This window comes from Dama dama, chromosome X, assembly GCF_033118175.1.
Source record: "Dama dama isolate Ldn47 chromosome X, ASM3311817v1, whole genome shotgun sequence".
Lineage (NCBI taxonomy): Eukaryota > Metazoa > Chordata > Mammalia > Artiodactyla > Cervidae > Dama > Dama dama.
Window position 1 is genome coordinate 19,697,183 of NC_083714.1, and position 121,462 is coordinate 19,818,644.

Genomic DNA, 121,462 nt, shown 5'->3' on the forward strand with positions numbered 1-121,462 from the left:
AATAGAGAGAGGGGATCATGTATAGAAAGAGTGGCCAGGGAAGTTCTTTCTAAGATTGTGACATTTGAGCAAAAACCTAGAGGAGATGCCTATCTGGGAGAACAGTACCCCAGACAGAAATAATAGCCAGTGGAAAAATTGGGGAGTGGAACTCAGTGTCGTGCATGTGTAAACAGTGAGGAGGCTGATGTGACTGTCACAGCGTGATGGAGGGAAATCCAGGCGATCTGATGAAAGAAGTAATGAGGGGCAGGGTCCATGGTGCCTACTAGCCATGGGGAGGACTTTGACTTGAGCCCCAGGAGGGTTCTTTACAAGAGAAGCCCCCATACTTCATTCAGAGGCCCAGATCACACAATGATTGTTGAGGAACTCGTTTTTTAAACCAAGAAAACCACAGGCCCTCTGAAACTGAATGTGCCTTTCCTCAAATCCCCCACTCTCAAGGGGAATCCCCCCTACTGCTCCCAGTGAACATCCATGTCAATTGATGATACCCTCAGGAGAGACAGAAAAGGACCCTCATGGTGTGAATGAGGTCACATTCAGTCTTGCAAAGGCAAAGAGGGACGATGTAACAGTCACGGAGTTGTCAGGGAGAAAGACAAAGCTAGAGCATTAGACAGAAGCAGAGAGGCTATTTTTGGAAGCAAAGTGTCCCCACTTAGTTATCATCCACCTATGGGCCCCAAGCCCTGCTACTGGATGATGTACCTGTCTCTACAGGAGAAAAGAGGCTCCTCCCCAGGGACTGCCTCTAGGGAATGACTCAGTTGCCCATGGCCTGGGCCTCAGTCGTGCTCCCTTGATACACATCAGGGGCCTCTGCCCATTAACACAAGGACATGTTCCAGTCATGGGGAGGCTCATGCTGTACACAGGGTCCCTCATAACCTATTCTGTCCAGACTGCCCTCCTGCTGACCTCAGTGCCAATGAATGCTTTAATGGGGGAAAGAGGCAGGGATCTCTGCATTTGTGATGGAGCCTCATGCAAATTGGTGAATGTGAGGTTTCTCCCCAGCTGCTTGGAAGCTAATCTCTGTGACTTTCAGCACCACCTCCCAGGGAATGAGAAGGTTGCATTCCATGTATCCAGTAACAAGCTGGGTGTGTGATGGGGAGACACAGAGACATATCCTGATAGTGCATCAGTCACAGGGTCCTTGTGGCCCAGTGCAAATGCCCCCCTCCCCCACTACCTGGCCAGGATTGTGCTGAGTCTTCCCTGTCTCCTCCAAGGAACCCAAGCTTACATCCAGTTTCTCCCCTCCTCATGTGCTGAGACCTTCCATCTGCACTGGGCTTTGCGTTGTGCTCCCATCTGCAAAGGGTGCCCTCCTTGTTGTGGGTTGGGCAGATTGAATGAGTGAGTGTGTGAACAGTTTTGGTCACAGGGCCACTATCAAGGGTGGCAGTCTTGTCAGCAAGGTTTGTTTTTATCAGGATTATTACCATGGGCTCCTGTGAATAGCACATTATTTACTCTCCCTGAGGATGGGGCCCCAAGATTTCACCTCTGTAGGGAGGCATGGTAGAAATCATAGCAACTGTGAAATCACAGGTCTACTTCTAAGACCTGTGAGAGTGGGGTCCATCCAGCCTACATCTCAAGAACACTCTCATTTGCAGATACGTGAACAGCTCAGAGGCCCAACCCGCTGAACAAAGACCACCCCCCCCCCAGATAGTTCAGAGACTCCATGCCTGGACAGAGATCCACAAATAGTTCAGAGCCTGCTCATCCTGGACAGCAACTCCAATCAGTTCAAATATATCACACCTGAGGACACAGACCCAAACCAGCTCAGAAATTCCCACTGTGGCCTCAGATGAATTAGGATCCCTAAAACAAACAGCATTGCTCACAGCAGTTCTATGGGGTGAAGTTGTAACCTATGTGGTTGCTGAATGAGACTGAATTCTGAAGGAATTGAGAGTGAAAAACAGGATGAGGCACACTATGGGCTGGACAAGCTGGTCTTTATTTAGTTACTTGGATGCCTCAGGAAAAGGTTCAGTGACCCCAGATTCTTGCATCTTCCCAAACATAGAAAAGCATGAAAGCATTAACTTGTGATATCTGATTTCTGTGTTTCACAGTAATCTTTAACCAATATGCATGCTTGACTGCATGTATTTTCTAGCCAAACTCATATTGACTTCTCTGCTACCACCTCAGAGCAGTTTCCTCAGAGCTAACAGAGTAGCTGTGACCTGGGCTCTAGTCCCCAGAAGACCCTGGATCCAACTTAAACTCACAACACTTCCACTGTATGTTTTTCTTTAAGTAGACACTACTCAAGCTAACCCCTCGCCTTTAGCTCGTAGGCCCCACAGCCCTCCCCACAGGGCCTACAGCCTGCACCCTGGGACACAGAGCCCCAAATCTTTCTCTCTGGGCTTCTGTGTGGGCAGTGGCAGTGAGGCTCTGTTAAGTCAATCCCAAGGTAGAGAGGCCACCAGTCTTGCAACCCCTGGAGTCTGCATTCACCTGCATGTCATTCTGAGGAAGGCAGGTTCATTCCAGAGGTGTGGTGTGCCTTAGAGTTGATGGGTTCTGAAATTGATTTCCCATGTCTGAGTCCTGACTTTGACCCTAACCCTCCCCGATCCCCAGTCACCTCTGGTCATGTTAACTTTGTATCCTTCCCCTGAGAGGTTCAGAATGAATCCCAGATCCATAGAAGAAGCCCCAGGGACCTGGTCGTTTCTATCTCAGCACCCACTGTGGGCTACTGAATTCTGGAGATAGGAGAGGTTTTCCCCTCACTGTGCCTATGACAACTCCCTTACATCCCTCTAATCATCTGTCATTTTCCAGAGTCCCTCGCCTGGTGACAGCTGCCACAACTCCTCTCTCTCCAAAATTCCCACCCCCCCCCCATCTTCCAAGAGGCCTCCCCTCCCACCTCAGGGGCCTCTTTAGCCCCTCCCCCAGCCCTACTCCCAGGGCCTCATTTACACCCTCACTCCAATTGTGGCTTCTCACCCAGCACCTGCACTGCCTCAGGGGATCCCCTGAGGACCCTGTCTACTCCCTGCATTCTTCAGGACACCTCTCTCCTGCCCACACACAGAGGTCTGTCATAAAGTCCTGGTGAGGCAGGAACTGAAAATCTCCAGGATCCAGAGAAAATTCAAACCCAGACCAGGAGTCCAGGGCACTTCCCTCAGGGCTGGTGGGAAAGGGAGAGGGTCTCCGAGAGAAAGAGCTAGACCCAATGTCCCACAGGTGTGACGGGGTTATCCTCAAGGGGCTAATGAGGAAGAAGTGAGATGGCACCTTAGAAGTGCTTAGGACACTGCAATTCAGAAGAATGATTACCTGAAACTCAGAGCCCCGCCCACAGATGCCAGCTGACTCCTAGATTGACCTCACTAAAACAGCCACTGATTGGAGAAGCGTCTCCAGTCTCTTGACTGGGCAGTGAACACTCCTGGAGATTGGGTTCCACTGGTCCTTCAGTGCTCAGGCCCCAGGCCCCCACTGCAAGCTCTTGCTCATCAGCCTCAGTGCTTGACTGTGTGAGCCCTGGTCAGATCTGGGGTCTCTGTCCCTGTACCCCAACAAGAGCCTGCATCTGCGTTTTCCACTTGGGCTGCCCAGAGTGGTCTAGGATTCCTTGCCTCCCAAGCTCCACAACCAATCACTGCTGCCAGTGTATTCAAATCTGCCATGGATGGGTGTGGAGCGGCCTCCTGGACATCTGAGAAAGGGGATTCCCCTCTGTCTGCCCCAAGAATGATGTGAGGAGGTAGTAAGCAAGCTTGACTTCTTCTGCACCAGATATGGACAGCATTGTGGCAGCATCTATCAAAGTGAAAACTCCTGACAAATCCCTTATCCTGTCCCTGAGGGAAGGACATTTTTTTGTCCAGTTTTGTCAGTCACCCCAGTGTGTGGCACATAGTAGGTACTCATTGGGTGATTGGTGACTGACTGAGTCTTGATCCAGCAGCTCCATTTTAAAAATGTATAATCAACACACCCACATTTGTAGACCTATGTGTAGAAGGAAGGTGGTAGCAAATAATTGTGCAAAACCTCTTTATGTCCATTAATTGTCAATGATCTTTGGATGGTAAATGAACGGTGAGGGGTTCATGATATAGCATGCAGCACACACTGGCCACGGAACACAATGAAGGGACCAATGTGTACTGATCAGATGGAACTGCTTTAGGACATGCCGGTAATAGTTGTGGGAAGGGGAGGCAAATGGGAGATGCTCATAGTGGGGCCTGCTGTGTGTGTGTGTGTGTGTCTGTGTGTCTGTGTGTCTGTGTGTCTGTGTGTGTCTGTGTCTGTGTGTCTGTGTGTGTGCTGTGCTGTGCTTAGTCACTCAGTGGTGTCTAACTCTTTGTGACCCCATTGACTGTAACCCTCCAGGCTCCTCTGTCCATGGGGATTATTCAGGCAAGAATAATGAAGTGGGTTTCCATGCCCTCCTCCAGGGGATCGTCCCAACCCTGGGATCAAACTCAGGTCTCCGGCATTGCAGGTGAATTTCTTTACCATCTGAGACACCAGGGACACCCAAGAATACTGGAGTGGTAGCCTGTCCCTTCTCCAGAGGTTCTTCCTTTTCCAGGAATCAAACTGGGGTCTCCTACATTGCAGGCAGATTCTTTACCAGCTGAGCTAGCAGGGAAGCCCCATGTGTGTGTGTGTGTAGTTTTAAATACAGAGACACGTGTTTGAAAGGAACAAGGAGGCAGCAATAACTAACCCCAGTGGTAGGCCCTGGAAGTAGACAACGTGGAGAGAGATGACTTGTTTAGTCCATGTACTGATATACTAATGGAATCTTTCATCAGCCCCGTACTCAGATAATATTTGAGTAACTGTTAATATATAAAGCAAGGTCATATGATGAAAACAGTATCTGTACCACAGAGCATTTGTATGTGAGGACCTCTGGGAGATGTCCAGGAACAGGGTTCTCAAACTTACATGGCCCAGGGCCAGGAAGTTAGTGTACATAAGGAAACCCAGCTCATGTGAGGGTAGGAAGAGCAGCACATGGCCATGGTAAACATTCCATGCTGGTCTGCTTCTGGTGTAGGTACAATAGGGAAGATGGGGTTGGTGCAGACTCCAGACCCTCGTGACAACCTCCTCTGCATCATCAGTTCATTTCAGTTCAGTCGCTCGGTCGTGTCCAACTCTTTGTGTCACTTTGTAACCCCGTGAATTGCAGTACACCAGGCCTCCGTGTCCATCACCAACTTCTGGAGTTTACTCGAACTCATGTCCATCGAGTCGGTAATGCCGACTCATCCTCTGTCATCCCCTTCTCCTCCTGCCCCCAATCCCTCCCAGTATCAGGGTCTTTTCCAGTGAGTAAACTCTTTGCATCAGGTGGCCAAAGTATTGGAGTTTCAGCTTCAGCATCAGTCCTTCCAATGAACACCCAGGATTGATCTCCTTTAGGATGGACTGGTTGGATCTCCTTGCAGTCCAAGGGACTCTCAAGAGCCTTCTCAAACACTACAGTTCAAAAGCATCAATTTTTTGGCGCTCAGCTCTCTTCACAGTCCAATTCTCACATCCATACATGACCACTGGAAAAACAATAGCCTCGACTAGATGGACTAGTCGGCAAAGTAATGTGTCTGCTTTTTAATATGCTATCTAAGTTGGTCATAACTTTCCTTCCAAGAAGTAAGGGTCTTTTCTGCATCATAAATAGTGGTAATTTTCAGGACTGGATCAAAGTTGTTACATCTTTGCACTGATATAAACTTCTTGGGAGTTTCCCCTCAACCTTTTCACCACAGGACACACACATACACATAAACACACACACACACACACACACACACACACACACACACACACACACGCCATAGGGAAAGATAACTGATCCTCTGAACCCAGAATTCAATAACTAAGATGGACTTGAGGGGACTTCCCTGGTCGTCCTATGGTTAAGAATTCACCTTGTAGCGCAGGGCATGCGGGTTCACTGCAGCCACTGAGCCTGTGGCACAACTAGAGAGTCCGTGCACCCCAAATTGAGTTGCAGATCTTTGCTCGCAGTGCACAGACTCTCTACTTATGTTACAGGTTTACAATTGTGCTAATAAATTATGTCTATTACAAAATACATACAGAAATGTAAATTGTAGAGAGATCAAAGATAAACTGTTTTTTAAAAACAAGACAATTATCCTTCAATTAAAATAAATAAATAAATTAAAAAAAAATAAAAAACAACACTGACCTAGGAATTGGTTCTTCCCATGAGGAATTAACAGGCTTGGATTTATCCTTCCATTTTAAGTAACTAAAATTTTGTGACAGTTTTCATACATAGTACAACATGTAGGATCCTGATGCCTGAGAGCAGGGGGAAAATGAGGTGAAAACTACAATTTTCCCTGACTTAATTCCTGAAGAAGCTTTCCAAGCATTAGTGCAGGAAGAGGGAACCCAGCCAGAGGCCAGCACTCTCCCAGATCTAAGGAAACAGAGTACTGCATTCAGGGAGGCCAACACAGCTAGAATTCCTAGAACACAGGACAAGAGAAAGGGGAGCTGCACCGAGGGGGAGGACTACAGAGAGAGAGAGAACAGGAGCAAGCACTATCGATATTTGCACAGGGTTCCCTGAGAGTCCCCTGCTCCATTCTGATCAGCTCATATATGTGCAGAATGTACCTAAGGCCAAGAAAAGAATCACCGAATAGGAGTGGGTGGAGCAATCCCAGAGCTCACAGAGGGATGGAGATAGTTCTTCTTAGCTGCCAGAGAGAAGAAAATAATATGCAGGTTCTTGTACATTACTCAGCAAGATATTACCTCATTAGTGGGGTAAATTAGCCCTAGATTAGTGACTGCTCTTGTCCAGTCTAACAATAATTGAAAGCAAGCCTGAAAAGGATGTCTCCTTCTAAGCATCTGAAATACATCACAGGATTGGTTCCAAAACTACTGAAAGGAATTATTATTATTGCTATTACTATTATCATAAAATCCAGAACCCAACAAGGTAAAATTCTCCATGTCTAGTATATAGTAAAAAATTATATTGCATTGAAAATGTCTATAGCCAGAAAACAACTGAAGGCCAGCTCAACTACTGAAAAGATGGACTCAAACATCAGCAGTGATTCTGATGTGACATCAGCAGTGGCAGAAAGAGAAACAAAAAGACACGTTTCATACACAGGAACAGAATTAAGAAAGGCAGAATTCAAACCACCCAGAATTGTCTAATCAGTGCAAATGCTGTTTGAAAAGTGAAGATGAAGTGAAAATATTTAAACCAATGATTATCAAATTAAAAATCTAAGAATATTCATTCCTAACAGATCTGCCTTACAAAGTCTTTTAATGAAGTTCTTAAGGGAGAAGGAAAGTGATATCAGAAGAAAATGTGGATCTGTACAAAGAATTGATTAATACTGGAAATAGTAAAACTTTTTATAAAGATACATTTTAAAAATATGTAATCTCTTTAAATGACAATTGTCTAAAGCAAAAATATTAAGTCTACTGTGGTGTTTGTTACATATGCAAAAACAAAGTATAAGAAAACAATAGCACAAAGGATAGCAGGAAGGAAAGGGAAACACACAGTTTTAAGGTTATATGAACTGGGTATAGTATTACTTGAAGGCATATTGTAAGAAGTATAAAATGCATATTGCTAACTCCAGAGCCACCCCTAGAAAGAGTTTTTTGGCTGTGCACAGAGCTCGCGGGATTTTAGTTCCCTGACCAGGGACTGGACCTGGAGCCATGGCAGTGAAAGCACCAAGTGCTAATCCTTGGACTGCCAGGGAATTCCCTAGAAAGATTTTTAATAAGATGTATAGCTAGAAAGCCAATAAAGGCAATCGAATGGACTAATTAAAGAAAACAACCATCTAAATGAAGAGAAGAAATGGACAACTGATCACTAAAAAAACATATGTGATATAAAGAAAAGCATATCCAGATGGTAGATTTAAAACTGAACTGTTTACACACTAATTGTAAGTTGCCTACACATGTCAGTTAAAAGACCTACTTTGGGGGACTCCTCTGGTTAAAGATCTGCTTTCCAATGCAGGTGACACAGGTTTGATCCCTGGTCTGGGAGCAAAGATCCTACATGTTGTGAGGCAACTAAGCCCTTGTGCTGCTACAAGAGAAGCCCACAAACTGCAACTAGAGAGAAGCCTGCATGAGCAGCAGACCCATGGAGTCAGATAAATAAATAAACACCTAGTTTGTCAGATCACATTATGTATGGTCAAAAATAATCTCACCTTAAATAAGTTAATAATTTAAAATTAAATGGGTGGAGATACTTATACCTCCAAATCCCAAATCAAATGAAAGCTGGAGAGGCTGAATTAATCACATTAAAGTATACTTCAGAATGAGGACTTTTACTGAAGATAAAGAAGGACAGTGCATAATGATAGAGAATTCAATTCATTGAGAAGACATAACAATCATGAATGTGTATGCAATTTAAAAAATATAGGAGCCAGAAGCTGATAGAATGGTAAGGAGAAACAGACAAATCCACAGTTGTAGCTGGAGACTTTAACTTTTCACTCTCAATCATTAATACACTAAAGGAACAAAAAAAGAGAGAAAATATATAGAAGACTTGAATAATACTATTAATCAGCTTGACCTAACTGATATTTATAGAATGTGCTCAGTCACTCGGTTGTGTCCAACTCTTTGAGACCCCACGGACTGTGGCCTACCAGGCTCCTGTGTCCATGGGATTTTCCAGGGAAGAATACTGGCGTGCATTGCCATTTCTTACTCCAGGGGATCTTCCAGACCCAGAGATTGAACCTGCGTCTCCTGCCTTTCCTGCATTGGCAGGCAGATTCTTTACCACTGTGCCACCTGGAAAGACCATCTACAGAACAACAGCAAGCAAATACATATTCTTCTCAAGTGAATATGGAAATTCATAAGATATGTGATTTTAAAAACTTCATGAGTTCAAAAGGACTGAAATCATACAAAGTATATTCCCTGACCACAAGAGAATTAAAAGAGAAATTAGTGGTGGAAAGATAGCTGGAAAATCACAAACTATTTATAAATGAAAAAGCACTTCAAATTAATGCAAAGATCAAAGGAGAAATAGAAAATATGACAGATCAAAATTCATGAGGTGACACCAAGTCTTCATAGAGGGAAATTTATAGCATTAAATCTTTGCATTAGAAAAGGGAAAAGGCCAATGATGGTTCAAAGATCAATAATCTTACTGAAGAAGCAAGAAAAGTATAATAAAATTTAATCCAAAACCAGCCAAAAAAAAAGAAAAAGAATAACAAACATCTGAGCAGAAATCAATTAAATAGAAACCAGAAAATCAGTAGTACCAGAAAATTCAATGAAACCAATTGTTGATACTTTGAATAGATTAACAGAACAATAAACTTTCAGCCAGATTGATTTCAAAAAAGAGAGAGAGAAAGAAAGTAGTGACACTAATTACCAATTTCAGTAATGCCATAGGAGACATCAATACAGAGCTTTCAGATATTAAATGCACAATGAAGGAAGATTTTTAAAGTATTATTCAAAATTTGTTGCATGGTTAATCATATCGGACTCTTTGTGACCCTATGTATTGTGGCTTTCCAGGCTCCTCTGTCCATGGGATTTTTCTAGGCAAGAATACTAGCTGGAAAATTTCCAGGCTCTAGAGTTTACATGGGTGGCCATTTCTCCCTCAAGGAGATCTTCCTGATTCAGGGATCAAATCCACATCTCCTGCATCAGCAGGTGGACTCTTTACCACTCAGCCACCTGAGAAGCCCTGGAATTTGTTGAGAGTATATCTAATATTGTGTTCTCACTATACTTGCACACATTTGTGCATGCCAAGCAGCTCTTTGCGACTCTATGGACCGTAGCCTGTCAGGCTTCTACATCCAGGGATTCTCCAGGCAGGAATACTGGAGTGGGTTGTCACGCCCTCCTCCAGGGGATCGTTCCAACCCAGGGATGGAACCCGCATCTCTTGTCTCATGCATTGGCAGGCGTGTTCTTTACCAATAGTGACACCTGGGAAGCCCCTCCTACACACACACACACACATATAAAACCTAACAAAAAAAATAATAATAATAAAATAAAGGGACACAAGGAAAGTTTAGGAGGTGTTGGATATGTCTATTACCTTGGTCGTGGTGATGATATAATCATTGTTTGCATATGTCCAAACTAATCAAATTGTACACATGAAATGTATACAATTTGTTCTATGTCATTTATACTTCAATAGAGCTATTTTTAAAAGGACAGAAGACAAACATTTTCCAAAACAATTGATACTTAGATAAAATGAGAACATTCCTTGAAAAATGCTGACTAGTAAAGGTCACTCAAAAAGAAATTAATATGAATAACTTCATACCTATTAAGGAAGTTAATTAGTTTACCTAATTTTATCAGGCTGTTGTTACCCTGATACCAAACCAAAGATAGCACAAGCAAGAAAACCACAGACCAATATTTGTATTAATATAGACACAAAAAGTCTTAATAAAATACTAGCACACCAAATTATATAGCATGAGCAAGTGGGATTTATCCCAGGAATACAACATTGATTTAATAAGAAGAATCAATTAATATACCACACCAATAGAATAAAGGACAAAAAACACATTATCATCTCTCTATCTACACAAAAAGCATTTTGCAAAATTCAGCATCCCTTCAGGATAAAAAGACTCAAACTAGAAGAGGAAAGAAACATTGTCACCTTGATATAAAACACCTATGAAAAACCCACAGCTAACTCTGTACTTAATGATGAAAGGCAGAAATGCTTCACCCTAAAATCAGGAACAATACAAGGATATCATCTCTTACCACTTCTGTTCCACATTGTTCTGGAGGTTCTGTACAGGATAATTAGGCAAGGGAAATAAATAAAATGAATCTACATTGGAAAGAAAGTGAAACTTTTCTATTTGCAGATGACATAATCTTGTGTATAGAAAATTCTAAAGAACCCCTTTCCTCCAAAACTATTAGATCTAATACAGGGGCTCAACAAGGTTACAGGGTACAGATTGAAAGGTTGTTGCTGAGCTGTGAAAGATGCCAGGATTCTTGGCAGGCAGAGGAGAGGAATTCATTCCAGGGCCAGTGGTGAGGCTTGATCGCTCAGAGCTTTGTATAAAAAAGTTTTAATAAGTATAAAAGAGATAGAGAAAGCTTCTGACATAGACCTCAGAAGGGGGCAGAAAGAGCGCCCCCTGCTAGTCTTTAGCAGGAAGTTATATAACGACTAGCAGGATGCTGAGTAGAGAAAGGAAATGTCTCAACACTCAGAGAGTGGCACCAGGCCCCTCACACACAACTTGCATTTTGAGATAACATTGGCACAAGGTGCATCACCCCGGGCCATAAAATGATTGACATGAATCTTGAAGAAAGGCAGGTTTCCAAGCAAATACATAGTCTCATTATCATAGCTTTTAGAACATTTGCATGAGCAAAACATACTGGTTTGTCAAGTCGGTTCTGAGTCTTGGGTGGAAACTACTTGAAGAAAGACAGAGTCTAAGGTAAATACATAGTTCATTAGCATAGCTTAAGAAAAACATTTCCATAAGAAAAACGCATTGGTCAGCTCAAGAGGTGAGCAAAGTTAAGTTCAGATGGAACCAGGTGTCATCATGGCAACACAGAATTTTAAAGGAAACCTCCTTTTAATTTGTATAGAGAAGGGAAAAAATCTGACACTTGTAGTTTGTTTCCTCCTGCCACTTAAGAGAAAGATAAAAAAATGTCTGATACTTGCAGCGTATTTCCTCCGTTTGGGAGCCCCTAACCTTCCTGCCTGTTACCCTCTCAAGATCATATACCAAAATCAAATATATTTCAACACACATCCAAGACTTTTACACTGAAAACTACAAAATACTGTTGAGTGAAAGTAAAGACAGTCTAGATAAATAAAGGTAAAATAAGATAAAAAGAGATCTCACATTTATGGATTGGAAGACTTACTATTAGTGTTAAGGTGGCAGTACTCACTTAATAGACCCCTATCAAAATTTGAACTGCTCTTTCCCCCAGAAGTCAACAAACTGATCTTCGAATTGTAAGAAATAAAAGTGTTCATGAACAGACAAAACAGTCTTGAAAAAGGACAAGTACTTACACTTACCAATTTCAAACCCCTCTTCAAAGTTACAATGATTAAGACATTATGGTGCTGATATAAGGATAGTTCATAGATAGATAATGGAATAAAATAGAGTCAAGAAACAAACCCATATCTCTGTGTTCAATTGATTATTGTGAGGGGTGCAGAGGCCATTCAATGGCAAAGAATAATGTTTCAAGAAATGGTCTTGGGGTAACTGGATGGTCATATGCAAAAGAATTAATTTAGACCTATATGTCACACTGTATATAACAATTAACTAAAAACTGATCAAAAACCTAAATATAAGAGCTAAACCTATAAAACATTCAGAAGAAAATACAGATGTAAATGTTAATCTTTGATTAAGCAATGATTCCCCTTATATGACCAAAAGCACAAGCAACAAAAGAAACAATGCACAATTTGGAATCATCAAAATGACACCTTTTATCGTTCAAAGGACATTATCAAAAAAGTGAGACAGCTAGGGCACCTACTGGAGATTGGAAGGGAGCTTTGACAGCCAGACGGAACAGAGGAACCCCTGAGCAATGGGGTAGGATGTTGGGGGGCGGAGGGTGGGTAGTAAGAGTGAGGAGAAGTGGAGTCTGGCTGCGGTTGGTTTCCCTGAGGGGCAGCTAGGGGAGGAAAGCTTTTCCCTGACCTGGAGAGACACTCTTACTTCCATGGTATCAGTTTGGGATGGGAAGGACCCTCCAGAGTTCAGGGGAATACACCTGGTGTTCCCCTCACCCCACCCCCACTCCTGTGGGGTCCCCAGGCCCCACCCGTGCCTGACCCTACCCTGGCTAAGTTCCATCCACCTAAGCCCCACCTCCACAGCACAAAGGCTTTTTTTTTGGTGGGGGGGGGGGGGGGGAGGTGTGTGTGGCTATTATCCTATTGTGGTTTTGTTCTACCTCCAGTGATTATTTCATTTATATGCTTATTTTCTCTAGTATATCTGTTAGTTTTCTAAATTTATTTTATTTTTTTGTTATTGTTCTGCTCCTCTTTCTTGTTTTTCTTTATTTTTTGTTGTGCCATGTGGCTTGCAGGATCTTGATTCATGGGCCAGAGATCAAGCCTCAGCTTCTGTGGTGGGAGCATGTAGTCCAAACTACTGGACTAACAGAGAAAATCAGGCCCCAAAGAATATTAATTGAAGTCAGGTCTCTTGGAGGGCCCTATCTCAGCACCGAGATATGATTCTACCAAACTGCCTGCAAACTCCTGTGCTATATGCCTCAGGGCAAACAACTAGTAAGATAGGAACACAGTCCCATGCATCAAAAGAAATGACATGAGAAAAAATATGTTACAGGCAAAGGATCAAGTTAAAATGACTGTGAGACCAAAGAAATGCGGAAATAGGTGACCTACAGGAAAAACATTTTAGAGCAAAGAGAGTAGAGATGATTCAAAACATTGGAAATAGAATGGAGGCATGGATCTAGAAAATACAAGACACGTTTAAGTGTCTAGAGATCTAGAAGAACTAAAGAACAAACAAATAGAGATGAAAACACAATAACTCAAATGAAAGAATACACCAGAAAAAACAATAGCGAACTAACTGAGTCAAGAGAATGAATAAGTGAGTTGGAAGACAGAATGATGGAAATAACTGCTGAGTATAATAATAAAAAAAAAAAAGACTGAAAAGAATTAAAGACAGTCTTAGAGAATTCTGGGAGAAAAATAACCACACTAATAATCAAATTACAGGAGCCCTAGAAGAAGAAGAAGAGAAAAACAAAGGGACTGACAAAATGTTCACAGAAATTATAGTCAAAAACTTCCCCAACATGGGAGAGGAAATAGCCACCTAAGTTCAAGAAGTGCAGAGTCCCATAAAGGGTAAATCCTAAGAGAAACATACTAAGACCCATATTAATCAAATGAAGAAAAATTAAATACAAAGAAAGAATATTGAAAGCAGCAAGGGTAAAACAAAAATAACATACAAGGGAATTCCATAAAGTTATCAGCTGTTTTTTCAGCATAAACTCTGCAGGCCAGAAGGGAGTGGCAGGATATATTTACAGTGATGAAAGGTAAAACCCTACAAACAAGATTGCTCTACCCCGCAAGGATCTCATTCAGCTTCGATGGAGAAATCAAAAACTTTACAGACAAGCAAAAGCTAGTCTGTGTAGTGAAAGCGATGGTCTCTCCAGCAGTCATGTATGGATGTGAGAGTTGGACCATAAAGAAGGCTTAGCACCAAAGAACCGATGCTTTCAAACTGTGGTGTTGGAGAAGACTCTTGAGAGTCCCTTGGACTGCAAGGAGATCAAACCAGTCAATCCTAAAGGAAATCAACCCTGAATATTCATTGGAAGGACTGTTGCTGAAGCTGAAGCTGAAGCTCCAATACTTTGGCCACCTGATGTGAAGAGATGACTCATTGGTAAAGAGCCTGATGCTGGGAAAGATTGAAGGAAGGAGGAGAAGGGGGTGACAGAAGATGAGATGGTTGGAATGGATCATTGGTTCAATGGACAGGAGCTCGAGCAAGCTCTGGGAGATAATGAAGGACAGGGAAGCCTGGCATGCTGCAGTCCATGGGGCCACAAATTGTTGGACAGGACTGAACGACTGAAGAACAACAACAAGAGAGAAAGAAGGACCCTATATTATGATCAAGGAATCAATCCAAGAAGGATATATAACAACTACAAATATTTATGCATCCAGCACAGAAGGACCTGAATATATAAGGCAAATGCTAACAACCATGAAAGGGGAAGTTGCCACTAACAAAATAACACTGGAGGACTTTAACGCTCTATTTGCACCAAGGGAGAGATCATCCACACAGAAAATTAATAAGGAAACTCAATCTTTAAGTGACATAATAGACCAGATGGACTGAATCGATTAAAAGACATTTCACCTGAAAGCAGCAGAGTACACTTTCTTCTCGAGTGCATATGGAACATCCTCCAGGACAGACCATATATTTGGTCACAAATCATTCCTCAGAAAATTTAAGAAAATTGAAATTTTATCAGGCATCCTTTCCAACCACAACATTAGGAGATTTGAAATTAATTACAGGGAAAAAAAAACTGTAAGAAGACACAAGGACATGGAGGATAAACAGTGCACTGCTTAAAAAAAAAAAAAAAAAAAAAAACCAACAGATCACTAAAGAAATTAAAGAGAAAAGTTAAAAATACATAGAAAGAAATGACAATGAAAACACATTGACCTCAAATCTACGGGAAGCAGCAAAAGCAGTTTTAAGAGGGAAACTTATAGCAATTCAATCTCACCTCAAGAAACAAGAAAAATCTCAAATAAACAATCTAACCTAACACCTAAAACAACTAGAGAAAGAAGAACAAAGAAAACCCAATGTCGGTAGAAAGAAAGAAATAATAAAGATCAGATAAGAAATAAGTGAAACAGAAATGAAGTAAACAATAGCAAAGATCAATAAAAGTAAAAGTTGGTTGTTTGAGAAGATAAAAGAATCAGGTAAATCTTAGCAAGACTGCAAGAGGAAACAAAAAGGAAGACGACTCAATAAAATTAGAAATGAAAGAGGGGATATTACAACCAACACTGCAGAAATACAAGGGACCATAAAAGAATACTACAAGCAACTGTATGCCAATAAAATGGACAACCTGGAAGAAACGGACATATTCCTAGAAAGATACAACTTTCTAAGACTGAACCAAGAAGAATTTGAAAATATAAACAGACCAATTTCACAAGTAATGAAAATGAAAGTGTTAGTCACACAGTTGTGTCCTACTCTTTGTAACCCCATCGACTGTAGCTGCCTTGGGCACCTGATGTGAAGAAATGACTCTTCTGCCTTGGAATTCTACAGGCAAGAATACTGCAGTTGGTAGCCATTTCCTTCTCCATGCGATCTTCCTGATCCAGGGACTGAACCCAAGTCTCCTGCATTGCAGCAAGATTCTTTACCATCTGAGCCGGAACCATAATTTAAAAGCTTGCGACAAAAAAAAGTTCAGGACCAAATGGCTTCAAAGTCAAATTTATCATCTAGAGAAGTGCTAACAGCTATCATTTGCAAACTCTTCCAAAAAATTGCAGAGGGAGGAACTCTCCAGGAAGCAACACACTGATACCAAAACCAGACAAAGATACCATACACAAAAGAGAATTACAGACGAATCTCACTGATGAACATAGACACAAAAATCCTCAGCAATATGCTAGCAAACAAAATACAGCAACACATTCAAAGAATCATATATCATGATCAGGTGGGATTTATTCCGGGGATACAAGGATTCTTCAACATACTGAAATCAATCAATAAGATACACCATACTAACAAATTGAAGAATAAAAGCCTTATGATCATCTCAATAGACACAGAAAAGCTCTTGAGAAAAGTCAACACTCATTTATGATAAAACTCTCCAGAAAGTGGGCATAGAGGGAAACTATCCCAACATAAGAAGAGAAGCTAAAGGCAAAGGAGAAAAGGAAAGATGTACCCATTTGAATGCAGAGTTCCACAGAATAGCAAGGAGAAATAACATACCCTTCCTCAGGTATAAATGCAAAGAAACAGAGGAAACAAAACAATGTGAAAAACTACAGATCTCTTCAAGAAAACTACAGATACAAAGGGAACACTTCACACAAAAATCAGAACAAAAAAGGACAGAAATGGTATGGACATAACAAAAGCAGAAGATATTAAGAAGTGGCAATAATACACAAAAGAGTTACACAAAAAGACCATCATGAACTAAATAACTATGATGGTGTGATCACTCAACTAGAGCAAGACATACCGGAATGCGAAGTCAAGTGGGCCTTAGAAAGCATCACTACAAACAAAACTAATGGAAGTGATGGAATTCAAGCTGAGCTATTTTAATCCTAAAAGACGATGCTGTTAAAATGCTGCACTCATTATGCCGGCAAATTTGGAAAACTCAGCAGTGGCCACAGGACTGGAACAGGTCAGTTTTCATTCCAATCCCATAGAAAGGCCATGCCAAAGAATGTTCAAACTACCTCATGGTTGCACTCATCTCACATGTCAGCAAAGTAATGCTCAAAATTCTACAAGCCAGGCTTCACCAGTACCTGAACCATGAACTTCCAGATGTTCAAGCTGGATTTAGAAAAGAGAGAGGAACCAGAGATTAAATTGCCAACATCCACTGGATCATCAAAAAAACAAAAGAGTTCCAGAAAAACATCTACTTCTGCATCATTGACTACTCTAAATCTTTGGACTGTGTGGATCACAACAAACTCTCCAAAATACTTGAAGTGATGAGAATACCAGATTGCCTTACCTGCCTCCTGAGAAATCTGTATGCAGGTCAAGAAACAACAGTTAGAACTGGACATGGAACAACAGACTGCTTCCAAACTGGGAAAGGTGTAAGTCAAGCGTGTATATTATCACCCTGCTTATTTAACTTTTATGCAGAGTACATCATGCAAAATGCCAGACTGGATGAAACACAAGCTGGAATCAAGTTTGCCGGGAGAAATATCAATAACCTCCGATACGCAGATGACACCACCCTGATGGCAGAAAGTGAAGAACTAAAGAGCCTGTTGATAAAAGTAGAGAGGAGAGTGAAAATGTTGGCTCAAATTTCAACATTCAGAAAACTAAGATCATGGTATTTGGTCCCATCACTTCACTGCAAATAGGTGGGGAAACAGCGGAGACAGTGACAGACTTTATTTTCTTGGCTCAAAAATCACTGCAGATGGTGACTGCAGCCATGGAATTAAAAGATACTGGCTCCTTGGAAGAAAAACTGTGACCAACCTAGACAGCATATTAAAAACATAGAGACATTACTTAACCAACAAAGGTCTGTTAAGTCAAAGCTATGGTTTATCCAGTAGTCATGTATGGATGTGAGAGATGGACTATAAAGAAAGCTGAGTGCTGAAGAATTCATGCTTATGAACTGTGGTGTTAGACTCTTGAATGTCCCTTGGACTGCTAGGAGATGAAACCTATCCATCCTAAAGGAAATCATTCCTGAATATACATAGTATGGACTGATGCTGAAGCTGAAGCTCCAATACTTTGGCCACCTGATGCGAAGAGCTGACTCGTAGGAAAAGATCTTGATGCTGTGATAGATTGAAGGCAGGAAGAGAAGAGGATGACAGAGGATGAGATGGTTGGATGGCATCACCGACTTAATAGACATGAGTTTGTGTAAGCTCATGATAAAAAGGAAAGCCTGGTATGCTGCAATCCATAGGGTTGCAAAGAGTCAGACACAACTGAGCAGCTGAACTGAATAGTGAATACTGATTTCAACATAGTAAAAGTCATATACGATAAAGCCACAGCAAGCATTATTCTCAATATTGAAAAACTGAAAGCATGTCCTCTCAGATCAGCAACATCATAAGGATGTTCACTCTTGCCACTCTTATTCAACATAGTCTTTGCAGATGTAATTAGTTATGTTAAGATGAGGCCATACTAGATTAAGGTGGGGCTTAAATCCAAAGAATGGTGCTCTTATAAGAAGAGAAGTGGACACACAGAAACAAGTGGAGGGGAAATCCCCATGTGAAGACAAAGGTGAAGACTGAAGTGATGCACCCATAACCCAAGTAACATCATGTCTTGCCAGCAGAAGCTAGGAGAGAGGCATGGAACAGATTCTCCCTTAGAGCATCCAAAAGGAACCAACTATGCCGACATCTTGATTTGGAACTTCTGGCCTCAGGAAGTGTAGAGAATAAATTTCTGATGTTTTAAGCCACCAAATTTGTGATAATTTGTCATGGCAGCCCAAAAACTAATATAATTAAGCAAAGATTTTTTTTACAAGCATAATCCATACAAGAAAAATTGATACATTATACTTCAAGATTGCTCTTAGAAAGACATCTTGAAAAGAAAAAAGACAAGCCACATACAGGGAGAAAATATTTTTAAAACAACTATTTGATAAATTACTTATAACCAGAATATAGAGAAACCCTCAAAATTCAAGAATATAAGAAAATAGGACTTCCCTGCTGGTCCAGTGTTTAAGAATCCACCTGTGAATGCAGGAGACACAGGTTCATTCCCAGGACTGGGACTATTCCACCTGCAGGGGGGCAACTAAGCCCGTGCACTAAAACTACTGAGCCCACACACCTTAGCGCTCCTATCTGCAACAAGAAACGCCACCACAGTGAGAAGCTGATGCACCACAATGAAGAATAGCCCCTGTTCTCTGTAACTAGAGAAAGTCTGTGTGCAGAAAGGAAGACCTAAAGCAGCCAAAAATTATATATAATTTAAAAGGAATGTTTATAAAAGAAAGAATAAAAATAAAAAGACTAATTAAAAAGTGGGGGGTCAAAAGCTGGAATAAATATTTTACCAAAGATCTATGGATCACAAAGATACACATGAAAAGATATTAGTAGTCATGTAAGGAAATAGCCACCTAAGTCCGAGACCCCAGAGAGGCCTATATGGGATATCTTAAGGCTAAATACACCATGACACATATTAAACTAACAAAAATTAAGCAAGGGAAGTGTGACAAGAAATGAAGAGGAACCCCAGGGACAGGAGGATTCCACCCCATTCACACTTGGGACTCATAGGGGAACACTGTACAATGACCCAACAACGTCTTTGGGTTGATGGGTAGCTGCAGTTTAGCAGTTTAGTTTTCTGGAGCTGATTTTGGTTCCTGCCCTGGCGCTGCTGAGATCCAAGGGAGGGATCTGCATCACCTGAGGAAGAAATGTGGAAAGGGACTGAATCCAGACAAAGCTTAACCAGGCAATGGGCCAGGACACCTTGCAGCTGAGGCTGAGGAGTGGACAGACATCCCTGACCAAGGATGGGCTGGACGATGAGACCCAGATTCAGAAGGGTCTGCAGATGCCAGCAGAGTGGCTGAGGCTCAGTCATCCAGGGAGCACCGGGTCCACAGCAAGAGGAGGGAGACAAAAAGGCAAGTTTCACCACCCCCACCTGTGGGCGGTTCAAGTCAGCACCACCAACTGGAGCCAGGAGAGGAGAATCATCTTTCCCTCAGGGATCACTGAGGCCACTATGAGGAACAAAGTTGTGCCATGTTATAGATTCCCCCTCCCACATTACCCCGAGCCTTGCAAGGGACACATAGCCTTACCCCATTGCTGAAAAAAGTAGAGAGCATTTTCACCAGAACAGACTGAGCATTTGTATCTGTGGATGTTGAGTTGGTTCCATGCAACCACACTTTCCAGGTTAAAAGTAAATTCAGTGGGAGTTTTCCCCTTACTAACCAGTATGAAGGGTGAACACTCATGGTAAAGATTAGATCAGCCAGGGAGAACAAATACACTGAAGTGCCCATGGAGTCTGAGGTGCATACACTGAAACTGTGATCTCAGCAACCTGTGCCCCTCACCACCACCCTGGCTCTTCCCATGAACATGGGTTGCAGAGGCAGAATGGGGCTCAGAGGGAGAGGAAGGAAGTCTTCCTGGAACTCCACTGCTGCCTTGAAACCACCAAACTCTAACCCTTCTCAACGTGAAGACTCACCTGTGAGGATCATTCCAATTCTCCACTCTGTCTTCTAGACAACGTTCCTGATGATTCTTAGGAATTTTTGGAACTTACATCTTGGTCTTTTTGGTTTGGTGAACAGAAAATAGCATACCCTACAAGCACACAGCCCTCTACTTCCAATACCCTGTGCCTTAGATTCTTTTCAAGCCATGCTTCTTGAACGTGAAGACTCCAGGAACATCCTTACCTGGTTACCTCTCGATTCCTCCTTCATGTGGCTATCCACAAAACATCCCCTTGCTAATGTCTCCCAAGAGTTCCATGGGCCTAACCATGGTAACCAATGCTATACTGGCCAAAGACACATTCCGTTTTCAAAACCACTTTTCTTGGTCAGAGTCTGTGACAGAAGCCCACCCTGGCTTTCCCCCTACCTCTCAGTCAATTACTTCTACGTATCCTTGTCTGTCCGCTTACTTTGATCCCCTCCTAAAGCTTGGTTTCATTTTCCTCTGGTTTCCAACCTCTGCCCCATACTCTTCCATTCTATATATGACCCTTGGGTGACCGTGTCACCCCCCAGAGCTTTTACCAATCTGACTTGTTTTCATCAGTATCCCCTGTGTGCTGATGGCTTTTCCTATCACCAAATCCACCTAAGACATCCCTCACAGGCTGAGATGCATGGGGCATCAGCACTCAGATGTCCCATAAGCCCTGTAGACCTGCTAGTGGCCCCAGGCCAACATTCCCTGTCTCATGCATGGCACTGCCATCCACCCAATTCCTTAAACCACAATCCCAGGCATACTGCTGGGTGTGATCTTCACCGTGCCATGACTTCCCCAGAGCTGCTCTGGAAAAGGCTCACCCGAGCTCTCCCTGTTGCCACAGGTGGGGATCAGTTCCTCTGCAAGGCCCTGTTCCTGCAGACACGCTCTGAAGATGTCCTGAGCACAGGCCATCACCCTCTTTTGGATCTCTGAGAAAACCCAGGCACTGTAATACACCTGAGAGGTTGAAAGCCCTGTCTTTAACAAGACAATGAGTCAGGACACAGCAGTGTAAGCCCATCACTGGGAAATGTGCCAAAGAATATCCAGAAGAGATCCCTAAAGGAGAACATTTAGGAAGGTGGGTCTCCATGGGTGTACACCAAACAAGGGATTGCTTAACTGTGTTTTTCCCAGTAGACATTTTGTTCCTATTTGTTCTTCATCTGAACATGGGAGTTAATTTGATAACACAGGAAAAAGTTTAGAACTGCAACTGAGCATAGGCAGCAGATTAGCTGACAGATGTAGATCCTTCTACATCTACATCAACAGCTACAATTCTCAGCCATCTTTAATCTTTGAAGCACTATTCTGATCTGTTGCATGAAATTATCTCCACAGTATTTTGGAAATTTATTCAACTAACTAGGCATAAGGGATCCTGACAAGAACTAAAATGCTCTGAGTTTCATTAACAGCAGGGTTTAAACTGTAAAACTTTGGATTCAGGACAGGCAGCAGAGCCAGCACAAGGTCAGTTTTCAAACAAGTATTAATTTGGGCAAGTTGTCCCTTTCCTCAGCCTAAGATAGCCATCAGGTCATGATGAAAGCCTGCTTTCCTATAGAGAGGAGTTGCAAATTTTCGATTTCCTCTTGTAAGAATGGGTTCTATTTCCACAGCTGCAATCTCAGCTTTCATAAGAGAACTTTTTCAAATAATGCTCACACCAGGGCCACATTTCAGAACTACTACTTCAGACTCTCTGGGGGTGTCCTGCCAACATTGGCTCTTCTAAAGCCTCTCCAGGGGAGATTTGATGCACAGTTTAGGTTGAGAAGCACAATCTCATGATGCCTCACCCATCCTGGTTTTAAGTAGAATCCTGAACTGAGAAGCCATGTTTGCTACTAATGAAATTTTTTTAAAAATTGTAATTACTTGTTTTTCCTTCTGAGAGGTATTTTTGATGTATTTATTCACAGCCATATTTAGGACAATTTCAATGACTCAGTGGTGTGGTTATGCCCCCAAGTCCCTTCCTTACCAGACATTCAGGCAGATGAGGGGAGAGGGAATGCACCTCAGTCCTGGGGGCAGAAGGAGGATGAATGGAGTTCCATTGTCTTGGTTACTGCTCTGCTGAGGATCCCTCCTGGGTTGCTGAGCTCAGGCAGGGGCCTCACACCTGGCTACAGGTATTCCTGTGAACAGAGGTTGGAGCTAAGGGCTGACGTCTGTTACCAGGGGAATGGAAGCTGGGCTCATGTGATTTGAGAAGAATGGAAAAACAGCTAAGTAGAATTTCAGATGCAGGGTGGGTTCTGAGAGCCTGTCCAGAGCCATTGACATGTGTTCACACAACGGGCAACTGTGCATGAACACAGAGACACACTAGACATGTGTGCTCACTGGGGATTCTGTCCTGACGTGCACAGCGACTGTTTCTGGAGGGAGCATCTAGCACATGTGGAAGAGGCTGGACTCAGAACGTGGAAGGAGCAGGGGCACTCCTTGTTGTTACAAAAGCAATGGCATTTCCTTTCCCACATACCTCACTTGGACATCTGCATTACCTTCCTAAACTGCTTTACTGAGGTATATTTACATACTGCAAAGCACACCCATTCGATGCATCCAGTGCAGTGACTTTTAGTAACTTCACACAGTGGTGCAACCACCACCACAGTGCAGTTGTGGAACACTGCCAGCACCACAGAAAGGTTCTGTGTACCCATCAGCAGTCAATCCCCAATAGGACCTGCAGGCCCAGGCAGCCTCTCATTTAATTTCTGTCTCTGTAGTTTTGCCCTTTCTGGGCATTTCATACAAAGGAACTCCTGCAGGAAGTGGCCTTTTGTGTCTGGGTTCTTTCACTTAGCATAATGCTTTGGAGGCTCACCCATGTGGCCGCAGAAAACAGAAGTTCATCACTTTTCATCCATCATGCTATTCCACTATATGGGTACAGAATACTTTGTTCACCACTCTCCAGCTGACAGACATTTAGGCTGCTCCACTGTTTGGAGATTGCAAACAGTGCTGCTGTGAAAGACATGTAAGGACAAGTATTTGTGTGGACATAGGTTTCATTTCTCATTTCTCCACATTTTCATTTCTTGTTTTGCACGGTGCACATGCTAGACACTTCAGTCAGTGTGGAATAGAGGTGGTTGAAGCAGACCTCCTATCCTTGGTCTGGATCTCAAGAGGAAAGCATTCACTCAACATTACTACATGTGGTGTAACGAGAGCTGGATATTTCTTGGGGATGTTCTTCAGCACAATGACGACGATCCCTTCTATCCCGAGTTGGTTGACCGTGTTTATTGATTTAGTTAGTTACTTATTTATCGACTAACAGGTCTTGAATTGTGTCTTGAATTGAATGCTTTTTCTTTTTCTGTCAAGATGACAGGTGGTTTCTGTCCTTCATTATATTAATACACTGTTTCCCATAACTGAAGTTGAGTGTTGATCTAATACTGCAACCCTGGGATAAATCTTGTGCAACCCTTCACAAATGTTTCTTGATTTGGCTTGCTAATACTGTTTTGAGGGTGTATGCATCACTATTCATGATACATATGGGTCTGTAGCTTTTTGGTGATGTCAAGTCCGGCTTTGGTAGTGGGGTGATATTGTTCTTATAGGATGAGTTAGTAAGTGTTCCTTCCTCCCTGCTATCTATTCAGGAAGAATCTGTGAAGGATGGGTGTTATTTCTTCTTAAAACATGTGATAAATTTCACTAATGAAATCAGGAGGTCGATGACTTCACTTTGTGGGAAGTCTTTAAGCATATGGTTCAATATCATTGCTTGCTACAGGTACATTCAGATTTGATATTTGGCCACTGCATTTCAACCAACTCCCATCCAGTATTCTCTGGGATGTTGGTTCCTATGACTCAGACTATGGCCTACAATTTGACATGCTGGACATCTGCACATCACAGGAATTCTGGCTCCTACTCTGCAACTGGGGAGAATACACTGTCTCAGAAGTGACCCCCAGATCACCAACACCCAATAAGCAGGTTGGGGATACAGATTTTGAGGTGGGAAAGGGGTGGCACTGCTGATACCCTCATTTACACCCGCCCATCCATATTCTGGGTGCCCTCATGCAGGATGTGGGTAATTCTGCAGTTGGGACTGGCAGAGCAAGCACCCAGAGTATCCTGTCCCCTCCCCCACCATGTCCACTTTACCCTACCCTGATCCTTCTCACTCCTCTCGTCTCCTAGCAATGCACCCTCAGAGGTGATCAATGATGCACTCACCACCACATCTAAGTGTGTCAGATCTCCTCTCTGCTTAATGACTAAACTCTCGAGGGCAGTGATGGGCCATTCAATTGCTCCTCACCTCCATGTCTCAATAGCCAGTCTGGCAGGGCATGGGGGGGGGGGGTGGGTTGTAACAGATATAGTGAAAACCTTCTTGATTCACTAAAGGATCAACCTGGGTTGGCTGCTGGAGTGAGCCCATGGCATCCCCACCCTGGGGAACTTGTGCCAGGTGGGGATGCCTATCTATGCCCCAGTGCATTGTGAGTAGCATCAATGACCTATCTTATCCAGACTTGGTGTGCAACCAGCTGTGGATGGACACTGAACTCACTGGGTCTTCTCACTTCACTCCTGCCTTTACAGAGGGTACAGCTGAGGATGCTCTGTCAGAAATAAACCTGTGCTCATATGGTCTATTACTCTATGATAAAGGAGCCAAGAACATACATTAGGGAAAATGCTGTCTCTTCAATAAACATTTAGGGGAACACTGGACCCCTTTCTTATACAGCATTCAAAAATAAACGTCAACAACAAAACTTTAAAGATGAAAATTTTAGACCTTAAACCATAAGACTCCTAGAAGAAAACTCAGCCAGTATGCTCTTTGACATCGGTCTCAGCAATAGTTTTTTGACTTGTCTTCTCAGGCAGGAGCAACAAAAGCAAAAAGAAACAAATGGGAGTTCAACAAACTGAAAAGCTTTTACACAGCACAGGAAACTGTCAACAAGACCAAAAGGCAACCTACTGAGTGGGAGAAGATATGAGCAAGTAATATATATCCAAAAAGAGGTAGATATCCAAAATAGCTAAAGGACTCATAGAATGTATTATGGAAAAGACCCAAAACCCGATTTAAACCTGGGGCAAAGCACTGAACAGACATTTCTCCAAAGAGATACAGATGGGCAATAGACATGTGAAAAGATGCTCAACATCTCATCATCAGGCATTAAAAAATCAAGACCGCAATGAGTACTCCCTCATACCTGTCAAGTAGCTATTATCAAAAAGACAGCAAGTAACAAATGTTGGTGAGAATGTAGAGCAAAGGAAACCAGCATGTGGTGTGGGTGGGAATGTACAATGGTGCAGCCATGATGGAGACAATGAGGGTTTCCTCAAAAACTGAAAACTGGAACTACCATCAGATCAGATCAGTCACTCAGGCATATCTGACTCTTTGTAATCCTGTGGACTGCAGGACACCAGCTTCCCTGTCCATCACCAACTCCCGGAGCCTACTCAAACTCATGGTCATCATGTTGGTGATACCATCCAACCACCTCATCCACTGTTGTCCCCTTTTCCTCCCGCCTTCAATCTTTTCTAGCATCAGGATCTTTTGCAATGAGTCAGTTCTTTGCATCAGGTGGCCAAAGTATTGGAGCTTCAGCTTGAGCATCAGTCCTTCCAATGAATATTCAAGACTGATTTCCTTTAGGATGGACTGGTTTCACCTCCTTGCAGTCCAAGGGACGCTCAAGAGTCTTCTCCAACAGTACTGTTCAAAAGAATTAATTTTTCAGTACTCAGCTTGCTTTATAGTCCAACTCTCACATCCATACATGATTACTGGAAAAAACAAAGCTTTGACTAGACAGACATTTGTTGGTAAAGTCATGTCTCTGCTTTTTAAAATGTGTCTAGGTTGGTAATAGCTTTTGTTCCAAGGAGCAAGCGTCTTTTAATTTCATGGCTGCAATCACTATCTGAAGTGATTTTGAACCCCCCAAAATAAAGTCTCTCACTGTTTCCATTGTTTCCCATCTATTTGGCATTAAGTGATGGGACTGGATGCCATAATCTTAGTTTTCTGAATATTGAGTTTTAAGCCAACTTTTTCACTCTCCTCTTTCACTTTCTTTCTTTCTTTCTTTTTTTTTTTTTTCACTACCTCTACTTGGCTTTATTACTGAATTTTCTTTTCAGTCCCATCAGTCTGCTTATTCTTATACCAAAATCTTACTTTTAATGATTATGTCTTTTTTTTCTTTTTTTTATTAGTTGGAGGCTAATTACTTCACAACATTTCAGTGGGTTTTGTCATACATTGACATGAATCAGCCATGGAGTTACACGTATTCCCCATCCCGATCCCCCCTCCCACCTCCCTCTCCACCCGATTCCTCTGGGTCTTCCCAGTGCACCAGGCCCGAGCACTTGTCTCATGCATCCCTCCTGGGCTGGTGATCTGTTTCACCATAGATAATATACATGCTGTTCTTTCGAAACATCCCATCCTCACCTTTTCCCACAGAGTTCAAAAGTCTGTTCTGTACTTCTGTGTCTCTTTTTCTGTTTTGCATATAGGGTTATCGTTACCATCTTTCTAAATTCCATATATATGTGTTAGTATGCTGTAATGTTCTTTATCTTTCTGGCTTACTTCACTCTGTATAATGGGCTCCAGTTTCATCCATCTCATTAGAACTGATTCAAATGAATGATTTTTAACGGCTGAGTAATATTCCATGGTGTATATGTACCACAGCTTCCTTATCCATTCATCTGCTGATGGGCATCTAGGTTGCTTCCATGTCCTGGCTATTATAAACAGTGCTGCGATGAACATTGGGGTGCACGTGTCTCTTTCAGATCTGCTTTCCTCAGTGTGTATGCCCAGAAGTGGGATTGCTGGGTCATATGGCAGTTCTATTTCCAGTTTTTTGAGAAATCTCCACACTGTTTTCCATAGTGGCTGTACTAGTTTGCATTCCCACCAACAGTGTAAGAGGGTTCCCTTTTCTCCACACCTTCTCCAGCATTTATTGCTTGTAGACTTTTGGATAGCAGCCATCCTGACTGGCGTGTAATGGTACCTCATTGTGGTTTTGATTTGCATTTCTCTAATAATGAGTGATGTTGAGAATCTTTTCATGTGTTTGTTAGTCATCTGTATGTCTTCTTTGGTCACTCTCCTCTTTCACTTTCATCAAGAGGCTTTTTAGTTCTTCTTTGCTTTCTGCCATAAGGGTCATGTCATCAGCATATCTGAGGGTATTGAAATTTCTCCCAGCAATCTTGATTAAAGCTTGTGCTTCATCCAGCCTGGCATTTCACATGATGTACCCTTCATGTATATTAAATAAGCAGAGTGACAATATAAAGCCTTGATATACTCCTTTTCCTATTTGGAACCAGTCTGTTTTTCCATGTCCAGTTCTAACTGTTGCTTCTTGACCTGCATACAGATTTCTCAGGAAGCAGGTCAGGTGGTCTGGTATGCCCATCCCTTTAAGAATTTTCCACAGCTTGTTGTGATCCTCACAGTCAAAGGCTTTGGTGTAATCAATAAAGCAAAAGTAGCTGTTCCTCTGGAACTCTCTTGCTTTTTCAATGATCCAGCGGATGTTGGCAATTTGACCTCTGGTTCCTCTGCCTTTTCGAAAACCAACTTGAATATCTGGAAGTTCACAGTTCACGTACTGTTGAAGCCTGGCTTGGAGAATTTTTAACATTACTTTGCTATCGTGTGAGACAACTGCAATTGTATGGTAGTTTGAACTCTCTTTGGTATTGCCTTTCTTAGGGATTGGAATGAAAGCTGACCTTTTCCTGTCCTGTGGCCACTGTTGAGTTTTCCAGATTTGCTGACATACTGAGTGCAGCACTTTCACAGCATCATCTTTTAGAATTTGAAGTAGCTCAATTGGAATTCCATCACCTCCACTACCTTTGTTTCTAGTGATGCTTCCTAAGGCCCACTTGACTTCACATTCCAGGATGTCTGGCTCTAGGTGAGTGATCACACCATCGTGATTATATGGGTCATGAAGATCTTTTTTGTCCAGTTCTTCTGTGTATTCTTGCCACCTCTTCTTAATATCTTTTGTGTCTATTAGGTCCATACCATTTCTGTCCTTTATTGTGCTCATCTTTGCATGAAATGTTCCCATGGTATCTCTAATTTTCTTGAGATCTCTAGCCTTTCCCACTCTATTGTTTTCCCCTATTTTTTTGCATTGATCCCTGAGGAAGGTTTTCTCATCTCTCCTTGCTATTCTTTGGAACTTTGCATTCAATGAGTATATCTTTCCTTTTCTCCTTTGCCTTTAGCTTCTCTTCTTTTCTCAGCTATTTGTAAGGCCTCGTCAGACAACCATTTTTGAATGTTTGCATTTATTTTTCTTGGGGATGGTCTTGATCACTGCCTCCTGTACAATGTCATGAACCTCCACCATAGTTCTTCACGCACTCTGTCTATCAGATCTAACCCCTTGAGTCTATTTGGCACTTTCACTGTATAATCATCAGGGATTGGATTTAGGTCATACCTGAATGGTCAAGTGGTTTTCCCTACTTTCTTCAATTTAAGTCTGAATTTCACAATATGGAGTTCATGATCTGAGCCACAGTCAGCTCCCGGACTTGTTTTTGCTTGTTTTGTTGACTAACATGTAATTACACTTCTTGGTATTTTTCTGAAGAACAGAAGAAACACTAGACACAAAAGATATATGTGCTCCTCTATTCACTGCAGCATTATTTACAATAACCAACATATGGAAGGAACCTAAGTGCCTATCGATAGATGAATCAAAAAGGAAAAAATGACATACACACACACACACACACACACACACACACGAATATCTCAGCAATTTAAAAATGTAATCTTGTCATTGGTGACAACATGGATGGACCTAAAGGGTATTATGACAAATAAAGCTAGGCACACAGAGAAAGACAAATGCCACACAGTTTTATTTATGTGTGGAATCTCAGAAATAAACTAAGAGAACACAGGAAACAAAACAGAAATAGAGTCAGAGACACAGAACAAACTGGTGTTTACCAGAGGAGGAAGGAGTAAGGAAATGTGTAAAACAGGGAAGGGATTAGGAGATACAAACGTCCAGTTATAAAAATAAGTCATGGGAATGGAATGTACATACAGGGAATATAGTCAATAATATCGTAATAAATCTCTATGGTGACAGATGGTAACCAAACTTATCATAGTAAATCATTTCATAATGTTTAAAAATATGGAATCACTTTGCTGTGCCCTTGAAACTAATATAATATCATATGTCAAATTGAGGTTTCCCCAGTGGCTCAGCAGTAAAGAATCTTCCTGCAGTGTTGAAGCTGCAGGGGGTGTGGTTTTGATTCCTGATTCAGGAAGATCCCCTGGAGAAGAGCATGGCAACCCACTCCAGTATTCTTGCTTGGAGAGTCCCATGGACAGAGGAGTCTGGTGGGCTACAGTCATATGGTCACAAAGAGTTGGACATGATTGAAGTGAGTTAGCATGCATGCACAAATTACAACCTTACTGAAAAATAAACAGTATGGTCTCTAAATGGATGATGCTAAGATCTGTGGGTCACATTTCCTCTGACAACTTATATGACTGTGAGCATTCCCCTTACCTCCCTGTCCTCTGTTTTATCACCTCATCAATTAGGGTTGAAACCTTCCAAGATGATGGATCTATGAAAGTGGATTAAATAAGGTGACAGAATGAAATATATTAAATGTGATCTGATATCTGGTAAGGATGAACAGCCTTGAAATTCCATGTTACCTCTGCTAAACATACCCACAGTGAGTAAATTCAGGCCTCTGAGTTTCAAGAAGAAAACCCTGGCCTGACTTACCTTCTCCCTTGAAGCTGGGAGACAAGTCTCGCAAGACAGGTTGAGCTCTGAAGCTCTCTGATGAGATCACAAGTTCAGACTCCAAAAATTCACCTGTTCTCAAGTGTCCCTGTCTGCAGAAGACTCGCAGATTTCTGCAGAAATATAGCTCTGGGGAGTAGCTGAGAGCACAAAAAGACAGAGAGCAGAATTCATTTTCACTTTTGAAGAATCTCATGGGCACTTGCTGGGTACACAACACTGGGCTCTAGGAAAAGTAGATTTCATCACTCATGTCTCCTGTAATGAAAAGGGAAGCTATTTGTTTTTAGGAGAAAGGTGTTTGTGAATCACAGTTCTGAGAAAAGTCTTATATTCAGAATATGTAAAGACTTTTAAAATTACATAGGAAAAAGTGTAGTAAAGGAGGACTGATCCTTTTGCCAGGGATTGGGGTGTGGAAGGCAAAACCAGAAAGGGGCAGCACCTGGGCGTTTTTGGGGTGATGGACGTGGCCAGGATCCATGGTGGTGGTCACTGGATTCTCTCTGGGTGTCAGTGCTCAGAGAGCTGTACACCCAAAGACAACCAGGCCAGGACTTCCCTGGTGGTCCCGTGGTAAAGAATCCCCCTGCCATATAAAATCAATAGACAGAAATCCCTTGCTTTCCTATATGATAACAATGAAAAATCAGAAAGAGAAATTAAAGAATGAATCCCATTCTCTATTGCAATGAAAAGAATAAAACACTTAGGAATAAATTTACCTGAAGAAACAAAAGACCTGTATACAGAAAACAGTATATTATCTATGGTGAAACAGATCACCAGCCCAGGTGGGATGCATGAGACAAGTGCTCGGGCCTGGTGCACTGGGAAGACCCAGAGGAATCGGGTGGAGAGGGAGGTGGGAGGGAGGATTGGGATGGGGAATACATGTAACTCCATGGCTGATTCATGTCAATGTATGACAAAACCCACTGAAAATATAAATAAATAAATAAAGGGGGGAAAAAAAAACTGTTGAAAGAAAAGATGACCCAAACAGATGGAGAAATGTACTATGTTCTTGGATTCAAAGAATTAATATAGTGAAAATGATTCTACTACCCAAAGCAATCTATAGATTCAACACAATCCCGATCAAACTACTAGTGGTACTATTCACAGAACTAGAACAAACAATTTCACAGTTTGTATGGAAGCACAAAAGACCCGCATACCCACAGCGATCTTGAGAAAGAACGATGGAACTGGAGGAATCATCCTTCCTGACGTCAGACTATACTACAAAGCTACATTCATCAATACAGTATGGTACTGGCATAAATACAGAAATATAGATCAATGGAACAAAATAGAAAGCCCAGAGATAAATCCACACAGCTGTGCACAGGTTATCTTTGACAAAGGAGGCACAGATATACAGTGGGGAAAAGACAGTCTGTTCAACACGTATTGCTGAGAAAACTGGGCAACTATGTGTAAAAAAATGAAAGTGGAACACTTTCTAGCACCATACACAAAAATAAACTCAAAATAGACTAAAGACTTGAGTGTACGACCAGAAACTCTAAAATTCTTAAGAGGAAAACATAGGCAGAATCCTCTCTGACATAAATCACAGCAAGATCCTCTACGACCCACCTCCCAGAATTCAGTTCAGTTTATTCACTCAGTCGTGTCTAACTCTTTGCAAACCCATGGACCACAGCATGCTAGGCCTCCCTGTCCATCACCAACTCCTGGAGTTTACTCAAACTCATGCCCATTGAGCCAGTGATGCCATCCAACCATCTCATCCTCTGTCGTCCCCTTCTCCTCTCACCTTCAATCTTTCCCAGCATCAGGGTCTTTTCCAATGAGTCAGCTCTTCGCATCAGGTGGCCAAAGTATTGGAGTTTCAGCTTCAACATCAGTCCTTCCAATGAATATTCAGGACTCATTTCCTTTAGGGTGGACTGGTTGGATCCCCTTGCTTTCCAAGGGACTCTCAAGAGTCTTCTCCAACACCACAGTTCAAAGGCATTTATTTTTCAGTGCTCAACTTTCTATATAGTCCAACACTCATATCCATACATGACTACTGGAAAAACGATAGCCTTGACTAGACAGACCTTTGTTGGCAAAGTAATGTCTCTGCTTTTTGATATCCTGTCTAGGTTGGTCATAAGTTTTCTTCCAAGGAGTAAGCATCTTTAATTTCATGGCTGCAGTCACCATCTGCAGTGACTTTGGAGCCCAAAATATAAAGTGTTCCACTGTTTCCCCATCTATTTGACATGAAGTGATTTGCCATTACCTCCCAGAGTAATGGAAAGAAAAACAAAAATAAACAAAAGGGACTTAATTAAACATAAAAGCTTTTGCACAACCAAGGATACCATAAACAAGGTGAAAAGACATCCCTCAGAATGGGAGAAAACAATAGCAAATGAAACAACTGACAAGAATTAACCTCCAAAATATACAAGCAGCTCATACAGCTCAATACCAGAAAAACAACAACCCAATCAAAGAGTGGGCAGGAGAGCTAAACAGGCATTTCTCTAAAGAAGACATACAGATGGCTAATAGGCACATGAAAAAGTGCTCAATATCACTTATCATTAGAGAAATGCAAATCAAAACCACAATGAGGTATCACCTCACAGTGGTCAGAATGGCAACCAACAAAAAGTCTACCAACAAATAAATGCTGGAAATGGTGGGGAGAAAAGGAAACCTTCTTACACTCTAGGTGGGAATGCAAACTGGTGTTGAAGAAGGAATTCATAGGGCCTGGACTCCATCTGAGGCTTGTCCGTGCTGATCGTGCTCAGCCACCTCTCCAGTGGACTCTGAACTCTCTGCTTAGTGCCTGTGGGAAGGACAATGGAAGGAGAACACCCCCTCCGGACAGGGGAACCTTGAAGATCATATCCAGGTTACTCATCACCTAAGAGAAAATATACCGTAATCACGCCTGCATCTGGACAGGTCATAATTTTTTTCCATATCTATCAGGATGTAATCACAGGCTTATCGATTATTAACTGGTTGGAACATGACCATGGGCTTATTGATTATTAACTGTTTGGAATGTAACTGCAAGCTTATTGATTATTAACTGTTTGAACACATAACACGTGAATGAAGGGGTTATGGTAGTTGTATTTACCCTTCCTTTGTTTATGTAAGTTTCAAGGAATTTGGGGTGGTGGGTTTGGACACGTACACATGAGGTATAAAAGATTTTCACAAATGCTGGTCAGGGTCCTTGGCTAAGAGGAGACTCTGCCTTGGGCCCGCCTGTGTAATAAACTGCACTCCACTATCTGCATTGTCCTTCTGAGTCAGTTTGTTTCCCAGAACACATGGCTATAAAAGTATAGCCACTCTGGAGAAGAATGTGGGATTCTTTGAAAAACTGGGAATAGAACTGCCATATGATGTAGCAATCCCACTGCTGGGCATACACACTGAGGAAACCAGAACTGAAAGAGACACATGTACCCCAATGTTCATTGCAGCACTGTTTACAATAGCTAGGGCATGAAAGCAATGTAGATGTCCTTCAGAAGATGAATGGATAAGCAAGTCATGGTATCTATACACAATGGAATATTACTCAGCTATAAAGAAGAACACATTTGAATCAGTTCTAATGAGGTGGATGGACCTGGAGCCTGTTAGACAGAGTGAAGTCAGAAAGAGAAAGACAAATAGTATATATTAATGCATATATATGGAATTTAGAATGACAATAGTAACAATCCTACAAGCAGGGCAGTAAAGGAGACAGAGACATAAAGAATAAACTTTTCAAGTAGGTAGGAGAAGGTGAGGGTGGGATGATTTGAGAGAATAGCAGTGAAACATGTTCATTACCATAAATAAAATAGATGACTGATGCAAGTTCCATGCATGAAGCGGGGCACTCAAAGCCGGTGCTCTGGGACAACCCAGAGGGAGAGGGTGGAAGGGGGGCTCAGGATGGGGGGACACATGTATACCTGTGGCCAATTCATGTTGATATATGGCAAAAAGCCATCACAATATTATAATTACTCTCCAATTATATTAATGATTAAAAAAAAAAAAAAGAATCCACCTGACAATGCAACAGGCAAGCATTCGATCTCTAGTCCAGGAAGATTCTACGAGTTGCGGGACAATCAAGCCTGTGTGTCACAACTACTGAACTTGCCTGCTGCAACTACTGAAGCCTACAAGCCTAGAGCCTGTGCTCTGCAACAAGAGAAGTATCTGCAATGAGAAGCCCATGCCCCACCACCAGAGAGTAGTCCTCCTTCTCCACAACTAGAGAAAGCCCTCGCACAGCAACAAAGACTCAGTCCAGCCAATGATAAACAAATAAATAAGAAAGAAAACCAGGCCAATTTTACTGTATGTTAATTTGAAAAATCCAATGGTAGATATTGAAGTAGGTGCATCTCTCTGTATTCCTTGAATAATCATATCTTGGGTGAAGCTAACAAAAATTACAGCACAGGCTATATTAAAACCTTAGATCAGCTTCCCAGGCACTGCTCTTTTCTAGAGAGCTACTTTTCTCAGAGAACTGTTACTTAGCAACTTTAGTAACCGAACCTGCAGCCTCCAGCACATTCAAGGGCAGGAAACAAAACACATTAGCAAGAAAGGGTTCAAATCCTATGAGTTGCCTGTGACCACAGGCTAGGAGGAACACACATCCCAGAAAGAGCCTCTTCAGATTTCAGTAACTGAAACTTGTATGTCGACCACTTAGTTCAGTTCTTAAGGGCTACTGCTGTCCCCTTATACAAACACATGGTGTGAAACATTTGGAAAATGACCTGAACCAAATTCACTCCCAACCACTTTTCACATGTCACAGGGAGTCTCTCACAATGATATTTCTTCACATACAAAGCCAATTCTCAGATAAAGAAAAGATTTCACACACACTCACACACACACACCACACTCACACACACTACACTCACACTCACACACACACACACACACACCCCTTGTGAATAAACACTGAGATTTTACAAACTGACTTACAATTGACCATTCTCTTCTCTCTTCTCCCTCCATCCACTCTGAGAAATGAATATTTGACCATGCTGTCTGATTTGCCCACCAAGTTTCTCATAAAACACACATGATGTTGTTCGTAGTGAGCCTATACACAAGACATCAACAGCAGCCAGCCCTATTGAAGTCAGCTGCCTGGGGGCAAGGAGGTGGCTGGGGCAATAAATTCATCATCTCATTTCCTTCATCACCCCATCCCATTTCATTCCCTGAAGTCACTTGGCCCATATGAATAAAGATCTCGCAACAAATCTCTGCTTCAGTCACCACTGCCTCAAGTTTCCTTCGTTATCTCATGTGGTTTCTGAGGCCAGGGAGCAGATTTTACTTGAGATGAGTAAAGCTAGACAGCCAGCCTATTGGCCAGAGATTCTGTTTGGGAGGTGATGTCTCCCAGTGTACTGCTTCCCCACTGTGATAAATAAAGTAAAAGTCATCTTGGCTTAGCTCTGGTGCCCCGTTGTTCAGATGTTAGCCACTAGATGGTGGGCTACTATGGTACTTGGTCTGTGATTCACACTGTAATAATTAGACTTTAATAGAAGTGCATAATGGGGGGAGGGGCGGGCAGCAGGGTGAGGGACAGTCTGTTCATCCAATCAGTTGAAAAACCTTAAGAGCAGTGACTGAAGCTTCCTGAGGGTGATACAATTTAGTCTCAAGAGTACAGCCTGAGAAACCCTGCATGAGATTCAAAGTTGCTGGCCTGCTCTGCAGATTTCACAATCTGGATGGCAACTTGGATTTCCAGCCAGCCGACTTGCCCTAAAGATATCAGAACTGCCAGCACCAATGAGTCCATGATCCAATTCCCTAAAATATGTCTCTCTCTATTTGGTTGTGTTTCTCTGCAGAAGCCTGACAGATACACCCCCAATATGTCACATCTTACTCAGTCCAATCCAAAGACATTGACTGAGTCACCGTAGTACCCCACACCAGGTGCTGTGCATTGAAGAAACTGATAGATAGAGGGCACAGCCATTTATTTAGTGCCTTCCCCCTGCCAGGTCATGGACGCTAGGTGTTCTACATCTGTTATCTCCGGTAGGTCTCCCAAGAAACCTCACCAACAGGTAGAGTTATTGCCATGTTATAGATAAGTAATTTGAGCGTGAAGGAGCCTGACTGGGCTGGTAGGGGCTGCACTGGAACACAACTTGAGTGTTAACTGTGAACTGTGAGATGGAGGAAGATGACATGGGGAGAGGAGTTTGGGCACAGGCCCCAGAGAGTTTCAGTGCCATGGGGGAACAGGGAAACATCACACCCTTGTTACCAGTCCTGGGCATCCCCTTGCAATATAAGCAGCCCCACCCCAATCCATCTGAGAACAAAACTGCCATGTACAGAATCATGCATGCAATAGAAGATCAAGTCCGGTGGAGGTTTCCAGGTGGGAGATGCGTTAACAGAAAAGCCAGCCTCCCGCTGAGGGTTCATCCAGCTGTGAGGGAAAGGCTTGAGGACTGTGGCTGAGAAAGAAAGAGCCTCTAGGACTAGACACAGATATCTAATGTGACCTTGAAGTGCTTCCTGATGCTTGAAGGTAAGGGCTGACCTGCGACCTGCCCCGTGGCAGCTCAGTAGTTGTTACAACAGGGAACAAGCCAGCACATTTCTACTAACCTCATTCCATATTCACAATTAAAATCCGCTCAGTTCATGTTGTCATTAAGAATAATTCACCCGTTTTCAGGTGAGATAGTATGGCACAGCAGGACAATTTAATTTCTCAAGATGATATGATAACAAGTGGCAGAACTGGGTTGAAAGCAAGGTTGTCTGAATCAGAGCTAGTGTCCTTACCCACAACACTATAATGTTTCCTCATAAAAGGAAAAAAAGTAAAAATTTAAAAAAGGAAAAATGAAGGAAGAAGAATAAAAGGAGACCCAAGATGATTACTATATTTGGGCATCCACTTTGGGCTGCAAGTGAAGAGAAAACTCCTCAAAGTGGCCTAATCAGAAAGGTAACTGACAATCACACAACATGAAGTTAGGAGACAGCTCAGGCTCAGGCACAGAGTACATGTGCATGGAGAGCAGTGGGAGCACAAAGAAGGGCACAGGGGAGGGTAAGGAGTACAAGCAGCTATGGAAGCAAGAGGAAGATGAGGAGAGCAGAGTGACAGAGCTCCTGTGGACTTGCCCAAGGACACTGATCAGTGAGTTCAAACCGTCCATCCTACTGATGGCAGCCAGAGTGGAAGCTACACCTCTCACCAGTGAAATAAAGTAGCCTGGCTCTCTGAGCTGTATTCATCCAACAAGTTCCCCCCCAGCGCCCACCTGGTCATCAATGCCCTCAGCACAGTGCTGAATGCAGCCATAACCTAGGAGACACCTCAGCCTCAGGACGCAAAGGGTTGTCCAAAACACAGAATAAAGGGCAAGCCAAGTGGGAAGAGACGGACAATAGACAGTCCTGTCAGAGTGGGGATAGAAGACAGGATGTCCCTCACCCACTCGAAGGAACAAAACCTTGAGCCGAGGATTTTCAGGGCTCACTCACTGACAATTCAGTTAAGAAATGGCTGCTACATGAAAATTTCCCCCAAATGCAGAAGGAAATAGCCACCCAAGTCCAAGAAACCCAGAGAGTCCCAAACAGGATAAACCCAAGGCAAAACACCCCAAGACACATATTAGTCAAATTAACAAAGATCAAACACAAAGAACAAATATTAAAAGCAGCAAGGGAGAAACAACAAATAACACACAAAGGGATTCCCATAACGATAACAGCTGATTTTTCAATAGAAACCCTTCAGGCCAGAAGGGAATGGCAGGACATACTTAAAGTTATGAAAGAGAATAACCTACAACCCAGATTACTGTACCCAGCAAAGATTTCATTCATATATGAAGGAGAATTTAAAAGCTTTACAGACAAGCAAAAGCTGAGAGAATTCAGCACCACCAAACCAGCTCTTCAACAAATGCTAAAGGATCTTCTCTAGACAGGAAACACAGAAAGGTTGTATGAACGTGAACTCAAAACAACAAAGCAAATGGCAACAGGACCATTCTTATCAATAATTACCTTAAATGTAAATGGGTTGAATGCCCCAACCAAAAGACAAAGACTGGCTGAATGGATACAAAAGCAAGACCCCTATATATGCTGTCTACAAGAGACCCACCTCAAAGCAAGGGACACATACAGACTGAAAGTGAAGTTCTGGAAAAAAAATATTCCATGCAAATGGAGACCAAAAGAAAGCAGGAGTCGCAATACTTATATCAGATAAAATAGACTTCAAAATAAAAGCTGTGAAAAGAGACAAAGAAGGACACTACAAAATGATCAAAGGATCAATCCAAGAAGAAGATATAACGACTATAAATATATATGCACCCAACATAGGAACACTGCAATATGTAAGGCAAATGCTAACAAGAATGAAAGGGGAAATTAACAATAAAACAATAATAGTGTGAGACTTTAATACCCCACTCACACCTATGGACAGGTCAACTAAACAGAAAATTAACAAGGAAACACAAACCTTAAATGACACAATGGTCCAGCTAGACCTAATTGATATCTACAGGAAATTTCACCCCAAAACAATCAATTTCACCTTTTTCTCAAGTGCACATGGAAACTTCTCCAGGATAGATCACATCCTGGGCCATAAATCTAGCCTTGGTAAATTCAAAAAAATTGAAATCATTCCAGTCATCTTGTCTGACCACAATGCAGTAAGATTAGATCTCAATCACAGGAGAAAAACTATTAAAAATTCCAACATATGGAGGCTAAATAACATACTTCTGAATAACCAACAAATCATAGAAGAAATCAAATAAGAAATCAAAATATGCATAGAAATGAATGAAAATGAAAGCACAACAACCCAAAACCTATGGGACACTGTAAAAGCAGTGCTAAGGGGAAGGTTCATAGCAATACAGGCTTACATCAAAAAACAAAAAAAAGTCAAATAAATAACCTAACTCTACACCTAAAGCAACTAGAGAAGGGAGAAATGAAGAACCCCAGGGTTAGTAGAAGGAAAGAAATGTTAAAAATTAGGGCAGAAATAAATGCAAAAGAAACAAAAGAGACCATAGCAAAAATCAATAAAGCTAAGAGCTGGTTTTTTGAAAAGGTAAATAAAATTGACAAGCCCTTAGCTAGACTCATCAAGAAACAAAGGGAGAAGAACCAAATCAACAAAATTAGAAATGAAAATGGAGAGATCACAACAGACAACTCTGAAATACAAAGGATCATAAGAGACTACTACCAGCAGCTCTATGCCAATAAAATGGACAACTTGGAAGAAATGGACAAATTCTTAGAAAAGTATAACTTTCCAAAACTGAAGCAGGAAGAAATAGAAAATCTTAACAGATCCATCACAAGCACTGAAATCGAAACTGTAATCAGAAATCTTCCAGCAAACAAAAGCCCAGGACCAGATTGCTTCACAGCTGAATTCTACCAAAAATTGAGAAGAGCTAACACCTCTCGTACTCAAACTCTTCCAGAAAATTGCATAAGAAGGCAAACTTCCAAACACATTCTATGAGGCCACCATCACCCTAATACCAAAACCAGACAAGGATGCCACAAAAAAGAAAACTACAGGCCAATATCATTGATGAACATAGATGCAAAAACCCTTAACAAAATTCTAGCAAACAGAATCCAACAACATATTAAAAAGATCATACATCATGACCAAGTGGGCTTTATCCCAGGAATGCAAGGATTCTTTAATATCCACAAATCAATCAATGTAATACACCACATTAACAAATTGAAAGATAAAAACCATATGATTATCTCAATAGATGCAGAAAAAGCCTTTGACAAAATTCAACATCCATTTATGATAAAAACTCTCCAGAAAGTAGGCATAGGAGGAACATACCTCAACATAATAAAAGCTATATATGACAAACCCACAGCAAACATTATCCTCAATGGTGAAAAACTGAAAGCACTTCCCTTAAAGTCAGGAACAAGACAAGGGTATCCACTCTCACCACTACTATTCAAGATAGTTTTGGAAGTGTTGGCCACAGCAATCAGAGCAGAAAAAGAAGTAAAAGGAATCCAGATAGGAAGAAGAAGTAAAACTCTCACTGTTTGCAGACGACATGATCCTCTACATAGAAAACCCTAAAGACTCTACCAGAAAATTACTAGAGCTAATCAATGAATACAGTAATGTTGCAGGATATAAAATTAACACGCAGAAATCCCTTGCATTCCTACATGCTAACAATGAGAAAACAGAAAGAGAAATTAAGGAAACAATACCATTCATCATTGCAACAAAAAGAATAAAATACTTAGGAGTCTATCTACCTAAAGAAACAAAAGACCTATATGTAGAAAACTATAAAACACTGATGAAAGAAATCAAAGAGAACACAAATAGATGGAGAAATATACTGTGTTCATGGATTGGAAGACTCAATATTGTGAAAATGGCTATACTACCCAAAGCAATCTATAGATTCAATGCAATCCCTATCAAGCTACCAACGGTATTTTTCACAGAACTAGAACAAATAATTTCACAATTTGTATGGAAATACAAAAAAACCTTGAATAGCCAAAGCAATCTTGAGAAAGAAGAATGGAACTGGAGGAATCAACCTGCCTGACTTCAGACTCTACTACAAAGCCACAGTCATCAAGACAGTATGGTACTGGCACAAAGACAGAAATATAGATCAATGGAACAGAATTGAAAGTCCAGAGATAAATCCATGTACCTACGGACACCTTATCTTCGACAAAGGAGGCAAGGATATACAATGGAAAAAAGACAACCTCTTTAACAAGTGGTGCTGGGAAAACTGGTCAATGACTTGTAAAAGAATGAAACTAGAACACTTTCTAACACCATACACAAAAATAAATTCAAAATGGATTAAAGATCTAAATGTAAGACCAGAAACTATAAAACTCCTAGAGGAGAACATAGGCAAAACACTCTCTGACATAAATCACAGCAGGATCCTCTATGACCCACCTCCCAGAATATTGGAAATAAAAGCAAAAATAAACAAATGGGACCTAATGAAACTTAAAAGCTTTTGCACAACAAAGGAAACTATAAGCAAGGTGAAAAGACAGCACTCAGAATGGGGGAAAATAATAGCAAACGAAGCAACGAAGTATTAATCTGAAAAATATACAAGCAGCTCCTGCAGCTTAATTCCAGGAAAAATTCCAATCAAAAAATGGGCCAAAGAACTAAACAGACATTTCTCCAAAGAAGACATACAGATGGCTAACAAACACATGAAAAGATGCTCCACATCACTCATTATCAGAGAAATGCAAATCAAAACCACAACGGGGTACCATTACACGCCAGTCAGGATGGCTGCTATCCAAAAGTCTACAAGCAATAAATGCTGGAGAGGGTGTGGAGAAAAGGGAACCCTCTTACACTGTTGGTGGGAATGCAAACTAGTACAGCCACTATGGAGAACAGTGTGGAGATACCTTAAAAAACTAGAAATAGAACTGCCATATGACCCAGCAATACCACTCCTAGGCATACACACTGAGGAAACCAGATCTGAAAGAGACACGTGCACCCCAATGTTCATCACAGCACTATTTATAATTGCCAGGACATGGAAGCAACCTAGATGCCCATCAGCAGATGAATGGATAAGGAAGCTGTGGTACATATACACCATGGAATATTACTCAGCCATTAAAAAGAATTCATTTGAATCAGTTCTAATGAGATGGATAAAACTGGAGCCCATTATACAGAGTGAAGTAAGCCAGAAAGATAAAGACCAATACAGTATACTAACGCATATATATGGAATTTAAAAAGATGGTAATGATAATCCAACATGTAAAACAGAATAAGAAACACAGATGTACAGAACAGACTTTGGGACTCTGTGGGAGAATGAGAGGGTGGGATGTTCTGAGAGAATAGCATTGAAACAAGTATTCTATCAAGGGTGGAACAGACCACCAGCCCAGGTTGGATGCATGAGACAAGTGCTCAGGGCTGGTACACTGGGAAGACCCAGAGGGATGGGATGGGGAGGGAGGCGGGAGGAGGGATCGGGATGGGGAACACATGTAAATCCATGACTGATTCATGTCAATGTATGGCAAAAACAACTACAATATTGTAAAGTAATTAGCCTCCAACTAATAAAAATAAATGAAAAAAAAAAAAAGAAGAAGAAATGGCTGCTACAATGGTTACACACTAGGAAGGGGAAAGGTGGGTGTTACTCTGGTATAATAAGGTTCTGGATAATGTGGGGATATAAGACACAACCAGCCCTGGACCAAAAGAAAACTGAGGCGATCGGTTTGCTCTAGCCACTCGTTTCATATATGTTGTTTGCAACAAACAAATTGACAGCATAACAACAGCTGCATTGCTCTGTGTACCTCACCTTATCATCACTCAAAAGATGGTAAACGTGTTCTGAGCACCTGCGGGGCACCAGACTCCCAGACCGATGCTTTCCAGACTTTGCACCCACAGGAATGTTTCATGTGGGAAAAGGGTCCTCAAGGAGTTCACAGTGGGCAGGGAGCCAGACTGGAGTCAATGGTGCAACAAGTGTGATGAGAGCCTTGGCCTCGGGAGCCAGCAAAGGCTGGGATCAGACGGTGACGAATGGGGTTTGCCTGTGGATGTGATAATATATAATATTATTGTCCCCATTTCAGACAAGGGAACCGAGGATCAGAGAGGGTGAGCATCTTACTCAAGGTCACACTGCTTGGTAGTGGTCCTGACCATTTTTCATCTATGTCTGCTAAAATTCATTAGATATGCACTATTCACTACACCTCTCTCTCTCTCTCTCTCTCTCTCTCTCTCTCTCTCTCTCTCTCTCTCTCTCTTAATGTCGTCACCTATTTTAACTCACAATCACCACCTTATACATTCCCTTGGCTCTGCATCCCCCTTTATTAGATAAATAATCTACTGAACAAAGTATAGATTTCCTGTTAGCATATCCAGTCTCTCTACTGTATAAACAAAATTACCTCACAGGGCACATTGGCCCCACCAAAACTGATGGTTTACACTGGGTTTGTACTGCACCCATATGCAGGGAAAAGAAAATGGATCACTTAGATGTGTAGTTTTACTTACCTATTTCACAGAATCTCAAGCATAATTTTAAATGTAGCCAATATGCAAGTAAGAATAGTATAACCACGGCTTTCCTAAAATGACCACTCATGAAAGAGTTCATTGAATGTCAATATGTTCTAGGCAGGAGATTAAACCCCTTTCATAGGGAGTTGTGGAAATTCTTTCCCTTCAGTTAAGGAAATCCTTTCTTTTTATACATTTTCTCGGTTGCTGATTCCCTGAGAGATTCAAGCAAGCAAAGCCACTACACTTTTCGCTTTTTGACAAAACAAACAAGCAAAGCAAGCCTAACACACAGGCACACAGACATATGTAATACACCTAATAGAGGTATGTCAAATATAAGGCAATTTTATTGGAAATACAAGGGCTTCCCTGGTGGCTCAGTGGTAAAGAATTTACCTGCTAATACAGGAGACTGGGGTTTGATCCCTGGGTAATGAAGATCCATTGGAAAAGGAAATGGCAACCCACTCCAGTATTCTGGCTGGGAAATCCCATCGACAGAGAAGCCTGGTGGGTACAGTCCATAGGGTTGCAAAAGAGTGGGACATGACCTAGGGACTAATCAACAACAAGTGAAATACAAATGGAAACCCCTAACGAATTATATACCCAAATTCCTAACCTCAGCAGAGGTCTACTGTCCAGGATCAGCTGTACTGAAGAAAACCAGACAACCAGATACTTTCCTTTTTAAATTACTATACACTGCCTCTTGAGATTCATTCATGAGATGAATGTTTGCAAAAGCATTGCTCAGGAACACAGGGCTCAAGGAACCTATTAAAAATATGTACTTATTCCTATGTCACATCAGGGTCTGACTCACACACTTGGGAAAGGATGCCTGTTCTAATTTCAATACCCCTGACCAGTAATGTTGAAGAAGCTGAAGTTGAACAGTTCTATGAAGACCTACAAGAACTTTTAGAACTAACACCCAAAAAAGATATCCTTTTCATTATAGTAGTCTGGAACAAGGAAGCAGGAAGTAAAGAAACACCTGGAGTAACAGGCACATTTGGCCTTGGAGTACAGAATGAAGCAGGGAAAAGGCTAATAGAGTTTTGCCAAGAGAACGCACTGGTCATAGCAAACACCCTCTTCCAACAACACAAGAGAAGACTCTACACATGGACATCACCAGATAGTTAACATTGACATCAGATTATATTCTTTGCTGCCAAAGATGGAGAAGCTCTATACAGTCAGCACAAACAAGACCAGGAGCTGACTGTGGCTCAGATCATGAATTCCTTATTGCTAAATTCAGACTTAAATTGAAGGAAGTAGGGAAAACAACTAGACCGTTCAGGTATGACCTACATCAAATCCCTTACGATTATACAGAGGAAGTGGGAAATAGATTTAAGGGACTAGATCTGATAGACAGAGTGCCTGGTGAATTATGGATGGAGGTTCGTGACATTGTCCAGGAGACAGGGATCAAGACCATCCCCAAGAAAACAAAATGCAAAAAAGCAAAATGGCTGTCTGAGGAGGCCTTACAAATAGCTGTGAAAACAAGGGAAGCGAAAAACAAAGGAGAAAGGGAAAGATATACCCATTTGAATGCAGAGTTCCAAAGAATAGCAAGGAGAGATAAGAAAGCCTTCCTCAATGGTCACTGCAAAGAAATAGAGGAAAATAATAGATTGGGAAAGACTAGAGATCTCTTCAAGAAAATTAGAGATACCAAGGGAACATTTCATGCAAAGACAGGCTCAATAAAGGACAGAAATGGTAGGGACCTAACAGAAGCAGAAGATATTAAGAACAGGTGGCAAGAATACACAAAAGAACTATACAAAAAAGATCTTCATGACCCAAATGATGACTATGGTGTGATCACTCACCTAGAGCCAGACATCCTGGAATGTAAAGTCAAGTGGGCCTTAGGAAGCAGATTGAGTCCCACAGGCAAGGAATATTCAACGTGTCCAAGCTGCACCCATCCCGGTCACTCCCCGCACAGCTTTACCTCCTTTACTGTTGCCTGACTCAGTTGTTCAAGGCTGCCTTCTCCCCAGCTGCTTAGGACAGAGATGCTTAAAGCCATCCTTGCCTGCTGCCTCTCTCTCACCGCACTCTCAATCATCATCACCTCTCTGCCTCCTAAGTCTAAGTAAGATCCTGTTCTTTCTCTCCATCAGCACAGTGAGTTCCTTAGGCCAGGTCACCCTCGTCTCTCTCCTTGACAAGCACCATGTTGCCTAATAACACACAGTTCATAAGCAAGGAAATGTCATGTATCTTGCCTGAGATCATACACCTCAGAAGTGGAAGCACAAAATGATCAGCCAACTTATGTAAGACCAAACAGCTGAAAAGTGTGGAAGCACCTAGTGGTTAGGCAAATTTCCATGGTCACACAGCTCAGATATGGATGCACAAGAAGTTTTGGTACTTCCCCAAGACTGCTAGCTCAGAAGTGTAAGCATAGGGAAGTTAGACAACATGCCTTGTGTCACACAGCTCCTATATGGAAGCACAGAAATGTAAGGCAACTTCCCTAGGCCACATAGTTCAGCTGTGGAAGTCAGTAGTGGTCAAGCAATCTACCTAAGATATCAGAGCCCAGAAGTGGAAGGAAAGAAAAATCAGGCAAATTAGCAAATATCATGGAGCTCAGATATGGAAGCACAGAGAGGTCAGGCAACTTACCTAAGTTCACACAGCTCAAAAGTGGCAGCACAGAGAGGTTAGCAAGCTTGCCTAAGATCACACAGCTGACAAGGGGAAGCACAGAGAGAGCAGGCAACTTGTTAAAGTCACACAGCTCACATATGGAAGTACAAGAATTTAGGAAGCTTGTTGAAGACAACACAGCTCAGAATGGGAAGCACAGAGAGATTAGGGAACTTGCCTAAGATCACACAGCTCATAAGTGGAGTAAGGAGATGTCAAGCAACTTGACTAAGATCATACAGCTCAGAAGTGGAAGCACAGAGAGGTCAGGCAAATTACCCAAGATCACATCACTCATACATGGAAGCACAGAGAGATCAGGCAACTTACCTAAGTTCATACAGTTCCGAAGAGGAAGCAGAGAGGTTAGCAAAATTACCTAAGATGACACAGCTCAGACGCAGAAACACAGAGAGTTTAGGCAACCTGCCTAAGTTCACACAGCTCAGATATATAAGAACAGTGCATACAGGCAACTTGCCTAAGATCACAGAGTTCAGAAGTGAACATACAGAGAGGTCAGGCAAACTGCCTAAGATCACACAGCTGAGATATAGAAGCACAGATAGGTTTGGCTACTTGCCTCTGATGGGATAGGTGCAATCTCAAAAATGACAAAATAATCTCTGTTCATTTCCAAGGAAACCCATTCAATATCACAGTAATCCAAGTCTATGCCCCAACCACTAATGCTGAAGAAGCTGAAGTTGAATGGTTCTATGATGACCTACAAGGCCTTCTAGAACTAACACCTAAAAAGATGTCCTTCTCATCATAGGGGACTGGAATGCAAAAGCAGGAAATCAAGAGATACCTGCCATAACAGGCAAGTTTGGCCTTTGAATACAATATAAAAAGCAGGGTAAAAGCTAACAGAGTTTTGACAAGAGAATACACTGGTCATAGCAAACAAACTGTTCCAACAACACCAGAGATGACACTGCACATGGACATAATCAGATTGTCAATACTGAAATCAGATTGAATATGTTCCTTGCAGCTGAATATGGAGAAGCTGTAAATATTCAGCAGAAAGACCAAGAGCTGAGCCTAACTCAGATCATGAACTCCTAACTGCCAAATTCAGACTTAAACTGAAGAACGTAGGGAAAACCATTAGATGATTCAAGTATGACCTGCATCAAATCCCTTATGATTTTACAGGGGAAGTGACAGATAGACTCAAGGGATCATATCTGATAGGCAGAGTGCCTGAAGAACTATGAACGGAGGTTCCTGACATTACCTAAGAGGCAGTGATCAAGACCATCCCCAAGAAAAAGAAACATAAAAGGACAAAATGTTTGTCTGAGGAGGCCTTACAATAAATGCGAAATGAATAGAAGTGAAAGGCAAAGGAGAAAAGGAAAGATATACCCATCTGAATGCAGAGTCCCAGAGAATAGCAAGGAGAGATAAGAAAGCTTCCTCAGAGATCAAGTCAAAGAAATAGAGGAAAACAGTAGATTGGAAAAGACTCAAGATCTCTTCAAGAAAATTAGTGATACCAAGGGAAAATTTCATGCAAACATAGGCACAGTAAAAGATACAAATGGTATGGACCTAACAGAAGCAGAAGATATTAAGAGGTGGCAAGAATACACAGAAGAACTACACAGAAAAGATCTTAATGACCCAGATATCCATGATGGTGTGATCACTCACCTAGAGACAGACATCCTGGAATGCAAAGTCACGTGGGCCTGAGGAAGCATCACTGTGAACAAAGCTAGTGGAGGTGACGGGATTCCAGTTGAGCTATTTCAAATTCTAAAAGACGATGCTGTGAAAGTGCTGCACTCAATGTGCCAGCAAATTTGAAAAACTCATCAGTGGCCACAGAACTGGAAAAGGTCAGTTTTCATTGCAATCCCAAAGAAAGGCAATGCCAAAAAATGTTCAAACTACCACACAAAGGCACTCATCTCACACACTAGGAAAGGAATGCTCAAAATTCTCCAAGCTAGGCTTCATCAGTACGTGAACTGAGAACTTCCAGATGTCTAAGCTGGATTTATCAAAGGTAGGGAAACCAGAGATCAAATTGACAACATTCATTGAATCATAGAAAAAGCAAGAGAGTTCCAGAAAAACACCTACTTTTGCTTTATTGACTAAACCAAAGCCTTTGACTGTGTGGATTACTACAAACTGTGGAACTTTCTTAAAGAGATGGGAATATCAGACCACCTTACTTGTCTCCTGAGAAATCTGTATGCTTGTCAAGAAGCAACAGTTAAAAGCGGACATAGAACTACAGGCTGGTTCCAAATTGGAAAGGAGTATCACAAGCTGTATATGGTCACCCTCCTCATTTAACTTATATGCAGAGTTCTGCATGTGAAACAACAGGTTGATGAAACACAAGGTGGTATCAAGATTGCCGGGAGAAATAGCAATAACCTCAGATATGAAGATGACACCACCCTTATGGCAGCAAGAAAAGAGGAACTAAAGATCCCCTTGATGAATGTGAAAGAGGAGAGTGAAAAAGCTGGCTTAAAACTCAACATTCAAAATGCGAACACGGTGGCATCCAGTTCCATCACTTCATAACAAATAGATGGAGAGACAGTGGAGAGAGTGACAGACTATTTTCTTGGGCTCCAAAATGATTGCAGATGGTGACTGCAGCTAGGAAATTAAAAGACGGTTGCTCCTTGGAAGAAAAGCTATGACAAACCAGGAGAACATATGAAAAAGTAGAGACACTACTTTGCTGACAAAGGTCAAATCAAAGCTATGGTTTCTCCAGTAGTCATGGGTGGATGTGAGAGTCAGATCTAAAAGAAAGCTGATCGCCAAAGAATTAATGATTTTGAACTGTGTTGTTAGAGAAGACTCTTGAGAGTTGCTTGGACTGCAAGGAGATCAAACCACTGCATCCTAAAGGAAATCAATCCTGAATATTCATTGAAAGGACTGATACTGAAGCTGAAGTTCCCTTACTTTGGCCACGTGATGTGAAGAACTGACTTATTGGTAAAGACCCAGATGCTGGAAAATATTGAAGGCAGGAGGCCAGAGTGATGACAGAGGGTGGGTAGGTTGGATGGCATCACTGACTCAATGTACAGGTGTTTGAGTTGGTGATGGACAGGGAAGCCAGGCATGCTGCAGTCCATGGGGTCATAAAGAGATACTGCACTTAACTGAACACAGCACAGATAAGGAAGCACAGAGAGGTGAGGTAACTTGCCTAAGATCACAGAGCTGAGAAGGGGAAGAAGTAGTTGTCAGGCAACTTGTGTAAGGTCATAGAGCACAGAAGTGGAAGCACAGAGAAGTTAGCAAACTTGTCTAAAATCAGAAAGCTCAGAAGTAGAAGCACAGAGAGTTCAGGCAACTTGCATAAGATCACACAGTTCAGAACTGGCAGTAAGGAGATGTCAGGCAACGTGCCTTATATTGTCTATTTTGATTTTCTCATATACTGACTAGATGTTAACCAAATCCATATTAGTACCAGTTGTAGTTGAACTTGTTTACATACCCTGAAGTTTTACTTACAAGCATATATGTATTTTATCAGAATCTTGACTTTATTATGTGTCTTCTTCATATGGTTTTGATAAACTATATGCTCATTATTCAAGTTTTTTAATTGTCAGATGGTTAGCACATTCTTCATTACTACCCTTCTTGAGAATTGGGATGAGGATTGATATTTTGCAGTCCTATGGACACTGCTAGGTCTTCCAGATTTGCTGACACATTGAATGCAGCAACACGATGGCATAATCCTTTTGGGAACTGCATAGTTCCACTGGAATTCCATCGCATCTTCTAGCCTTATTAACAATAGTGCTTCCTAAGGTCCTCTTGACTTCACACTCCAGAATGTCTGGCTCTGGGTGACTGACCAAACCATCATAATAATCAGGTTCATTAGGATCTTTTTCATACAGTTCTTCCGTGTATGCTTTCCATCTCTTCTTGATCACTTCAGCATCTGTTATGTCTCTACTGTTGCTGTCCTTTATTGTGCTCATCTATGGCCAAGGGAGCATTTTGCTCCCTTGATATTTCCAGTTTTCAAGAAGAGATCTCTATTCTTTCTCCTTCTGTTGTTTTCTTCTAGTTTTATGCACTGTTCATTGATGATGGTCTTCATGTCTCTGGGTGCTCTTACTGGAATACTGCCTATAGTTGGATGCACATTTCCCTTTCTCCCTTGGTTTTTGCTTCTCTTCTTTCTTCAGCAATTTTAAAGCCTCCTGAGATAATCACTTTGCCTTCTTGCTTTTCATTTTCTTTAGAATGGCTTTGCTCGCTGCCTCCTGTACAGTGTTACAGTCCTCCATCTGTAGTTCTTCAGGCACACTGTTAACTAGATCTAATCCCTTGAATCTATTTGTCACCTCCACTACATATTCATAGGGGATTGGATTTCAGTTGCACCTGGCTCTGCTAATGGTTTCCCCAGCTTTCTTTAGTTTAAGCCTGAATTTTGCTATGAAAAGCTGATGTGCAGAGCCACAGTCAGCTCCAGGTCTTATTTTTTCTGACTGCATACAGCTTCTCCATCTTTGCTACAAAGAATGTAATCAGTTTGATTTCAATATTGACCATTTGGTGATGTCCATGTGTTAACTCGTCCTTTGTGTTATTCAGAAACGGTATTTGCTATGATGAGTGCATTGTCTTGGCAGAATTCGGTTAGCCTTTGCCCTGCTTCATTTTGATCTCCAGGGTAAACTTGCCTGTTACTCCAGGTATCTCTTGACTTCCTACTTTGGAATACCAATCCCCACTGATGAATACATCTGTTTTTGGTGTTAGTTCTAGGAGGTCTTCTAGGTCTTCATATGACTGATCAGCTTCAGCTTCCTTGGCATCTGTGGTAAGGGCATAGACTTGAATTACTTTGAGGAGAATGAAATAAAAAATACACCACACCTAAGTTAGGGGATGTAGCAAACTAAATACAAATAGGCAGCCATAGGAAAAAATAAACATTAGAGCAAAATAAAGGAAATAGAGAATAGAAAAATGACAGAGGTACTCAACAAATGAAAATTTTGTTATTTAGAAAGGTCTAAATATTGGCACAACTTTAGCTATATTGATCAAGCGAGGAAGAAGACTCAAATTACTAAAATGAGGAGTAAAACAGGAAAACATATTACCAACTTTCGAGAAATAAATATCATTGTAAAGGAACACCATGGCACTAATTAGAAAATTTAGTTGAAATGGATAAATTTCTAGAAATACACAAATGACGGAAATTGACTCAAGAAGAAAATGAAAATTTGAATAGCAAAGTGATAGAATTAGTATTTTTAAACATCTTGCCCAATCACCTCACAAAAGTCCCCCTACCATAACTAGACACAGATAGCCTCACTGCTGAATTCTACCTTACATTTAAACCAAATGTCATGCCAATTGGCCACACATGCATTCAAAATATATCCATAGAAGTGGAAAGGGACATTTCCCAGCTCATTCTATGAGGCAGTATAACTTGAATGCTAAAACTAGAGGCCAGTTATTTTGAAGAATTCTCTTTAACTTTGCTCCATCCAGTATTTGCTCATGATGAATATCATGTTTTTCATCTTTGACAGGAAAATGGTGGAAATGATACCATGTTCATATCATCTCATTCTATCAGGTGGTTCATGATTTCAGTGTGTCCCAATATTGATGATGTTCTCTTGGATCACTTGATTAAAGTGGTTGCTGTCAAGCTTCTCCACTGTCAAGTTGCTTTCCCCTATGTTGTAATTAAAATATTCTTTTCTATCTTAAGGTATATAAATATTTTATTCCTCACCAAACTTTAGATTTATTTATTTAATTAAATTTATTTGATTAATAGTCTCTTATTTTACTAAAGGTATCATGAATTGTCACTATCATTATTTATTTTGATATTCATATTGTTCCAGCCTCGGATAGTGGGGACCTCCTTAAACTGGGCTTTCTGTCCTTTTGAAATCTCCGCATCATCCTTTGAACAATTTGATCCTTTTGATACAAGATATTCTAAGCATGCCTTGTACTTTCCCTGACTGATTCATGGAATGAACAGTTTCTGCAGGAATTCCCAATATTTTTTAGTGGAAAATGAAATTTAGAATCCAATATATGAGACTTGTATGTACCCATTATTTCCCAGTTCCTCTCATTTGACAGAGTCTGGAAAGTGTATGTGTGTGTGTGCATGCTTGTGTGTATGTGTATCCTCCCTATATAGCTCTGACTCGGATATCACAAAATGCTGGATTGTCCTCAACCCATGTGAATGCCTTTCTCAACATGTTCAGACTCTGGCACCCACTCCAGGCAACCCTTTTATAGATATACCCCCTTTACCCTGCTTGGGTTTTGATATTCTGCACTGGGTTACCCCCATGCAGATACTCTCCTTGTTCCACACAGCCTCTAACTGCCCACACAGGACTGCCCCACTTCCATGCCCTTCTCCTCTTGCTTGGCATCTGACTTCCTACATGAATCTGCCTCCTCTGTGTGGATTTTCTCTTCTCTGGACTTAGGCTTTTACTCTGCATGCCTGGCCAGCCTCCTATTTAATATCCTCTGGACTAAACTGACTCTTGTGGCAGGCTTCTCTGCTCTGTGAAGGCCTCTTAATCCCACTTTGGTACTGAATACCCATGAAATGTCCTAGCACAGATATCCTGTTTTCTCTGCTCAAGTTCTCACATCTCATACTACACACCTCCCTTCCCTGTTCTTGTGGATCTTATCGTTTCATCCTATTTGAGTTCTGACTCTCCATACTAGGCTACTCTGTCTGCATGGATATCCTCTTCACCCCTACCATCTCATCTGGCCCACTATAGCACTATGCCCCCATGTCATGGATGCTTGTGCTGATGGATCTCACCTAATTGCTTTATGATTAGTTGCTTCATACTTTGAGGTATAATACCAAAGAATGACTTACTAATTTATTATGTTGCTCATCCTGTTATAGTTTTGGCCATTGGAAGTTCATTCCTGTCTTCTTTGACATAACCCCATTATTCCAGGGCATTTTTTAGCACTTTCTTTTTGATACAATAAGAACACCTGGACTCCTCTTCTATATTTCTTCTCTGAGCCCTACAATCAGTAATTTCTCCTAGAAGCCTGGTTTCTTTTCTTAGAAAATAGTATTAGGAATGAAGATCTGTACTTATTTCTACATCATTGTTTCTTTCATATTTTGGGAGTATCATTTCTCTTTGACCCTTTCAGCTAACAGAACAAAGAACTATATGTTATGTATGCTCATGTGCCATCTATTTAACTGTTAATTCAAGTATGCATGTGTAACAGTATCAAGATCGTTAACTAAACTAACTAAACTCTCTCGTAACCCTACGAGAGAGAACACTAACAACTAGATCAAGTGCTTTTATCTTGGCATTCAGTCTTGCAAACTCCAGTTCATTTCCAAAGTTACTTAAGTCAGGAGATCTTAGTGAGGTGGTTGTATACATTTGCAATATAATTATATTGTTTAGTCAAATTCTGTATTCCATTCTTGATGCCAAAAATTTTTTTAGTATACATACATTGATTCACTTTTGGTGCTGTAAGATTCTACTGGTTTTGAGAAATATGCAGTGTCATGTATTTACCATAACATCATACAGAATAGTTCCACTGCCCTTAAACATCCTCTATGCCTGGAGAGAAGGAAATGGCAACCCACTCCACTATTCTTGCCTGGGAAATCCCAGGGAAAGGGGAGCCTGGTGGGCACAGTCCATGGGGTCTCATAAAGCCAGACACGACTTAGCAATTTAGCACAGTCATTTTTAGGAACAGTGTAGGCCACAGAAAACACATCAGTGGCTCCTAGTTGGTGGCCTCTCCTTTACTATCTCTTTCCCACTTGGCCCTCTGCTCCACAGGGTCATATGCCCATGAGTCTGCTCTGCTCACCCAGTGTCTGGATTTTACAAATGGAAAAATAAGAATAGAAGATGAACTCACCCTCCCAGTAGAGCACCAGGTTCAAGGAGCTGACATTCTGTCATTCCCCACCTCTTTTTCGATTGCCCGCTGGAAATGTTGCCATTTCTCTTTAAGCCCTACTTCTGGTTGACCTCTGCAAGCCTCCTTATCCTGTGTCCTGAAGTCATCACAATGGCCACATGGGTTCTGGCTGGGGAGGGGCCCTCTGTGACATCACCAAGGGCTCAGCCCTGGCTGGTCCTCTGTCTCCAAGTGCCTGGGCAGACCTGAGCACCAGGGGCCTTTTCCTCTCGGCTTACCATGTGGTCCCTCAAATGGTTCCTGTGCTTATCCATGGGTGTTACCTATGTCTCCACCTTAATGTTTACTTCTCTGAGAGAGAAAGCTGAAGACTTCCAGGGGAAGGTCCTGTGCAGAGGGCACTTTTTAATTTGGCAGAATCTACCAGAGCATGCCCGAAACTGGCTTGAGTTCACGTTGCTCTGGATTTTCTTCACTGTGCTGATGTACCTGACAGTGAAGTTGGCAAGAGAGAGTGGCGAGAGTGATGTGCAGAATCCTCTTGTCCATCAGGGCAGTTCATTTGGCTCTCCCAGAAAAGGAAAAGGCATCTCCCAACAAAGACTACATGTTCCAAACCTTAATCCTGCTCGTGATGGACCTTGTAAAATTTGTGTCCAGTATGTGGAATCTGAAACTTGCCACAGCAAATGGTAGTTTCCTCAATCCTTTCAATGTCGACGTTCCTGTAGATGCACACATCACAGTATATGAGCTCTGGGGCAATGAAGAATCCAATTAAGTGGATTTGTGCATCAAAGTGGGTGAAGAATTGTAGAGCGTTGACATACCTTATCCAAAATAATAAAACTATTCTGAAGCAAGAGGGAAAAAAGCCTCTGATATTTTTTATTCGCTCTACAGTTTTACTTTTTCCAGAATGTCATATAATTGGCAGCATGCAGTGTGTAACCTTTTCCAGATGAGCTTATTTTACTTAATAACATTCATTCTGGTTTCATCCATTTCTATTTGTGATTTGATAGCTCATTTCTTTTTTATTTTTGAGTAATATTCTGTTATGTTGATGTACCATAATTTGTTTATCCCGTCGTATGTTAAAGGACACTTTAAGTAAGTAAAGTTGCTCAGTCATGTCTGACTCTTTGCGACCCCATGGACTATAGCCTACCACGGTCCTCCATCCATGGGATTTTCCAGGCAAGAGTACTGAAGTGGGCTGCCATTTCCTTCTCCAGAGGATCTTCCCGATCCAGGGATTGAACCTGGGTCTCCCATATTGTAGGCAGACACTTTATCTTCTGAGCCACAAGGGAAGTCCAAAGGACACTTTGGTTGCTTCTAATTTGTGTGTGTGTGTGTGTGTGAGAGAGAGAGAGAGAGGATATAAACTAAGCTGTTATAAAATTCATGTGCTTTTTTTTTTTATGTGGGCATTAGCTATCAAATCAATTGGTGAACCCTCCAGGAGCATAACTGTTAGATCATGTGGTATGACAATGTTTAGCTCTGTAAGAAACTGCTTCCAAAGTGACTCAACCATTTTGCATTCCCACTAACAATGAATGAGAGTTTCTGTTGTTCCTCATCTTTGTCAGTAATTGATTTTGTCAGATTTTTCTATTTGACCATTTTAGTAAGTATGTAGTGGTATTTCACTGTTTAATTTCACCAGTCTACTCTAAAAAGTTGTCTTATTTCCATATTTCCACTGTAGCATGTCTATTGTGTTTCATTACCATAAATTCTTCAGGAGCTTTATCTTTAATCTGAGATTTAAATAGATCTTCTGCTCACCAGAATTCTGCTGCTGTTTATACCATCACTGATTACTTTGCTTAATTAGTCTTCTAATTATTTTTTCATGAAGGACTGATAAGTTGAAATCCTGTATATTGGAAAATATTTATTCTTAATTGGACAACACTAACAACACTTTCTTTTACTGAGTATTGCTTTGTCCACTAATGTTTAGTGCCTCCACACAAAAGTTTAAGTTCAGCATGAACTTCTCCCCCCTCCCCCTTTTTTTTGGTTTGTTCTGATTCTCTTATATACTTACTAGATGTTAACCAAATCTGTATTAGTACCAGTTGCCATTGCAACTGGATGGACATTTACCCTGAAGTTTTACTACAACCGTATATGTATTTTATCAGAATCTTGATTTTATTATGTGTCTTCTTCATGTGGTTTTGAAAAACTATATGCTCATTATTCAAGTTTTTAATAGTCTGTGCCTCTTCTCCATTGAGATTCAAATGAATCCATTTATATAATTGAAGAAAATATATTAAAAAGAACAGTAACTAAATTGTTTGCTATTGGTAACAAAATAAATTTTCTCTCAGCATATTTGGTAATGATGAAAGACCAAATGCTTTTGCATATAGTCTATAAGCAGAGAAGATAAATTAGCAATCACCTCGATCAAACATCGATTTATAGAAAATCTAATGTTTGGTTTTAACTAGTTTAACTAAGATAACTTCAGTTGTCAACATTTTTGCTTATCTGTCAGTAAAGAGAATGTGCTAGTTCTCTTGGGAGGAAGACTATTTTAACTAATAGTTTCTTATGCTTTTGATTTTCAAGAGAAGAGAAATCTTAAGACACTTGTTTTCGAATGTCTGATACTGTGCCTAATGAAGATATTTCTAATTCATATGTTATCATCAGTAAAATGTACATTCTGCTTACTTTCAACACAATTTAAAGTGAGTTATGTGAAAAGACATATTTCAGTTAAATATGTTTGGGATTGACATGTACACACTGCTCTATTTAAATTTGATAATCAACAAGAACCTACTCTATAGCACAGGGAACTCTGCTGAATAGTCTGTAATAACCTAAATGGGAAAATAATTTGAAAAAGAATAGATATATGCCTAACTGAATCACATTGCTGTACACCTGAAGCTAAAACAACTTTACTAACAAATAATACTCTAATATAAAGTAAAACATTAAAAAAAAAGAAAAACTTTCACAGAAGAGAAAAATAGAAATATAAATTAAGCAACGTTGAAGATGAGGCAAAATATTATTATATTTCACAGTGTCCTAGTTTTATCAATATAAATATTAGCCATTGTTTAAAATGGACAGAAATTAATGCAGCATTACTCTTTCACATGAAGGCATATAAATATATATACAGATATAGATATAAGCATATAAAGGCATTTCTGTCAACCATTCATCTCCTTTTATGTAGCTCCATTATAAAAGAATCCGTGTTTGTTATCTCTCTTAATACAGAGGTATCATTTGTTTTCATACATCAGATGTTTTTTAACCAACTACTATGTGGTAGAGTTTTTCAGGTATTGGAGTTACAATGGAAAAAAATTACTTCTCATTAAATTTATATTTTATTCCCTAGTTAGGTATGGAATCAGAAAGAATAACTACTTGTTCTATATTTTTAATTTTTGTTACTAATATAGGAAATCTGAGACACTGTGGAACTGATGTTGAGAAAGTCATGCTCTGAATTAATTCTTGTTATTAATCAATGCAGGGTTTAAAGTAGACATGGTGAGTTTTTAGCCAAATGCTCAAAATATACATGGTCTCATGTATTTTAAATAAAATCTTCTTTTTTTTAAGTTGAAGTACAGTCCATGGGGTTGCAAAGAGTCAGAAATGACTGAGCAACTAAGCACAGCACATAGTTGGTTTACAATTTGTTTTTTTTGTTTTTGCTTTTTTTAACTTTTTATATGCAGCCTTAACCATGTTATTGAAGACAGATTTCTTTTGTCCTGATGGCTATCTCTTGGTAGAATCTTAATAAGTTTAAGACTAGAAACAATGACCTTCCTGAGATGCATGTGGTCTTACTTCTTTGGCACATTTCCTATTGGATGTTTTAAGTTATAGAAAAATAGCAGAGTAATCTTCTGAAAAATGATAATACATCTTATTCAGGATTAACTCTGGAACTTCACAAAAGAAGCCTATTTTCCTGCTGCTAATTTTTGCATGCCAAAAAGCTCATATCATTAGTCATTTCTCTGGATTATATCCTTGCAATACTTAACTGAACTGAGTCTATGAATTTGATGATTTTCAACTAGAAAATAAGATCATAAGGGAATGAGACACCAAGAAAAATGTGGGGTTGGAGATAGTTTTGAGTATAGGTATAGGCCTAGGATACAAGATGTTCCATAGTATTTCAAAAACATGTGGGAGATACTAGTTTTGGAAGGACAAGCCTTGTGTAGTTTTTAAGGTTGTCTAGTGTTAGCTCATTTCTTGCTATGCAGTCAAAGTAAAAGTGTTAGTCACTCAGTTGTGTCTGACTCTTTGTAAACCCATGGACTGTAGGCCACCAGGCTCCTCTGTCCATGGAATTCTCCAGGCAAGAATAATGGAGTGTGTTGCCATTTCCTTCACCAGGGGATCTTCCCAAGCCAGGGATGGAACATGGCTCTCCTGCACTGCAGGCAGACTGTTTACCGACTAAGCTGCCGGGGAAGCCGTTGATACACAGAAGAATCATTATATCTTCATCCCCCCCCCCCAAAAAAAAATAAAAAGAAAGTTAAGAAAAAGCTCATTTCTTCAGTCTCAAGAATGTGAGACAACTTTAAAAAACATGACCTTTAAAGACTAGCTCCAGTTTTTTACTTTCTTTTTTTAATTTATTTTTTTCATTTATTTATATTAGTTGGAGGCTAATTACTTTACAATATTATAGTGGTTTTTGCCATACATTGATATGAATCAGCCATGGAATCTCCACAAGCTCGATGCATGAGACAGGGTGCTCAGGGCTGGTGCACTGGGATGACCCTGAGGGATGTGATGGGGAGAGAAGTGGGAGGGGGGTTCAGGATGGGGGACACATATACACCTATGGCTGATTCATGTGAATATATGGCAAAAACCACTACAATACTGTAAAGTGTCGGGAGCCGTTATGGGAGGTCCCGCCCGTGACGAGGTCATGAAGAAAATACCGGGCAGGCAAGGCCGTCGGGGACCCCATCCATGACGAGGTCACGAGGAAGAAACCTGACAGGCAAGGCCGTCTAGGATAAGGGACCCTCCAGGTTGGCCTCAGCCTCTACCCCACCCTGTATCCTCCCCCCTTTTCTGCTGCTGTTCTTGTTTGCCATGCTGCGGATTCTTGTGTTGCCTGCCGAAAGCTCTCCTGCTCCTCTTTCACTGAATGAAGACCAACTTAAAACCTTAATTAATAAATCTCCTGGACGCTGGTACCCTATGAAGGGGCCAGGGATGAAGGAAACGCTTCAATTCAAACCCTTTTGCTGGCATTCTGGCTTGTTTGATAAATGTGTGCTCTCATTGCACAAAATGCTCATGATTGTTCTAAACATCCTAAGCACAGTACACTAACAAAAGAAACTATTAAGCATAGGCCCCTTCGCGGGGTGAGAAAAGCTCCACAAATATTATAGCCACAAATGTGCCTTATAAAAAATAGTTTAGATAGAGATTAGCTCGTGACTTCTTGCAGGTAATTAACTTTTAGACTAAGAGCCTGTTTTGCGCCATATCTGGTTATTAGGTCAATGTTTGATTGATGTTAATATGCTGAGGTTGTGCAATGGAAACTATTGTTAATATAGTTAAAGATATAGTAAAATAAGAATTTAGCCCTAGTGTAAAAACAATAAGATAATTGTTAATTTTAACCAAGAGTGCTAAACAGGGGCTGCCTCACCAGAGCCACAGAGTCTTTGTGTGTTAAACTTTTTAGATAAATTTAGCTGAGAATTTCTGCAAAAAGACTGTTTTTTATGTTAACAGGATTGTATTTCTATTGTTACAACTTGCTGTACCATGAGACTGCCAATTTTCTGTTTTCTGCTAACCTCAAGGCCAGAAGATAATGTACCAAAAAATCTATGGGAAGAGACTCTCGTAAACAAAAAATATACAGAGCACACCTGGTTTTGTGAAGGACAAGCTGATATAATGTTAAACTAAGTATGTATGCTTATCTGCCCCTTAGAAATGTACCAACATAGGGTATAAAGGCTATGGTGAAAAATAAAGCAACTGCCAGACTCTGCTGCACATTCCTGGTCTGGTCTCTTTCTTTCTCTCTCTCTCTCTCCCTAGCAGACTTGGCCCTATCAAGGCCGGTCCTACGTGTCTCTCTCTCGCCGACGCCGTTCATCCTGAGGGTTCCCCTGGATCCTGCTGGGGCTGGACCCCGGCAGTAAAGTAATTAGTATCTAATTAGAGTAAATAAATAAATTTTTTTAATTAAAAAAAAAAAGACTAGCTCCATTATTCGCACTGGGACTTTTATTGAAGACTAACTTTTACTCACTACAGCATTATATGATAAAAACATCTGACTTATTGAGAGTTAAGAGATACAGAAGGTATATTTATCTAATCACTTTGTTAATATTTTATCATTTCTTTATTATGAAAAATTCACAAGGACAAATTTGAGACAAAATCATTAAAGAAAATAAGAATGTAGGTACTTCCCCATAGACAGGGAAATGGTAGGCAACCCCATCCTTGGAAGCTAAGTGGGTCTTCAGGACCTAGTATTTCCATTTTCCCATTCAGAATATGCACAACAAGCTCTTCTAATCAAACATTTATGGACTCCCTGCCACAAATGTAGAAGTCCCCACCAGAACTGGATCTCTGGTTCTGGCTAGGGTAGGCCAATAAACTGGCTATGCCAACCATGTGGCACCAAATCTACAAGAGTTAGACCCTGAAAAAGGACCCCTGGAAGTCCTGACCTGCTAGCTCTATAGATTTATTAATCTTTAAGTAATGTGACCACAAATTTTCAAAAACCGTAGTTTGTAATCACACTTTTAAAATTTGTTTTGCATTTTGATAGGGCTTTAAAGTATTGCATATTTCCCAAATGCTTGGTATATACACAAGGCCCTAAGCCATGGTCCCTCTCTTGTCTATCTGTCTTTTGCCATCTAGGACTACCCTAGCCCCTTACTTTGAACTCTCCTCCCCCACCCCCACCCCCGCTCAGGCTCTTAGAACAATTAAGGGATAACAGGAGGAGTTCCCTAGGATCCTACCCTTGGGAAAAAATGAGTGAAGATGGGCTTCATGGGCTTGTGTTCTGTGCAATTACACCGGGCCTTATTCTTGGGTGCTTGGAAGGGCCTCAACTATGGTTTCATGATCTGCTGTGGCCATCTTGAAATTTTGAATCATTTTTGAAGCAGGGGCCCCATATTTTATTCTTTACCATATTCTGTCAGTTGTGTACCCACCCCTGAGATCCAGCATCCATTATAATTAGTCTGCTCAGTGAAATGAAGTGAAGTGAAATGAAGTGAAAGTCGCTCAGTCCTGTCTGACACTTTGCAACCCCATGGACTGTCCATGGAATTCTCCAGGCCAGAATACTGGAGTAGGTAATCTTTCCTTTTTCTAGTGGATGCTCCCACGTGTGAAATTTGTGATCTGAGGGAAGTTGCCTGACTTTGTGTGCACCCACATATACAGATTAAACAAGTGATTTTTTTAATGTATTTATTTTAGTTGGAGGCTAATTACTTTACAATATTGTAGTGATTTTTGCCATGCATTGATATGAATCAGCCATGGATTTACATGTGTTTCCCATCCTGAACCCCCCTCCCACCACCCTCCCCATCCCATCCCTCTGGGTCATCTCAGTGCACCAGCCCTGAGCACTTATCTCATGCATCGAACCTGGACTGGCAATCTGTTTCACAATTGATAATATACATGTTTCAATGCTATTCTCTCAGATCATCCCACTCTCTCCTTCTCCCACAGGGTCCAAAAGACTGTCCTATACACCTGTGTCTCTTTTTCTGTTTTGCATATGGGGTTATAGTTACCATCTTTCTAAATTCCATATATATGCATTAGTATACTGTATTGGTGTTTTTCTTTCTGGCTTACTTCACTCTATATAATGGGCTCCAGTTTCATCCACCTCATTAGAACTGATTCAAATGTATTCTTTTTAATGGCTGAGTAATATTCCATTGTGTATATGTACCACAGCTTTCTTATCCATTTGTCTGCTGATAGGCATCTAAGTTGCTTCCATGTCCTGGCTATTATAAACAGTGCCGCGATGAACATTGGGGTCCATGTGTCTCTTTCAATTCTGGTTTCCTCGGTGTGTATGTCCAGAAGTGGGATCACTGGGTCATATGGCAGTTCCATTTCCAATTTTTTAAGAAATCTCCACACTGTTCTCCATAGCGGCTGTACTAGTTTGCATTCCCACCAACATGTTAAAAGGGTTCCCTTCTCTCCACACCCTCTCCAGCATTTAGTGCTTGTAGACTTTTGGATCGCAGCCATCCTGACTGGTGTGTAATGGTACCTCATTGTGGTTTTGATTTGCATTTCTCTAATAATGAGTGATGTTGAGAATCTTTCCATGTGTTTGTTACCCATCTGCATGTCTTCTTTGGAGAAATGTCTGTTTAGTTCTTTGGCCCAGTTTTTGACTGGGTCATTTATTTTTCTGGAATTGAGCTTCAGGAGTTGCTTGTATATTTTGAGATTAATTCTTTAAACAAGTGAAAATCTTTAAACATTTGCTTTTGTGTGTTTGCAGCTAGAAAACTGCAACTACGCTGTTGAATCAAGGAAGCATCCTGTCAAATTCTCCCTGGTTGGCATTGGAGGGCAAGACCTGAAAGATGGAAATCAAACCCTGACTTTAGCTTTGGTCTGGCAAATGATGAGAAAATATGGTACACAATTTTAGCTATATAGCTTCACTATCATACAGGTCTGTGATCTAGTACTAACTACTTTTAAGGAAATGTATTGACTGCACCTTTGAAATTTTTGTGTTTAGACTCTGAAGTGAGCTTAAGTAATGTATATGTGTTGGATGGTCAATGGGAAATGCTTTCTTGAAAGTGAGGCATCAGAACTGTGAATATTTCCCTTTTTTCATAGGAAGCCTGACACAGGCTTAAGCCTCATTTAGTGTTGGTGAATAAAAATAGCAACAGTTATAGACATGTATACATTTGAGAAAGAAGGTCTGTTAAGTGTAGTGCTAAAAAGCAATTCATTATAGCTGGGTTCCAGCCAAAGCACAACTTACTTTAAGTCGTTACCATGGGTTAGCCTAGTACAAAGTGAGCCTGCAAGACTGGTGGACTTACTCGTTAGAGCACTGAAAGTCTTCCCGCCACCAGTGCAAATGGCATCTCAATGTCAAGCCACTACTACTTGAGCTTTTTTTTTTTTTTTCATATAGTGTGAATCTCTTCCCATGAAATCTTTAATCTCTCAAACCTAAGGAAAGTAAATAAAAGATAAGGGCACAATAAAGGACAGAAATGGTATGGACCTAACAGAAGCAGAAGATATTAAGAAGAGGCAGCAAGAATACACAGAAGATATATTTTTAAAAAAATCATAATGACCCAGAGCACCACCATGGTGTGACCACTCACTTAGAGCCAGACACCCTGGAATGTGAAGTCATATGGACCTGAGGAAGTATCACTATGAACGAAGCTAGTGGAGGTGATGGGGTTCCAGTTGAGCTATTTCAAATTCAAAAAGATGATGCTGTGAAAGTGCTGCACTCAATATGCCAGCAAATTTGGAAAACTCAGCAGTGGCCACAGGACTGGAAAAGGTCAGTTTTCATTAAATCCCAAAGAAAGGCAATGCCAAAGAATGTTCAAACTACCACACAATGGTACTCATCTCACTCGGTAGTAAAGGAGTGCTCCAAATTCTCCAAGCTAAGCTTCAACAGTACGTAAACCAAGAACTTGCAGATGTTCGAGCTGGATTTAGGAAAGGCAGAGGAACCAGAGATCAAATTGCAAACATCATTGGACCATAGAAAAAGCAACACAGTTCCAGGAAAACATCTACTTCTGCTTTATCGACTACCAAAGCCCTTTGACTGTGTGGATCACAACAAACTGAGGAACATTCTTAAAGAGATGGGAATACGAGACCACCTTACCTGCCTCCTGAGAAATCTGTATGAGGGTCAAGAAGCAACACTTGGAACCAGACATGGAACAGCAGTAAGGTTCGGAACTGGGAAAGGAGTACGACAAGGCTGTATAGAGTCACCCTCCTCATTTAACTTACATGCTGAGTATATCGTGGGAAACACTGGGCTGGATTAAGCACAAGGTGGAATCAAGATTGCTGGGAGAAATATCCTTAACCTCAGAGATGAAGATGACACCATCCATATGTCAGCAAGTGAAGAGGAACTAAAGAGCTTCTTGATGAAAGTGAAAAAGGAGAGTGAAAAAACTTGCTTAAAACTCAACATTCAAAAAAACGAAGATCATGGCATCTGGTCCCATCACTTCATGGTAAATAGATGGAGAAACAGTGGAAAGAGTCACTGACATTACTTTTTTGGGCTCCAAAATGTCTGGAGATGGTCAGTGCAGCAAGCAAATTAAAAGATCACACAGCTCAGAAGTAAAACCACAGAGAGTTCAGGCAACTTGCTTATGATCAAAGCTCATAAGTGGAAGCCCTGAAAGGTCAGATTATGGACTAAGATCCAACTGATTAAAAGGTGAAGCACAGGGAAGTCAGGAAACACAGCTAAGATCACAGAGCTCAGTGTTGAAGCACAGGGAAGTCAGGAAACAGCTAAGATCAAAGAGCTCAGATAGTGAAACACAGAGAGATCAGGCAACTAGCCTAAGATTTAAAAATTCAGATATGGAAGCACAGAAAGGTTAGGCTACTGTCCTAAGATAACATAGCTCAAAGGTGGAAGCACAGAGATTTCAGGCAGCTTCTCTAAGAACAGACAGCTCAGAACTGGAAGCACAGAGAGGTTAGCAAACCCAAGATCACAAGGCTAAAACAGGGAAGCACAGAGAGGGTCGGCAACTAGGTAAGATCACAGGGCTGACATATAGAAGCACAGAGAGGTCAGGCAACTTGCCTAAGATCGTAGAGCTCAGATGTGTAAGCAGAGAGGTCAGGTAACTATACTAAGATCACACAGCTTATATGTGGAAGCACAGAGATACAGGCCACTTGCCTTATATTAGAAAGCTGAGAAGTGGAAACACAGAGAGTTTAGGCAACTTGACTAAGATCACATAGCCCATAAGTGGAAACACAGAGAGTCAGGCAAATTCCCTAAGATCAAACAGCTCAGAAATAGAAGCACAGAGAGGTCAGGCAAATTGATGTAGATCACAAGGCTCTGAAGGGCAGGCACAGAGAGGTTAGGCAACTTGTCTAGGGTAATGCAGCTCAGCAGAAGCAAATAGAGGTTATGAAACCATCCTAAGGTCACACACCTCAGAAGTTGAAGCAAAGAGAGTTCAGGCAACTTCCCTAAGATCAAACAGCTCAGACGTTGAAGCACAGAGGTCAGCCAACATTCCTAATGTGACACAGCACAGAAGGGGAAGCACAGAGAAGCCAAGTAACTTACCTAAGATCACAAAGTTCAGAATTGGAAGCACAGAGAGTACAGCCACCATTCCTACGGACAAACAGTTCATAAGTGCATGCAAGGAGATGTCAGTCATCATGCCCAAGATGACACAGCTCAGAAGGGGAAGCACAGAGAGGCCAAGAAACTTGCCTAAGATAAAAAAGCTCTGAAGTGGAAGCATAGAGAGTTCAGGCAATTTGCCTTAGATCACACAGCCCCAAATTGGAAGCACAGAGAATTCACGCAACTTGCCTAAGATCACACGGCTCAGAAGTGAAAGTATAAAGAATGCAGGCAACTTGCCTAAGAACACACAGTTCAGAAGTGGAAGCAAAGAGATGTCAGGGAACTTGCCTAAGATCATACACCTCAGAAGTGGAACGACAGAGAGGTTAGAAACTTGCGAAAGATCAAACAGCTAAGAAGCAGCATGTAGAGGTTAGGGAAGTTGTTAATGTCACACAGCCTACATATGGAAGCACAAGAATTTAGGAGACTTAGGAGGTTGCCTAAGACAACACAGCTCAGTAGTGGAAGCACAGAGAGTTCAGGCAACTTGAATAAGGTCACACAGTTCAAAAGGGGAATCACAGAGAGGTAAGGCAACTTGCATAGTATCACATAGCTCAGTTATGGAAGCAGAGAGAGGTCAGGAAACTTACCTCAGATCACACAGCTTATAAGTGGAAGCACAGAGAAGTCAGGCAACTTGCCTAAAATCACACAGCTCACAAGTGGAAGCACAGAGAAATTGGGAAACTTGCCTAAGATCATCCAGCTCAGATGTGGGAGCATTGAGAAGTCAGGCAACTTGCCTCAGATCACAAAGCTGAGAGATGTAAGCACAAATAGCTTAGGGAACTTGCCCAAAATCATAGAGTTCATAAGTAGAAGATCTTGTGTAAGATCAAACAACTTAGTGGAAGCGCCGAGAGGTTAAACAACTTGCTAATGTCCCACAGGTTAGATATGGAAGCACAGAGAAGTTAGAAAACTTTCTTAAGACAACCCAGCTCAGAAGTGGAAGAATAGAGAGGTCAGGCAACTTTCCTGAAATACACATCTCAGAGGTGGAAGTAAGGACATCTTAGGCAAATTGCCTAAGATCACATACCTCAGATATGGAATCACAGACAGGTTAGGCTACTTACCTCCAATGGGATGGGTGCAATCTAAAAAATGACAGAATAATCTCTGTTCATTCCCAAGGGAAACCATTCAATATCACAGTAATCCAAGTCTATGCCCCAACCACTAATGTTGAAGAAGCTGAAGTTGAATGGTTCTATGATGACCTACAAGACCTTCTAGAACTAACACCAAAAAAGATGTCCTTTTCATCATAGGGGACTGGAATGCAAAAGTCAAGAGATACCTGCCATAACAAGCAAGTTTTGCCTTAGAGTTAAAAATGAAAAGCAGGGCAAAGGCTAACAGAGTTTTGCCAAGAGAATGCACTGGTCTTCGCAAACAACCTCTTCCAAGAAGACCATAAATTACACTACACGTGAACATCACCAGATAGTCAATACCAAAATCAGATTGATTAGGTTCCTGGCAGCCGAAGATGGAGAAGCTCTATACAGTCAGCAAAAAGAAGACTGGGAGCTGACTCTGGCTAAGATCATGAACTCTAATTGCCAAATTCAGACTTAAACTGAAGAAAGTAGGGAAACCATTAGACAATTCAGGTATGACCTGCATCAAATCCCTTACGATTTTACAGTGGAAGTGATAGGTAGATTCAAGGGATTAATTCTGATAGACAGTGCCTGAAGAGCTATGGACAGAGGTTTGTGACATTGCATAGGAGAATGTAATCAAGACCATCCCCAAGAGGAAGAAATGCAGAAAGGCAAAATGGTTGTCTGAGGAGGCCTCACAATAAGTGAGAAAAGAACAGAAGTGAAAGGCAAAGGAGAAAAGGAAAAAATATCCATCTGAATGGAGAGATCCAAAGAATAGCAAGGAGAGATAAGAAGGCTTCTTCAGTGGTCAAGGCAAAGAAATAGAGGAAAACAGTAGAGTGGGAAAGACTAGAGATCTTTTCAAGAAATTTAGAGACACCAAGGGAACATTTCATGCAAAGATAGGCACCATAAAGGACACATAATGTATGGACCTAACAGAAGCAGAAGATATTAAGAAGAGGTGGCAAGAATACACAGAAGAACTATACAGAAAAGATCTTAATGACCCAGATAACCATGATGGTATCATCACTCACCTAGAGCCAGACGTTCTGGAATGCAATGTCATGTGGGACTGAGGAAGCATAACTATGAACAAAGCTAGCAGAGGTGATGGGATTCCAGTTGAGATATTTCAAATACTGAAAGATGTTGTTAAAGTGCTGCACTCAATGTGCCAGCAAATTTGGAAAACTCAGCAGTGGCCACAGGACTGGAAAAGGTCAGTTTTCATTGCAATCCCAAAGAAAGGCAATACCAAAGAATGTTTAAGCTACTGCACAATGGCCTTCATCTCCCACATTAGCAAAGGAATACTCATAATTCTCCAAGTTAGGCTTCATCAGTATGTGAACTGAGAACTTCCAGATGTCCAAGCTGGATTTAGCAAAGGCAGAGGAACCAGAGATCAAATTGACAACATCCATTGGATCATAGAAAAAGCAAGACAGTTTCAGAAAAACGTCTACTTCTGCTTTATTGACTACATCAAAGACTTCAACTGTGTTGATAACCACAAACTGTGGAACGTTCTTAAAGTGATAGGAGTACCAGACCACCTTACCTGCCTCATAAGAAATCTGTATGATTGTCAAGAAGCAGCAGTTCGAACTGGACATAGAACTACAGACTGGTTCCAAATTGGGAAAGGAGTACGACAAGGCTGTATATGGTCACCATGCTCATTTAACTTACATGCGGAGTACATAGTCTGAAAAGCTGGGCTGGATGAAGCACAAGGTGGAATCAAGATTCCTGGGAGAAATATCAGTAACCTCAGATATGCAGGTGACACCACTCTTATGCAGCAAGTGAAGAGGAACTAAAGACCCTCTTGATGAACGTGAATGAGGAGAATGAAAATGCTGGCTTAAATCTCATTTAAAAAACAAAGATCATGAATGGGGAACACATGTAAATCCATGGCTGATTCATGTCAGTGTATGGCAAAAACCACTACAATACTGTAAAGTAATTAGCCTCCAACTAATAAAAATAAATGAAAAATAAATAAATAAAAAACGAAGATCATGGCATCTGGCCCCATCACGTCATGGCAAATAGATGGGGAAACAGTGGCAGACTTTATTTTCTTGGGCTCCAAAATTACTGCAGATGGTTACTGCAGCCAGAAAATTAAGAGATGCTTGCTACTTGAAAGAAAAGTTATGAAAAACCTAGACAGTGTATGAAAAAGCAGACATTGCCAACAAAGGCCATTTAGTCAAAGCTATGATTCCTCCAATAATCATGTATGGATGTGATGGTTGGACTGAAAAGAAAGCTAAGTGCCAAAGAATTGATACTTTTGAACTGTGGTGTTGGAGAAGACTTTTTTTTTTTTTTTTTTGAGAAGACCCTTGAGAGTCCCTTGGGCTGCAAGGAGATCAAACTTGTCCATCCTAAAGGAAATCAATCCTGAATGTTCATTGGAAGGAGTGATACTAAAGCTGAAGCTCCCTTACTTTGGCCACCCGATGCGAAGAAGTAACTAATTGGAAAAGACCCAGATGCTGGGAAAGATTGAAGGCAGGGGGACAAGGGAATGACAGAGGATGAGTAGGCTGGACAGCATCACTGATTCGATGTATGTGAGTTTGAGCAAGCTCCGGGAGTTGGTGATGGACAGGGAAGCCTGGCCTGATGCAGTCCATGGGGCCACAGTCAGACAGGACTGAGAGACTGAAGTGAACTGAATACTGTTATGCCCGATGTCCGAATCCCCGAGCAGGAAGAGAGAAGGCTTCCAAGACAATGCAACTGGCAAAAAGGGGAAGTTTATTGCTGACTCGAGCCAGGGCTCTCCGCCGCAACCAACGCAGTGGTTCGGGTCAGAGAGCCCCGAGCCCAAGCTGTTACACAAATTTATAGGGTGAGCACATGCCGTTGGTAGTTGGTTTAAGCGGATTGGTTACAAGTTTGCAAAGCAATTTCATTGGTCAAAACTTTCGCGCGGGGCGGGACTTTCCTGGGGGTTTCCGCCCCGTTCCTAATTTCCTAATTGTCAGTGTTAAGCAAAAGCTAATTGGTTGTATCCAGGTGGCCTGATAATCTTACCAACTAGGAAGGCCTACTCCTAATGTAAGCTGCATTACTTCTGCTTGCCTCACAAATACAGCACAGATATGGAAGCACAGAGAGGTGAGGTAACTTGCCTAAGATCACAGAGCTCAGAACGGGAAGCAAGGAGATGTCAGTCAACTTGCCTAAGGTCATAGAGCACAGAAGTGGAAGCACAGAGAGGTTATCAAACTTCTCTAAGATCACACAGCTCATATGTGGAAGCACAGAAAGATCAGGCAACTTACCTAAGATCAGAAAGCTCAGAAGGGGAAACACAGAGAGCTTAGGCAACTTGCATAGGGTAACATAACTCAGATATGGAAGCATAGAGACGTCAGGAAACTTACCTAAGATCACATAGCTCATAAATGGAAGCACAGAGAAGTCAGGCAACTTGCCTAAGATTACACAGCTCATAAGCAGAAGCACAGAAATGTCAAGCAGCTTGCCTAAAATCACACAGATCAAAAGTAGAAGTAAGGAGATGTCACACAAATTGCCTAATATTATTTGCTTTGATTTTCTTATATACTTACTAGATGTTAACCAAATCTGTACTAGTACCAGTTGCAGTTGCAGTTGTACATTTACCCTGAAGTTTTACTTACAAGCATATATGTATTTTATATATTTCAGAATCTTCACTTTGTTATGTATTTTCTTCTCATGGTTTTGAGAAACTATTTGCTCATTATTCAAGTTTCTTAATTGTCAGATAGTTAGCACATTGTTCAGTACCACACTTCTTGGGGATTGGGATGAGGATTGACCTTTTGCAGTCCAGTGGACACTGCTGGGTCTTCCAGCTTTGCTGACTCATTGAATGCAGTACCGTGAAGGCATAATTCTTAGGGGCTTTGCATAGTTCCACTGGAATTCCATCACATCTTCTAGCTTTATTAACAATAGTGCTTCCTAAGGTCCTCTTGACTTCACATTCCAGAATGTCTGGCTCTGGGTGACTGACCAAACGATCATAATAATCAGGTTCATTACGATCTTTTTTGTACAGTTCTTCCTCGTATGCTTTCCAACTCTTCTTGATTCCTTCAACATCTACTAGGTCTCTACCATTGCTGTCCTTTATTGTGCACATCTATGGCCGAAATGCTCCCTTGATATTTCCAGTTTTCAAGAACAGATCTCTAAGATTTCTCCTTCTGTTGTTTTCTTCTAGTTTTAAGCACTGTTCATTGATGAAGGCCTTCTCGTCTCTGGGTGCTCTTCTTCAGAATGCTGCCTTTAGTTGGATGCACCTTTCACTTTCTCCCTTGGCTTTTGCTTCTCTTCTTTCTTCAGCCATTTTAAAGCCTCCTTAAATAATCACGTTGCCTTCTTGCTTTTCATTTTCTTTGGGATGGCTTTGTTCACTGCACCCTGTACAGTATTATAGAGCTCCGTCCACAGTTCTTCAGGCACACTGTTTACTAGATCTAATCCCTTGAATCTATTTGTCACCTCCATTGCATATTCATAGGGGATTGAATTTCAGTCACACCTGGCTGTCCTAGTGGTTTTCCCCACTTTCTTTAGTTTAAGCCTAAATTTTGTTATGAAATACTGATGAGCAGAGACACAGTCAGCTCTAGGTCTTGTTTTTTCTGACTGCACACAGCTTCTCCATTTTTGGCTACCAAGAATGTAATCAATTTGATTTTGTTATTGACCATTTGATGTCCATGTGTAAACTTGTCTCTTGTGTTGTTCAGAAAGGGTATTTGCTATGATGAGTGCATTGTCTTGGCAGAATTCAGTTAGCCTTTGCCCTGCTTCATTTTGTTCTCCAGGGCAAACTTGTCTATTATTCTGGATATCTCTTGACTTCCTGCTTTGGCATACCCATCCCCACTGATGAATAGAACATCTGCTTTTGGTGTTAGAGGTCTTCTAGGTCTTCATATGACTGATCAGCTTCACCTTCTTTGTCATCTGTCGTAGGGGCATAGACTTGAATTACTGTGATGTTGAATGGCATGCCTTGGAAAAGAACGGAAGTCATTCTGCCATTTTGGAAGTTGCACCCAAGTAGTGCATATTAGGAATCTTTTGTTGATTATGAGGGCTACTCCATTTCCTCTACGGGATTCTTGTAAACTGTAGTCGATAGTCATCTGAATTAAATTCACTCCTTCCCTCCAGTTTAGTTAATTGTTTTCCAGGATTTTGATGATTATTCTCACTGTCATGTGAGTATAAATCTGAAGTCGAGCTAATATGTTAATATGGATATGGAAAGTCCTAGTGCAGTCACTAAGAAAATAAAATGTAAACTATATCATTAAAGCAAACCAAATGCTTCACTGAAACATTAATTTACTAATGAAGGCAAAAAAATAAAAAGGACAAAAAATATGAATTTTAGATAAAAACAAAAAATAAAATGGCAGTCCTATATTTGATCATGTTAATAATGATACAAAATATAGATAAACTGAACAACCCAATCAAAAAGCTAACATTTAGAGACTTAGATAAAAAACATAGATCCAACTATATGCTATCTATAGGAGACATAATTTAGAGTCAAAGGTATAGATTTTAAGTGAAATAACTGAAATATATGTATCATGTAAACATCAACCAAAGAACGAATTGGATATACTGTACTCATGTCAACCAAAAATGATTTTTATTAAAAACTGTTACTAGGGGTAAAGAAGAACATTTTATAATGATAATCAGGAGAGTCTATTAGGAAGACACAACACATCTAACAAGACAATCGAAAAATGCATGGAGGAAAAATAAAAATGATAGAATTGAAGAAGTAGACAATTCAACAATAATTTCTAGACTTTACTAATAACAATTTCAAAGAGGGATAGAAAGACTAGGCAGAGGATCAACAATGAATAGAAAATTGATTAATAATGTAAATCAGCTGGGCCTAACAGATGTTTATAGAGCAATTTATCCAGTACAGGATAAGCATTCTTAAGAGTGCAGGGAACATTCTTCAGGATAACCTATATGCTAGGCCGTAAGACAAACCTAAATAAATATTAAAAAGTTTAAACCCCAAGTATGTCCCCTGAATATAATGAAATTAGAAGACAAAACACTTTGAGAAACAGACAAATATGTGGAAGTCAAGCAACATACCCCTAAATAATCAAAGGGTCAAGAAAGAATCAGAAGAGAAAGCAGAAAATACAGTTGATCCTTGAACAATGTGGGGCTTAGGGCACCAACCTTTTCTGCAGTTGAAAATCCATGTATAACTTATAGGCGGCCTGCTACGTGGTTCTTCCACACCCGGGATTTCACCCCTGCAGATTCAACCAGCTGCAGATGATGTAGTGTTGTAGTATTTACTATTGAAAAAAAAAATTTGTATAAGTGGACCTGCACAGTTCATACTGTTGTTCAAGGGTTAAATTTACTTTGAGAATAATGAAAGCAAAAATACACTACACCTATGTGAGGGGAAAAAGCAACAGAGTTCCAGGAAAACATCTATTCCTGCTTTATTGACTATACCAAAGCCTTCGATTGTGTGGATCACAATAAACTGTGGAAAATTCTGAAAGAGATGGGCATACCAGACCACCTGACCTGCCTCTTGAGAAACTTATATGCAGGTCAGGAAGCAACAGTTAGAACTGGACATGGAACAACAGACTGGTTCCAAATAGGAAAAGGAGTATGTCAAGGTTGCATATTGTCACCCTGCTTATTTAACTTCTACGCATCATGAGAAACGCTGGGCTGGAAGAAGCACAAGCTGGAATCAAGATTGCTGGGAGAAATATCAATAACCTCAGATATGCAAACGACACCACCCTTATGGCAGAAAGTGAAGAGGAACTAAAAAGCCTCTTGATGAAAGTGAAAGAGGAGAGTGAAAAAGTTGGCTTGAAGCTCAACATTCAGAAAACTAAGATCATGGCATCTGGTCCCATCACTTCATGGGAAATAGATGGAGAAACAGTGGAAACAGTGTCAGACTTTATTTTTTTGGGCTCCAAAATCACTGCAGATGGTGACTGCACCCATAAAATTAAAAGACACTTATTCCTTGGAAGGAAAGTTATGACCAAACTAGATAGCATATTAAAAAGCAAAGACATTACTTTGCCAACAAAGGTCTGTCTGGTCAAGGCTATGGTTTTTCCAGTGGTCAGGTATGGAGGTTAGAGTTGGACTGTGAAGAAAGTTGAGCGCCGAAGAATTGATGCTTTTGAACTGTGGTGTTGGAGAAGACTCTTGAGAGTCCTTTAGACTGCAAGGAGATCCAACCAGTCCATCCTAAAGGAGATCAGTCCTGGGTGTTCATTGGAAGGGCTGATGCTGAAGCTGAAACTCCAATACTTTGGCCACCTCATTTGAAGAGTTGACTCATTGGAAAAGACCCTGATGCTGGGAGGGATTGGGGGCAGGAGGAGAAGGGGACGACAGAGGATGAGATGGCTGGATGGCATCACCGACTCGATGGACATGGGTTGAATAAACTCCGGGAGTTGGTGATGGACAGGGAAGCCTGGCCTGATGCAGTCCATGGGGCCACAGTCAGACAGGACTGAGAGACTGAAGTGAACTGAATACTGTTATGCCCGATGTCCGAATCCCCGAGCAGGAAGAGAGAAGGCTTCCAAGACAATGCAACTGGCAAAAAGGGGAAGTTTATTGCTGACTCGAGCCAGGGCTCTCCGCCGCAACCAACGCAGTGGTTCGGGTCAGAGAGCCCCGAGCCCAAGCTGTTACACAAATTTATAGGGTGAGCACATGCCGTTGGTAGTTGGTTTAAGCGGATTGGTTACAAGTTTGCAAAGCAATTTCATTGGTCAAAACTTTCGCGCGGGGCGGGACTTTCCTGGGGGTTTCCGCCCCGTTCCTAATTTCCTAATTGTCAGTGTTAAGCAAAAGCTAATTGGTTGTATCCAGGTGGCCTGATAATCTTACCAACTAGGAAGGCCTACTCCTAATGTAAGCTGCATTACTTCTGCTTGCCTCACAAATACAGCACAGATATGGAAGCACAGAGAGGTGAGGTAACTTGCCTAAGATCACAGAGCTCAGAACGGGAAGCAAGGAGATGTCAGTCAACTTGCCTAAGGTCATAGAGCACAGAAGTGGAAGCACAGAGAGGTTATCAAACTTCTCTAAGATCACACAGCTCATATGTGGAAGCACAGAAAGATCAGGCAACTTACCTAAGATCAGAAAGCTCAGAAGGGGAAACACAGAGAGCTTAGGCAACTTGCATAGGGTAACATAACTCAGATATGGAAGCATAGAGACGTCAGGAAACTTACCTAAGATCACATAGCTCATAAATGGAAGCACAGAGAAGTCAGGCAACTTGCCTAAGATTACACAGCTCATAAGCAGAAGCACAGAAATGTCAAGCAGCTTGCCTAAAATCACACAGATCAAAAGTAGAAGTAAGGAGATGTCACACAAATTGCCTAATATTATTTGCTTTGATTTTCTTATATACTTACTAGATGTTAACCAAATCTGTACTAGTACCAGTTGCAGTTGCAGTTGTACATTTACCCTGAAGTTTTACTTACAAGCATATATGTATTTTATATATTTCAGAATCTTCACTTTGTTATGTATTTTCTTCTCATGGTTTTGAGAAACTATTTGCTCATTATTCAAGTTTCTTAATTGTCAGATAGTTAGCACATTGTTCAGTACCACACTTCTTGGGGATTGGGATGAGGATTGACCTTTTGCAGTCCAGTGGACACTGCTGGGTCTTCCAGCTTTGCTGACTCATTGAATGCAGTACCGTGAAGGCATAATTCTTAGGGGCTTTGCATAGTTCCACTGGAATTCCATCACATCTTCTAGCTTTATTAACAATAGTGCTTCCTAAGGTCCTCTTGACTTCACATTCCAGAATGTCTGGCTCTGGGTGACTGACCAAACGATCATAATAATCAGGTTCATTACGATCTTTTTTGTACAGTTCTTCCTCGTATGCTTTCCAACTCTTCTTGATTCCTTCAACATCTACTAGGTCTCTACCATTGCTGTCCTTTATTGTGCACATCTATGGCCGAAATGCTCCCTTGATATTTCCAGTTTTCAAGAACAGATCTCTAAGATTTCTCCTTCTGTTGTTTTCTTCTAGTTTTAAGCACTGTTCATTGATGAAGGCCTTCTCGTCTCTGGGTGCTCTTCTTCAGAATGCTGCCTTTAGTTGGATGCACCTTTCACTTTCTCCCTTGGCTTTTGCTTCTCTTCTTTCTTCAGCCATTTTAAAGCCTCCTTAAATAATCACGTTGCCTTCTTGCTTTTCATTTTCTTTGGGATGGCTTTGTTCACTGCACCCTGTACAGTATTATAGAGCTCCGTCCACAGTTCTTCAGGCACACTGTTTACTAGATCTAATCCCTTGAATCTATTTGTCACCTCCATTGCATATTCATAGGGGATTGAATTTCAGTCACACCTGGCTGTCCTAGTGGTTTTCCCCACTTTCTTTAGTTTAAGCCTAAATTTTGTTATGAAATACTGATGAGCAGAGACACAGTCAGCTCTAGGTCTTGTTTTTTCTGACTGCACACAGCTTCTCCATTTTTGGCTACCAAGAATGTAATCAATTTGATTTTGTTATTGACCATTTGATGTCCATGTGTAAACTTGTCTCTTGTGTTGTTCAGAAAGGGTATTTGCTATGATGAGTGCATTGTCTTGGCAGAATTCAGTTAGCCTTTGCCCTGCTTCATTTTGTTCTCCAGGGCAAACTTGTCTATTATTCTGGATATCTCTTGACTTCCTGCTTTGGCATACCCATCCCCACTGATGAATAGAACATCTGCTTTTGGTGTTAGAGGTCTTCTAGGTCTTCATATGACTGATCAGCTTCACCTTCTTTGTCATCTGTCGTAGGGGCATAGACTTGAATTACTGTGATGTTGAATGGCATGCCTTGGAAAAGAACGGAAGTCATTCTGCCATTTTGGAAGTTGCACCCAAGTAGTGCATATTAGGAATCTTTTGTTGATTATGAGGGCTACTCCATTTCCTCTACGGGATTCTTGTAAACTGTAGTCGATAGTCATCTGAATTAAATTCACTCCTTCCCTCCAGTTTAGTTAATTGTTTTCCAGGATTTTGATGATTATTCTCACTGTCATGTGAGTATAAATCTGAAGTCGAGCTAATATGTTAATATGGATATGGAAAGTCCTAGTGCAGTCACTAAGAAAATAAAATGTAAACTATATCATTAAAGCAAACCAAATGCTTCACTGAAACATTAATTTACTAATGAAGGCAAAAAAATAAAAAGGACAAAAAATATGAATTTTAGATAAAAACAAAAAATAAAATGGCAGTCCTATATTTGATCATGTTAATAATGATACAAAATATAGATAAACTGAACAACCCAATCAAAAAGCTAACATTTAGAGACTTAGATAAAAAACATAGATCCAACTATATGCTATCTATAGGAGACATAATTTAGAGTCAAAGGTATAGATTTTAAGTGAAATAACTGAAATATATGTATCATGTAAACATCAACCAAAGAACAAATTGGATATACTGTACTCATGTCAACCAAAAATGATTTTTATTAAAAACTGTTACTAGGGGTAAAGAAGAACATTTTATAATGATAATCAGGAGAGTCTATTAGGAAGACACAACACATCTAACAAGACAATCGAAAAATGCATGGAGGAAAAATAAAAATGATAGAATTGAAGAAGTAGACAATTCAACAATAATTTCTAGACTTTACTAATAACAATTTCAAAGAGGGATAGAAAGACTAGGCAGAGGATCAACAATGAATAGAAAATTGATTAATAATGTAAATCAGCTGGGCCTAACAGATGTTTATAGAGCAATTTATCCAGTACAGGATAAGCATTCTTAAGAGTGCAGGGAACATTCTTCAGGATAACCTATATGCTAGGCCGTAAGACAAACCTAAATAAATATTAAAAAGTTTAAACCCCAAGTATGTCCCCTGAATATAATGAAATTAGAAGACAAAACACTTTGAGAAACAGACAAATATGTGGAAGTCAAGCAACATACCCCTAAATAATCAAAGGGTCAAGAAAGAATCAGAAGAGAAAGCAGAAAATACAGTTGATCCTTGAACAATGTGGGGCTTAGGGCACCAACCTTTTCTGCAGTTGAAAATCCATGTATAACTTATAGGCGGCCTGCTACGTGGTTCTTCCACACCCGGGATTTCACCCCTGCAGATTCAACCAGCTGCAGATGATGTAGTGTTGTAGTATTTACTATTGAAAAAAAAAATTTGTATAAGTGGACCTGCACAGTTCATACTGTTGTTCAAGGGTTAAATTTACTTTGAGAATAATGAAAGCAAAAATACACTACACCTATGTGAGGGGAAAAAGCAACAGAGTTCCAGGAAAACATCTATTCCTGCTTTATTGACTATACCAAAGCCTTCGATTGTGTGGATCACAATAAACTGTGGAAAATTCTGAAAGAGATGGGCATACCAGACCACCTGACCTGCCTCTTGAGAAACTTATATGCAGGTCAGGAAGCAACAGTTAGAACTGGACATGGAACAACAGACTGGTTCCAAATAGGAAAAGGAGTATGTCAAGGTTGCATATTGTCACCCTGCTTATTTAACTTCTACGCATCATGAGAAACGCTGGGCTGGAAGAAGCACAAGCTGGAATCAAGATTGCTGGGAGAAATATCAATAACCTCAGATATGCAAACGACACCACCCTTATGGCAGAAAGTGAAGAGGAACTAAAAAGCCTCTTGATGAAAGTGAAAGAGGAGAGTGAAAAAGTTGGCTTGAAGCTCAACATTCAGAAAACTAAGATCATGGCATCTGGTCCCATCACTTCATGGGAAATAGATGGAGAAACAGTGGAAACAGTGTCAGACTTTATTTTTTTGGGCTCCAAAATCACTGCAGATGGTGACTGCACCCATAAAATTAAAAGACACTTATTCCTTGGAAGGAAAGTTATGACCAAACTAGATAGCATATTAAAAAGCAAAGACATTACTTTGCCAACAAAGGTCTGTCTGGTCAAGGCTATGGTTTTTCCAGTGGTCAGGTATGGAGGTTAGAGTTGGACTGTGAAGAAAGTTGAGCGCCGAAGAATTGATGCTTTTGAACTGTGGTGTTGGAGAAGACTCTTGAGAGTCCTTTAGACTGCAAGGAGATCCAACCAGTCCATCCTAAAGGAGATCAGTCCTGGGTGTTCATTGGAAGGGCTGATGCTGAAGCTGAAACTCCAATACTTTGGCCACCTCATTTGAAGAGTTGACTCATTGGAAAAGACCCTGATGCTGGGAGGGATTGGGGGCAGGAGGAGAAGGGGACGACAGAGGATGAGATGGCTGGATGGCATCACCGACTCGATGGACATGGGTTGAATAAACTCCGGGAGTTGGTGATGGACAGGGAGGCCTGGCGTGCTGCGATTCATGGGGCCGCAAAGAGTCGGACACAACTGAGCGACTGAACTGAACAGATGTGAGGGGATGTAGCAAACTAAACTCCAATAGGCAGCATAGTAAACAATAAATATTAGAGCAAAATAAAGGAAATAGAGAATAGAAAAAAACACATATATACTAAAAAAATGAAAATTTGGTTTTTTGGAAAGTCAATAAATTGACACAACTTTAGTGATATTGATCAAGGGAGAAAGAAGACTCAAATTACTAAAATTAGAAGTGAAAAAGGACAAATTGCTACCAACTTTAGAGAAATAAATATAATTGTAAAGGAATAACATGGCACTAATTAGAAAATTTAGATGAAATGGACAAATATCTAGAAATACACAAATGACTGAAATTGACTCAAGAAGAAAATGAAAGTCTGAATAGGAAAGAGATAGAACTAGTAATTTTTAAGCTTCTTGACCAACCCACCTCATAAAAGTCCCCCTACCATACCAAGACCCAGATAGCCACACTGCTGAATTCTACCAAATATTTAAATGAACATTCATGCCAGTTCTCCACATATGCATTCTAAATGTACCCATAGAAGTGGAAAGGAACATTTCCAGTTCATTCAATGAGGCAGTATTACTCAGATGGAAAAACTAGAGGTCAGTTTTTTGAAGAATTCTCCTCAATTTTGCTCTATCCAATATTTGCTCATGATGAATATCATTTTTGACAGGAAAATGACGGGAATGATGCTATGTTCATATCATCTTATTCTATCAGGTGGTTCATGATTTCAGTGTGTCCCAATATTAATGATGTTCACTTGGATCACTTGATTAAAGATGTTACTGTCAAGCTTCTCCACTGTCAAGTTACTCTCCCCATTGTGTAATTAAAACATTGCTTAGTATTTTAAAGTACATAAATATTTTAATTCTCACCAAACTTAGATTTATTAATTTAGCTACCTATTAATTAATAGTCTCTTATTTTACTAAAGTATTCATGATCTGTCATTATCATTATTTATTTTGATGTTCATATTGTTCCAGCCTTGGACAGTGGGAACCTTAAGCCGGGATGTCCTTTTGATAGTTCCCCATCATTTTTTTGCACAATTTGATGCTTTTGGTACAAGATATTCCAGGCTCATATTGTACCTTCCCTGACCTAACCATGGAATTAACAATTTCTCCAGGAAGTCCCAATTATTTTTACTGGAAAATACTATTTAGAATCCAATATTGAGCCTTATATGTACTCATTATTTACCATTTCCTTGCACTGAACAGAGTCTGGGAAATGTACATGTGCGTGTGCATGCCTGTGTGTGTGTGTATCGTCCCTATATAGCTCAGGTTCTGATATCACAAAGTGCTGGATTGTCCACAACCCATGTGAATGCCTTTCTCAACACATTCAGACTCTGACACAAACTCCAGACAACCCTTTTGTAAACATACTCCACTTATCCTGCTTGGGATTTGATACTCTGCACTGGGACACCCCAGTGTGCAGATACTGTCCTTGTTTCACTCAGCCTCTAACTGCCCACACAGAGCTGGCCTATCTCCATCCATGGATGCCCTCCTCACCTTGCTTGGCCTCTGACTTTCTGCACAAATCTGCCTCCTCCTTGTGGATTTCCTCTTCTCTGGACTTAGGCTTTTACTCTGAATGCCTGGCCAGCCTCCTATTTAAATCCTCTGGACTAAACTGACTCTTGTGGCAGGCTGCTCTGCTCTGTGAATGCCTCTTAATCCCACTTTAGCACTGACTGCCCATGACACATCCTAGCATGGATATCCTGTTTTCCCTGCTCAAATTCTCACATCTCATACTACACACCTCCTTTCCCTGCTCTTGTGGATCTTATCATTTCACCCTATTTGAGTTCTGACTCCACATATTAGGTTACTCTGACTGCATGGACAGCTTCTTCACCCCTAGTTTACCTCTAGCATCTCATCTGGCCCACTATGGCTCTATGTTCCCCTGTCATGGATGCCTGTCTTGATTGATATCACCAAATTGCGTTATGATGAGTTGCTCAGCAAGAGAGAGAAGGGGAAGGGAGAGGGCAGTTCTTGAATTGAATTTTGATGCATAAGTGAGCATTGCCAATCAAAGACAGATAAACCACATTTCAGGTAGTGAACTTGTATGTGAAAAATGGGGTATAGTAAAAGAAATTCTTCAAGTTTTTATTTTTTTTCCAGAGGGTTACTGAATAATGCATCAAAACTTTTTGAAGAAACTTTCTTCCCCCAGTGTAAAATGACACCTTCTACCTTTATCATATTCTTAATGTGTACATGTGTCTATGTATCTTAGTCTATCTGGGCTGCTATAACAACATACAAATCATGGAGGTGCTTGTGAACAACAGAAAAATTTTTTTCTCACATTCAAGATCAGGGTAGCACTATGGCCAGATGAGTGTCCTTTTCTGAGTTACAGACTTCTTTCCTACAGGAAGTCTCCTGCATGACATGTCCCTATGACAACAGCTTCACAAGTTCATGGAATGCATTTTTCACACCTGCCCAAGAGCTAGATATTATGACTTCATTTTGCAAGTGAGGAAACTATAATGGCCCAAGTTCTCAATGTAAGGATCTGAGATAGGAGCCACCAAACTAGACAGCCTATGTCACCAGTGTCTAGAATGAACAGGGCAAGTATGGACGCAGTTCAGACCTGGGTTGTCTCTGAGAAGACAGAGAGTTGGAGGGGAGGGAAAGAGAGGAAAGGCGAGTGGAGAGGAGTGTACCGGAGGGAAATTGGGAGGGTTCTGTTGGGGTGAGCCATGACGAGGAGAGGGAGCAGTGGGGCATATGTGGGGAGGGGTCTCCACATACTCACCTTCCTTGAACACCCCATTGACAGAGAAGCAGAGCATCATTTCCTGAGAGAGAAGAGCCCAGTTACTCAGCACCCCCTAAACATCATCCCTACATGTGGCTTCCTGCCCCGCCCCAAAAGGGAGGAGAAGATTCTCACCACCTGGAAACACATGTCCATCACAAAGAAGCTGAAGTCATGCTGAGTTTTGGGCAATGCACAGAGGGCATGCATAAAGTCATGTTTTGTGTGTTTAAGCAGCTGGACATGCAGGTCTGTGGGAGAGGACAAGAAAGTGAAAATCAGGCCTGCCATGCCATGGACACTGTAATTGGTTCCCTCACCACCCTTTTCCACCCAGTCTTCCCACTGGGTCCTTGAGCTTTTCATATTTCTTTTGTCCAAGAAGTATGCACACATGCTGCTTTAAGGAGACACAGAGGAACAGTGGGTGGTGGTCTGGCCAGCATAGGTGTCAGCAGGAGCTAGCCTGTGTCTTCTGGGGAACCACAAGACTTGTAGGACAAGTCTGGGCTGTGATACTCACAGGGCTGTGTCCTCTGGTTGGAATGGAATGGTCAGGGAAAAGCAGACCTCCTCATGATAAGCACCCAGGAGACGGTCCCCATAGCCATGGATCAAGTAATACCTGAGGGGGGAGCAGTGAGAACAGTCTATCTCTCTGGTATAGAGCTTGGGTGGCCTCCCTTGTCCTAGCCCTCCCCTTGCTCAGATTCTCAGGAGTAGTTACTGCTGCAGGAATTGCAGGATTAGACTCTTCAACTCTTCAGATCCAAAGAAGTTTCCCTGGAATCAAAACAGTCCTCAGGACCAAGGCTGACATCCCCTCATGTACTACCTAGAACCCTGCTGGATCCTTTGTGCTCGCCTTGCATGTTGTTAAGAACTTGGGGGCTTCAACAGCACACTTAGACACTGAGGGTGTCTCCTGGCCACCCTGGGAGAGGGAAGAGGAAGTCAGCAGTGTATTCCAGGGTGTGGTTTTGGATGATCAGGCAAAAGGATGGGCCCAGGATGGTGTGGGGGTCTGAAGTCAGGGGCGACGGGGTCCTCAAAATGCCAGCGGCTGGACTATATCTTCAATCATCTCCATGGTGTCCCCAAAGCCTGTGGCGAACATGGCTGAAAAAGATCCAGAGACTCAGATTCCCACAGAGAATGGTACACTCCTCTCCCCCAGGACATTCAAGGGTCAGGTTCAAAAATGGAACTTGAATAGGTCCTAATGGGTTTCAGAGTAGTTTGTAGGCACTGTCAATGCTATTTAGAGGAGTCTGTGATCAAGGAATGCACTTACCAAGCTTAGTAACTTTGGAAACAATTCCAAGGATGGTGCTGTCAAAATTAAGACAAAAGAGAAAGGTCAGTGAATCTGTGGAGATGATCCTCCTTATGGGAGCAAGTCACTTACAGCAATCACAGCCCTGTGTGCCCTCCACAGAGCCAAGTATCCTAGCATCCCAGCACCCAAAGGTCACCTCATCCAGGTCACAATTCCATGGACTGACCCAGAGGGAGACTGTTCCTTCCATTCCTTCTTACCATGCCCTCCTTCATCTCCTTTCCCCTGGGTAGCTCCCAGCCAGACTGTCCTGACTCCCTTCTTCAGTACCACAAGGGCCAGCACTTAAAATCCAGTCTGCTGGCCTTTCTTCCACTCCCTCCCTTCTTCCTTCCTCCAGGGCCCAGTGAAGGCTTTGAAGAGAAGAGGATATGGGGGGACTGGGGGGATAGCCCAGTGCTTTGCTACCTCACTGGGAGTTCTGCATTCTTTCAAGTCAAGACATACCTCAGGGATGGCCCAGTATGCTGTGGCAGAGAGGTGAATGAGGTGGGGCTCAGGAGGTAGGGAGTGAGGTGGAGGGGGATGAAGACAGGGAATGGACAGAGAAGTGGAGAGGTGAGAGAGACATAGGGGTGTAGACACAAGGCAGAAGACCTTAGGATGGTTGACATATCAGGGAAAGTGGTGCACACATCGTTTCTGTCTGCACACATCCCTTCTGGTTCCAGCTGCTGACCCTCGTCCATCTCCCCTGCAGCCTTCACCTGGAATTATGGGGAACACTCACATAGACCAGATGGCTCTGCACCCACACCCTTCCTTTCCCTACAAACCCACTTCCACTCCTCTGTCACCACCACATGAGCCCTCCCACGTTCCTTTCAAAGGAGGATCTGGGTGCCCCACCTCACCTCAGTGCTGGAGAGGTTCACATTCTTGGTGGTGGAAGCATTCTCCATAATGGTGGATAGGCCATGCACCAGGTAGTGCTTCTTTTTGCTCAGATCCAAGGAGAAAAGCTATGATGAGAAAAGAGAGTAAGGATCCCAAAGGGAGTAACTGAAACCTATCTGCTTTTTCTACCTGATCTATCTGACCACTCTCACCATCAGGTCCAACACTGGGCCTAGGTCCTCAAGTTGGGCATGATCCCTGGATGGATGTGCAGTGAGCAGCCATGCCATTTCTATAGTTCCATGTCATTCCCATATTACAGGTCATCAAGACTCCAGAAAGCCAGAACGAGGGAGACAGAGGCTGAGAGGGTCCCAGCTGGTGCACTTTCAGCACAAACTCCTCCCCACAATTTTATCTCTGAGTGCTCTACCCAGACAGACCCTCTACCATCACCTGCCCTACAATTACTGCTGTAGCCACACCAGGGCCAAAGTGGAGGGCCAATCTCTGGATATCAAGAGATTGATGGCAGGCATCGTATCGTTTGTTCATGGTCAGTGCAGAGTTAGGGATGGGGATCAGTGGCTTTGAGTCTGGGGGGGGGGGGAGAGGAGTGTCTGAGTATGAGTGTACAGCTTGTGTTGAGTCTACATTCCCTTTATCTGCTCCACCTTTTCAGACTTAAGTGCCCTCTGCACAGATTGGGATGTGTCACAGGGCTCAACAAAGATAGATATCTACAGAGAACACAAGAGGGGCTGGGTAAGCATCAGGAAATATGTACACGGGATCAAGCAAAACCATGCCCCTCCCCTGCCCTTTTCATCCTCACTGAAAATCTTGCCAATGTCATTCTTCAATGCACAGGCAATGTTGGCATTCTCTACAAAGAATTAGGCTTGCATTTTCTCATAGTGAAACTATAGGGAGAGTGACAAGAGAAACAGAATATGAGACTAGATCCAATTCTCTGTGCCTGCCACCTACCCCGTTTCCTCTCATTGCCTCCACGTCCTCTCTTACTTCAGCCATAATGAAGAGCACACCGCATTGCTTCTGAATCAAATTAAGCAGCCACTTCTCATCATATTTTATACCAAAGGGAATTTGGGAGCCAAAGAACAAATGGGAAACAAAACTGATACAATAGAATAAAAGGTTAATGTAAGACCCGACTCTGTCTTTCAATAAGACCTTTTATCAGGCTTTAAATCATTTTTGAAGGTAGGACAATATCTCTTATCATTAACTTTGGCACCAGACATGGATTTTCTAGGTAACTTTTTTTTTTCATTCAACTACTTTCCCTGAAAAAATCAAGTTAGTAGGTTTCACAGATGCTTCCTTTAATAAAGTTCCACATCAGGTACACCTCTGCCTGCTCCTCGGACATGGACCCCAGAGACTCAACCGCCTCCCACACCCATCTAGAGCCAAACACGTGATCTGGTGTGAAGTGCTCCATCTCCCTGGCAGTAGTTTCCTCCTTCGCTTTTAAACAAGCTCACCCATGTTCCTCCTTACAGGCAGTCTGTTTCTTTCTATTGCTTTTCTGAACTCACCCTTAAGAAGAACTAAGAAGATACCCCCTAGAAATAACAAGAGGGATTACCAAATCTATTGTCTCAGAAAAGTTCCCAGCATCTCTACACAAATCCAACATGACTCTCTCATGTCATCTTCTACACATTAGGTCCATTTAGCCAGTACACTCACTATGAACTTGAACCAGCTCCCAAAGATCTTATCCTATCTGTTTCTCTCCATTCTTCTCTCCGGAGGCTTTTGCTTTGTCTCTATGTTAACATGCATTTAGTCTTGTTTCCAAAAAGTACTTCTCTGAGGATGGGGCAGAATGGCATATGGAGCACTGTGGGGAAGTTGAGAGAAGAAAGTGGTCCATATAGGCTTGGAAAGTCTTCTCTACATATTCCCAAATTATTCCAGAGCTACAATGAAGAGTGCGCAAACAGTAAGCTCATCCCATCATTTTTCATTCTGCCCGGTTGGAAAGAAGAATGACATGTTTAACTGTAAGGTTTTGATTTTCACTGATTGGTACATGTCACCCCAGCTGACTGGTCACTTACTGTCTTGCTTGGTTGTCCATATGGGCATCACCTGCTTCTGAATGTCTATCTTGCTGCTGCCTGGAAGTGACCTATTCAGACCAATATTTGTATTGCCTTTGGTAAATACCCCAGCTTCATGCTGTTCTTTGTAAAAGGTTCACTTTATCAGTGTGCTATAAAATTGACAACAACAGATCAGTGGTCTCAGTACCAGAAGTCCTCGGTAAATATCATGGCTACTGAAGAAATATCATTGACTTTAGAATCTGAACAGAAATGTATCACAGTGCTAAAAATAAAGGCTGAGAGACCTCACTGTGGCTCCATTTTTCAGGAAATGAGAGGTAGGGTGAAATTACAGCCAATTAGAAAACAGGCACTGGGAAAAGGGTCTGGATCTAGAGTGTAGTCTGTGATGCTAGACCCTGCTCTACTTAGTTCAGGCTAGGTGACCTGGGCTAAGTGGCTTTTCACCCCCATGTCTCATTTCTCTGCTCTGCTCTAGGAGGACAATAAAACATACCCTTAAATCTACCACAGTGTGATAGTTCAAGAGTCAAAGTGATCTAGCTCCCTGAAGGCAGAATTAGAGAAATGAAAGATAAGTCTGATGAAAAGATCCAGAATGGAGTCTGGAGAGATACAATATGGAGATTACAAAAGAAAAGTATAGAGAATTACAGGTGATGCAAGGAATATACCTAACACATGGCTAATGTGAGTCCCAGAGAGGAGAAGGAATAGTGGAGAATAGTTATTTGAAGAGAACTTGGTTGAGAACTTTCCAAAAGTAACAAGACATCAACTCAGTATAAGAATATTAATAAGAGAAAAAGTATAGTGGAGGAGAAATATTCTTAAAAGAATATACATTCATTTCATCATCATGTAGCCAAAACTTGGAAATTTGGGACTAAAGGCTTCAATCAATCTAAAATAAATACTATAGACTCTTTTGGGGGAAGAAGAAATATCATCCCTAGTAAAGGCACACAGAGACTATAAAACAATTACATTGTGAATATATAGACAAATTTAAATGAGTATTGTCTATAGAAAACGACTGAAATTTCCTCTGGGGATTTAAATATGTAGACAACGATAATGTGTGACAATAAATATGGAGGCAGTTTAGGGAATCAAAGTGTCTCATGGTCCCATAACTGTCTGAGCAGTTTTTCTTTCTTTCTTTTTTTTTTTTTTTTTTTTTTGTCTGAGCAGTTTTAAAAAGATAATTAACTAGTATTAGATTGTGAAAATGCAAAAACGTCCATTGTAATCTGAGGGGTGAACACTACAAGAATAGCAAAAGAATGTTTACCTAGATAGTCATGTGAGCAAATGATTTAATAGCTACAAAACATTAACCATATAAAAGGAAAGGAAAGGGAAAGAAACTTAGAAGAGGCAAAAATAAATATACAATAATATTATATACAAAACCAAATTATATCCATTTATATTAAAAGATTCAGGCTAAATACTCCAAATAGAAAGGCATTTTACCAGACTGGACAAGAAAGCTTTCATCAAATACTCCTGAAAGAAACACATGAATTTAATCATCAAGAAAATTAGAACATAAAAAATGGCAAAATGTACACCTTTTCCACATTAACCTTGGAAAACTGGTATAATCATTTCAGTAAAAGGTACACTTTAAAGGGAAATTTCTTTATGATAACAAGTTCGGTGCAATAAGAAGACAATAATGCAGATTCTAAATTTGTGTGCATCTTAAAGCCAACATAGAAAGCAAAAACTGACAGAAATAAATAATGAACAAATCCACAGTCACAGTGGGAAATTTTAAAACATCTCACTGAGTGACAAAATCTTAGCTAGAGGGAGAAGATTTTAAAATATAACTTTAACAAATTTATTGAATTGACATAGAACAATGCACATAAATATTCATCGAACATTCCAGAATAAATCACATGCCAGGCAATAAAGCCTCAAAAAGTGTCTACGGACTAATACAATTTACCCTGATTAGTTAATGTAATATTCAGTAGTAATGGTGAGTTTTCTGCCCCTCCCCACCTCTACTATAAATCCAGAGAATATTAGTTTACATAATCCTACCCTCCACCTAGTTGACCCTCGCCAGTGCCCAAACCATACACCTGAGAAGATCTCTTGTCTCATGCCTTTTCCTTAGCCAGGGAAAGATATTCATGTCAGCCATGGCCATTTTCACTAGAGGGAAGGTTTACCACATGGAATCAGGATGGGTGTGTCAGAGCCCACTTGGTCCATTTCCTCAAGAGACTAGAAAATAATCAGTCTGGGCCCTCTCCCCACTTTCCCTAAAGGACATCAACTGGTAGGTGGGTCCTGTGGTTTGGGGAGGGGAGGGAACCCTGAAACCTTCCTGCTTTCAGAAGTTCTGAAGAGAAGGTCTCATGCATACCATTCATCCATAGGGTGGCTTGAAGGCAGAGATCTGTCACCACCATCCTCACGGGCTGCCCTAGAAGAAAGCCTGTGGGTCTGAAGCTGGAAGTTTGTATAATATCAAGGAAGGCTGCTGAGGAAGGAGAGTGCAAGCCCCAGACCACGTTGTCATAGCCACACAAAGAAGATGGCATCCTGCATTCCATCAAAATGCAGAAAAATACACCTTTTTCTCAAGTGCACATGGAACATTCTCCGTGATAGACCACATCTTGGGTCACAAATCAAACCTCAGTAAATTTAAGAAAATTAAAATTGTATCAAGCTTCTTCTCTGACCACAATGCTATGGAGACTAGATAGCAATTACAAGAAAAACACTGTAAGAAACACAAACCCATGGAGATTAGGCAACACATTTCTAAATAACCAACAGGTCACTGAAGAAATGAAAAGAGAAAAAAAAAATCTAAAAACAAATGACAATGAAAACATGACAACTCGAAATCTATGGGATGCAGCAAAACAGTTCTAAGAGGGAAGTTTATAGCAATACAATCCTACCTCAAGAAACAAGAAAAACATTGAATAGACAACCTAACTTTACACCTAAAGCTACTGGAAAAAGAAGAAGGAAAAAAAAACTAAAATTAGTAGAAGGAAAGAAATCATAAAGATCTGAGGCGAAATAACTGAAAAAGAAAGGAAAGAAACAATAGTAAAGACTAATAAACTAAAAGCTGGTTCTTTGAGAAGATAAACAAAATTAACAAACCCTTAACCAGACTCATCAAGAAAAAAAAGAGAGAAGAATCAAATCAACAAAATTAGGACTGGAAAAGGGGAGGTTACAACAGACAATGCAGAAATACAAAGGATTATAAGAGACTATTATAAAAGTTATATTGCAATAAAATAGGCAACCTGAAAGAAATGGACAGATTCTTAGAAAAGTTCAATCTTCCAAGACTGAACCAGGAAGAAATAGAAATTATGAACAACTGAATTATAAGCACTGAAATTGAAGCTGTGATAAGAAAAAATCTTCCCAAAAGACAAAAGCCCAGGACCAGATGGCTTCACAGGAGAATTGTATCAAACATTTAGAGAAGAGCTACTCTTATCCTTCTAAAACTCTTTCAAAAAATTGCAGAGTAAGGAATGCTTCCAAACTAATTCTATGAGGCCACCATCACCCTGATACCAAAACCAGACAAAGACAACACACAAAAAAAGAAAACTACAGGCCAATATCACTGAAGAACATAGATGCAAAAATCCTCAACAAAATTTTAGGCAACAGAATTTAGCAACACATCAAAAAGCTCATGAACCACGATCAAGTTGAGTTTAATCCAGGGATGCAAGGATTCTTCAATATAAGTAAATCAATCAATGTGATACACCATATTAACAAATTGAAAGGTAAAAACCATATGATCATCTCAATAGATGCAGAAAAGGCCTTTGACAGAATTCAGCACCCATTTATGATTAAAATTCTTCAAAAAATCAGCATATAAAGAACCTACCTCAACATAGTAAAGGCCATATATGATAAGCCTACAGCAAATATTATTCTCAATGGTGAAAAAGAGAAGGCATTCCCCATAAGATCAGAAACAAGACAAGGGTGTCCACTTTCACCACTATTACTCAATATAGTTCTGGAAGTCCAAGCTACAGCAATAAGAGAAGAAAAAGAAATAAAAGGAATCCAGATCAGAAAAGAAGAAGTAAAGCTCTCACTGTTTGCAGATGACATGATACTGTACATAGAAAACCCTAATGACAGTATCAGAAATTTACTAGAGCTACTCAGTGAATTTAGCAAAGTTGCAGGATACAAAATCAATACATAGAAATTACTTTCATTTCTATACACTAACAAAGAAAAATCAGAAAGAGAAGTTAAGGAATCAAATCCATTCACCATTGCAACAGAAAGAATTAAATATCTAGGAATAAATTTACCTAAGGAGACAAAAGAACTGTACACAGAAAATTATAAGACACTAATGAAAAAAATCAAAGATGATATAAACAGATGGAGAGGTATTCCATGTTCCTGGGTTGAAAGAAGCAATAATGTGAAACTGACTATACTCCAAATGCAATATATGCAATCCCTAACAAATTACCAATGACAATTTTCACAGAACTAGAACAAAATATTTCACAATTCATATGGAAACACAAAAGACCCCAAATAGCCAAAGCAGTCTTGAAAAAGAAGAATGGAACTGGAGGAATCAAGCTTCCTGACTTCAGGTTATACTACAAAGCTACAGTCATCTAGAGAGTATGGTATTGGCACAAAAACAGAAATAAAGACAAATGGAACAAGATAAAAAGCCCAGAACTAAACCCATGCACCTATGGGTACCTTATTTTGACAAAGGAGGCAAGCATATACAATGGGACAAAGACAGCCTCTTCAATAAGTGGTGCTGGGAAAATTGGACAGCTACATGTCAGTTCAGTTCAGTCGCTCAGTCGTGTCTCTTTGAGACCCCATGAACCACAGCACGCCAGGCCTCCCTGTCCATCACCAACTTCCGGAGTCCACCCAAACCCATGTCCATTGTTGGTGATGCCATCCAACCATCTCATCCTCTGTCGTCCCCTTCTCCTCTTGCCTTCAATCTTTCCCAGCATCGGGGTCTTTTCAAATGAGTCAGCTCTTCACATCAGGTGGCCAAAGTATTGGAGTTTCAGCTTCAACATCAGTACTTCCAATGAACACCCAGGACTGATCTCCTTTAGGATCAACTGGTTGGATCTCCTTACAGTCCAAGGGACTCTGAAGAGTCTCTCCAACACCACAGTTCAAAAGCATCAATTCTTTGGCGCTCAGCTTTCTTTACAATCCAACTCTCACATCCATACATGACTACTGGAAAAACCATAGCCTTGACTAGATGGACCTTTGTTGACAAAGTAATGTCTCTGCTTTTTAATATGCTGTCTAGGTTAGTCATAACTTTCCTTCCAAGGAGTAAGCATCTTTTAATTTCATGGCTGCAGTCACCATCTGCAATGATTTTGGAGCCCTAAAAAATAGTCAGCCACTGTGTAAAAGAATGAAATTAGAACACTTCCTAACACCATACACAAAGATAAACTCAAAATGGATCAAAGACCTAAATGTAAGACCAGAAACTATAAAACTCTTAAGAGGAAAACATAGGCAGAACACTCGATGGCATAAATCAAAGCAAGATCCTCTGTGACACACTTCCTAGAGTAATGGAAATAAAAACAGAAGTAAACAAGTGGGACCTGATTAAACTTAAAAGCTTTGGCACAGCAAAAGAAACTATAAGCAAGGTGAAAAGACAACCGTCAGAATGGGAGAAACTAGTAGCAAATGAAAAAAACTGACAAAGGATTAATATCCACAATATACAAGCATCTCATACAACTCAATGCCAGAAAAACAAACTGCCCAAACTAGTCAAAAAGTGGGGAAAAGACCGAAACAGACATTTCTCCAAAGAAGACATGCGGATGGCTAACAAACACATGAAAAAAAAAAAAAAAAAAAGCTCAACATCGCTCATTATTAGAGAAATGCAAATCAAAACTACAATGAGATGTCACCTCACACCAGTCAGAATGGCACTCATCAAAATGTCTACAAACAATAAATGCTGGAAAGTGTGTAGAGAAAAGGAAAGACTCTTGCACTGTTGGTGTGAATGTAAATTGATACAGCGACTATGGAGGACAATATGGAGAATCCTTAAAAATCTTGGGCTAAAACCACTATATGACCCAGCAATCCCACTCCTAGGCATATACCCTGAGGAAACCAAAATTGAAAGAGACACATGTATCCCATTGTTCATTATAGCACTATTTACAACAGCTAGAACATGGAAGGAACCTAGATGTTCATTGATAGATGAAAGGATAAAGAAGTTGTGGTATATATGCACAATGGAATATTACTCAGCCATGAAAAAGGAACACATTTGAGTCAGTTGTAATGAGGTGGATGAACCTAGAACCTATTATACAAAGTGAAGTGAGTCAGAAACAGAAAGATAAATACTGTATTCTAACACATATATATGGAATCTAGAAAAATGGTACTGAAGACTACTTACCAGGCAACAATGGAGAAAAAGACATAGAGAATAGACTTATGGACATGGGGAGAGGAGAAGAGAGGATGAGATGTGTGGAAAGAGTAACTTGGAAACTTACATTACCATATGTAAAATAGATAGCCAATGGGAATTTGCTGTATGGCTCAGGAAACTCGAGCAGGGGCTCTGTATCAACCTAGAGGGATGGGATGGGGAGGGAGATGGGAGGGAGGTTCAAAAGGGAGAGGATATATGTATACCTATGGCTGATTCATGTTGAGGCTTGACAGAAATTTTGTAAAGCAATTATCCTTCAATAAAAAATAAATTAATTAAAAAGACTAACAACAAAAAAAAGGAAGATGGCATCCTAACAGTAAGTCTTTTCCCCGAGGGCACTGAGGAGGGCTAGAGGAGACTAAACTTCCTGTAATTACTGCCCTTTGAGATCGCTACCAGCCTAACATCCAGGGGACTCTTTCCAACAGTATCACCCCTGCAGAGGAGTCCAACTAGAATCAGGAGGCTTAGGAGATCTTGATACTTGCAAGCTACAAACACACAGAACTCTCTGTGCCAGACTCTGCATCAGCTACATTACACTGTGTTACTTCATTCTACAGACCCAGAGAACTGTGAACGTCAGCAGTAGGAAATGCTCAGTACTTGCTACATTGCATCCATTCTTTCCTGTATTTGCCACAAGGGGATTCTGATATCAGAGTCATCAACTTTCCAAGGTTACTGAGGCTTACAGACGTACTGCCCTTGTCTAGGTTCATTCAGATGCTACTAAGAGAAACAGTGGAATTGAACTCCATGGAATTGAATATGACTTTTCCAAGCATAGCTTTAGTAAATACTTGGTGCGCTGTAGGGGATTTTCTGAAGTTTATGCAAAGTACCTGACTATTCTAAAAGTAACCAAATGTCTACAATTAACTTTAACCCACTCCAGAAAGATCATACCAAAATAACAGCAACAAAAACCTTGAAAATATAAAGGAAATACCAAACAGAGTTTGGTGGGTTACTGCAGTTACAGTAGGGGGAAACAAAAAAGTTGACTTTCCTTTGAAAAAATAAATAGCTGTCTACATTGACTGTCATAGCTGTCAAGTATCCCCTAATGCGGGACTCCCCAACTCCTATTGGGAACCGATCTGCACAGCAGAGAGTGAGCTGAGGAAGGAGTGAGCAAGGGAAGCTTCATTTGCTGCTCCCCACAGCTCCCCATCGCTGGCTTTACTCTCTGAAACACCCTCTTCCTTAGAACCAGAACTGAAGTTCTGTAAGTCTCAAATAAGAGGTTTTCTGAAGATGGAAGTAGGGAGAAGACTGGGCTCTACTTCATGAACCAGAATCTTCTAACATTTTAATATCTTCTTTCCTTTCCAGTTCTCTGGGCCCTGAGAGAAGCTCAATGCCTGGGAGAGGTGAGGAAAGACTTCATATGAGTGTGTGAACATCTGAGGTGAGGGAAATGTAAGATGCAAATGCATAAGAATACACAGATACATTGTCAAGTCAAAAGTTGAAATTTTTGACTTTTTATGAAACAATATCTTGTGAACATTTTTATAACATGTAAATATATAGGAACTTTTTGTCAATTACTTGTTATTTTCAAGTGTTCCTCTGAACAAATTAGCCTAATCACAAGATTGCAAACATTAAAAATGTACACTTAGAAAATAAAACTATTCCTAACCTTCTGTCTACATGATCACCTTATCATGACTCACACACACACAAGATGTCCAATATAAAAAGATTAGGGCATATTTTCCAGATGTTTTTCTCTTTGGGTAATGCATATACCTATGTTAAAGCATTTGTGTAGGTATGTTCTAGATATAATGTTGTTTATAATTTTCAATTACAGGGACATCCCTGATGGTCCAGTGCTTAAGACTCTGCACCCCTAATGCAGGGGACACTGGTTTGATCCCTGGTTGGGTAACTAAGATCACACATGTAGCAAGGTACAAAAGTAAATAAATAAAATTAAAATGTAAGTTATATAAGTAAATGTATGCAAATTAATTTTTCATTTATTGTGACATCTTCAGGTTTTCCCTTCTTCAGTTAATAGTTTGGCATCTTTCCAGATGATTACTGAAGAAGCATTTTGGTTTTTAGATGAATTGAATTGCTTGTGATTATTTCTTGTCTTTTCTCTATTGGTTATCAGAAATCCTGTTTGTTCTTGTACATGAGCAGAAAATCTGTAATTCTGTTTGAAATGATGTCTCCCAACTTTTCAATCTTTTAAGTTTTTTTTCTTTTGACAGTAAAGGAATTCCTTTAATTTTCATGGATTTTTTTCAATATAAAAATAACACATCTATAATTGAAAAGGGCATCCCAGGTAGCACAAGTGGTAAAGAACCTGCCTGCCTGTACAGGAGACATAAGACACAGGTTCAACCCCTTGGTTGGAAAGATCCCTTGGAGGAGGGCATGGAAACCCACTCCAGTACTCTTGTGTGGAGAATCCCATGGACAGTAGAGCCTGGCAGTGTTGCAAAGAGTTGGACATGACTGAAGCAACTTAGCATGTATGACTGAAAAAATGAGTAGTGCATAGGGTGACATCAAATACTAGTCTACTGAGAATTCTAGATTCAAAGACTTGAGCGCCTCAGGGCAAAATGGAAAAGAACTTTAGACCAAAATCTGCATTGTTGAATAATGCGGAATTATTTAAATACGTGTTTGCTTATAGAAGATACTATGTAAAGTGTATTTGGCCTAATATACCTCCATAAAGGATTATTTCCTTCCCGCCATCAAGTCTAATTTCCTCTGCTTCAACCTGAGACCCATGCAAATCCCTCAGGACCTTTCAATTCCTGGGGCCTTATATCCAAGGAGTGAACTTCACCTACATCATCTTCAAGACCAAGACATGGGGGAGAGTGTTGTCAGAGGACACTATCAACATGGCATTGACACCAGGACAACCAAAACTAGATATGTGACACAAGAAAAGCTTAGAGCTCTGTTACAAAGTTAATTAGAGCAATTGAAGGGAAGCTAGAAAAAAAGCCCAAGTCTTTTCCAAAGCAAAATGTCACATATAAAGGAAATCGAATTATTGGCAAAATATTTAGAACATATTTTAGATCAAAGGTTTATTATTATATAATATAAATAAATCTGATCAGTAAAGAAGGTCATTTAAAGTCTCTTAAAAATTTTGAATGAGAACTATGATTCACAAACATATAAAATCAAACAAATACAAAAACAACTATATACACAAGTATACATGCGTGTGCAATGCTGGGAAAGATTGAAGGCAGGAAGAGAAGGGGATGACAGAGGATGAGATGGATGGATGGCATCACCAACATGATGGTCATGAGTTTGAGCAAGCTCAGGGAGTTGGTGATGGACAGGGAAGCCTGGCATATTGCAGTCCATGAGGTTGCAAAGAGTCGGGCAGGACTGAGCGACTGCACTGAACTGATATGCATGTACATATACTTACACATGCATATATACATAAACATGCATATATGTAAATGGAACATAGTATTTATGCATACTGTGAGCAAAATTTGGAAGAAAAGTTGTTCATGGACATTTACCTATATAATATTGTACACAGAGTAATATATCTGCGGAACATAAACTAAATTATCAAGAATATGCTTCTTGTTATGGAAAAAGACTAACTGAAAAAACATAAAACTTATTTTCTCTATCACATACACATCCCTGCACCTCATTAGTTTTGAAAAGAAAAATATTAATTTGAAATCAGAAAATTAAATAATGTAAATTTTATAACATTGCAGTATATACCTAGTTGTGAATTTCATTGCAAAAAATAATATATGTGACTTAACTGTATTTGGGATCTATTTTAATGGCCCACAATGCCACACATTATGTTCCTACTCATTGGCTGGTTCCAGACTGGAACCCATGCCTTCTGAACCTAAACTTTAATCTTCCTACCGATTCACTCAGCTTTGCCTCAGTTATAGATACAAGTATATGTTGGAAATATTGAGAGCTGGTTGCACACCACTGCGAGAAAGCCCATATTGCAACAAAGTGAATAACAATTTTTTTTTGGTTCTCCATGTCATGTAAAATTTATGTTTATACTGTACTGTAGACTATTAAGTGTACAATATCATTGTCTAAAAATAGAAGTATATATCTTAATTAAAAATACTTGATTGGTGAAACTTGCTAACGAATATCAGAAACTTCAGTGAACCATAATCTTTTGGCTTGTGGAAGGTCAGCAGGGATGGCTGCTGACTGATTAGGGTGATAGTCGTTAAAGGTTGGGGTGGCCGTGGTAATTTATTTAAATGAAACAACAATAAAGTTTGCTGTATCAATTGACACTGCTTTTTCAGAAACGATTTCTCTATAGTGTGCAATGTTGTTTGATAGCATTTTACCCACTGCAGAATTTCTTTCAAAATTGGAGTCTGTCCTCCCAAAGCCTGCCACTGTTTTATCAACTAAGTTTATGTAATATTCTAAATCCTTTGTTGGCAGTTCAACAATCTTTACAGCATCTCCACCAAGGGTAGCTTCCTTTCAAGAAACCACTTTCTTCACTCTCGTAAGAAACAGATCCTCAGGGTTAAAGTTTTATCATGAGATTGCAAAAAACTAATTCACATATTCAGGCCCCTTTCCTATTTCTAGTTCTCTTGCTATTTCCTTAAACCATAAAGCTCCCAGGTGATATATGCGAGACAGCAAAAGAGACACAGATGTAAAGAACTGACTTTTGGACTCTGTGGGAGAAGGCGAGGGTGGGATGATTTGAGAGGTAGCATTGAAACATGTACGTTACCATATGTGAGATAGATTGCCAGTCCAGGTTTGATGCATGAGACAGGGCACTCAGGGCTGACGCACTGGGACGACCCTGAGGGATGGGATGGGGAGGAAGGTGGGAGGGGGGTTCAGGATGGGGGACACATGTACACCCATGGCTGATTCATGTCAATGTATGGCAAAAGCACTACAATATTGTAAAGTAATTAGCCTCCAATTAAAATAAATAAATTAATTTACACAAAAAAATAAAACTCCCAGGTGAAAATATAAGAAAAACTCCTTGGCATTGGCCGTGGCAATAATTTTTGGATATATTATAAAAGCATAAGTAACACAAGCAGAAATCAATAAGTGGGAACACAAAAAGAAACATCTTGCACAACAAAAGCAACAGTCAACAAAATGAAATGGCAATCTATGGAATTGAAGAAAATCTTTGTAAATTGTATATATAATATGGAATTAATTTTCAATATATATAAGGAAATCATACAACTCAATATAGAAAAATCTGATTAAAAATGGGCAAATGACCTAAGGAGACATTTTCCCAAAGATTATATACAAATGGTCAACATGCATATATAAAGGAGCTCAATATATTTACAATTGCATAAAGGATAAAATATATAGAAGCAGATTTAACAAATGAGGTGAAACACCTCTACAGGGCAAACAGTAAGACACGGGTGAAAGAAAATGAAAACGACACAAATAAATAGAAAGATATTCCATCTTATGGATTGAAAATCTTAATGACCATAATTCCAAAGCAATCTACAGATTCAAATCAACCTATATCAAAATGACATTTTTCATAGAACCACATCAAATAATTCTAAAATTCACAGGGAACAACAAAAGAACCTGAGTAGACAAAACAGTTTTGATGCTCCCTGGAGTCATCAGAGACAACTGAAAGAGGAGCTGGGCCTGGGAAAATGGGCAAGACTTAAGAAGGGGTGGATGGAAGGGAGGAGATGAGGAGACCACCCTGATTGGAGTGAAGAGTGGGGGCTCACAGGTGAGTAGATAAGGCTCAGAGGTAACTGGTGGAACACTCCAGGGAACTAAGGCCATCTGGGTGTATTTGCCTCCATGGACACTATACAGCCCCTTTATACACTGAAATGGCACAACAATGGTAAGGAGTAATGTGCCCTGCATGTCTGTCACTGGTCCACGGGGCAGAGAAGGATCAGGTCCACTGACAGTAGGGAAGCTGTACTGATACTCAGTTCCTTGAACCTCCTTTAAAGTAGGAAGCAGACATAAAAGGGAAGGATTCATGATTAAGAGATCTCCCACACCATCTGGAAATCATACACTGACTTTAGTTTCTCTCTGACCCCAGATCCCATGGACTCCATCTGTCAGTGAGGTCCTACTGGCCTCCTGGAGTCACATTCCTAACCAGAACACTCTGTCCACCTGTTAGCTCTCCCCACACCCTGGTTTGTTCCATATCTGCAATGTCACTGACATCACTCAGGCTTTTCTCCTCTTTTGTTGTTTCAACACCTTTCATCAGCTCAGTGAAGTGTATCACAACACACCACTGCTATGACAAGCTAACCCCAAATTTAATATTCACCTACACTCTCATTTACATATTGCTTTTTTGCATTTCCCATTTCTGTAGAGCTAAAATCTGACAGCCACAACCTGGCCGAAAAAGACAATGACTGCAAGGAATGTATTTTCCTGTGTCCAGACTAAAAGCAAGACTTTTGTTCACTTTGTGGATGCCTCAGTTTTGAATGTGATCTAGTTTTGTATTACTAGTGTTGGGCATGTGTATACATTATATTAGGTTGCCCAAAGAAGGTGCTCACTATACAAATAAATAAATAAATAAATAAATAAATAAATGTCTTAATGACCGGGATAATAACAATAATGTAGTCCCTCACCTAGAGCCAGATATCTTGAAGTGTGAAGTCAAGTGGACCTTAAGAAGCATTACTATAAACAAAGCATGTGGAGGTGATGGAATTTCAGCTGAGCTATTTAATATCCTAAAAGATGATGCCATTAAAGTGCTGCCCTCAATATGCCATCAAATTTGGAAAACTTAACCATGGCCACAGGACTGGACAAGGTCAGTTTTCATTCCAATCCCAAAGAAAGGCAATGCCAAAGAATATTCAAACTACTGCACAATTGCACTCATTCCACATGCTAGCAAGGGAATGCTCAAAATCCTTCAAGCTGGGCTTCAACAGTATGAGAACCAAGAACTTCCAGATGTACAAACTGCTTTAGCAAAGGAACCAGAGATCAAATTATAAACATAGGTTGGATCATAGAAAAAACAAGGGGATTCCAGAAAGACACCTACTTCTGCCTCATTTAATGTGCTAAAGCCTTTGACTGTGTGGATCACAACAACTCTGTGGAAAATTTTTAAAGAGATAGGAATACCAGACCACCTTACTTGCCACTTGGGAAACCCATATGCAGGTCAAGAAGTGACAGTTAGAATCAGACATGGAGCACTGAACTGGTTTCAAATTGGGAAAGGAGAACATCAAGACTGTCTGTTGTCACCCTGTTTATTTAACTTATCTGCAGAGTACATCATGCGAAATGCTGGGCTGAATGGATCACAAACTGGAATTAGATTGCTGGGAGAAATATCAATAACCTCAGATACGCAGATGATACCCCTCCAATGGCAGAAAGCAAAGAAAAACTGAAGAGCCTCTTGATGAAGGTGAAAGAGGAGAGTGAAAAAACTGGCTTAGAACTCAAAATTCAAAAAATGAATAGCATCTGATCCTGTCACATCATAGCAAATAGATGGGGGAAAATGGAAACAGTGATAGATTTTATAGTCTTGGGCTCCAAAAAAATGGTGAGTGCAGCTTTGAAATTAAAAGACATTTACTCCTTGAAAGAAAAGCTATGACAAACCTATATAGCATATTAAAAAGCAGAGACATCACTTTGCCAACAAAGGTCCACATAGTTAATGCTGTGGTTTTTCCAGTAGCCATGTAATGATGTGACAGTTGGACCATAAAGAAGACTGAGTGCCAAAGAATTGATGCTTTTGAATTGTGGTGCTGTAGAAGACTCACGAGAGTCCCTTGGACAGCAAGGTGATTGAGCCAGTCAATCCTAAAGGTAATCAAGCCTGAATATTCACTGTAAGGACTGATGCTGAAGCTGAAGCTCCAATATTTTGGTCACATGATGGAAAGAGCCGACTCTCTGGGAAAGACCAAGATGCTGGGAAAGATTGAAGGCAGAAGGAGAAGGAGGTGACATAGGATGAGGTGGTTGGATAGTATCACTGACTCAATGTACATGAGTTTAAACAAACTCCAGGAGATAGTGAAGGACAGGGAAGCCTGGCATGCTGCAGTCCATGGGGTCACAAAGAATTGGACATGAGCAATGACTGAACAACAACCTCAAGAAAGGTACTTCAAAGGTGATTTCATTTGCCTCTGTTGACTGTTTCTGGGGACTTTGAATGATCCTTGGGCTAATCTTTTCCCTTGAACCCTGTCCTTTGAACACTTTCCCCTCTGGATGCTGTGGGGCTGGGTGATCTCATGGAGACTCTCAACTTTTCCCTTCTCTGTGGTGTTCACTGCTTGTCTAACTGTGTGGTTAAACCCGTAAGCTTGCCTTCATTTTAAGAGAGTTTATTTGGATAGGACAGAGTAATGCATGTTGTGAAACTACTTTCAACTCAAGACCTTAGTTAAAATCCTGGGAAGAGGAGATACTTCCTAACTGTTGAATGTAACATTTGTTTAGATACAGATGCCCTTCTCTTACCCATGTGATTTCCCTGAATCTGCTCAACTGCAATGATCCACAACTATTACCTATCTCCTGTGTGAGCATGTACACCTCATCTTTGACCCTTGGGGTCCCCTTTCCTTGGGGTGCTTCCTACATGCTTGATCCTCATGGAAATTGCTGGTAGAGAGTGTGCTGGGCTGAATGTACCCCACATGCAGCATGTGGCCCTCCTGGGGTCTCGGAGCCTGAGGGGATGTGTGAACAAATTGGGGCATCAGGTGTTTAGGGGGTTACTGGGGGGTATGAAGGTGAGGCTAAAACTGGGGGACTGGTGACAGCTTTCCTTGGCAAAGCCATCTTGGCTGGGGGAGACAATCATGGCCTACTGAAGGCTTTGGAGACCCCCATAGTTCCCACACTAGGCAGAGAGCACACTAGGCTGACTTGCTGGCCTCAGTTTTGTGGTCTACCCCATCCAGAACCAGCCAGGCTATTTCAAACCATCATATGCTCCCTTGATCTTTCGCCTCATGGAAGCTTCCAGATATGGGCAGGGGCATTGAAACGAACTTTCCATGAGTGCAAAGGACAGACCCAGAACTTTCTCTGCACCACAAGTCTTGGCAAGGCCCTCCAGGCTGCCCTCCAAGTCCCATTCCATGCAGTAGGTCCTGGCCCAACTCCCACAGGCAGCAGGTAGCCAGGCTGGTGGAGGGAACCAGAGAGTGGGAACAGCAGGTGACTACCATGCTGGGAGCTTGAGGATTCCCTATGTAAAGGATTTATTGTGGAAGTGCCCAGTAGCATCCTTAGAGTGGACTTTCTCCTGCCACGGAGACAGATATCACCCTTCAGCCCCAAGGAAGCCTCACTGGAGCCAGGGCAGGCTGTTGGGGATCTCTGCCCCTGGAGGAGCCACCTAGGGGAAGGGTGGACTTTATTCCCCCAAAGAGATGCCTCCTGAGGCCTGACTTGCCCCCAGTCAAGGCCTTGTGGGACAGGAGTATATTTGGGACCCTCTAGGCCCCGACTATCACAGTGATGACCCACTCAGGCCTTGGGCAGATGCAGCAAGAGGGGACCTGGGGGCACATGGGTCAGCGCCCATGACCTCCACTAACTGTGGCAATGGTGTTTGTGTGGCTGGAAGCTTCCATCCCCTGTAGGTATTCGGGCATGATTATTTCTGGGGGTGGGTTGGAGCCCAGGGGTCATCTAAGGAGTGGCTGGGCACTGATTGAGGGTTCCTGAGAGGTGGCTGGTCTAGGACCTGGGGACAGCAGACACAGTGGGCCCAGGAGGAAGCCCCCTGGGGGTGGTGGCTGGGTAAGGAGCCCAGGAGGTGGTAGGGGTGGGGAGGGGACATCCTTTAGAGGGTGAAAGCCCCTAGCACGATGGGGAACCCAGACCCTGGAGTGTGCCAGCTGCCCTATTCTCAAGCCCCTGAGACAAAAATTCCAGAACTCCAGGGCCTTGGGTTGAAATGAGGCTTTCGCAGTTTTCTGCAAGGGGCCTTGGTCTTGCTGTTTATCTTCTTGAAATTTAAGATTGAAGAGTCTCAGAAAGTGCTGTTTACTCATTCATTAAAAACAATTAAAAAAAAAAACCTTACTAGCTGTTAGCATACCCCACATACCCCAGAAAAAAAAAAAAAAAAAAAAAACAAAGAAAAAGCAGAGAATGTTGTAATGTCCCAAGACCTTGCAGGACTTCTAGAGCACTGCCTCCAAGATTAGGCTTTTTAGCCAACCTAAGAGAGGGGAAGGTGGGCTCTATGCCCCAAGAAGTGCAGAAGCATATCCCCAAAGCAAAGTTCAAATGGAAGTCCCTTTGCTGAGGAACCCGGTGTCCTGACAGAAGCAGTTCTCTTCATTGAGGGGTGTCACAGAGGCTATGAAACTCAGCGGCCTTGGGCTTGGCTGCCCCGAGCTAAGGGAGAATCTTCAGCTGGTAGGAAGGGAACTTGGTGCTTGCCTTCTGCCCCGCTCAGAATACATTACCTGGCATCTGCCCTACCACAATGGTGGTTAATGCCTGTGAGCAGCCAAGGTTCATGTGTTTCCTTTCTGGATACTTGTCTTAAACACATATACTGTTTACCCTGCCCTCAGAACACCTTTTTAAGTCAAGTCGTTTGATCTCCCAATCCCTGAATTGTGGTACTGATGTTGAATACACCTTATTAGCATATTAAAATGTCTGTACCAAGAGACACCATCCCTTGATTGTTGAAATGCCAGTGCCAGATCTGCATGGAAATCCTCATTGAGCCTGTGACACTGCCTTGTAACCACACACTCCGTAAAGCACGCTTTGAATCGACTGTCAAAAAGACAAATGTGTGCTCTCCCTTCTGTTGCCACTGGATTGCTTTCTCGACTTGGCACCATATGCAAAGAAATTCTCTTGTCAATATGGAACTGTGGGAGATAATTCATAAACACTATCCAGAGGAATGCAAGCTTAGAGTCTCTAGGTAACAATCAGAGAAAATAGTTGATGACTATTAGCCAGTTGCCTATTAAGTCCACCTGGGGAATTAAGAAGAGACTATGAAGAGGAGAGAAGCAAGGTGGAGGCAGAGCAACAAGCCAATCAGGAGAAAGAAAACAAAGCCAGTGAAGAATACATACAGATATTACTGGCAGAGGAGGAAGAAGAGGAAAAGAGACAGACAGAGAAAAGACACAGAGAGATGGAGGTACAACAGAAAAGTGATGACGTGCTGGCAAGAAGTCTAAACCTTAATATTAGCAATTTCTGTGAGGAAAGTGTCTCAGCTTCCCCCTCAGATTCCAAAAAATCTGATCCTGAAAACAACCAAGTCACAAAAGAAAAAGGAAGAGCAAACAAAAAAAGACTGGTGATATTTAGAAGTATTTGTCACTGAATTCTCAACTTGGGTCAGCATCACAGTTTGAAGTTGTAGAAGAAGACACGAAAACCTCCATGTCTAAGGAAAGTGACTGTAGTCATGTGAAAAACCCTATGTGGCAAGACACAGAAATTGAGGAAGGTATGCCAGCATTTTCTCCACAAATGTGCCTTGAAGTTCAAAAGCAAGGTGCAGAATCTTCAGTGGATTCACCTAGACCTGAGTTATGTGCAAGTGGTAGAGAATGGTGCCTTGAAGGAAAAGTCAAAATAAAACAAAGCAGTCATGAAAAAGGGTTATGTGTCATCAGTCAGGAAGAACCTAAAGCTAGAGTTCCCTCTTTTGGAGAAGCTGCAGTTAAGCCTTATGGTGAAACAGAGAATGGATGTACAGTATCAGAGATGACACAGACACTTAAAAATAACCCAGCTGTGACAGAAAATGAGGAGTCTCACCTACTGACCAATAAAGATATCACCAAAATAGAAAACCAGGAATCTTTGTCTGAAGCAGTCAGCGATCCGTGTTGTTCTACAAAAGAAGAAAAATGTTCCCTAAAGCTTCCTCAGACAAAGAGTAAACAAGTCCACTTTACCTCAAAACTGATAGATTTGGAACGTCTACATTTTGAGAGACATAAACAAGAACAGGACAAGTTATTAGCATTACCTGATAACTTCAGAAACTTTATAGCTTCAGAAAAAGGTGGCACAAGAACCAAACCTGACCTCATGAGGCCAACCTAGCAAAAGGGATCCCCAGATGAATATCAGTTACAGGCTGTGTCTTCACCTCCAGGCAAATTACTAAATGAACAAAGGAAAAATGCCAAAGAGAGAAGCTTCAAAAGACAAACTGATCTAAAGCATCCAGGACCTCGGCGAGCCTCAAAAAATGAAAATTGGCAAACTTCAAAGATCCAGTTGAAATGTTAAGATCCAGTTAATGGAAGAAAGATACCAAATTCTAATACAGAGAATTATTCCTAACGCTGCTCACTCCCTACAGCCTAGTAAGTCACAGAAGAGTATTTTTCAGATGTTTCAGAGATGTACACAGTAATGCTTGGGTAAGAAGAGTGTTTTACATTTTAGTAAAGCAGTACTCTCTATCATAGATTATTTATAAATTTTTCATTCTGCTGTGTGGGGACACTCATTGTCTCTAATTAAAGGGCTATGTGATTACATGGGAGGAATATACAAATGTGTTTCTGCCAAAATCAGTTGTAAGCAAGAGTCCCATTGTTTTCCTTTTTTAATAACTGTGATGTACTACGTTTTAGTTGAAAGTCCATACGGATATAAAAATGCCTTTCCCAACTATCAAGAAAACTTCGTTTCCATGCATGTCCCCCAAATGCATATTTTTTTTGCCTTTGAGCACCTTCTTGTCCTGACTAGTAATCTAAGCAACATTATAATAAACCAAGTAGCTATGTAAACCAGGCAAGGTTTAAAGTCTGTTTTCTTGAAACATTTCCATATATTTGCAGAACACTTGAAATGCTGTTAAAAGTGTTGTTTGTTTGCTCAGAGTTGTTGATGATAATGAAACAAAAAAGTAATAATAAACAGTATGAAACCTTCAACAACACTAATTTCCATCTCTACTTTCAGTATAACAGCATTTTCTTTGACTTCAAGTGGCTTAAGATCAACATGAAGTCAGAAAAATCAGACTTACCTGGAAAAGTAGGACTTAGTATACAGAAAAGAAACTAGACCCTTGATGCAAAAGGAGTTAATCTTGGGGTGTGGCTGAGTGGGGTAGATTGAGAATTTGAAAGGACTGGAAGTGAGTGGATGATCAGACAACTAGGTCTAGGATGGAGCAGCAGGTGCAGTTTGGCAAAATATTCTTCCTTGTCCTTTCTTTGCTTTATGATACAGAAAATTTTGGATTTTACAGCTTTTCACACTGTTCTATGTAATCTGCTATTCTACAACACAAAATTAGAACTTACATTGGCAGAGTTATGTCACAGTATCCTATGTTGTAGAACCTGTGTAAGTGTGTATTTATTTTATTCTGTTATCATTTGTATTGATACTGACTTTGAGTCAAAAAATAGAAAGTAAGATACTTGGATTTTGCATTGTCATACCCCAAAATGTTAAATCCAAAGGGAGCAACTATGTTATGTGAAATTTAGAGATTATTACTTTTTTGTTTCATTATCATCAACAACTCTGAGCAAACAAACAACACTTTTAACAGTATTTCTACTGATGTTTACTTTGTCATCCTTTTAAGGTCATAATACAATAAAATGTCCTAGAGCTAATAATTATAGGTTAAGTTTGTCAGTGTTTTTATACATTATTAAGATTTTTTTCCTTCAAATTTTGAAACTGAAATTCTGTAATCTTTGCATACTTAATGGCATCTACTTCAATATCAATTAGGTAATTATGTGTAGAATTCTGATGCTAAATTAAAATTTAGTTTGCCCTCTCACATAAATGGTTATCCCATGAGTAATGATAGAGTTGAATTTTAGTTAGCAACTAACCACGTTTGTCTAAATAGACCAAATCTATCCTTTCACCAGACTGATATTTTTTAAGACCAATTTTGGTTTACATTTTAGGGACTCCTCAAATTTAGAGTGATGTAATTAAATCTTCCTGAAATAGCCCATGATCAAAAAGGAGGAAAATAGTATAATGTCTTAAGGTTTACATATATAACCACTTGTTTGTCTATGAAAAGTCTTCCTGACTATAGTTGGTTTGCAGATGATTTTCAATGTCTCAATTAGTCTTTCTGATACTCATACCTTATATGCATTTTTGTGAGACACTAGTAAATGTTATGTGTTAGCCATTAGAATGTACTGATAGTTTTGTTATCATTTTTTGTGCACGCGATATGATAGTGTTTAATTTCTCAGGGATTGCTAAAACTGTAGAGGTTGAGAATCTGGTAATTAAAATAAGTGTTAAAGGGAAGGAGAGAGAGAAATGTCACACAGGAAAGAAGGCCATGTGAAGATGGAGGAAAAGATTGGAGCTCTGTGACTACAAACCAAGGATCCAGAAGCCATCAGACCCTAAAAGAGTCAAGAATGGATTCTCCCAAAGACCCATTGGAAGAAGCATGATCTTGCCCAACACCATGATTTGGTCTTGAGGCCTCCAGAATTATGAGAAAACACCTTTTTGATATTTTAAACCACATAGTTTCTGGAGATTTGTTCAATGGTTTTTGGTGGCTGATACTCTCAACAACAGCATACCTAAATGTACTTTGAAAAATCATAACACTCTATATTTTTCAGCCTATGTTGATAGAAGTGTCAATAAAGATATATAAAATGAAATAAATGTAGATGGTGTTTATTATTAGCATTTTTTAAAATGTATTGTCACTTTAAGTGCTCTCAACAACCCTATGAGATAGTCATTGTTGGTAATTCCTATTTTTAATAGTAAATCAAAAAAAAAAAAAAAGAAAGAAAAGAGGAAACCTGAGAAACAATGAGAATAAGGACTTGACCCAGGACTGCATATTTAGGGAACAGGACTGCTTGTACCCAGTAAGTACCTCATGCTCCAGAACCTGGGTAACTGTCAAAGATTTGTTAAGTGACAGGTGCAGTCTGCTCAAACATGGTTATGTCACATGGTCATTAAAAGTAATATGATGTGAATACTTGTACAAAATATTCGGACCTACAGACAAATTGGTCGCTTGTGACCTTGGTGAGAGCACGTTCTTTGCAATCATGGGGGCAGAATTGATTGTGCAGTGAGATGAGAGATTGGTGGCAATGAGAAATGTTTACAGGGAATGCAGAAAACTTTCTGATGTTAATAGGTAATGTAGAAAAATCTTTGTGAAATTTATATTTGAAAGGGTAGAGGGAGAGAGAGAAGGAGAAAGAGTCACCTTTGTCTCCCTAGGGATTAGGGGACATTAGAGGGTTTATTTTTTAATGTGCAATGTCAGTACTCCCCTGGTGGTCCAGTGGCTAATCCTCTATGCTGGCAAGGCTGAGGGACTGGGTTCGATCCCTGGTTGGGGAGCTAGATTCCACATGCCGTAATTAAGACTTCACATTTCACAACTAAGAGTTCCCTGGCACAGCCACATAACAAGTAGTTTTGAAAATCCTCCATGCCAGGAAGTTGGAACAAGTTTAAAAATTAATACGAAATGGCCATCTTATGTCAGATTTAACCCTCGAATTTTCCTGTATGTTCATGTCCCTCCTTATTTTCTTATGCTTTTTTTTCCCACATTAGAGTTAATGAAACACTTTCAATGGACAAGATGGTTTCTAAAATGTACTTGTAGTTATTAGTGGATAGAAGAATAGACAGTTGTGTCGAAAAAAGCTAGTAATACTTGGATTTTTGCCCCTCAGGTAGGCAGTACATAGCTGAAATACTGGTGTGACATGATCTGAGGCTCCCTGCACTGTTGAATGGGAGACAGGTCAGGAATTTTCCTATCAGTGCATTAACCTAGGGAGTAGTCCAGGAGCAGCAGCTAGGCTAACACCACAGCTCACTGCCCTAGTGCCATCTCTTACTGAGCTCAGCAGGCTTGTCAAAGGCAAGGCTGTCTTCTGGATTAGCATCAGCACACAGGTATGTCATGCAGCAGCACTTTGGAGCTTCAGAGTCTCCCAAGAAACTACAGATCTTTCTGTCATTAAAGCTTTCAAGTCAAGGCATATCAGAGAATAGTTGCTTCCTGCATACGTGAAGTGAAAGGTGCTCAGTAATGTCCGACTCTTTGTGACCCCATGGACTATACAGTCCATGGAATTCTCCAGGCCAGAATACTGGAGTGGGCAGCCTTTCCTTTCTCCAGGGGATCCTCCCAATCCAGGGATGGAACCCAGGTGGCCTGCATTGCAGGAAGATTCTTTAGCAGCTGAGGCGCAGGGAAGCCCTCCTGCATAAAGATCATTAGGATATTAGGATCTTCTCATTAGGACAAATGATGAAAAACACCTTTCCACAATGCCTGTCTTAGCCACAAAACTTAGCCAAGCCCTACTACTGAGTCCTGAATTTGAAAGCGCCCTTGAAGTCATTCCCTATGCCATATGATTTGGGCATTTTTTTTTCATTTTCTCCTTGTGATAACCATGTGACAAAATGTCCAGAGTCCCATTTGACAGACAACAAAGTTCAGGCGCATAGAGCCAACAGTACCTTTCCAGAAAAATGACAGGACTAGAAGGAAGTTACATACCTCGCCCTAAGCAGAGGACACAGAGCAAGCCTACCTTTTAGAAAATAGGCTTCCCAGGCTTGAGAAATGAAAATCTAACACTTCTCTGAAATCGTGGCCCTTTGAGGGTAAACACCCCCAAAATCCCACTTCACGATGAAGATGACTGCACATATATGTGCACGTAGAGTCTTTACATTATAAACATTCATTGTGTCCAATTTTATAGAACAAAGTAGATTTCAAAATTGAATTGTCACTATCTATGTGTGTGCTTGCTTGTCTCTATACCTCCTATAATTTGTACAGGCTTCCCTTGTGGCTCAGTTATTAAAAAATCTGCCCACAGTGTGGGAGGCCTGGGTTCAGTCCCTGGGCTGGGAAGATCCCCTGGAGAAGGAAAAGACTACCCACTCCAGTATTCTGGCCTGGAGAATTCCATGGACTGTATAGTTCATGGGATCACAAAGAGTCAAACGAACATGACTGAGTGACTTTCACTTCACTTTATAGCTTGTACATGCCACCTTTACAAGTGTAGATTTCTCTTCAGATCAGAATAGATTTATTCCAATTTCAGATTTAGATATGCCAGAAAATGGAAGATACAGAGAAACTGCTACTAGTACGAGAAAAGTTCTGGAAAACCTGGCTAAAACCATTAACCCACACCCCAAACTTCCTCCTCACTCTCCTTTGCCAAGTCCCCTGTTCTGAGCCTCAAATTGCAATCATGCCTCTGGCCTGCAGGTGGTTCCCATCTCCCTTTTTCTTTCAAGCACACACAACAATGAGCACACCGGTCATAGCAAACAACCACTTCCAACAACAAAAGAGGCACTTTACATATGAGCATCACCAGATGGTCAATACCGAAATCGGATTGTTTATGTCCTTGTAACCGAAGACAGAAAAGCTCTATAGAGTCAGAAAAAAACAAACAAACAAAAAAAAACATGTAAAAACATGCACAGGGGTATTCTTAAGTAATTATCTGCTTGTAACTATTATAGTATTTTCCATTGTAAATGTACTTGGTTGTTAGTGTATAGGAACACTGTCCCATATATTATTATTTTTATCCAGCCATCTAGCTCAATTCCCTTCAAATACAGCTGTCACTTGATATCTGTGGGAGATTGGTTCCAGGACACCACTGCCAACCATCAGATACCCAAATCCACGTTCAAGTCCCTTAAAAAAGTAGCGTAGCATTTTAGGATTTGCATATGAATTACACACATCCTCCCATATACTTTAAATCATCTCTAGATTACTTATAATACTTAGCACAATGCAAAAGATAATACTTAGTACAATGCAAAAGATATGTAAATAGTTGCCAGCACATGGTAAATTTTACTTTTGATCTTTGGAACTTTCTGGAGTTTTTTTTTTTAATAAATATTTTTAATCCACAGCTGCCTGAATCCTTGGATGTGAAACCCATCAATAGGAAAGGCTGACTGTATGGAGTACGTTTCTCTTAGAGTCTCCAGATATACAATTATGTCATCAGCAAATACTGTTAAGGTTGCCTCTATTGCTATGTTTTAAAAATAAACTTTAAAAAACATGGGAACAATTTTAGATTTACAAGAAAGCAAAGATATTTTCCATATATCAGAGTTCTGATATATCATGCATATTGTTATTAACTAGAGTAGCTACTGTATCTCTAAGATTTCTCCTACTAAGATTTTCCTCAGTTTCAGTTCAGTCACTCAGTCGTGTCCGACTCTTTGGAATCCCATGGACTGCAGCACACCAGGCCTCCCTGTCCATAACCAACTCCTGGAGTTTACTCAAACTCATGTCCATTGAGTCAGTGATGCCATCCAACCATGTCATCCTCTGTCGTCCCCTTCTCCTCCTGCCTTCAGTCTTTCCCAGCATCAAGGACTTTTCAAATGAATCAGTTCTTTTCATCAGGTGGCCAAAGTATTGGAGTTTCAACTTCAGCATCAGTCCTTACAGTGAATATTCAGGACTGATTTCTTTTAGGATAGACTGGTTGGATGTCCTTGCAGTCCAAGGGACTCTCAAGAGTCTTCTCCAACACCACAGCTCCAAAGCATCAATTCTTCTGCACTCACGTTTCTTTATAGTCCAACTCTCACATCCATACATGACTACTGGAAAAACCATAGTTCTGACTAGATGGACCTTTGTTGGCAAAGTACTGTCTCTGCTTTTTAATATGCTATCTAGGTAGGTCATTAGTTTTCTTCCAAGGAGTAAGCGTCTTTTCATTTCTTGGCTGCAGTCACCGTCTGCAGTGATTTTGGAGCTCCCCCCCCCCAAAAAAAATAAACTAATAAAGTCTGTCACTGTTTCCACTGTTTCCCCATCTATTTGCCATGAAATGGTGAGACCAGATGCCATGATCTTAGTTTTTTGAACGTTGAGTTGTAAGCCAAATTTTTCACTCTCCTCTTTCACTTTCATCAAGAGGCTCTTTAGTTCTTCTTCACTTTCTGCCTTAAGGGTAGTGTCATCTGCATACTTGAGGTTATTGATATTTCTCCCGGCAATCTTGATTCCAGCTTGTGTTGGAATCCAGCCCAGCATGTGGACCAGGGCTGCAGTCCTGCTTGGTAAATTGGTGCATCAGTCACTTAAAGGAGAACCCTGGGTGGGGTCCTACTCTGTGGTTCAGTGCGTCAAGCCTTTGATGGGCCAGCCTCTCTATTGTTCAATTGCTGATGCTGGCATGTGGGGAGAGAGAGGCTATGGTGATGTCTCCATCCCCTATGCGTGACTCAGCAGTATCACCTTGCTTCCATGGCTGCCTAGCGTTCCTCCACAGGCATTTCCTACCACAATCTCCTCCCTCATATCCCTTCGATCTGCAGTCAACAACAGCCCTCACCCTGGGATTGCTCCACAATCCCTAAACTCCAGCTTCCAGCCGCTGTGCCTTCTAGGGGATCATCTGTTTCACTCTTAGCCTTAAATTTTCTCCTCTGACTCAGTTGCTCGGATGAGGGGATTGGACCCCTGCTTCAGTTCCCCCACCCGCCAGGGGCAGGTCCTACAAGCACTCCAGTTTTTCCCCCTAGTTCCTTCATCCTACCGAGTTTTGTGTGGTTCTCTATAGTCTTTTCCGCTGGTCAGGTACTCCTATCTGTTCTCAGCTGGTGTCCTGCATGCACTTCTGTGTCTGAAGGGGTATTCCTGATATATCTATATAGAGAGATGTACTCCATGTCCACTACTCCTCCACCACTTTGTCCTCCTTTCCTAAACCTGGCTTGGACATCTGGAAGTTCTTGGTTCTCGTAAAACTGAGGCCTAGAATGCAAGTATAGAAGCCTGATTTTTACCAGCTTGGGAGATGAGTGTAATTGTGTGATGGTTGGTAGACTCTTTAGTACTACCCTTCTTGGGAATTGGGAAGAGGATTGACATTTTCCAGTCCTGTGGCCACTGCTGGGTTTCCAAATTTGCTGTATATTGAATGCAACACTATGATCGCATCATCCTTTTGTGTTTTGGATAGTTCTACTGGAATTCCATTGCATCCTCTAGCTTTATTAACAGCAGTGCTTCCTAAGACCCTCTTGACTTCGCACTGCAGAACGTCTATCTCTGGGTGACTGACCACACCATCATAAAAATCTGATTCATTAGGATCTTTTTTGTACAGTTGTCTGTGTGTTCTTTCCATCTTCTTGATCTCTTCAGCATCTACTAGGTCTTCATCATTGCTGTCCTTTATTGTGCCCATCTGTGAGCTAAATGATCCCTTGATATTTCCGATTTTCATGAAGAGATATCTATTCCTTCTCCTTCTGTTATTTCCTTCTTGCTTTATGCACTGTTCATTGATGAAGGCCTTCTTTTCTCTCTGTACTCTTGTTTGGAACTTTGTGTTTAGTTGGATGTACCTTTCCCTCTCTCCCTTGGTTTTTGCTTCTCTTCTTTCTTTAGGTATTTGAAAGCCTCTTGAGATAACCCCTTTGCCTTCTTGCTTTTCTTTTGCTTTGGGTTGGCTTTGTTCACTGCTTCCTGTACAGTATAATGGATCTCGGTCCATAGTTCTTCAGACACACTGTTTGTGAGTTCTAATCCCTTGGATCTGTTTGTTACCCCCACTGCATACTCTTAGGGGATTGAGTTTCAGTCTTACCTGGTTGTTCCAGTGGTTTTTCCTGCTGACTTTAGTTTAAGCCTGAATCTTGCTATGAGAAGCTGATGACTGGAGCCACAGTCAGTTCCAGATCTTCTTTTATTTGACTGCATACAGTTTCCCTATCTTGGCTACAAAGAATATAATCAATTTGATTTTGGCATTGACTGCTTGGTGATGTCCATGAATATACCTGTCTTGTGTTCTTGAGAAAGGGTAAGTGCTATGATGAGTATACTGTTTTAGCAGAATTCAGTTAGCCTTTTCCCTGCTTCATTTTGTCCTCCAAGGCCAAACTTGCCTGTTACTTCAGGTATTTCTTTACTCTCTACTTTGGCATACCCATCCCCACTGATAAATAGAACATCTGTTTTTGGTGTTAGTTCTAGGAGTGCTGTGGCCAGCGCAACAGGTAGAGATCAAAAGTGGTCAATACACAGTTTGGAAAAAAGAGCCTAGAGACAGAATTAAAGTTTCAAAGATGGGACCAGGGGATTCAAGACCTCTAGGATCAAAGCCCTGTTCCCTGGAGCCTCATCACTCTTACTTAGTGTCTCGGCATGCAGAAAGTATCTGTTGTCCTACAATAAAATCAGCCTCCTGTGTCTCTGGTCATGTCACCCATTTTATTGAATACTCTGAACCATCTTTGTTATTTTCCTGTTCAAAGGGTATCACCCAGCTGGAGACCATAAACCCACATATGGGGAAACATCTTGGTGTATGCACAAGCAGCATTCTGGCTTGAGCTGACCCGATGTTCCAAGGTCCACACTATGTTTTTCCTTAGCTCAGCAGGGCATGATGACCCCAACTAATCAACCCAATGTACTTTTGTTTAGATTATACTGAATTGCTATATCTTGCTTTTATTCTTTTCCCATGGTGTTTTCCTCATGGCTTAGCCAGAGCAACATGCGGCTTACTATTAACCCCTGCTAGGTGGTCTTCTAGGTCTTCACAGGACTAATTAGCTTCAGCTTCTTCAGTATCTGTGGTAGGGTCATGGACTTGAATTACTGTGGTGTTGAAAAGCTTGCCTTTGAAAGGAACCAAGATCATTCTGTCATTTTGGAGGTTGCACCCAAGTAGTGCATATCGGGAATCTTCTGTAGATTATAAGGGATAATCCATGAGATACTTGCCCACAGTAGTCAATATAATGGTCATATGAATTAAACTCTCCCATTCCTGTCCAGTTTAGTTCACTGTCATCCAGGATGTTGATGATTATTCTCACTGTCGTTAAGTGAATATTAGTATGAAGTAGAGCTAATAAGTTAAAATGAATATGGAAAATCCTAGTGTAGTCAAAAAGAAAATAAAATTTTAAATATATCATTAAACAAACCAAATGCCACAATGAAAATATTTATTTACAAATGAAGGCAATAAATATAAAAAGGTCAAAAATATGAATTTTGGAAAAAACAAAAATAAAATGGTGGTCATAAATTTGATATTAATAATGATATAATAGATGAATTGAAATATGTAATCAAAAAGCAAATGTTTTGAGACTAGATAAAAAACAAAGATCCAACTATATGCTGTCTATGGGAGACAAAATTTAGTGTCAAAGACGTAGATTTTAAATGAAATGACTGAAAAATATATATCATGCAAACATCAACCAAAGAGAAAATTGGCTACATTGTACTCACATCAACCAAAAATGATTTTTATTAAAAACTGTTACTAGGGATAAAGAAAGACATTTTATAATGGTAAACAAAGAACTCTATCAAGAAGACATAACAATGCACCCAAGTCAACCGAAAATTGTAGTGAGGAGAAAAAACTGATAGAATTGAAGAGAGAAATAGACAATTCAACAATAATTGCTAGATGTTATTGACCCACTTTCAATAAGGGATAGAAAGACTAGGCAGAAAATCAACTATGAAATGGAAAACTTGCTTGATAATATAAACCAGCTGGACCTAACAGACATCTATAGAGCAATTTATCCAATACAAGATATGCATTCTTCTTAAGAGTTCAGGGAACATTCTCCAGGATCCCCTATATGCTAGGACATAAGACAAACCTAAATAAATATTAAAGGGTTCAAATAATGTCAAGTCTGTCCTCTGAATATAATGAAATTAGGAAACAAAACATTTTGAGAAGCAGAAAGATATGTGAAAAGTAAGTAACATACTCCTAAATAATCAAAGGGTCAAAGAAAGAATCACAAAAGAAAGAAGAAAATACAGTTGACCCTTGAATAATGCTTGGCTTAGCGCACCAACCTTTTCTGCAGTTGAAAATTCATGTATAACTTGTAGTCTGCCTTCTATATGGCTCTTCCACACCTGTGATTTCACCTCTGCACATTCAACCAGCAGCAGATCATGTAGTGCTATAGTATTTACTATTGGGGAAAAAAAATCTTTGTACAAGTGGACCTGCACGGTTCATACTCCTGCTTTTCAAGGCTCAACTTTGAGCAAAAACACACCACACCTAAGTTAGAGGATGTAGCAAACCAAACTCTATTTAGCAGGCATAGTAAAAAAAATAATAATAATAATAATATTAAGCAAAATAAATGAAATAGAGAACAGAATAACCACAGAGGTACTCAACAAATGAAAACTTGGGTATTCAGAAAAGTCAATAAATTGACACAACTTTAGCAATGTTGATCAAGGGAGGAAGAAGTCTCAATTTACTACAATTAGGAATAAAAAAGGAAAAATTACTGTTAGGGGAAGCAAGCTGATTGAAACCGCCCACCCTGGCCAGGCACCATAGTAACCATTTGCATGAGTTGTTTTATGACAGGAGATCATGATAAGGAATACAGAACTAATAAACCACCACCAACTGGAAGAGTTCGGGAAAGGTGGAAAGAAGACACTGCATGTCCGTACACTTCCCAGTATCCCTCTCGCTAACATCCATCTTGGCTGAGCAATGGATGAGCCACCAGGAAAGACTCTGAATTAAAGTGATTGGCCAAAGACCGCCGGAAACTAATCCCATCAACATAAAATCTGAGACTGCGAGCCACGTGGCAGAGCAGTTCTCCTGGGTTCCCTTACCCTACTGCTCTCCACCTGGGTGCCCTTTCCCAATAAAATCTCTTGCTTTGTCAGCACACGTGTCTCCTTGGATAATTCATTTCTGAGTGTTAGACAAGAACACAGTTTCGGGCCCTGGAAGAGGTCCCCCTTCCTGCAACATTACTACCAACTTTAGAGAAATAAACATAATGGTAAAGGAATATCATGGTGCTAATTAGAAAATTTAGATGAAATCGACAAACTTCCAGAAATACACAAATGACCGAAATTGACTCAAGAAGAAAAATGAAAATCTGAATAGCAAAGAGATAAAATTAGTCATTTTTAAAATTCTTGCCCAATCCACCTCACAAAAGACCCCCCCTACCCTACCTAGACCCAGAAAGCCTCATTGCTGAATTCTACCAAATGTTTAAACCAAAAGTCATGCCAATTCTCCACACATGCATTCGAAATGTACCAATACAAGTGGAAGGGAACATTTCCCAGCTCATTCTATGAGGCAGTATTATTCGAATGCCAAAACTAGAGGCCAGTTATTTTGTAGAATTCTCCTCAAGTTTTCTCCATCCAGTAGTTGTTCATGATGAATTTCATGTCTTGCATCTTTGACAAGAAAATGACAGAAATGATGCTGTGTTCATATCATCTCATTCTATCAGGTGGTTCATGATTTCAATGTGTCCCAATATTGACGGTGTTCCCATGGATTACTTGATTAAAGTGGTTGCTGTCAAGTTTCTCCCCATCAAGTTACTCTCCCCTATCTTTAATGAAAAATTTATTTTGTATCTTAAAGTATAAAAATTTGATTCCTCACCAAACTTTAGATTTATTAATTTATTTATATCTATTTAATTAATAGTCTCTTATTTTACTAAATGAATCATGATCTGTCTCTATCATTATTTACTTTGATGTTCATATTGTTCCAGTTTCAGATGGTGGGAACCTCCTTAAGCCGGCCTCTCTGTCCTTTTGATATCTCTACACCATTCTTTGAAAAAATTTGATGCTTTTAGTACAAGATATTCCAGGCTCATCTTGTACTTTCCCTGCCTTAGCAATGGAATTAAGAATTTCTCCAAGAAGTCCCAATTATTTTTAGTGGAAAGTGGAATTTAGAACCCAATATATGAGAGCTTTATGTACTAATTATTTCGCAGTTCCTGTCATTGGACGGCGTCTGGGAAGTGTGCATGTGTGTGTGTGTGTGTGTGTGCGTGTGTGTACATGCCTGTGTGTGTGTGTATCCTCCCTATATAGCTCAGGTTATGATATCACAAAATGTGGGATTGTCCCCAACTCATGTGGGTGTCTTTCTCAACATATTCAGACTCTGACACCCACTCCAGGCAACCCTTTTATAAACACACCCTCCTTATGTTGCTTGGGCTTTGATACTCTGCACTGGGACATCCCCATGTGCAGATACTGTCCTTGTTCCACTCAGACTCTAAATGCCCACACAAAGCTGTCCCACCCCCATCCATGGATACACTCCTCACCTTGCTTGGCCTCTAATTTTCTACACAAATCCGCGGATTTTTTGATTTCCTTTTCTCCGGACTTAGACTTTTACTCTGCAAGCTGGCCAGCCTCCTATTTAACATCCTCTAGAATAAACTGACTCTCATGGCAGGCAGCTCTGGTTTGTGAATACCTCTTAATCCAACCTCGGCACTGACTTCCCATGACATGTGCTAGCACGGATAGGCTATTTTCTCTGCTCAAGTTCTTACATCTCATACTACACTACCTCCCTTCCCTGTTCTTGTGGATCTTATCACTTTATCCTTTTTGAGTTCTGACTCACCACACTAGGCTATGCTGATTGCATGGATATCCACTTCACTCCTCCTTCACCTCTAACATCTCACTCTGGCCCACTATGGCTCCACGCCCCACTGTCATGGATGTCTGTCTTGATCTATCTCACCAAATTGCTTTATGATGAGTTGCTCAGCAAAGAGAGAAGGGGAAGGGAGAGGGCAGTTCTTGAATTGAATTTTGTAGCATAAGTGAGCATTGCCAATCAAAGATATATAAACCACATTTCAGGTAGGGAACTTGTATGTAAAAATGGTGTATAGAGAAAGAATTCTTCAGGTTTATATTTTTTTTTTCCCAGAGGGTTACTAAATAATGCATCAAAATTTATTGAAGAAACTTTCTTCTCTTAGTGTCAAATGACACTTTCTACCTTTATCATATTCTTAATGTGTATGTGTGTCTTGCATCCTCTACAAGTGGTTTTGCTTTTGTGTATTTTACAAAACAATACTAGCGTACATGTATCTTAATCCATTTGGGCTTCTATAACAAAATATCAGGCACAGAGGTGCCTATGAACAACAGAGCACAAGCTCTGTTTATTTCTCACACTTTGGGAGGCTAGAGATACAAGATGAGGGTAGCAGTGTGGCCAGATGAGGGCCCTCTTCTGAGTTGCAATCTTCTCTTGTATAGTAAGTCTCCTGCATAGGAACGAGTTCCATTCTGAGTGAAGTGAAGTGAAGCAAAAGTCGCTCAGTCGTGTCCAACTCTTTCCGACCCCATGGACTGAGTCCATGGAACTCTCCAGGCCAGAACACTGGAGTGGGTAGCCCTTCCCTTCTCCAGGGAATCTTCCCAACCCAGGGATCGAAGCCAGGTAGATTCTTTATCAGCTGAACCACATGGGAAGCCCTCAATTCTGAGAGTGCACTTCTAAGCCCAATTTGTTCGTAAGCCCAAGACATTTAGCCTTGGTTACCAAATAACAGAATCGGCTATATACTGCTGTTTCACACATAATTTTGGACATCCTGGGCTGGAAATAAACAGTACAATACAGTACAGTACAGTACACTAGTACTGTTCTGTAAAATACACAAAAGCAAAACCACTTGTAGAGGATGCAAGCATGTGATTAATGTCCACCAGACACTTGAACTGACTTACACAATTGAACATGGGAATGCAAGTTCAAATCGTTGAAAGTTGGCAGTTTGAAGATACCTATGTAAAGGACTTACTGCATTCTCACATGGCGAAAGGAGCTAGGGAGCTCTGTGAGTTCTCTTTGTAAGAGCATTAATCTCCATTCTTGAGGGCTCCACCCTCATAACCTAAATATCTCCCAAAGGCCCCACCTTCTAATAGCATCACACTGGACATTAGGTTTATAACATGTGTTTTGGGGGTGCCACATTCAGACAAAAGCTCTGTGTGTGTGTGTGTGTGTGTGTGTGTGTGTGGAGTTGAGTTGATTTTTGCACTCACCTCTTACCTCATGGGCTATAAGTCTTATCATATAGTACTAGTCATATACCAGTACTACTCAATGTAACTATGTAGGCTAACCATATGCTTTAAAATCTAGTAACAACAGCCTTCATGCTCATTAATCTTATTTTTCAGAAATGTCCTGCCTCTTGTTACAAGTTTATTTTTCCACAAATATTTTAGAATTAGCTTATTTCCCACAGCAACCATGTTAGTAGTTTTGTTGAGATCTTATTATAATTATAGAATAATTTGGGGACAATTGATATCTGTATGAAATCTATTCATATTCCCAAAAGAGATATCTTTCCATTTGTGATGCATTCCATTGCGTTTTTCAGGAGGATTTCAGAATTTTCTTCAAATGGCTATTGCATATTTGTCTTAAATATATTCTTAATATTTATCTGTTTGCAGCTATTATAAATGGTGTCTTCCATTATAAATGTAATTTGTTGTTAGTGTATAGGAAAACTGTTTTATATATTATTATTTTTATCTAGCCATCTAGCTCAATTCACTTAAAATACAGCTGAACCTCGATATCTGTGGAAGATTGATTCTAGAACACCCCTGACAACAATCAGATACCCATCCACAGATGCCCTTCTCAGTTCAGTTCAGTTCGTTGGCTCAGTCATATCCGACTATTTGCGGTCCCATGAATCGCAGCACACCAGGCCTCCCTGTCCATCACCAACTCCCGGAGTTTACTCAAACTCATGTCCATCGAGTCGGTGATGCCATCCAGCCATCTCATCCTCTGTCATCCCCTTCTCCTCCTGCCCCCAATCCCTCGCAGTATCAGGGTCTTTTCCAATGAGTCAACTCTTCACATGAGGTGGCCAAAGTACTGGAGTTTCGGCTTCAGCATCAGCCCTTCCAATGGACACCCAGGACTGATCTCCTTTAGGATGGACTGGTTGGATGTCCTTGCAGTCCAAGGGACTCTCAAGAGTCTTCTCCAACACCAAAGTTCAAAAGCATCAATTCTTCAGTGCTCAGCTTTCTTCACAGTCCAACTCTCACATCCATACATGACCACTGGAAAAACCATAGCCTTGACTAGACAGACCTTTGTTGGCAAAGTTAGGTCTCTGCTTTTTAATATGCTGTCTAGGTTGGTCATAACTTTCCTTCCAAGGAGTAAGCATCTTTTAATTTCATGGCTGCAATCACCATCTGCAGTGATTTTGGAGCCCCCAAAAAATAGTCTGCCACTGTTTCCATTGTTTCCCCACCTATTTCCCATGAAGTGATGGGACTGGATGCCATGATCTTAGTTTTCTGAGTGTTGACTTGTAAGCCAACTTCTTCACTCTCCTCTTTCACTTTTATCAAGAGGCTTTTTAGTTCCTCTTCACTTTCT

At 40.8% G+C, this 121,462-nt stretch overlaps 2 pseudogenes; one reads left to right on the top strand and one right to left on the bottom strand.

Annotated features, from left to right (window-relative positions):
• Nucleotides 1-21,421: 21,421 nt before the first annotated feature.
• On the bottom strand, nt 21,422-89,121 carry LOC133052557 (nuclear RNA export factor 3-like; annotated as a pseudogene).
• A 14,671-nt stretch (nt 89,122-103,792) lies between these two features.
• LOC133052013 (E3 ubiquitin-protein ligase RNF168-like) lies at nt 103,793-105,534 on the top strand (annotated as a pseudogene).
• Nucleotides 105,535-121,462: the final 15,928 nt, after the last annotated feature.